This window comes from Schistocerca gregaria, chromosome 10 (assembly GCF_023897955.1).
Source record: "Schistocerca gregaria isolate iqSchGreg1 chromosome 10, iqSchGreg1.2, whole genome shotgun sequence".
NCBI lineage: Eukaryota > Metazoa > Arthropoda > Insecta > Orthoptera > Acrididae > Schistocerca > Schistocerca gregaria.
In genome coordinates this window covers 205,312,296-205,456,474 of record NC_064929.1, presented here as the reverse complement: position 1 = coordinate 205,456,474, position 144,179 = coordinate 205,312,296, and positions in this window count along the sequence as shown.

Sequence of the window (144,179 nt, the reverse complement as noted above, 5' to 3'; positions counted from 1 at the left end):
TCACGTTGATTTTTGCAAGATATTCAGCAACAACATTGGCAATATGCGTGGTGCAGCATCCAGCCTGCTTCACGGATATGTGGTCTTTTGTGCCTGATATGGACTTGCAATATTTTCAGGACATCCCTGTAGTACTGTCCAGTTACTGATGTGTGTGAAGTTACAACATGCTGATAAACCATTCCATGAATATCAAAGAATGAGATGATGATAACTTTCCCAGCAGAAGCAACCACTTTTGCTTTTTTGGGGGTTGGTGATGAAGGAGATTTCCACATTGAGCTTTGCTGTTTGCTCTCAGGATCAAAATGATGCAGACGAGTTTCATCAGCAGTGATTACATTTGAAAAAAACTCCGAATCTTGCTCTAACATCAACTTTAACTGCATGCAGACCTGCACGTGAATGTCCTTTTGTTCGGGAATCAACAGTCTTGGAACCCACCGCGCACAAACAGGTGTCATGTGTAATTTTTCTGTCACCAACGTGTGGGTGGCACCTAATGAAATGTTCAGTATTTCAGAAAGTGATCTTCAGGCAATTCGTCGATCCTCTCTCACAATGACAGCAGCAGTGTTGATGTTTTCTTCCGTAAGAGCAGTAACTGGAGCACCGGATCCAGCGTCCTTTAAAATGATTGTCTCTTCTCTTAAACCTTTTAAACCACATTCGAGCTGTGCTGTAGAGAAGAACAGACACTCCATAGTCCTCCTGTAACACTGTATGGGCCCAAGCTGAAGATTTGTTGAGACGAAAGCAGAATTTCAAAGCCGCATATTGTTCCTGGCGTGTTACCTCCGTTGCACTGGTAGGCGACACTGAACATGTCTGACCCTGCCTACTTCTCACAGGCGGGAACCAGGAATCCCAACAATGAAACTACTACGGCGCGTTTTGTTACACATTAAGCTGACAGAATGTGATAAGATTAAATTTTAGCGTGAGAAATTATGACCATAAAAAATTATGATTGTTCTTTACTGAACAGCCCTCGTACTTTACACATAATTTGTACCCATATTTCACCTGTATATCTACCGAACTTCGCCCTGCACTTTCGTTTTCACGGAACTCGATGTTTATGACGTCATATCTCATGAAGTGTATGTCATAAATGATATAATTTTGTAAATAGATTCAGTAGCATGTGTGGATACTGCCTGCGAAATGTATACCGATTAGAGTTAGTAGCAAAGAAGTAATAAACCTGAACGTTATGCATGACATGGCAGTATTTCACTCATTTCGCTGCATATAACGCCGTATGTCCTGAACTACGTGCCGTACAGTACTGGCCATTAAAATTGCTACACCACGAAGACGACGTGCTGCATACGCGAAAATTAACCGACAGGAAGAAGATGCTGTGATATGCAAATGATTAGCTTTTCAGACCATTCACACAAGGTTGGCGCCGGTGGCGACACCTACAACGTGCAGACATGAGGAATGTTTCCAACCCATTTCTCATACAAAAACAGCAGTTGACCGGCGTTGTCTGGTGAAACGTTGTCTTGATGCGTCCTGTAAGGAGGAGAAATGCGTACCATCACGTTTCCGAGTTTGATAAAAGTCGGATTGTAGCCTATCGCGATTGCGGTTTAACGTATCGCGACATTGCTGCTCGCGTTGGTCGAGATGCAATTACTATTAGCAGAATACGGAATAAGTGGATACAGGAGGGTAATACGGAACCCCGTGCTGGATCCCAACGGCCTCGTACCACTAGCAGTTGAGATGACAGGCATCTGATCCGCATGGCTGTAACGGATCGTGCAGACACGTCTCGATCCCTGAGTCAACAGATGGGGCCGTTTGCAAGACAACAACCATCTGCACGAACAGTTCGACGACGTTTCCAGCAGCACGCACTATCAGCTCGGAGACCGTGGCTGCCATTACCTCTGACGCTGCATCACAGACAGGAGCGCCTGCGATGGTGTACTCGACGACGAACCTGGGTGCACGAATGGCAAAACGTCATTTTTCGGATGAATCCAGGTTCTGTTTACAGCATCATGATGGTCGCATCCGTGTTTGGCACCATCGCAGTTAACGCACATTGGAAGTGTGTATTCGCCATAGCCATACTGGCGTATCACCCGGCGTGATGCTATGGGGTACCATTGGTTACACGTCTCAGTCACCTCTTGATCGCATTGACGGCACTTTGAACAGTGGATGTGTTACGACCCGTGGCTCTACCCTTCTTCGATCCTTTCGAATTCCTACATTTCAGCTGGATAATGCACGACCGCATGTTGCAGGTCCTGTACTGGCCTTTCTGGATACAGAAAATGTTCGACTGCTGCCCTGGCCAGCACATTCTCCAGATCTCTCACCAACTGAAAACGTCTGGTCAATGGTGGCCGAGCAACTGGCTCGTCACAATACGCCAGTCACTACTCTTAATGAACTGTGGTGTCTTGTTGAGGCTGCATGGGCATCTGTACCTGTACACGACATCCAAGCTCTGTTTGACTCAATGCCGAGGCGTATCAAGGCCGTTATAACGGCCAGAGGTGGTTGTTCTGGGTACTGATTTCTCAGGATCTATGCACCTAAATTGCGTGAATTGTGTATAATGATATAATATTGCTGGTATATGCAGTGCTGTAAGTGATTACTGCCTGCAAAATGCGTCGCGAATACAGATAGCACCAAAGAAGTAATAAATTAAAACTTCGTGCATCAAGCGCCAGTTTTACTGCATGAATAGCGGAAACGAAGTAATCGATCCACTTTTTTCCGTTCATCATTTTGTGGGTGTTGTCAGCGAGAAAAAGTAGGTTTGAAAATATGTGTAAAGTTTGTTGCAAGTCACTAACTGCTGTCAACCTCAAATACTCGATGAATAGAGTATGGATATTTGCAGGTCAAGGGCTACACTTCTTTTGCACCTCTACCCTCAGCCTTTGGCAACTAGGTGGTTTTTACCCCCACAACGTCTCTTTCCAGACAGTAACTGTAATCTATACTAAGTTTGATTGAAATTAGCCAGTGGTTTAGGAGGAGGTGTGGAACATACATACATACATAAATACGTATATCCATATTAATAGTATGACTGGATACTACGGCAGTCCTAGAGGCACACGACGTAACCAAGGAAAAGAAAGAAAATTTGGCAAAACCCATCTTTACTTCTGTACATAGTCGCCATTCAAGTCGATATACCAGGTGATCAAAAAGTCAGTATAAATATGAAAACTGAACAAATCACGGAATAATGTAGATAGAAAGGCACAAATTGACACACATGTTTGTAATGACGTAGGGTTTTATAAGAACCAAAAAAAATACTAACGTTCAAAAAATGTCCGACAGATGGCCCTTCATCTGATCAGAATAGCAATAATTAGCATAACGAAGTAAGACAAAGCAAAGATGTTCTTTACAGGAAATGCTCAATATGTCCACCATCATTCCTCAACAATAGCTGTAATCGAGGAATAATATTGTGAACAGCACTGTAAAGCATGTCCGGAGTTATTGTGAGGCATTGGCGTCGTATGTTGTCTTTCAGCATCCCTAGAGATACACTTGCGACTTCAGGTAACCTCAAAGCCAATAATCGCACGGACTGAGGTCTGGGGACCTGGGAGGCCAAGTATGACGAAAGTGGCGGCTGAGCACACGATCATCACAAAACGACGCGCGCAAGAGATCTTTCACGCGTCTAGCAATATGGGGTGTTTTTTTCGTTCTAATAAAACCCCATGTCATTCCAAGCATCTGTGTCAATTTTTACCTCTCTGTCTACATAATTCCGTGGTTTATTAAGTTTTCAAATTTATACTGACTTTTTGATCACCCGGTACTTCCTTCAGCTATTTTCAAAAGCTTAGATACGCAGTTTGTAATGAGACCAACTGAACTCCACAAAATACCGTAAACTGCAGTGGACACCTCTCGCATTTGTGGCAAATGTTTTAACCACCTAGACATTTCTTCTACTCTGGAAAGAGAAGGGGCTTAAATCTGGTGAACAGAGTCCACTAGTAAACAGTTTTAACTTTACATCATTGGTGATAATGGATGCGTGAACTGGTGCATTGTCATGGTTAAACTAAACTTTGTCCGGCCCGATAACTGATTGGTCAGCGCGACGGAATGCCGTACAAAGGGGCCTAGGTTCCATTCCCGTCGTGGGCGGAGATTTTCTCCGCTCAGGGACTTGGTGTTGTGTTGCCCTCATCATCATTATCAGTATCTCATCCCCATCGACGTGCAAATCGCCGAAGCGGCGTCAACTCGAAACACTTACACCATGCGACCGGTCTACACGACGGGATGCCCCATCCACACGACATTCCATTTTAACTAACCTTTACTGCGCTAATTGCGGCCGTTTCCGCTTGACTTCATCACTCAAATACTGCAACAAGATCGTATAATATAAGATCGTTTAATAAATCACAGCTGCAAAATACTAACGCGAATTCTTTATAGACGAATGGAAAAACTGATAGAAGCCGACCTCGGGGAAGATCAGTTTGGATTCCTTAGAAATGTTGGAACACGCGAGGCAATACTGACCCTACGACTTATCTTAGAAGAAAGATTAAGGAAAGGCAAACCTACGTTTCTAGCATTTGTTGACTTAGATAAAGCTTTTGACAATGTTGACTAGAATACTCTCTTTCAAATTCTGAAGGTGGCAGGGGTAAAATACAGGGAGCGAAAGGCTATTTACAATTTGTACAGAAACCAGATGGCAGTTATAAGAGTCGCGGGGCATGAAAGGGAAGCAGTGGTTGGAAGGGAGTGAGACAGGGTTGTAGCCTCTCCCCGATGTTATTCGATCTGTATATCGAGCAAGCAATAAAGGAAACAAAAGAAAAGTTCGGAGTAGGTATTAAAATCCATGGAGAAGAAATAAAAACTTTGAGGTTCGCTGATGACATTGTAATTCTGTCAGAGACAGCAAAGGACTTGGAAGAGCAGTTGAACGGAATGGACAGTGTCTTGAAAGGAGGGTATAAGATGAACATCATCAAGAGCAAAACAAGGATAATGGAATGTAGTCGAATTAAGTCGGGTGATGCTGAGGGAATCAGGTTAGGAAATGAGACACTTAAAGTAGTAAAGGAGTTTTGCAATTTGGGGAGCAAAATAACTGATGATAGTGGAAGTAGAGAGGATATCAAATGTAGACTGGCAATGGGAAGGAAAGCGTTTCTGAAGAAGAAAAAATTGTTAACATCGAGTATAGATTTAAGTGTCAGGAAGTCGTTTCTGAAAGTGTTTGTATGGTGTGTAGCCATGTATGAAAGTGAAACATGGACGATAAATAATTTAGACAAGAAGAGAAGCTTTCGAAATGCGGTGCTACAGAAGAATGCTGAAGATTAGATGGGTAGGTAACTAATGAGGAGGTATTTAATAGCATTGGGGAGAAGAGAAGTTTGTGGCACAACTTGACTAGAAGAAGGGATCGGTTGGTAGGGCATGTTCTGAGGCATCAAGGGATCACTAGTTTAGTATTGGAGGACAGGATAGAGTAGCATGGAGAGCTGCATCAAACCAGTCTCAGGACTGAAGACTACAACAACAACAACAACAACAATACTCGCCAGTGATTTGTAAGTAGTGGGCTACAGCAGCAGACGAGCGACGCGAGTGTCTTTGTTAACAGTGCGCGACATCTCGTGAAGCGCCTCTCCTGGGCACGTGGCCATATCGATTGGACCCTAGATGACTGGAAAACCGTGGCCTGGTCCAGTGAGTCCCGGTTTGAGTTGGTAAGAGCTGATGGTAGGGGTCGAGAGTGGTGCAGACCCCATGAAGCCGTGGACCCAAGTTGTCAACAAGCCACTGTGCAAGCTGCTGGTGACTCCATGATGGTGCGGGCTCTATTTACATGGAATGTACTGGCTGCTCTTTTCCTACTCAATCTCTTGCAGACCATACGCTGCCGCTCTGGACATCAAGTTCCCAAACAATGATGGAATTTTTATGGCTGACAATGCGCTATGCCACCAGGCCACAATTGATCATGATTGGTTTGCAGAACATTCTACACAGTTTGAGCGGATCATTTGCCCACCCAGACTGCCCAACGTGAATCCCATCGAACATTTATGTGACACAATTGAGAGTTCAGTTCGTGTACAAAATCCTTCTCTGGCAATACTTTTGCAGTTATGGTCGGTTGGCTGGTTGAAAAAGGTGGTGGGGGGAGGTGGGGGGAAGGAAGGGACCAAACTGCTTGATCATCGGTCCCTTTTGCAATTATGGACGGCTATCAATGCAGCGTGTCTCAGTATTTCTGAAGGTGCTGCCAACGACTTTTTGAGTTCATGCCACGCTACATTGGACTCGCATTCGGGAGGACGACGGTTCAATCCCGCGTCTGGCCATTCTGATTTAGGTTTTCCGTGATTTCCCTAAGTCGCTCTAGGCAAATGCCGGGATGGTTCCTTTGAAAGGGCACGGCCGTCTTCCTTCCTCGTCCTTTCCTAACCCGATGAGATCGATGACCTCGCTGTTTGGTCTCTTCCCCCAAACAACCCAACCAGGCCACGTCGAGTTTCTGCGCTACAGTAGGCAAAAGGAAATCCGACATGATGTTTGCAGGTAACCCATGACTTTTGTCACATCAGTATAAAATCAACTTTCTTTACTCCAAGGCCAAGTTCCCAGCCATCTTATTATACACGATTAGCTACTGGCAACTCAATATAAACAAAAGAAAAACAAATGAGTGGCCACATGCGCTAGTCTTGAGAGCACCATATAATAACATTTGGATCAGGTTATCAGTAACAGCTCCTCAGTTATTAAAATTCAAACAGCGTAGACCCCTTGTATTATTTGTGTAATTTGCCGAAGACAACTACGTATCTACTATCACATCAGAGAACTTGTACCTGCAAATGTCCTATTACTAGGACAATGTGCGTTTACGTGGCAGCAAACAAAAACAATTAATTACACATCTCTATTTTTTTTCCTTCAATACCTGTGTGGGTGTAAACGGAACTCTTATTGGGATGACACTGCGGTGCGTCTGTCTGTTTGTCTCTCCGTCCGACGGTTAAGAACCGTTCTTCTCAACAGTGTTGTAGAAGTATTAAAGTCACACACTTGCGTCTGTGGTCCCTTGGCGATGGAATAATCGGTAGCTTCGAAGTTAATTCAGTCAAAAGGTAAGGCGATTTATGTCACATATTTTGATACTCGAAAACTCGCTAACCGAAAGCAATAGGACATATCCCGTGGACCTAGAGTCATGAAATTTTACTACAGGCAAGATTTCATAGTACGAATAAAGGGAAAAAAGTCGGAAAATTGTCAATTTATAATTACATCACACAAGAAAGTTTCACAAGCTGCGACACTGTCGCGAATAAAACAGTGATCCGTATATACAATAAGTTTCCTTTAATTTACGTCTATGGTCACAAAACTTTTGTTAACAGATTACCAGTTTCTGTCTATAATGAACATCATCAGATCTGCAGCAAAAAAGGGAAGAAACATAAATACACTTGCAGATTGTCTGCAGCTTAAAAACAATTAATAGTACACTACTGGCCATTAAAATTGCTACACCACGAAGACGACGTGCTACAGACGCGAAATTTAACCGAAAGGAAGAAGATACTGTGATATGCAAGTGATAAGCTTTTCAGGGCATTCACACAAGGTTGGCGCCGGTGGCGACACCTACAACGCGCTGACATGAGGAACGTTTCTAACCGATTTCTAATACACAAATAGCAGTTGATGGCGTTGCCTGGTGAAACGTTGTTGTGATGCCTCGTGTAAGGAGGAGAAATACGTACCATCATGTTTCCGACTTTGATAAAGGTAGGATTGTAGCCTATCGCGATTGCGGGTTATCGTATCGCGACATTGCTGCTTGCGTTGGTCGAGATCCAATGACTGTTAGCAGAATATGGCATCGGTGGGTTCAGGAGGGTAATACGGAACGCCGTGCTGGATCCCAACGGCCTCGTATCACTAGCAGTCGAGATGAGAGGCATCTTATCCGCATGGCTGTAACGGATCGTGCAGCCACGTGTCAGAATCTATGCACCCAAATTGCGTGAAAATGTAATGACATGTCAGTTCTAGTATAGTATATTTGTCGAATGAATACCCGTTTATCATCTGCATTTCCTCTTAGTGTAGCAATTTAATGGCCAGTAGCGTATGATTTTTTTGTTCTGTTACCTATCAGAATCTCTGGCAGTGAAATGTTTCTGCGTTACTTTCCGATCTTCCCTCATACTGCGGCTGGAGGCCCCTTTAAGAGTCAGCGGTCGGCTCGGCCCAGCTGCGTGTGGTGTAGGTGTCGTCCCAGCGGAAATCTCGCAGACGCCAGCGCCTTTATTGTTCCATCTCTGGCAGCGGCCCTCGGAAGAACTTCTCTTTCCGCTTGCGCGGATGCGGTTTCTCAGTTATTTTCGGAGATGAGGGAGCTCCACGGCGCAGCATTATCTACCGGCTGCTGTGGCTACGTCCTCTGTCCAAAGTACCTGCTAGAGCCTCTCACTGCACTGACACATTGCATGGTCGCAGCATCTCGCTAAGCGTGTTTCGCCAAATGTCAGAAAAGAATAGGAGTGTTGTACTGTGTTCGCGCAGGAAACTGCTACTTCACTAAGTAGTTGCGAGGACTGGGATTTTTCCGATCACTCCATCACACACGGGCCATTCTCTCAGGGCACATATAAGGGGCGTGTACAGGGTGAGTCGCGTAAGACGTATCACTCACATTATTCCGGGGGCGACTGCACATATCGACAAGCGGTGTTCGGCGAATCATAGCCGACTGAGGGGCACATACTTTGGTACATGCACAATAATCACAACATTTATATTGACCGAGATAGTGAGGCAAGTAAATGTGTTTTTTAAATGGGACGAAAATGGCTCTGAGCACTATGGGACTCAACGTCTGAGGTCATCAGTCCCCTAGAACTTAGAACTACTTAAACCTAACCAACCTAAGGACATCACACACATCCATGCCCGAGGCAGGATTCGAACCTGCGACCGTAGCGGTCGCTCGGCTCCAGACTATAGCGCCTAGAGCCGCACGCCCAATCCGGCCTGCTTAAATGGGACGCTGTACTTCTTTTTCCATCGTTCGAACGCTCTGGAAAAGACGCGTATAGTGATGTAACGTATGCTGCTATTGTGATTCAAACTTCGCTTAAAAGACGCTGGGAAATATTGTAGGATTGAAGGTCGAGGCGGTCAGAAGCGGCTGCAGACTGTAAATACGCCTCGAGTGACCCGCAGGCCGAGTTGCCGTGCTCTGTGCAGCACGCACGGCCTACTAACGCAGGTAAATCCTCATCTGCCCTCTTTTGAGTAAAGTTTGAATCACAACAGCAACATGCGTTACATCACTACTCGCGTCTTTTCCAGAGCGTTCGAATGATGGAAAAAAGAAGTATAGCGTCCCATTTAAAAAAACATGTACTCGCCTCATTATCTCGGTCAATATAAACGTTGTGATTATTGTGCACATACCAACGTATGTGCCCCATAGTCCGCTATGGTGCGCCGAAAACCCCATGTCGATACGTGCAATCGTCCCCGGAGTAAAGGGAGTGTTACGTCTTACGCGACTCACCATATATATATATATATATATATCAGTCCCCTAGAACTTAGAACTACTTAAACCTAACCAACCTAAGGACATCACACACATCCATGCCCGAGGCAGGATTCGAACCTGCGACCGTAGCGGTCGCTCGGCTCCAGACTATAGCGCCTAGAACCGCACGCCCAATCCGGCCTGTTTAAATGGGACGCTGTACTTCTTTTTCCATCATTCGAACGCTCTGGAAAAGACGCGTATAGTGATGTAACGTATGCTGCTATTGTGATTCAAACTTCGCTTAAAAGACGCTGGGAAATATTGTAGGATTGAAGGTCGAGGCGGTCAGAAGCGGCTGCAGACTGTAAATACGCCTCGAGTGACCCGCAGGCCGAGTTGCCGTGCTCTGTGCAGCACGCACGGCCTACTAACGCAGGTAAATCCTCATCTGCCCTCTTTTGAGTAAAGTTTGAATCACAACAGCAACATGCGTTACATCACTACTCGCGTCTTTTCCAGAGCGTTCGAATGATGGAAAAAAGAAGTATAGCGTCCCATTTAAAAAAACATGTACTCGCCTCATTATCTCGGTCAATATAAACGTTGTGATTATTGTGCACATACCAACGTATGTGCCCCATAGTCCGCTATGGTGCGCCGAAAACCCCATGTCGATACGTGCAATCGTCCCCGGAGTAAAGGGAGTGTTACGTCTTACGCGACTCACCATATATATATATCAGTCCCCTAGAACTTAGAACTACTTAAACCTAACCAACCTAAGGACATCACACACATCCATGCCCGAGGCAGGATTCGAACCTCCGACCGTAGCGGTCGCTCGGCTCCAGACTATAGCGCCTAGAACCGCACGCCCAATCCGGCCTGTTTAAATGGGACGCTGTACTTCTTTTTCCATCATTCGAACGCTCTGGAAAAGACGCGTATAGTGATGTAACGTATGCTGCTATTGTGATTCAAACTTCGCTTAAAAGACGCTGGGAAATATTGTAGGATTGAAGGTCGAGGCGGTCAGAAGCGGCTGCAGACTGTAAATACGCCTCGAGTGACCCGCAGGCCGAGTTGCCGTGCTCTGTGCAGCACGCACGGCCTACTAACGCAGGTAAATCCTCATCTGCCCTCTTTTGAGTAAAGTTTGAATCACAACAGCAACATGCGTTACATCACTACTCGCGTCTTTTCCAGAGCGTTCGAATGATGGAAAAAAGAAGTATAGCGTCCCATTTAAAAAAACATGTACTCGCCTCATTATCTCGGTCAATATAAACGTTGTGATTATTGTGCACATACCAACGTATGTGCCCCATAGTCCGCTATGGTGCGCCGAAAACCCCATGTCGATACGTGCAATCGTCCCCGGAGTAAAGGGAGTGTTACGTCTTACGCGACTCACCATATATATATATCAGTCCCCTAGAACTTAGAACTACTTAAACCTAACCAACCTAAGGACATCACACACATCCATGCCCGAGGCAGGATTCGAACCTGCGACCGTAGCGGTCGCTCGGCTCCAGACTATAGCGCCTAGAACCGCACGCCCAATCCGGCCTGTTTAAATGGGACGCTGTACTTCTTTTTCCATCATTCGAACGCTCTGGAAAAGACGCGTATAGTGATGTAACGTATGCTGCTATTGTGATTCAAACTTCGCTTAAAAGACGCTGGGAAATATTGTAGGATTGAAGGTCGAGGCGGTCAGAAGCGGCTGCAGACTGTAAATACGCCTCGAGTGACCCGCAGGCCGAGTTGCCGTGCTCTGTGCAGCACGCACGGCCTACTAACGCAGGTAAATCCTCATCTGCCCTCTTTTGAGTAAAGTTTGAATCACAACAGCAACATGCGTTACATCACTACTCGCGTCTTTTCCAGAGCGTTCGAATGATGGAAAAAAGAAGTATAGCGTCCCATTTAAAAAAACATGTACTCGCCTCATTATCTCGGTCAATATAAACGTTGTGATTATTGTGCACATACCAACGTATGTGCCCCATAGTCCGCTATGGTGCGCCGAAAACCCCATGTCGATACGTGCAATCGTCCCCGGAGTAAAGGGAGTGTTACGTCTTACGCGACTCACCATATATATATATCAGTCCCCTAGAACTTAGAACTACTTAAACCTAACCAACCTAAGGACATCACACACATCCATGCCCGAGGCAGGATTCGAACCTGCGACCGTAGCGGTCGCTCGGCTCCAGACTATAGCGCCTAGAACCGCACGCCCAATCCGGCCTGTTTAAATGGGACGCTGTACTTCTTTTTCCATCATTCGAACGCTCTGGAAAAGACGCGTATAGTGATGTAACGTATGCTGCTATTGTGATTCAAACTTCGCTTAAAAGACGCTGGGAAATATTGTAGGATTGAAGGTCGAGGCGGTCAGAAGCGGCTGCAGACTGTAAATACGCCTCGAGTGACCCGCAGGCCGAGTTGCCGTGCTCTGTGCAGCACGCACGGCCTACTAACGCAGGTAAATCCTCATCTGCCCTCTTTTGAGTAAAGTTTGAATCACAACAGCAACATGCGTTACATCACTACTCGCGTCTTTTCCAGAGCGTTCGAATGATGGAAAAAAGAAGTATAGCGTCCCATTTAAAAAAACATGTACTCGCCTCATTATCTCGGTCAATATAAACGTTGTGATTATTGTGCACATACCAACGTATGTGCCCCATAGTCCGCTATGGTGCGCCGAAAACCCCATGTCGATACGTGCAATCGTCCCCGGAGTAAAGGGAGTGTTACGTCTTACGCGACTCACCATATATATATATCAGTCCCCTAGAACTTAGAACTACTTAAACCTAACCAACCTAAGGACATCACACACATCCATGCCCGAGGCAGGATTCGAACCTGCGACCGTAGCGGTCGCTCGGCTCCAGACTATAGCGCCTAGAACCGCACGCCCAATCCGGCCTGTTTAAATGGGACGCTGTACTTCTTTTTCCATCATTCGAACGCTCTGGAAAAGACGCGTATAGTGATGTAACATATGCTGCTATTGTGATTCAAACTTCGCTTAAAAGACGCTGGGAAATATTGTAGGATTGAAGGTCGAGGTGGTCAGAAGCGGCTGCAGACTGTAAATACGCCTCGAGTGACCCGCAGGCCGAGTTGCCGTGCTCTGTGCAGCACGCACGGCCTACTAACGTAGGTAAATCCTCATCTGTCCTCTTTTGAGTAAAGTTTGAATCACAACAGCAACATGCGTTACATCACTACTCGCGTCTTTTCCAGAGCGTTCGAATGATGGAAAAAAGAAGTATAGCGTCCCATTTAAAAAAAAACATGTACTCGCCTCATTATCTCGGTCAATATAAACGTTGTGATTATTGTGCACATACCAACGTATGTGCCCCATAGTCCGCTATGGTGCGCCGAGAACCCCATGTCGATACGTGCAATCGTCCCCGGAGTAAAGGGAGTGTTACGTCTTACGCGACTCACCATATATATATATATATATATATATATATATATATATATATATATATATATATATATATATATATATATATGGTGAGTCGCGTATATATGTACATACAGGGTGCGTTCCGAAAGTAATGCAATTATTTTTTTTAAAGTAATTTATTGAACAGATTTGCACAAACACTTAAAATTCTTCAAAGTACTGTCCTTGGGCCTCTACACATTTTTTCCAGCGACTCTGCCATGACCGGTACGGGCCCTGGAAGGCGTCTTCTGGGACCTCTCGCAAGGTCTTCGTCACGGCGGATTGGATCTCGTCTATGGACGAAAAACGGGTTCCTTTCAGGGCTGACTTAATCCTAGGAAATAAAAAGAAGTCAGCTGGGGCGAGGTCAGGACTATAGGGGGGGTGGGGCAGCGTTGGCACCTGGTGTTTGGCCAGGAACTCGCGGACTCGTAGCGCGTTGTGGCAAGGCGCGTTGTCGTGATGGAGTTGCCAGGTAGCGGAGATGTCCTTTCTCGTCCTGACGACCCTTTTGCGGAGTCTTTCCAGCACATCCACGTAGTAGGCAGCGTTAACTGTCTGTCCTTGAGGAACAAACTCCTTATGGACCACTCCTTTGCTGTCGAAAAAGACAATGAGCATTGTTTTCACTTTTGATTTGCTCATTCTTGCCTTTTTGGGCTTGGGGGACTGATCAGTGTGCCACTCAGAGCTTTGGCGTTTTGTTTCTGGATCGTATTAAAAAACCCAGGTTTCATCACCAGTGATGACGTTGTCCAAATAATCAGGTTCAATTTCAGCACGTTGTAAAAGTTCACTTGAAATTTCCGCTCGGTTGGTCTTTTCGTCGTCTGACAACACCTTGGGCACGAGCTTGGCGCACACTTTCCTCATCGCTAAATCTTCAGTAACAATGTAAAAAACAACAGTAGACGACAAGTTCAGTTCATTGGCAACCATTCTGATACTCAATCGACGGTCAGAGTCCAACAGTTGTCGCACACGAGCCACATTGTTGTCGGTTTTGCTGGTTGACGGCCGCCCAGAGCGTTGTTCGTCGTGAACCTCTTCCCGGCCTTCCTTAAAGGCCTTTAACCACCTCGAAACTTGTGAGTAGGACAGAGCAGAGTCCCCGTAAGCCTCACGAATCATTTTGTTAGTCTCCTCAGAAGATTTGTTCAGTTTATCACAAGACTTAATCGCGTAACGTTGCTCGATCGTCGATTCCATTTTTTCCGTGACACGGTCGGCGGGCAGAGCTTTACAATAACAGACGTCCTGCCGCTTCCACAGCTCGGAGAGCACTGAAACCGGTTTCGCGGCAAAGCTTAGCGTCCCCCCCCCCCCCACCTACTCCATGTGGCCCGCTCCCACTCCGACTACTAGGAGCGGCGCGGGAAATTCAATTGCATTACTTTCGGAACGTACCCTGTATGTGTGTGTGTGTGTGTGTGTTACGTCTTACGCGACAATCGTCCCCGGAGTAAAGGGAGTGTTACGTCTTACGCGACTCACCATATATATATATCAGTCCCCTAGAACTTAGAACTACTTAAACCTAACCAACCTAAGGACATCACACACATCCATGCCCGAGGCAGGATTCGAACCTGCGACCGTAGCGGTCGCTCGGCTCCAGACTATAGCGCCTAGAACCGCACGCCCAATCCGGCCTGTTTAAATGGGACGCTGTACTTCTTTTTCCATCATTCGAACGCTCTGGAAAAGACGCGTATAGTGATGTAACGTATGCTGCTATTGTGATTCAAACTTCGCTTAAAAGACGCTGGGAAATATTGTAGGATTGAAGGTCGAGGCGGTCAGAAGCGGCTGCAGACTGTAAATACGCCTCGAGTGACCCGCAGGCCGAGTTGCCGTGCTCTGTGCAGCACGCACGGCCTACTAACGCAGGTAAATCCTCATCTGCCCTCTTTTGAGTAAAGTTTGAATCACAACAGCAACGTGCGTTACAACACTACTCGCGTCTTTTCCAGAGCGTTCGAATGATGGAAAAAATAAGTATAGCGTCCCATTAAAAAAAAAAACATGTACTCGCCTCATTATCTCGGTCAATATAAACGTTGTGATTATTGTGCACATACCAACGTATGTGCCCCATAGTCCGCTATGGTGCGCCGAAACCCCATGTCGATACGTGCAATCGTCCCCGGAGTAAAGGGAGTGTTACGTCTTACGCGACTCACCATATAATGGTGAGTCGCGTATATATGTATTTATGTGTGTGTGTGTGTGTTACGTCTTACGCGACAATCGTCCCCGGAGTAAAGGGAGTGTTACATCTTACGCGACTCACCATATATATATATATATATATATATATATATATATATATATGGTGAGTCGCCTATATATGTATATGTGTGTGTGTGTTACGTCTTACGCGACTATAGGGTGAGTCGCGTAAGACGTATATATATATATATATATATATATATATATATATATATATAAAGGGGAATAACATATGTGGGTGGAGCTTGCGTAGTATTCATGTAGTGCCCCATGTGTTGGCGACCTGGCTTGTTCTATAAATCTGCAGTGATTGTTCTTGTTAGCGCTGTTTTGTCGTTGTTTCATTCTTTATGATAGCATGTGTAAGTGAACAACGTGCAGCTGTGAAATTTTGTTTTCTACTCGAAAAAAACGCTGCTGAAACTACACACATAAAAAAAAGTTTTGCATCACGCCGGTTCCCAGAACTCCTGAACACAGACGTTGGCAGTGGATACTGTATCGCAGACACAGTCCCTTTGACTGTTCAGAGATGTCGCTTAACCCGCCCAGAGGTGTAAACAACCATGCAAGAGCAGCGAGTATCAGACGGAGGGGATCGAACAGCCGGTCAGTTCCAGTCATTCCACCAGGAAGGAGGTACATCGCTCGTGTTGTCTGTAGTTCAACCATGCCTAGACGGTAAATACCGCGGTGCGATCGCGTCCGCATTGTTACTTTGTGCCAGGAAGGACTCTCAACAAGGGAAGTGTCCAGGCGTCTCGAAGTGAACCAAAGTGATGTTGTTCGGACATGGAGGAGATACAGAGACAGGGGACCTGTCGATGACAAGCCTCGCTCGGGCCGCCCAAGGGCTACTACTGCAGTGGATGGCCGCTACCTACGGATTATGGCTCGGTGGAACCCTGAGAGGAACGCCAGCATGTTGAATAATGCTTTTCGCGCAGCCACAGGGCGTCGTGTTACGACTCAAACTGTGAGCAAATTGGCTGCACGATGCGCAACTTCACTCCCGACGTCCATGGCGAGGTCCATCATGGAACCACAACACCATGCGGAGCGGTACAGGTGGGCTCAACATGCCGAATGGACCGCTCAGGATTGGCATCACGTTCTCTTCACCGATGAGTGTCGCATATACCTTCAATCAGACAATCGTCGGAGATGTGTTTGGAGGCAACCCGGTCAGGCTGAACGCCTTAGACACACTGTCCAGCGAGTGCAGCAAGGTGGAGTTTCCCTAATGATTTGGGGTGGCATTATGCTGGGCGGACGCACGCCACTGGTGGTCATCGAAGGCGCCGTAACGGCCGTACGATACGTGAATGCCATCCTCCGGCCGATAGTACAACCATATCGGCAGCATATTGCCGAAACATTCGTCTTCATGGGCGACAATTTGCGGCCCGATCATGCACATCTTGTGAATGACTTCCTTCAGTATAACGACATCGCTCGACTAGAGTGGCCAGCATGTTCTCCAGACATGAACCCTATCGATCATGCCTCGGATAGATTGAAAAGGGCTGTTTATGGACGATTTGACCCACCAACCTCTCTGAGGGATCTACGTCGAATCGCCGGTTAGGAGTGGGCCAATCTGGACCAACAGTGCCTTGATGAACTTGTGGATAGTATGCCACGACGAATACAGGCTTGCATCAGTGCAAGAGGATGTGCTATGTGTATTATGGGTACCGGAGTGTACAGCAATGTGGACCACCACCTCTGAATGTCTCGCTGTATGGTGGTACAACATGGAATGTGTGGTTTTCATGAGCAATAAAAAGGGCGTAAATGATGTTAATGTTCATCTCTATTCCAATTTTCTGTACAGGTTCAGGAACTCTCGAAACCGAGTTAACGCAAAACTTTTTTTTTTAATGTTGAAGACAGCTTACCAAGATGACGCTATGGGAAGAACTCAAGTTTACGAGTGCTCTGCTCGATTTAAAAATGGCGAGATGTAGACTGACGACAAACCTCTTTCTGGACGTCCATCAACTGCCCGAATCGAAGAAAATATTGAAAAAAATTCGAGAGGTTGTGTTCACAGACCGTCAGTCACACCTTCTGTTTGTAAGTGTTAAGAAGACTGCGCGACAGTGTTCGTCAAGAAACACCCGATTTGTGACAGACAGGAGAGTGGTTCTTCCAACACGACAATGCACATACATGAAAGAAGAGTATTGTTAATGTAGTAATAGATCCACGCAGTGGACAAACAAATAAAAAGCTACTCCTTATGTTTCTGATCTAGACTGCCATAAAAATGCGAAGGAACTGTTAATAAGAATTCAGGGAGAAGTTGTAGTGTAATTCACAATCGATTTATTGATCTCAAACAAGACAAGACAACAAAATTATTAAAGAAACATCATACAAAAAAATATTTATTTAACAAAAGCCTTGGGATATATGGTGGACAAAGTGATCTGCTGGGGATCAACACATGACACTATCCAGAACACTACTCACTCTATCTCACATCATACACGTGAATCCAGGTTATGGCATCAAACTACGCCACCACCAAGCATCTATATTCTACCATACAAAAAAGAAAAAATATGGTTCGAAAGAACAGCGTGCTGAGAAATATATATTTTAGCCCTATCTCGCAGGAGCGAATACTTTACCATCCTACTGGTCAAGGCGACACACTACGATGCGTTCGGCGACTGAAGTCATGGACAGTGGTAATCTGTTATTAAATGCGCGTTCCTGAAAACTGCAAGTACGCGGTCTCGCGTTCGGTTAATTCAGAACGCAGGTACTTCCCTAAGAGCCTCTGAAACCCCGACGGATTCCAGTGTGCAGGTGGACCCGTTTGCTGGTCTGCCAAACCAATTTGACTCCGTGCCACGGCTGTGTGTGTCAGAATACGTCAAATGTTTAGAGGCCGACACAAGACAAATAAGTACACGCACGTGTTACTTGTTGTGACTGTGATGATATAAGCAGTACCTCTGACGGTTCAGAAGGTGACTGGCACAGGCTCTAAGTGGCACACTAGCAGAGGACACAAGTCTCACCGTTTAGGTAGAGAGCTGCAGTTCTTTACTAGCGAAGTAGCAGTACAAGAGACCTGTACCATCGTGACGATCTCCTCTTCTCTGTGTTTCCTCCTCAGTTCGGTTCCAAAAGCACATTTCTCTTTTTTGACTTCCTCCAATTTCGCACAAGCCAATCACAAGCTGGAGCCCGGCATTCTAAACTCGGTGAATAGTCTTTGCACTGCAAACCGATTTGACCAATCAGAGACTTTAAGTTAATTGGTAGAAAATGGAAAAATGTTCAGCTTCATGGCCTCTTTCCCACACGTTTACCGTGTCTACTGCAAACACGATACTGAGTGGAAGCACAGCCCTCCATAAACAGCTTGTTATCTCCCCTCTTGCGTCCATTTCAAAGTTTGCAAAGAACAGCCATAAACTAGCATTGACAAAACATGTTTTGAAACAGAGTCTGCACGTCTGGGCGCCATTTTTCCTGTCCCACGGACATTTGCAGAATGTTTACATTTCTTTTGGGGGCTTGCTCGCTAACAAGGCCTACAATGCACTGTCGGCGACTTTTCGGCGCAGGGCCGTATACCTGGACGTCTACCCCTGTCTGTGGCGCCAAGCTTAATGTTTTTTCTGCACAATACGACAGCCGCACTGGGCCGTCTGGAAATGTCTCTTCATCGTTCGCTAGTAAAAACGCGCTTCGTGGCAGCCACCAATGCCGTGTTTTTACTCTAGTGGTTTTAGTCGGCACTCTGTTGCTTTGAACGCAAGTAAAGCTTACCGTATTTCTTTCTCTAGAGCATGCAAACAAGATCATAAACTGCTGCCCACCATTTCATCACAATGTATGAAGTCAAATCGCTATAGATCGTATTCCCTATATCAAATCACAAGTGAGAGTGCCCTGCAATCTCTCATGCACACACAGCCAACTCTGTAGAGAGCTTTTGGCTAAAAATGATAAGGTTCAGCTGTCCCACGCACCTGGCTCATCTGACCTGGCCCTTTGCGACTTTTTCTTATTTCCTCGCCTGAAAAGCTGCATCAAAGGACACCGATTTGACAACAATGAAGAAGTCGACAAACAAAGAGGGAGGAGCTGTCAGCCACTCCTAAGGACGACTGCAAAAAATGTTTCGAACAATAGGACACATATATTAATTGTAATGGAGAGTATTTTGAATGGGATAAGGTTGTTTTGTAAACAGTTTGAAAGTAATTAGCTTTTAAAATGTAATTCCGGTTTATTTGGGCACCCCCTCGCAGTATACAATGTGTCGCAAAAAAAGATGCACTTGGTGGAGTATCCTAAAGCTACTACTTTGACTTAAGGATGGGATAAACCTACCGGTTGAAGCAGATATCGGCGTTTTCAGTTCTGAATAACCAGTATTTTTCGGTATTTGCTTGGTCTTCTTTTATTTTGTACTCATAACCTAGTAAAAGACCGAAATATCAATCAGCTATAGAAGCAGTATTAAAATTTTTCGCTTTCAAATAAGTCTTTTTTCTTTTCTTTTTCTTTTATCTTTTTTTTTTAAAAAAAGGAGTAATTTCTCATTCGTGAAATTTGCATTGGTTTCAATTATTGCGTTATAACGGAAAATGGGAAAAGCGACCTCTGATATTTTAATGACAGTGTCGCCAGAAAAAGGCAACAAACACGTGGCATAATGGCACATAAAGCAGTGTCGAGACAATAGGATAGATGTCGCCGTGTGTCGCGGCTAAGTGTACATATGCTCGTGCAGTGAGCAAGACCTGGCCCCACATCGTCTATACGGTACTTTCCGTCTGTCGTCGCCAGACATCCGTTATATTGCAGAACGGCACTAAACCTAGTCTGGAAATGTTTTTACGAAGTAGCGTAGCAGTGAAGTACAGTGCTTCATTGTTAAACACTGCTCTTCCATTTATACGAAATAAAAAAGAGTAAGGCAATTATGGCAACGGCCTTGCTGCAGTGGTTACACCGGTTCCCGTCAGATCACCGAAATTAAGCGCTGTCGGGCGTGGTCGGCACTTGGATGGGTGACCATACGGGCCGCCATACGCTGTTACCATTTTTCGGGGTGCATTCAGCCTCGTGGTGCCAATTGAGGAACTACTCGACCGAATAGTAGCGGCTCCGGTCAAAGAAAACCATCATAACGACCGGGAGAGCGGTGTGCTGACCACACGCCCCTCCTATCCGCATCCTCAGCTGAGGATGACACGGCGGTCGGATGGTCCCGATAGGCCAATTGTGGCCTGAAGACGGAGCGCGAAAGGCAGTTACGGTAACAATAATAAATTGAAAACTTGACTAGAGTTTGTTAATAGTAGACAATAAAAACAGAAAGTACTTGATCAGCTCTCTGTGTCCACATAATAGGTCTCTGTCTGTCTGTAGCCGTTGCAAACGGACAAATTGAAACGAGAAACTGAGTTCTTTAACTTACGTTTTGACTTTTTAGCACTGACTATTCGTACTGCCTAAATGGTGATAAGGTCCCGATCACAACACGGTTTTTGAGTAGAGTTTCAAAAAATTTGAATCAATACGAGAGTGTTGGTGATTTTTTTGTAGAATTCAACAGTCATCATCTTTCGAGAAAAGCAGTGTACCGTGGATGGACTACCTTCTCTTTTATTTGACTATTTAATTTAATATTTTGATGGCAGACTATTTGTAACAACGATGATCCGTCTCGAATCATCAACTATCAACTGAGTATTGGTAGTTGATGGTTCAAGACACACCGTCATTGTTACAGGCAGTCTGCCAAAACCAGTTCATAGATCCCAGTATGAGATTTTCACTCTGCAGCGGAGTGTACGCTGATATGAAACTTCCTGGCAGATTAAAACTGTGTGCCCGACCGAGACTCGAACTCGGGACCTCTGCCTTTCGCGGGCAAGTATTCTACCATCTGAGCTACCCAAGCACGACTCACGCCCCGTCCTCACAGCTTTACTTCTGCCAGTACCTCGTCTCCCTTGCCCACGGCCGGCCGTTGTGGCCGAGCGGTTCTAAGCGCTTCAGTCTGGAACCGCGCTGCTGCTACGGTCGCAGGTTCGAATCCTGCCTCGGGCATGGATGTGTGTGATGTCCTTAGGTTAGTTAGGCTTAAGTAGTTCTAAGTCTAGGGGACTCATGAACTCAGATGTTAAGTCCCACAGTGCTTAGAGCCATTTAACCTTTAACATTGCCCGCAAAAGGCAAAGGTCCCGAGTTTGAGTCTCGGTTCGGCACACAGTTTTAATCTGCCAGGAAGTTTCATTTCATAGATGTTGGCCGCTGATGAATCGTGTATAATTGGAGGTAAGCCCCTCAGCGTCAATATTAAGGCGGAAACTGGTAGCCATATAATATTTAACATCGTAAGGATGACTGTAGGTGTTCTGTATTATTACATAAGGGAACGGCCGAAGTCCCTCAAACCTCCAATCATAAGGATGGACATAACAAAAAGTATTCATTAAAGTCTTCCATAGCCGGAAAAACACCGCCTCTCACTATCCATACTCTAAATTACTACCCTGAATTCCACAGATACTTGTGAAGCTGTGTCCACAGATACTTAGAAATACTTTTATATGAAGAACATTTGTGCGCTGCACAAGGCACGAATACAGTGGTGAAGGCCTGTTGAATGAGCTTAGCAGAGGAAAGGCGTGTGCAGTGTCAGTCATTGGAAAACAACCGGGCAACATTTTATTACTACTGAGTGTTGCTCCTCATGCAAAGCGTTAATTACTGAAAGGCGTGACTTGAAATGTAACGTGAATGTTCAGAACGCACGCGTGCCTGTCTTCAGTTAAAACACACGAGTGATGCAATGACGTGTGATCGATAATCCCGGCGTGTTGCGAAAACCTGAGTGGTTCCGTCTGTTTCCGCGTGTGTTGGTTCACCAGCATTAAAGACAAAGGAGATTAATTTACATGCTCGGTATTTAGGAGCACGTTCGATGGGTCAGTGGTAAAGTTACGAACTCTATAAAGTATGGCGTTCGTTCCCAGAAACTGTGACTTGTCATATCTTTTACATCTGACTTCTGCCAACTTCTTTGTGAAAAATGTCGAGTTACAACGTGCTTGTACGAGGACGTGCTGAAAAGTTGTTCTTGGTTTGGTCTCCAGTCGACAAACCACCCCCCCCCCACCCCCCCCAAAAAAAGAAAATCGTTCAAATGGCTCTAAGCACTATGGGACTTAACTTCTGAGTCCCCTAGAACTTAGAACTACTTAAACCCAACTATCCTAAGGACATCACACACATCCATGCCCGAGGCAGGATTCGAACCTGCGACCTCCACCACACACCGTTGGGTGGCTTGCGGAGTATAAATGTAGATGTAGATGTACCGGCCGTAGACTGTAGCGCCTAGAACCTCTCGGCCACCAAGGCCGGCAGTCCTGAGACTGGTTTGATGCAGCTCTCCACGCTACTCTATCCTGTGCAAGCTTCTTCATCTCACAGTACCTACTGCAACCTACATCCTTCTGAATCTGCTTACTGTATTCATCTCTCGGTATCCCTCCACGATTTTTGCCCTCCACACTGCCCTCCAATACTAAATTGATGATCCCTTGATGCCTCAGAACATGTCCTACAAACCGATCCCTTCTTCCAGTCAAGATGCGCCACAGACTTCTCTTCTCCCCAATCCTATTCAATACCTCCTCATAAGTTATGTGATCTACCCATCTAATCTACAGCATTCTTCTGTAGCACCACATTTCGAAAGCTTCTCTTCTCTTCTTCTCTAAACTATTTATCGTCCATGTTTCACTTCCATACATGGCGACATCCATACAAATACTGCAATAAAAAACTCCTTACACTTAAATCTATATTCCATGTTAACAAATTTCTCCTCTTCATAAACGCTATCGTTGTCATTGTCAGTCTAGATTTTATATCCACTCTACTTCGACCATCATTAGTTATTTTCCTACCCAAATAACAAATCTCATCGACTAATTTATGTGTCTCTTTCCTAATCGCATTCCCTCAGCATCACCGAATTTACACTACTGGACATTAAAATTACTACACCAAGAAGAACTGCAGATGATAAGCTGGTATTCATTGGACAAATATATTATACTACAACTGACATGTGATTACATTATCACGCAATTTGTATCCATAGATCCTGAGAAATTAGTACTCAGAACAAACACCTCTGGCCGTAATAACGGCCTTGATACGTCTGGGCATTGAGTCAAACAGAGCTTGGATGGTGTGTACAGGTGCAGCTGCCCATGCAGTTCCAACACGATACCACTGTTCATCAAGAGTAGTGACTGGCCTATTGTGACGAGCCAGTTGCTCGGCCACCATTGACCAGACGTCTTCCATTGGTGAGAGATCTGGAGAATGTGCTGACCAGGGCAGCAGTCGAACATTTTCTGTATCCAGAAAGGCCCGTACAGGTGCCGCAAGATGCGGTAGTGCGTTATCCTGCTGAAATGTAGGGTTTCACAGGGATCGAATGAAGGGTAGAGCCACGGGTCGTAACACATCTGAAATGTAACGTCCACTGTTGAAACTGCCGTCAATGCGAACAAGAGGTGACCGACACGTGTAACCAATGGCACCCCATACCATCACATGAGGTGATACGCCAGTACGGCGATGATGAATACACGCTTCCAATGTGAGTTCACCGCGATGTCGCCAAATACGGATGCGACCATCATGATGCTGTAAACAGAACCTGGATTCATCCGAAAAAATGACGTTTAGCCATTCGTGCACCCAGGTTCGTCGTTGAGTACACCATCGCAGGTGCTCCTGTCTGTGATGCAGCGTCAAGGGTAACCGCAGCCATGGACTCCGATCTGATAGTCCGTGCTGCTACAAACGTCGTCGAACTGTTCGTTCAGATGGTTGTCGTCTTGCAAACGTCTCCATACGAGGCCGTTGAGATACAGCACGGCGTTCCGTATTACCCTCCTGAACCAACGGATTCCATATTCTGCTAACAGCCATTGGATCTCAACCAACGCGAGCAGCAATGTCACGCTACGATAAACCGCAATCGCGATAGGCTACAATTCGACCTTTATCAAAGTCGGAAACGAGACGGTACGCATTTCTCCTCCTTACACGAGGCATCACAACAACGTTTCACCAGGCAACGCCGGTCAACTGCTGTTTGTGTATGAGAAATCGGTTGGAAACTTTCCTCATGCCAGCACGTTGTAGGTGTCGCCACCGGCGCAACCTTGTGTGAATGCTCTGAAAAGCTAATCATTTCCATATCACAGCATCGTCTTATTGTCGGTTAAATTTCGCGTCTGTATCACGTCATCTTCATGGTGTAGCAATTGTAATGGCCAGTAGTGTAACTGGACTACATTTCATTATATCCTTGATTTGCTTTTTTTATATTCATCTTATAACCTTCTTTCCAGATGCTGTATATTCAGATAAATTGTTCTTCTAAGTCCTTTGTTGTCTCTGATAGAATTACAACGTCATCAGCGAACCTCAAAGTTCCTATTTTTTCCAGATGAACATTAATTCCTACTCCAAAATTTTCTTTGGTTTCCTTGATTGGATGATCAATACAGACAATGAATAACTTCGGGGATAGGCTACAACCCTGTCTCGCTCCCTTCCAAACTGCTTTCCTTTCAAGCCCCTCGACCCTTATAACTGCCACCTGGTTTCTGTACCAGTTGTAAATACCCTTTCGCTCCCTGTATTTTCACCCTGCCACCTTCAGAATTTCAAAGAGAGTATACCACTCAACATAATCAAAAGCCAGACTGAAATTTCACTCTGCAGCGGAGTGTGCGCTGATTTTGAAGTTTCCTGACAGATTAAAACTGTGTGCCTGACAGATACTCGAAATCGGGATCTTTGCCTTTCGCGGGCAAGTGATCTATCAACTGAGCTACCCAAGCACAACTCACGACCCCTTCCCCATAGCGTTACTTCTGCCAGTGCCTCGTCTCCTACCTCCCAAACTTCACATAAGCTCTCCTGCAAACCTTGCAGAACTAGCACTCCTGAAGGAAAGGATATTGCGGAGACATGGCTTAGCCACAGCCTGGGGGATGTTTCCAGAATGAGATTTTCACTCTACAGTGGAGTGTGCGCTAATATGAAACTTTCTGGAACATTAAAACTGTGTGCCTGACCGAGACTCGAACTAGGGACCTTTCCCTTTCGCGGGCACTTGCCAGTAAGTTTCAAAATCAGCGCACATTCCGCTGTAGAGCGAAAATTTCATTCTGGAAACATTTCCCAGGCTGTGGCTAAGCCACGTCTCCGCAGTATCCAATCTTTCAGGAGTGCTAGTCCTGCAAGGAGAGCGTATGTGAATTTTGGAAGGTAGGAGACGAGGTACTGTGGGAAGTAAAGCTGTGAGGACGGGGCGTGAGTCGTGCTAGGGTAGCTCAGGTGGTAGAGCACTTGCCGCGAAAGGCAAAGGTCCCGAGATCGAGCCTCGGTCCGGCACACAGTTTTAATCTGCCGGGAAGTTTCATAATAAAAAGCTTTCTCTTAGTCTACAAATGCTATAAACATAGGTTTGCATTTCCTTCACCTATCTTCTATGAGAAGTCGTATGGTCAGTATTGCCTCTCGTATTTCTACATTTCTCCGGAATCCAAGCTGATCTTCCCCGAGGTCTGCTTCTACCAGTTTTTCCAATTCTGTGTAAGGAATTCGGTTAGTATTTTGGAATCATGACTTATTAAAGTGATAGTTCGTTAATAGTAACAGATGTCTGCATCTGGTTTCCTTGGAATTGGAATTATTATATTCTTCTGAGGATATTTCGCCTGTCTCATACATCTTACTGACCAGATGGAAGTGTTTAGTCACAGCTAGTTCACCCAAGGCTATCAGCAGTTCTAATGGAATGTCGCCCATTCGCGGGGCCTTGTTTTGACTCAGGTCTTTCAGCGCTCTGTCAAACTCTTCACGCAGTATCGTATCTCCCATTTCATCTTCATCTACATTCTCTTCCATTTCCATAATATTGTCCTCAAGTACGTCGCCCTACTATAGACCCCTCTATATACTCCTTTCACCTTTCAGCTCTCCCTTCTTTGCTTAGAACTGGGTTTCCATCTGAGCTCTTGATATTCACACAAGTGTCTTCACTATTTCATATCTTAGAGCTAGGCCGGCCTGTGTGGCCTAGCAGTTCTAGGCGCTTCAGTGGAACCGCGCGACTGCTACGGTCGCACGTTCGAATCCTGCCACAGGCATGGGTGTGTGTGGTGTCCTTAGGTTAGTTTGGTTTAAGTAGTTCTAAGTTCCAGGAGACTGATGACCTCAGATGTTAAGTCCGATAGTGCTCAGAGCCATTTGAACCATTTATCTTAAAGCTACCGTTTCTTTTTCATCCGTATTCGTTTCTCTTGTTCTAGACAACCGTTGATTAATGCTCCCTCTGAAGCTCTGAGCATCCCCTGGTTCATCCAGTTTATCCAGATCCATCTGCGTAATATCCTTCCTTTTTGCAATCTCTTTAGTTTTAATAGTTTTAATTTACATTTCATTATCAATTAATTGTGGTCAGAGTCCACATCTCTCCATGGAAATGTCTTACATCTTAAAACCTGGTTCCTAAATCTCTGTCTTACCATTAAATAATCTATCTGAAACCTTCCAGTATCTCCAGGCCTCTTCCACCTTGAATAAAGTGTTAGCTATGATTAAGTTATGCTCTGTGCAAAATTCTACCAAGCTTCTTCCTATTTCATTTCTTACCCCCGTTCCATATTCACCTAATACGTTTCCTTCTCTTCCTTTTTCTACTGTCGAATTCCAGTCCCTCATGACTATTAAATTTTCGTCCCCCTTAACTATCTGAATAATTTCTTTTATCTGATCATACATTTTTCTCAATCTCCTCCTTATCTGCAGAGCTAGTTGACATATAAACTAGTACTATTGTGGTGGATATGGGCTTCGCGTCTATCTTGGCAACAATAATGGGTTCACTATGCTGTTCATAGTAGCTTACCCGCATTCCTATTTTTTATTCATTATTAAACCCACTCCTGCAGTCCCCCCTATTTGACCTTGTTTTTATAGCCCTGTATTCACCTGACTAGAAGTCTTGTTCCTGCTACCACCGAACTTCACTAATTCCCACTATATCTAACTTTAACCTGTCCATTTCCGTTTTTAAATTTTCTAAGCTACCTGCCCGATTAAGGGCTCTGACATTCCACGCTCCGATCCGTAGAACGCCAGCTTTCTTTCTCCTGATAACGACGTCCTCTTGAGTAGTCCCCACCCAGAGATCCGAATGGGGGACTATTTTACCTCCGGAATATTTTACGCAAGAGGACGCCATCATCATTTAACCATACAGTAAAGCTACATTTCCTCGGGAAAAATTACGGCCGTAGTTTCCCCTTGCTTTCAGCCATTCGCAGTCCCAGCACATCAAGTCCCTTTTGGTTAGTGTTACAGGGCCAATTCAGTCAATCATCCAGACTGTTGCCCCTGAAACTACTGAAGAGGCTGCTACCCCTCTTCAGGAACCACACGTTTGTCTGGCCCCTCAACAGATACCCCTCCATTGTGGTTGCACCTACGGTACGGCTATCTGTGTCGTTGAGGCACGCAAGCCTCCCCACCAACGGCAAGGTCCATGGTTCATGGGGGTAGGTGTGTGGGGGGATGTGGACGTACTGGAAAGTAATTTTTTATGTGAAAACTTTTAGAGCTTTTTAAACTTTATTAACAATCTACAGCTTTTTCTTCACGTTAACATACTTGGCAGTATAGCCATCCTCGCGACGAAGACATTTCTCCTGACGGGAGACCACTTTCTTTACACCGTCACTGTAGAATGTCTGACTTTGTTTGCAGAGCCACGACCTCGCCTCCGCTTCATCGCTTCATCACTATCAAAGTGAAGTCGTCGAATGCGTTCTTCAAGTTGTGAAATCAGATGAAAGACGAACGGGACAAAGTCGGGACTGCATGGAGGTAGATCGATAACTGTGAATCTAAGTCGCTGGATTCTTGCAGATGTCCCATCACTCGTGTGTGGTCTGGCGTTATCGTGCTGAAGCAGAGGGTGCTCCATGTGAGGTGGAACTCGTCTACGGTTAGAAACTCGATTACAGCTCGTCGTTTCTCACACACCGAAATAGTCACGTGACACGCCGCCATGTTACCCGCCACAGTTCGGAGCCCTCTAGCGGCAGAGGCTTGCAGCTTGCGTCAGCAAAGCGGGAAAGTCGACAGAGTAATACGCCTGTCATATGATACCTCAACCGATACTAAGAACAGAACGAAAAATTCGAAGGCACTACTTTTCAGCGCGCCCTCATAATCCTCATTATTATAGTTTTGTTGTTCTTTCTTTTGATTCATCAGTCTTCTGACTGATTTTTGGTGGCCTGACACGAATTGCTCTGTGCCAGCCCCCTCTTCTCAAAGTACCACTTCCGCCCTACGTACTGTCGTGCGACCGTATCGAAACCGTGCGATTTATTGCCCCCAACACTGATTCACTGGGCGAAGTATTAAAGTACTGTATAAGAATGTATAATGATTTCGTGAACGGTGTTATAATAAATTAGATAGAAACTCTGTATGTGCGGTTTTTTTTCTGTTTCATCTATGGCGCCGCAAGGAATGCACATAGCTCGGAGCTGGCAGTACAGCCGAAGGCTGATGAAGGGAGAAGACACCGAGAAGTTACTTGTTGAGCCAGTGAATTAAAAAAAAAATGACGGAGTGAATGTGAGAGTAAGATGTGATCTACAAAGGGCGTCCAAAAAGTTTTGCACAGTCGTCTCCAGTATTTTAATTTTTTCCAGGAAGAGAATGAAAGTTTTTGTGAACATACTTGGTAAATTTAGCTATAGGTTGGTGTATAAAAGTATTTTATTTTATTTACAGGTGAGCCATAATTGGCCTTGAAGTAGATGTCAGACTGCGACAACGGTCGGTGATGGAGTCCCTCTTCAAGATCGGCGATGAATCTGCCACATCGATTCACAGGAAGTTACTCCCTGTTTATGGGGAGGACACAGTGGATGGCAGCAGTATCCAGCGGTGGTTTCAGAGGTTTAAAGAAGGTGATTTTTTCTCTCTACTGGACAATTCACGATGCGGTAGACTATCGACGGCAGTGAATCATGTGAATAAGGAGACCATTGATCAAATCATCCAAAATGACAGATGTGTGAGGACACGACAGCTTGCTGAAATGACTCGTTCGTCATTGGGTAGTGTGGTTTCACTTGTACAGTCACTAGGGAACAGAAATATCTGTGCACGTTGGGTGCCTAGATTACTGAGAAGAGAAGGATGTGTGCCAGGGTCTCACGAAGACCTTTACTAAAGAGTGGAAACAGTGTTTTGACGGCGTCATTACCCAGGATGAAACATGGTTGTTTTTGTCCGAAACTGAGAGCAAAACACAATCCGTGGATAGCGTCATGCGGGTTGCCCTCGGAAGAAGAAACCAAGACTTTCACGAACAGCAGGCCGAATGGTGATGGGCTCCTTCTTCTGGGATCAGTGTGGTGGCATTTGCATTGAGTTTTTGGAACCTGGCTCCCCAATTAACCGGGACCGTTATTGTTTGTCATTGGACAAGCTGCGACGTGCCATCAAGACCCACAGACCACGGCTTCAGGGTCAGCTTATCAGACTACACCATGACAATGCCAAACCCCATGCAGCCCATATGACGCAGGGGAAAAATCTGGAAAATGGGTTGGAAAATTTGTTCTTCATCCTCCCTACAGTCCGGACTTGGCCCCGTCTGATTTTTACTTCTTTGGACGTCTGAAGGCCCCCCTACACGGTAAAACATTTGATAGTGAGAAAGACCTTATTTCCTGTGTCAAGCGATGGAGTAAAAGTCAATCCCCAGAACTTTACCAAAGTGCATTTAGACCATGGAGAGAACGCTGGACCACATGCGTCACAGCTGATGGAGATTACATTGAGTAGGCTCAATATATAGCCAAATGTTCACAAAACATTCTCCTCCTCCAAAAAAATAAAAACTATTAGTGACGACTGTGCAAAACTTTTTGAACGCCCTTTCTACTGTACGACGGCGTGCTAGAAACTAATGCCTCCGAATTTTTTATTCGATTTTATTTCGGTTTTTATATCGGTTGAGGTATTACACTACTGGCCACTAAAATTGCTACACCAGGAAGATGACGTGCTACAGACGCCAAATTTAAGCGACAAGAAGAAGGTGCTGTGATGTGCAAATGATTAGCTTTTCAGAGCATTCACACAAGGATGGCGCCGGTGGCGACACCTACAACGTGCTGACATGAGGAAAGTTTCCAACCGATTTCTCATACACAAACAGCAGTTGACCGGCGTTGCCTGGTGAAACGTTGTTGTGATACCTCATGTAAGGAGGGGAAATGCGTACCATCTCGTTTCCGACTTCGATAAAGGTCGGATTGAAGCCTATCGGGATTGCTGTTTATCGTATCGCGATATTGCTCCTCACGTTGGTCGAGATCCAGTGACTGTTAGCAGAATATGGAATCGGTGGGTTCAGGAGGGTAATACGGAACGCCGTGTTGCATCCCAACTGCCTCGTATCACTAGCAGTCGAGATGACAGACATCTTATCCGCATAGCTATAACGGATCTTGCAGCCACATCTCGATCCCTGAGTCAACAGATGGGGACGTTTGCAAGACAACAACCATCTGCACGAACAGTTCGACGACGTTTGGAGCAGCATGGACTATCAGCTCGGAGACCACGGCTGCGGTTACCCTTGACGCTGCATCACAGACAGGAGCGCTTGTGATGGTGAACTCAACGACGAACCTGGGTCCACGAAAGGCAAAACGTCATTTTTCGAATGAATACAGGTTCTGTTTACAGCATCGTGATGGTCGCATCCGTGTTTGGCGACATCGCGGTGAACGCACATTGGAAGTGTGTATTTGTCATCGCCGTACTGGCGTGATGGTATGAGGTGCAATTGGTTACTCGTCTCGATCACATCCTGTTCGCATTGACGGCACTTTGAACAGTGGACGTCACATTTCAGATGTGTTACGACCCGTGACTCTGCCCTTCATTCGATCTCTGCGAAACCCTACATTTCAGCAGGATAATGCACGACCGCATGATGCAGGTCCTATACGGGTCTTTCTGTATACAGGAAGTGTTCGACTGCTGCCCTGGCCAGTAATACTCCAGATCTCTCACTAACTGAAAACGTCAGGTCAATGGTAGCCGAGCAACTGACTCGTCACAATACGCCAGTCACTACTCTTGATGAACTGTGGTATCGTGTTGAAGCTGCATGGGCAACTGTACCTGTACACGCCATCCAAGTTCTGTTTGACTCAATGCCTATGCGTATCAAGGCCGTTATTACGGCCAGAGGTGGTTGTTCTGTTTACTGATTTCTCAGGATCTACGCACCCAAATTGCGTGAAAATGTAATCGCATGTCAGTTCTAGTATAATATATTTGTCCAATGAATACCCGTTTATTGTCTGCATTTCTTCTTGGTGTAGCAATTTTAATGGCCAGTAGTGTATGCCGGTGCGTGAGAGACGGTGAGCTGTAATCGCGTTCCTAACTGTATAATAATTCTTCCACACATATGTACACACTGAGGTGGCGCAAGTAATCGGATATTTCCTAATATCGTGTCTGGCCTCCTTTCTCCTGGCGTAATGCATCAAGTCGATGTGGAATGAACTCAACAAGTCGTTGGAAGCCCCTGCAGAAATATTGAGCCATGCTGCCTCTGTGCAGGATTTCGTGAAAGAATCCACCTCCGGATTGTTGTTGTTGTGGTCTTCAGTCCTGAGATTGGTTTGATGCAGCTCTCCATGCCACTCTATCCTGTGCAAGCCTTTTCATCTCCCGGTACCTACTGCAGCCTACATCCTTGTCAATCTCTCTGTTTACCTCTACGATTTTTACCCTCCACGCTACCCTCCAATACTAAATTGGTGATACCTTGATGCCTGAGAACATGTCCTACCAACTGATCCCTTCTCCTCGTCAAGTTGTGCCACAAACGTCTCTTCTCCCCAATCCTATTCAATACCTCCTCGATAGTTATGTGATCTAACCATCTAACCTTCAGCATTCTTCTGTAGCACCACATTTCGAAAGCTTCTATTCTCTTCTTGTTCAAACTATTTATTGTCCATGCTTCACTTCCATACATGGCTACACTCCATACAAATACTTTCAGCAATGACTTCCTGACACTTAAATCTATATTCGATGTTTACAAAATTCTCTTCTTCACATACTCTTTCCTTGCCATTGCTAGTCTACATTTTATATCTTCTCTACTACGTCCATTATCAGTTATTTTGATCCCCAATAGCAAAACCCCTTTACTACTTTAAGTGTGTCATTTCCTAATCTAATTCCTTCAGCATAACCCGACTTAATTCGACTACATTCCATTATCCTCGTTTTGCTTTTATTGATGTTCATCTTATACTCTCCTTTCAAGACACTGTCCATTCCGTTCAACTGCTCTTCCAAGTCCTTTGCTGTCTCTGACAGAATTACAATGTCATCGGCGAACCTCAAAGTTATTATTTCTTCTCCCTGGATTTTAATACCTACTCCGAATTTTTCTTTTGTTTCCTTTACTGCTTGCTCAATATACAGATTGAATAACATCGGGGAGAGGCTACAACCCTGTCTCACTCCCTTCCCAACCACTGCTTCCCTTACATGTCCCTCGACTCTTATAACTGCCATCTGGTTTCTGTACAAATTGTGAATTGCCTTTCGCTTCCTGTATTTTACCCCTGCCGCCTTTAGAATTTGAAAGAGAGTATTCCAGTCAACAGTGTCGAAAGCTTTCTCTAAGTCTACAAATGCTAGAAACGTAGGTTTGCCTTTCCTTAATCTTTCTTCTAAGATAAGTCGTAAGGTCAGTATTGCCACACGTGTTCCAGTATTTCTACGGAATCCAAACTGATCTTCTCCGAGGTCGGCTTCTACTAGTTTTCCCATTCGTCTGTAAAGAATTCGTGTTAGTATTTTGCACCTGTGTCTTACAAAACTGATAGTTCTTTGGGATTGGAATTATTATATTCTTCTTGAAGTCTGAGGGTATTTCGCCTGTTTCATACATCTTGCTCACCAGGTGGTAGAGTTTTGTCAGGACTGGCTCTCCCAAGGCTGTCAGTAGTTCCAACGGAATGTTGTCTACTCCAGGGGCCTTATTCCGACCCAGGTCTTTCAGTGCTCTGTGAAACTCTTCACGCAGTATCCTATTTCCCATTTCATCTTCATCTACATCCTCTTCCATTTCCATAATATTGTCCTCAAGTACATCGCCCTTGTATAGACCCTCTATATACTCCTTCCACCTTTCTGCTTTCCCTTCTTTGCTTAGAACTGGGTTACCATCAGAGCTCTTGATATTCATACAAGTGGTTCTCTTTTCTCCAAAGGTCTCTTTAATTTTCCTGTATTCAGTATCTATCTTACCCCTAGTGAGATAAGCCTCTACATCCTACCTCCGGATTATATCTCATAAACGTTCGATGTGATTTATGTCGGGCGATACGTGTGGGCAAATCATTCGTTGGAAGTTTCCAGAATGCTCCTCAAACCATTTGCGAACAATTGTGTCCCGGTGACATGGTGCATCGTCATCTACAAAATTTCCGCCCTTGTTTGGGTGCACGTAGTCTCCAAGTAATCCAACATGACAATTTCCAGTCAATGACTGGTTTAGTTGAACCATTCCATGTTAACACATCCCACACCATTATGGAGCCATCACTAGCTTGCACAGTGCCTTGTTGACAACTTGGATACCCGGTTTCGTGGGGTCTGCGCCATAATACAACCCTACCGTCAGCTCTTACCAACTGAAATTGGAACCTGTCTGACGAGGCCACGATTTTCCAACCGATATGATCACGACCCCAGGAGAGGCGCTGCAGGCGATGTCGTGCTGTTATCAAAGGCATTCACGTAGATCGTCTGCTGCCATAGGCAATTAACGCCAAATTTCGACGCACTGTCCTAACAGATGCGTTCGTCGTATCTCCTACATTGATTTACGGGGATATTCCACGCAGTGATGATTGTCTGTTAGCACCGACAACTCTACCGCTGCTGTCGGTCGTTAAATGAAGGCCGTCGGCCACTGCATATTCCATGGTGAGATATAATACCTGAAATTTGGTATTTTCGGCACAGTCGTCACGCTGTGGATCTCGGAATACTGAATTCCCCAACGATTTCCGACATGGAATGTCCCATGTATGTAACTCCAACTACCGCACCGCTTTCAAAAAGTGTTGATTCCCGCCGTGTGGCCGTAATCACGACGGAAAGATATCCACAAGAATCACTAAAGTACACATGATAGCTCCGCGAATACGCTGCCCTTTGATGCCTTATGTACGCGAAATTACCCCCATCTGCATATCGCTGTCCATGACGTTTGTCACCGCACTGAAACTGCGATATCGACCTTTTCGTTGGGAGTCCGACCTGTGTCAAATATGAACGTTGTTTATGTCTGCTATCCTGCGAGCCCATGCCGTGAAATCTGTAACCGTTTCTGATTAGAAATATTCCACGCCATCTCTGTATCTGACGGGATATCAATTCGATTCTACACAGAGTACGCGAAAGAACTTTTTCCCCTTCTAACAGCCGTGTACTGCAAGTCTCTAGAGGAACGGAAGGTCCCAAATGATTGGAAAAGAGCACAGGTAGTTCTAGTTTTCAAGTAGGGTCGTCGAGCAGATGCGCAAAACTATACTCCTATATCTCTGACGTCGATCTGTTGTAGAATTTTAGCACATGTTTTTTGCTCGCGTATCATGTCGTTTCTGGAAACCCAGTATCTACTCTGTACGAATCAACATGGATTCCGGAAACAGCGACCGTATGAGACTCAACTCGCGTCATTTGTCCATGAGACCCAGAAATTATTAGATACAGGCTCCCAGGTAGATGCTATTTTCCTTGACTTCCGGAAGGCGTTCGATACAGTTCCGCACTGTTGCCTGATAAACAAAGTAAGAGCCTACGGAATATTAGACCAGCTGTGTGGCTGGATTGAAGGGTTTTTAGCAAACAGAACACAGCATGTTGTTCTCGATAGAGAGACGTTTGCAGACGTTAAGGTAACCGCTGGCGCGCCACAGGGGAGTGTTATGGGACCATTGCTTTTCACAATATATATAAATGACATTGTAGGCAGTGTCGGAAGTTCCACGTGGCTTTTCGCAGATGATGCTGTAGCATACGGAGAAGTTGCAGGATTAGAATATTACTGCGAAATGCAGGAAGACCTGCAGCGGATAGGCACTTGGTGTAGGGAGTGGCAACTGACCCTTACCATAGACAAATGTAATGTATTGCGAATACATAGAAAGAAGGATCCTTCATTGTATGATTATATGATAGCGGTACAAACACTGGTAGCAGTTACTTCTGTTAAATATCTGGGAGTATGCTTGCGGAACGATTTGAAGTGGAATGAATATAAAAAATTAATTATTGGCAAGGTGGGTGCCAGGCTGAGATTCATTGGGAGACTCCTTAGAAAATGTAGTCCATCAACAAAGAAGGTGGCTTACAAAACACTCTTTCGACCTATAATTGAGTATTGCTCATCAGTGTGGGATCCGTACCAGGTCGGGTTGACGGAGGAGATAGAGAAGATCCAAAGGAGAGCGGCGCGTTTCGTCACACGGTTATTTGGTAAGCGCGATAGCGTTACGGAGATGTTTAGCAAACTCGAGTGGCAGAATCTGCAAGAGAGGCGCTCTGCATCGCGGTGTAGCTTGCTCGCCAGGTTTCGAGAGGGTGCGTTTCTGGATGAGGTATCGAATATATTGCTTCCCCCTACTTGTACCTCCCGAGGAGATCACGAATGTAAAATTAGAGAGATTCGGTAGCGCACGGAGGCTTTCCGGCAGTCGTTCTTCCCGCAAATCATACGCGGCTGGAACAGGAATGGGGGGTAATGACAGTGGCACGGAAAGTGCCCTCCGCCACACACCATTGGGTGGCTTGCGGAGTATAAATGTAGATGTAGATGTATTACGTATGTACTCTGCTTCATACTGTCCATCATAACATGTGATTATTGCTGTCCAACACTGTCTCTGTTCCTTGCCAATCGTCAGGCAGTGTTATCAGTGGAACGAACTTCTGCAAGACAACGAAATGATAAAGATGGCGATAGACAGGGAAAAGGATGGCCACATCATGAAGTCGCCCCCCCCCCCCCCCCCCCCCCGCCCTGTGAAGTCTGATGATGGCTGCCACCGACGGCGGATTTTACTGAGATTTCGAAGGATAAACAGGCACTTAGTATTGCTGGCATTCCCGTTACTTTAATGTAGACGCAGCGAACTGTTTGCGCTCCTGCACTGCGCAAGGTGAGACGCTAGTAAATGAGAACGTGAGAAGTGCCCCTCACCGGTGACAGCGGCATTTCTTGCCGGCGCCTTTTCTGCCGGCACCCCCTCTCCTCCTTCCCACCCCCCCAACCCCCCCCCCCCCCACCCCCCTTACTCCGTTCAACGCGGCTTCCATTTCCGGTGCGTGATGAACAGGGCCAGGTGAGTGACGTCACTCCAATCCCACCGACAGCGCCTGGAGGGGTGTTCATGCGACGGCAGTCGCATTTTCCTTGCTGTTTCTTCCCGCGCGGACTCGTTTAACTCGTCGCTGAAAAAAAGAAGGAAAAAAAAATGTAGTTCCATCTTGGCGTAACTGTACCACGAAATAGCTCAAACTGTCTGTTAAATCGGACTAACACCCAAAGTTTGTATGTAGATAGAGCATCAACCAAAACACCGGGCCGGCCGGAGTGGCCGAGCGGTTCTAGGCGCTACAGTCTGGAACCGCGCGACCGCTACGGTCGCAGGTTCGCATCCTGCCTCGTGCATGGATGTGTGTGATGTCCTTAGGTTAGTTAGGTTTAAGTAGTTCTAAGTTCCAGGGCACTGATTACCTCAGAAGTTAAGACTCATAGTGTTCAGAGCCATTTGAACCACAACACCGACTTCGTGCGTGCTGTGTGCTGTCGTCCGTTAGAGCATACGTACAAGATAATCAAAAATAACACCGGAACTACAGAGCACAGAAAAGAGGGATCTGTGAACGATACTTTAGTAAATCTCGCGTAGGTAAATTGTTAGAATGTAATATCGTCGTACCAAAAGACTCGTGTTCAAAACCTCACTGTTATATAGGAGAAGATTTTCCTGGCATGTTACGCTGAAGAGCCAAAGAAACTGGTATACCTGCCTAATGTCGTGTAGGCCCCCCGCGAGCACGCGGAAGTGCCGCAACACGACGTGACATGCTGGAGGGAACTGACACCATGAATCCTGCAGGGCTGTCCATAAATCCGTAAGAGTACGAGGGGCTGGAGAACTCTTCTGAACTGCACTTTGCAATGCATCCCACACATGCTCAGTAAGATTGATGTTTGGGGGGCTTGGTGGCCAGCGAAACTGTTTAAACTCAGAAGAGCCTTCCTGGAACCATTGTGTAGCAATTCTGGACGTGTGGGGTGTCGCATTGTCCTGCTGGAATTGTCCAAGTCCGTCGAAATGCACAATGGACATCAATAGTGGACAGATAGTGTTGAGGATCAGCGGACAAAGTTCAAAACCATCGTACAATATGCGTTAGATGAGTATGTGCCAAGCAAGATCGTAAGAGGTGGAAAAGAGCCACCGCGGTACAACAAACGAGTTAAGAAAACTGCTGCGGAAGCAAAGGGAACTTCACAGCAAACGTAAACATAGCCAAAGCCTTGCACACAAACAAAAATTACGCGAAGTGAAATGTAGTGTAAGGAGGGCTATGCGAGAGGCGTTCAATGAATTCCAAAGTAAAGTTCTATGTACTGACTTGGCAGAAAATCCTAAGAAATTTTGGTCTTATGTCAAAGCGGTGTGTGGATCAATAAAAAAATGTTCAGACACTCTGTGAAACAGAGGATGACAGACTAAAGCCCGAAATACTAAATGTCTTTTTCCAAGGCTGTTTCACAGAGGAAGACTGCCCTGTAGTTCCTTCTCTAGATTGTCGCACAGATGACAAAATGGTAGATATCGAAACAGACGTCAGAGGGACAGATAAACAATTAAAATCGCTCAAAAGAAGAAAGGCCGCTGGTCCTGATGGGATACCAGTTCGATTTTACACAGAGTACGCGAAGGAACTTGCCCCCCTTCTTGCAGCGGTGTACCGTAGGTCTCAGGTCTCTAGAAGAGTGTAGCGTTCCAAAGGATTGGAAAAGGGTACAGGTCGTCCCCGTTTTCAAGAAGGGATGTCGAACAGATGTGCAGAACTATAGACCTATATCTCTAACGTCGATCAGTTGTAGAATTTAGGAACACGTATTATGTCCGAGTTTAATGACTTTTCTGGAGACTAGAAATGTACTCTGTAGGAATCAGCATGGGTTTCGAAAAACACGATTGTGTGGAACCCAGCTCGCGCTATTCGTCCAGGAGACTCAGAGGGCCTTAGACACTGGTTCACAGGTAGATGCCGTGTTTCTTTACTTCCGCAACGCGTTCGATACAGTTGCCCACAGTCATTTAATGAACAAAGTAAGAGCAATTTGACTATCAGAACAATTGTGTGATTGGATTGAAGAGTTCCTAGATACCAGAACGCAGCATGTCATTCTCAATGGAGAGAAGTCTTACGAAGTAAGAGTGATTTCAGGTGTACCGCAGGGGAGTGTCGTAGGACCGTTGCTATTTACAATATACATAAATGACCTTGTGGATAACATCGGAAGTGTACACGTAAAGTGTTTATAAATTGGTATCCATAAATGTAGGGATGTCTTCTTGACGTCAAGGCATTACGAAAAGTGCATTTCAGCACGGGTCCTAAAATCTCATATCCATTGCGAAAGGAAACTCCATATAGTGACCAGAATGCGACGATTCTCAGAAGCGCACTTGTACTTATATTATTCTTTACAAATGCTTTTTGTTTTTCTTTTCAGCTTGTCTGTTTTTTCCCCTCAGATTCAGTGGCGGGATGGAACCACTCATGATTATCTTTTTGGTCCCTATTCCTTCCCACAACGTCTTACTGGATAAACATACCTACCATTTTTCAAAAAAAGGAGGTTCTTCATTTCCTTGATGAAGGCCATCTAGACGTCATTCAGCGGACGTGGTTAATGCACGACGGCACTTCACTTTGTTTTTCTCTGAACGTTCGCCGCTATCCCGATGACCAGTTCCGAAATCGATGGACAGGCCGAAGGGGTATTGATTGGGTGGCCAGATTTGAATCCTTTGCATTTTTACCTCTGGGGAAATTTATAATCGTCCCTGTATTCAACCCTTATACCTAACGTCGGTACTCTGAGGGAGTGTGCCCTAAAAGGATTTGACCAAATACGATCCACTTTATGGATTTTCGACACAGTGCGAAAAAGCATGGGTCTCAGGCTCAGGGCGCTGAAACAGGAGGAGGTTGCTTTTGGCAGTTTCTGGTATATTTATTCCATTCATTTATTTAATCAACCTGATCTGATTAGCGCCACCGGATCCTGTCTTGCATCAGACCAGCGCTTCACGCACACACTAGCTTTACCCAAGAAATAACAATATTAATGCTACAAATATTATTTAAATGGTTTCAGTATCTCAAATGTCAACGTAAGTAATACTGATTATGAGCTAATAAAGTTAATACGCACGGAACGTGTGTTACTGTTACTTCCAGTAGCGGTGATAATAATAACAAAAATAATACACACATTAAAAAAAATGCATCACCCCGGTTCCCAGAACTCGTGAAGATAGACGTTGACTGTGGATATTATATCACAGACACAGTCCCTTTGGCTGTTCAGAGATGTCACTAAACCCGCCCAAACATGTAAACAACCATGCACGAGCAGCGTCTATTAGACGGAGGGGCTCGACAGCCGATCAGTTCCAGTCATTCCACCAGGAAGGAGGTACACGGCTCGTGTTGTCTGTAGGTCAACCATTCCTGGACGGTCAATACCGCGGTTCGATCGCGTCCGCATTGTCACTTTGTGCCAGGAAGGGTTCTCAACTGGGGAAGTATCCAGGCGTCTCGAAGTGATCCAAAGCGATGTTGTTCGGACATGGAGGAGATACAGAGAGACAGGAACTGTCGATGACATGCCTAGCTCAGGCCGCCCACGGGCTGCTACTGCAGTGGATGACCGCTACCTACGGATTATGGGTCGGAGGAACCCTGACGGCAACGCAACCATGTTGAATAACGCTTTTCGTGCAGCCACAGGATGTCGTGCTACGACTCAAACTGTACGTGATAGGCTGTATGACGCGCAACTCCACTCCCGACGTTTCTGCAACCACGACTCCCTGCAGCGCGGTACACATGGGCCCAGCAACATGGCGAATGGACCGCTCAGGATTGGCATCATGCTCTCTTCACCGATGAATGTCGCATATGCCTTCAACCAAACAGCACGGTCGAAGACGTGTTTGGAGGCAACCCGGTCAGGCTGAACGCCTTAGACACACTGTCCAGTGAGTGCAGCAAGGTGGAGGTTCCCTGCTGTTTTGGGGTGGCATTATGTGGGGCCGACGTACGCCGCTGGTGGTCATGGAGGGCGCCGTATCGGCTGTACGGTACGTGAATGCCATCCTCCGACAGATAGTGTGCCGATATCGGCAGCGTATTGGCGAGGCATTCGTCTCCATGGACGACAATTCGCGCCCCCATCGTGATCATCTTGTGAATGACTTCCTTCAGCGTAACGACATCGCCCGACTAGAGTGGCCAGCATGTTCTCCAGACATGAACCCTACCAAACATGCCTGGGATAGATTGAAAAGGGCTGTCAATGGACGATGTGATCCACCAACCTCTCTGAGGGAGTGGGACAGCCTGGACCAACAGTTCCTTGTTGAACTTGTGGATACTATGCCACGATGAATACAGGCAAGCACCAATGCACGTGGCACTGGTTATTAGAGGTACCGGTGTGTACAGTAACCTGGACCACCATCTCTGAAGGTTTAGCTGTATGGTGGTACAACATGCAATGTGTGATTTTCATGAGCAATAAAAAGGGCGGAAATGAAGTCTCTGTTGATCTCTATTCCAATTTTGTGTACAGGTTCCGGACCTCTCGAAACCTAGGTGAATCAAAACTTTTTTGATGCGTGTGATAATAATGATAGTGGCAGAAATAAAAGAATTTACAGCTACATAAAACAGATACTTTTTGATATAGAGAGTACTTTCTCAAATGTATAGCGTGTAATCCACGTTAGCCCCTCATGAAAGAAGAAACGTTAAATAAGCTTGCAAGAAAAACTCAACAGTTCTTGGAATACTGACAATTCCTTCTGCTGCTCCATTCGTAACATGATGAAAGTGAACAGCACGCCCTTCGAAAAGTAATGCTAACTCTTCATGACATACGCTGAACGCATCGCGAAGGTATCTGATGTACCGATGTGGTCCGGAACTGAGCACTGCGGAATTGCGTTTGTGGTTTCTTGTAATTCGGTAAAAGTAACTTCCCTCCACGAACGATGGCAGAAAAAGGATGCCAGCTGAGATGAGTATGAGGTGGGAAGCAGATGCGTGTGTAGTTATGTGAAGTGCTGTCCGCCTGCTGTCACATGGGCCGTCACAATTATGGCCGTAATTGGAGCTTCGCGTGCAGCTGCTCATAATGGCGACCGAGTAATTAACGCGGCACGTCCACCCTCAGCCCATACAGACAGGGTCGGACGGAAGACACGAGGTGTCCTAGCGATGTCCTGAAGACACGTGTCTCGTATAACGGGCCATCATCGGAGTTTTTATGGCGTCTGTACAAAAATTGTATGTCTGTAGCACTCCTGGTAGTGGCCGTTAAGCTCCAGACAGAATTGCTCTGATTTAAGAATGCAATCGTTACTACGTGAAGAAATCCCCAAAGCATGATACAGTGTTAAGTAGATGGAAAAGACACAATAACGTTGACTAGGAGCATATGGACTAGCAGACCAACAGTGTGATTGGATTGAAGAGTTCCTAGACAACAGAAAGCTGCATGCCATTCTCAATGGAGAGAAGTCTTCCGAAGTAAGAGTGATTTCTGGTGTGCCGCAGGGGAGTGTCTTAGGACCGTTGCTATTCACAATATATATAAATGACCTTGTGGATAACATTGGTAGTTCACTGAGGCTTTTTGCGGGTGATGCTGTGGTATATCGAGAGGTTGTAACAATGGAAAATTGTACTGAAATGCAGGAGGATCTGCAACGAACTGACGCATGGTGCAGGAAATGGCAATTGAATCTCAATGTAGACGAGTGTAATGTGCTGCGAATACACAGAAAGATAGATCCTTTATCATTTAGCTACAATATAGCAGGTCAGCAACTGGAAGCAGTTAATTCCGTAAATTATCTGGGAGTACGCATTAGTAGTGATTTAAAATGGAATGATCATATAAAGTTGATCGTCGGTAAAGCAGATGCCAAACTGAGATTCATTGGAAGAATCCTAAAGAAATGCAATTCGAAAACAAAGGAAGTAGGTTTCAGCATACTTGTTCCCCCACTGCTTGAATATTACTCACCAGTGTGCGATCGGTACCAGATTGGGTTGATAGAAGAGAGAGAGAAGATTCAACGGAGAGCAGCGCGCTTCGTTACAGGATCATTTAGTAATCGGGAAAGCGTTACGGAGATGATAGATAAACTCCAATGGAAGACTCTACAGGAGAGACGCTCAGTAACTCGGTACGAGCTTTTGTTGAAGTTTCGAGAACATACCTTCACCGAGGAGTCAAGCAGTATATTGCTCTCTCCTACGTATATATCGCGAAGAGTCCATGAGGATAAAATCTGAGAGATTAGAGCCCACACAGAGGCATACCGACAATCTTTCTTTCCACGAACATTACGAGACTGGAATAGAAGGGAGAACCGATAGAGGTCCTCAAAGTACCCTCCGGCACACACCGTCAGGTGGCTTGCGGAGTATGGATGTGGATGTAGATGTAGATCCAGTGACATGCGAGAATTTATCGTCGTACTCAAAAAACCAGTCTTGGACAATCCGAGCTGTCTGTCTTGCAACACAGCATCACCAGTGGGGAATAAACATTGTACTATGGCATGGACTTCATGAGTCGACTGACTCAGCATGTACCCTTCGATGAAATTAAAAGCAAGAGTGGTAACATTAAGAGTGCAACGTAATTCCACTGTTTAATGTAGAGGAGACAGCGGGTAGGTGGAAAGAGTACACTGAAGGCCTCTATGAGGGAGAAGATTCGTTTCAAGTTACAGAAGAAGAAACAGGAGTAGATTTAGAAGAGATATGGGGTCCACTATTAAAAACAGAAGTTAAGAGAGCTTTGGAGGGCTTAAGACCTGATAAGGCAGAAGGGATAGATAACATTCCATCAGGATTTCTAAAATCATTGGGGGGAAGTTGAAACAAAACGATTATTCACGTTGGTGTGTGAAATGTATGAGTCTGTCGACATACCATCTGACTTTCGGAAAAATATCGTCCTCACAATTCCAGAGATTGAGAGAGTTGACAAGCGCGAGAATTACAGCACAATCAGCTTGACAGGTCATGCATCCAAACTTCTGAGAAGAATAATGCGCAGAAGAATGGGAAAGAAATTGAGGCTACGTTAGATGACGATCACTTTCACTTTAGGAAAGGTGAGGGCACCGCAGGGGCAATTTATGACGTTGCAGTTGATAATGGAAACAAGACTGAAGAGAAATCAAGACACTTTCATAGGATTTGTCGCCCTAGAAACAGATTTCGTGAATGTAAAATGGCGCAAGATGTTCGAAACTCTGAGAAAAATAGGGGTAAGCTAAATGAGGGTCGGATAATATACAAACTGTACAAGAGACAAGAGGGAATAATAAGAGTGGATGATCAAGAACGAGGTGCTCGGATTAAAAGACAGGAATTTAATCTTTCGCCCCTACTGTTCAATTTATATACAGGGTGTAAATTTTAAGTTGAGAAACCAGAATAACTCGAAAAATAAGCTTCACACGAAAAAATGTGTAGAATGCGTAGTTGATTATTTTCGAGGGGGACATCTGCTGGTGCTGAAATTAGCCCGCCACCTATGGGGGTAGGGTGGGAGGCAACTTAAAATAATCAAATGAGGACCCCCATTTTTTATTGCAGAATCAGATTCCACATAAGAAACTACGTCCATTTTGTCTTAAACATTTGTTTTGATTCATAGTAGTTAGCGCTGTAATTCAAGAAAATCCATGTTCTCATTTTTGCGTGGAAAATGGTTACGTATAAATAAAAAATACTTATTTACTTCGTAAATTTTGACTCATCAAAACTATAACTCTCCCCCTCTCCCCATATGGTAGAGTTTGAGAGAGAGGAATTAGTTTTACAAATGTTGACCCAAATACTGTGTTAATTTTTTCCGCAGATTCGGATAAGTTTTCTTTGTTTCTTGATCATGAGGCCACATAACCTTTAATTATAAAACAATCATCTGAATAGCTAACTTACTAACCAAACATCCTACTTACTAACGAGTGAACTCATTTTTTATTTATCCGTAAACATTTTCCGCGCAAAAATGAGAACATGAGTTTTCTTGAATTAAGCGCCAACTACCAAGAATAAAAACAAATGCTTAAGACAAAATGTATGTAGTTTTTCTATGTAGAATCTGATTCTGCAATAAAAAAAAGGGGGTTTGCATTTGAAATTTTAAAGTTGTCTCCGGCCCCACACCCAGAGACTGGAGTGGCGGGCTAATTTTAGCACCAGCAGGTGTCCCTCTCGAAAATAATCAAGTTTGTATTATACACATTTTTCGCGTGAAGCTTATTTTTCGAGTTATTCTGGTTTGTCAACTTTACACCCTGTATAGAAGAAGCAATGTTGCAAATAACGGAAAGGTTCCGGAGTGCAGTTAAAATTCGAGGTGAAAGGACATCAATGGTACGATTAGTTGATGACCTTGCAATCCTGAGTGTAAGTGAAGAAGAATTACATGATCTCCTCGATGGATTGAACGGTCTAATGAGTACGGAATATGGATTGGGAGCAAATCGAAGAAAGACAAAAGTAATGAGAAGTGGGAGAAATGAGGAAAGAGGACTGATGATCACGACGTAGATGAAGCCAAGGAATTCTGCTACTGAGGCAACGAAATAACCAACAACGGATGGAGCAAAGAGGATATGAAAAGCATACTGACAACGGCAAACAGGGCATTCCTGATCAAGAGAAGTCTGCTACTATCAAACTCACCACCTTAATTTGAGGAAGAAATTTCTGAACATGTACGTTTGCACCACAGCATAGTATGGTAGTGAAACATGAAGTGTGGGAAAACCGGAACAGAAGAAAATCGAAGCATTTGAGATGCTGTGCTACAGAAGAATGGTGAAAATTAGGTGGACTGTTAAGGTAAGGATTGCGAAGATTCTGTGTAGAATCGGAGAGGAAAGGAATGTGTGGAAACACTGAGAAGGAGAAGGGACATGCGAGCTAACATCCCAAAGAATTTTATGTATCGACTTGACAGAAAATCCTAGGAAGATCTGGTCTTACGTTAAATCAGTAAGTGGCTCGAAACAGCATATCCAGACACTCCTGGATGATGATGGCTTTGAAACAGAGGATGACACGCGTAAAGTTGAAATACTAAACACCTTTTTCCAAAGTTGTTTCACAGAGGAAGACCGCACTACAGTTCCTTCTTCCCACACTCGTTGCAGGAAATCGAGCTAACTTGTGTAGCGGGAGCGTAAATTCGATTTTTCACATCGTCTAAATTTTTTGGCAGGAGAAGGACATACGTACGGTCTCTAATGAAACCCTACAGGTCCAGTCCTGTCAAGTCTGGAGAACGCGTGGCACGGCAATTGGTCCCTCACGGTTCAAATGGTTCAAATGGCTCTGAGCACTATAGGACTTAACGTTTGAGGTCATCAGTCCCCTACATTTAGAACTACTTGTACTTAAACGTAACTAACCTAAGGACATCACACAAATCCATGCCCGTGGCAGGATTCGAATCTGCGACCGTAGCAGCATCGCGGTTCCGGAATGAAGCGTCGAGAACCGCTCGGCCACAACGGCCGGTGGTCCCTCACGGCCCATCCACTGACCTGGTAATCGGTTATCGAGGAAACTTCGAACTTCCGTGAAGAAATGAAGTGGTGAACTGTCTTGCTGGTAGCAAGCCATACCATCTCGAACTTCTTCATTGATCTGTGGAATTAAAAAGTTTCCAAGCACATTTACATCTACATCTACATATATACTCCGCTAGCCACCAAGTGGTGTGTGGCGGAGGGCACAATTCGCGCCAAAGTCATATTACCCCCCCCCCCCCCCCCCCCCCCCTCTGTTCCACTCGCGGATCGCGCGAAGGAAAAATGACTGTCTGAACGCCTCAGTACGAGCTCTAATTTTCTGTATCTTTGAATGGTAATCATTGCGCGACTTGGAAGTTGGTGGTAATAATAAATGCTCTATATCCCCAGTGAAGATCGGATTTTGGAAATTAGTGAGCAGCTCCTTCTGTTTAGTGCGCCGTCTATCTGCAAGTGTGTCGCCGCGCGGAACTAGCCGAGCGGTCTCAGGCGCTGCAGTCATGGACTGTGCGGCTGGTACCGGCGGAGGTTCGAGTCCCCCCTCGGGCATGGGTGTGTGTGTTTGTCCTTAGGATAATTTAGGTTAAGTAGTGTGTAACTCAATCTCTTGAATCAGACCCAACTGGTAAGTGTCCCATATAGACGAACAATACTCCAAAACTGGACGAACTAACGTATTTTATTGTTGAAGGACTGCACCGCTTCAGGGTTCTACCAATAAACCGCAATTTTGAGTTCGCCTTACCCGTTACATGTGTAATCTGATCATTCTAACACAATGGTCAATCCTTGTCTGATTGACAGCTTTATCCAGACAGTATGGCCCAGTATCGATCTCAACTGCGTTTAAGCAGCTTTTAACTACAATCAACTCACCACCTCCCATAGCATCAGTCCTACCCTTCCTAAACATTGTCCACTCCGAGTTCAAAATTTCACTGCTATCTATGTCTGGTTTCAACCAGATTTCGTTACCTAATACAATATTGGTATTGCTACTGTTTATTTCGGAGATTAACTCAGGGATCTTGCTAAAAATACTTCGACGGTTTACTAACATGTGATTAAGCATATTTAAATCCTTTGTAATGACCATGTTTAGGCGAACTAACAATTTTCACAGTTGGCCCACCCACATCAGTGACATGAACTGATAATGTTTCAGGCCAGCTCTTTGTTTCCCGTGGGGAGGAACCTAATCTAAAAAAAAACCATGTGCACGGCACAAGTACTGTGCTACCCATGTAGCTGCTTCCTGTGTGTTTTGCACCCCTGATCTGTCCAGGGGCGTCCTACAACTTTCCACCAGATACACAGTCTGTTCCACATAATCCCCCACAGGCAGGCGACCTGGTCGGAGTGAACAACCGGTCTCAACAAAGTTCTTGAGCCGAGAGTAAATTGTAGGTATACTCGGACGTTTCCTAGCGTTTTCGGTGCGAAATTTACGCCCAACAGTTGTTTCAGAGTTTGTTTCATGACGCCAAAACACACGGCGGACACGCTCCGCACCAGTGAAAGTAGCCATTTTAGCTGTGCACTACGCTGGCGCTCCTGGTGGCGGAATGAGGTACTCATGCACTACGTGAACCAAACTTGAGGCTGTTTGCTATAAAATGACACACCTACTGATTCTGCAGGTTATCTCAACAAATTTCTATATCATCGAGTGAGGCGGTGCCGCGGTTAGCACACTGTGCCGTGTTTTCACTAAATATCTTGAGGAAAATGCTGGCATGATTCCTTTGAAAGGCTACAGCCGACCTTCTTTCCCATCCTTTTCTAATCCGATGGAACCGATGACCTCGCTGTTTGGTACAATCCCCCGAACCAACCAACTAACCGACCAGGAAATTTCTGTATCATTCCAAATTTGTAAAGGCATTTTTGACTAACCGTGTATATCCTTGCCTGCTAGTGCTGTCAGCTCCTGATTGCGAGTGGTTATTGCACGTTGTCGTCGAACTTAGGCAGTGGTCACAGTATCGTGACTGGACCGTGTACAGTGGAAACTCGATTAACCGTCATCTTCGGGACCGTGGTCGTGACGGTTGAGCGAATAGACGGAAAACAGAAACACTGTATTCCTCCAAAACACAACCTCAAACAATTATTTTATGTATAGACACATATCACTCTCACAGTAATATAATAATATTTCGGAGCGAAAACAAACTAAACACGATTGTAATAGCAAATAAAACTATTTATTTCATGATGAAAACATCCGTACAGTAGCTACAAATGTTTGTTGTTCATTTCAACAGCCTTGGCCATTAATATAGGACCTGAAAGTGGAATCCCCTGACTTCTTATTTGTATAAACCATCGGTACATTGCAGTGTCCAATTCATCATATTTTGCAGGTTTCATTGTCTTTCTTGTTCGCACATCTCCATCCATGCTCTGCATTGTTGACACATGTTGTTCTATTTTATCAGCATCACGTTCTTTATCGTTAACTGTTGTTCTTCGAATACCATAAATCAGCGCTACACTTTCCGTAGTTTCGCCCTTTCTTAAGCGTATTATAATTTCAAGTTTTTGATTAAGTCCTAAAACGACACGTTTACGTTTTTCGGACATTTTATCAAGTCACCGTATCACACACACCTGCACTAAATACGGTAGTGTAAAATATTAGTCAATAAAGCTTATTCAAGTGGGAAAACACGTAACAAGGCACAGCCCGCTAGATACACTGCGACAATTACAGTCTTCTCGCCACAACTGGAAACCGATCCAGTGGTGATTGTTGACTCACAAGTGAGACGAAGACAACAAAAGGGGGAGATGTGTTAGCACGTCAACTGAAGGTCATATTTTATGTACCATTCTACGGCGGGCGGGTACATTCACTTCCCACTAAAATAGAGTGGATAAACAAAGCGAACGCGTCACTGCACCATAGAGCATTCTATTATTACAGTATTATTATGCTGTTACAGCAGTGACGGTTAACAGAAACTGACGGCTTAAAGAGTGACGGTTAATCGAGTTTTTACTGTATTTCGAAGCTGAAAATAATGATCTGGTGATAATAACTTGAATTTGTTACAATAATAAAATTGAACACCTACAGCCGTCCTTGAGATTTTATTTGCTAATGGTTTTGGTGATTTAATACACCATCTGCATTGGACCCGCCAGCTTAGCCGAGAGTGCTGATGCACTGCTTTCTGGACTCGGGTAGGCGTGCCGGCCCTGGCGGATTAACGGCGAGGGCCAGTGTGCCGGCCAGCCTGGATGTGGTTTTTAGGCGGTTTTCCACATCCCCCTACTTGAATACCGGGCTGGTCCCCACGTACCACCTCAGTTCCACGACTCGCAGACATTTGAAAAACTTTCGCACTATTTCATGGCTTACACTATATGCAGACAGTTGGGGCAATTACTTCTGTCTCAGGGGCTATGGGGCGACGACGGGAAGGCATCCAGGCACCTTCCGACACTAACATCGCCACATCCAAAGTAACAAGGCCGACTTCGGGTTTCAATAGGACAAAGGCCCCAGCAAATGTTGATGAATACACCATCTTCATCCATTACTTGACGCTGAGGTGTTAACTCCGGCGTCAATTAAGGACTACAGATGGTGTACTGAATCACCAGGCCTGATAGCCATACAGAGTGTCCGAAAAGGCTTTCCCTGATTACATAAATTGACAACTCAGGCTAGACGTAAGATACAAATATGAAACTTGTATCGAATTGTTAAGAACTATCATAGTTTTTTTTCTGTTTTAGGTTCGCAGTACATAAGTAGAGGATGAGGTGCAGTGCCCAAAAAGCCGTGTTAACCAGTCAGGAGATGGCACAGTGTGTTCTGTGGTACCATGAGACACGATCACCAACCACAGTACAGAGACACTTCCAGACGACATTTGGAAGGAAGGTACCTGACGTTAAGAGCAATAAAGCCCGGTATGAGAAGTTCAAGAACACAGGATCGGTTGCTGACCTTCCGAGGTCTGGTCGACCAAGAACCTCAGCAGACAGGGGGGAAGCTGTAAGGCAGTCTTTTCTGCGAAGTCCGAAGAAATCTGTGTGCACGGCCTCAGCTGAATTATAGATGCCAAAAAGCTCTCTCCATGATATTTTACACAAACGTTTATTGTTTCGTGCATACGAAATGCAAATCGTTCAAGTCTCGTTGCCCAATGACAGCAGACGTCGATATGACTTTGCGGTCGAAATGCTATCATGTATCGAGGACTATGATGGTTATCTCAGACCAATTGCCTTTTCCGACGAAGCGACCTTTTTTTGTCAGTAGAGTAGTGAAGCGCCATAATGTGCGTATTTGGGGTTCACAATCCCCTGGCGAGGTCATGTAGTGCACCAGAGGCAGTCCAAATGTGAATGTTTGGTGCGAGCTATTGCACGATCGAATTATCGGGCCATTGTTCTTCGCTGAGGCTACCGTCACATCTGCAGTGTATCTGGACATGTTGCAACTGTATGCTGTTCCTCAGCTACTTCGGTGTCACCCTGCTGTCTTGTTTCAGCAAGACGCCGCACCGCCTCACTGCGGTTTGGACGTCCGTGCCTAGCTCTGTATGACCTTTCCTGGACGATGGATTGGTCGTGTTGAGCCAACGGTTTGGCCTTCCACTCTCTCCTGACATAAGCCCATTAGACTTCTTTTTGTGGGGTTATGTCAAGGACGAGGTCTGCCGAAAAGGTGTACCAGATCTTGAAACCCTGTGGCAACGGATAACCACAGCCGTAGAATCGATCCCTCCAGTGATGTTGGCTAATGTGTGGACGGAAATTGAATATCGCCTAGATGTGCTACGTGCTACCAAGGGTGCTCATGTGGAAGTTTACTGATGTGTGAAAAACTTTGATAAATTGTAAGCAATTAGGCACCAGTTTCATATTTGTATCTTACTTCTAGCCTGAAATGGAAATGGAAGAGGATGTAAATGAAGATGAAATGGGAGATATGATACTGCATGAAGAGTTTTACAGAGCAGTGAAGAGCCTGAGTCGAAACAAGGCCCCTGGAGTAGACAACATTCCATTAGAACTACTGACAGCCTTGGGAGAGCCAGTCCTGACAAAAATATGCCGTCTGGTGAGCAAGATGTATGAGACAGGCGAAATACCCTCAGACTTCAAGAAGAATATAATGATTCCAATCCCAAAGAAACCAGGTGTTGAGAGATGTGAAAATTACCGGACAATCAGTTTATAAGTCACAGCTGCAAAATACTAACGCGAATTCTTTACAAACGAATGGAAAAACTGGTAGAATCCGACCTCAGGGAAGATCAGTTTGGATTTCGTAGAAATGTTGAAACACGTGAGGCAATACTGACCCTACAACTTATCTTAGAAGAAAGATTAAGGAAAGGCAAACCTACGTTTCTATCATTTGTAGACTTAGAGAAAGCTTTTGACAATATTGACTTGAATACTCTCTTTCAAATTCTGAAGGTGGCAGGGGTAAAATACAGGGAGCGAAAGGCTATTTACAATTTATACAGAACGCAGATGGCAGTTATAAGAGTCGAGGGGTATGAAAGGGGAGCAATGGTTGGGAAGAGAGTGAGACAGGGTTGTAGCCTCTCCCCGATGTTATTCAATCTGTATATTGTGCAAGCAATACAGGAAACAAAAGAAAAGTTCGGAGTAGGTATTAAAATCTATGGAGAAAAAATTAAAACTTTGAGGTTCGCCGATGCATTGGAATTCTGTCAGAGACAGCAAAGGACTTGGAAGAGCAGTTGAACGGAATGGACAGTATCTTGAAAGGATGATATCAGATGAACATTAACAAAATCAAAACGAGGATAATGGAATGTAGTCGAATTAAGTCGGGTGATGCTGAGGGAATTAGATTAGGAAATGAGACACTTAAAGTAGTGAAAGAGTTTTGCTATTTGGGGAGCAAAATAACTGATGAAGGTCGAAGTAGAGAAGATATAAAATGTAGACTGGCAATGCCAAGGAAAGTGTTTCTGAAGAACAAAAAGTTGTTTACATCGAGTATAGATTTAAATGCAGGAAGTCGTTTCTGAAAGTATTTGTATGGAGTGTAGCCATGTATGGGAGCGAAACATGGACGGTAAATAGTTTGGACAAGAAGAGAATAGAAGCTTTCGAAATGTGGTGCTACAGTAGAATACTGAAGATTAGATGGGTAGATCATATAACTAATGAGGCAGTATTGAATAGAATTGGAGAGAAGAGAAATTTGTGGCACAAGTTGAGTAGAAGAAGGAATTGGTTGGTAGTACATGTTCTGAAGCATCAAGGGATCACCAATTTAGTATTGGAGGGCAGCGCAGAGGGTAAAAATCGTAGAGGGTGACCAAGATATGAATACACTAAACAGATTCAGAGGGATGTAGGTTGCAGTAGGTACTGCGAGATGAAGAAGGTTGCACAGGATAGAGTAGCATCGAGAGCTGCATCAAACCACGACTTAAGACCACCACAACAACAACAACAACAGCAACAACATACTAGCCAGAGTTATCAATTTATATAATCAGGGAAAGACTTCTCGGCCACCCTGTATAACAAATAACATCGAAATGACGGCTGGCCGATGTCCCTCAAATGTTCAGTCAGAAGGATGGACACACAAGAAGTTGAATTTGTTAAGGTCGCGGAGTTTACGAGGGGGCGCCGACGATTCGTCGCGTCACACCGGAGCGCGGGTGCTGCCGCCGGTGAAGACCGCAGAAGCGCGCCAGGCCTCCTCCGCCACGCACCTCGGCGCCTCTTGGGAAATTATGCGCCGCTGCCTTTCAGTTTTCAGCCAATCCAATTAAGCGGCGGTCGGCGCCGCGAGCTGCAGCAGCCCAGCCGAGCGCAACACAACACAACAGCACGCCAGCACGGCGGCCGCAACGTACTCACGCCCGCACGGAAATCTGCACTTCTCCCGGAATACCCGCAGCTCAGGCTATAGGCGCTGCCGGGTCGGCGAGAATTCCTCTCGCCGCCGTGGTTTGACGAGATGCCTCAACCTGACAGGTATTCCGGTCCCTGCAGGTATGTCTCTGAGCAGAGTGGTCGGCTTCGATGAACGTCTCACCAATAGACGCTGCTGAACCCCCGGTGTATGGTCGATTTCAGTACTTGGCGAGAATGTTTTTTTGCCACATGAGTAAGCACCCTAATAATTTAATCACCCTGTGGCTAAAACTACATTGGAGATAAGAGACGTTCGTCATCTGCTTCTGACAGCATTACACTCACTAAACACCACCATCCACATAGTCCCACCTGGAACTTCATTCAGATATCAACTGAATACCCCCTCGTGGTTCACTGTTATACTCTTATGAAAAACTAGCTGTGCACATCGTGTTGCCCTCATACGTATTTATTCCACTCTTCTATTGCTGCATCTCCTCTTCCTCCGCCGGCCGCGATGGTCTCGCGGTTCTAGGCGAGCAGTCCGGAACCGTGCGACTGCTTACAGTCGCAGGTTCGAATCCTGCCTCGGGCATGGATGTGTGTGATGTCCTTAGGTTAGTTAGGTTTAAGTAGTTCTAAGTTCTAGGGGACTGATAACGACAGCAGTTGAGTCCCATAGTGCTCAGAGCCATTTTTTTTCCTCCTCCTCCCTCTCTCTATTTATCTTCTCCTTCCCTGCTATGTGTCCATGTACTCCACCCCCTCTCTCTGTCCAGGTCTTCAAACTTCCAACTCTATCTGTCCCTCTTCTATTCTCCCTCTATCCGTCCATCTCCTCCTCCACTCCTCTCCTTCAACCTCTGCCTATCCATCTCTTCCTACTCTCTTGCACCGTTCGTCTCCTGCTCCCCCTCTCTCTGTCCATCACTTTCTCTTCTCTGACCATCTCTTCCTCTTTCCATACTCTCCATCTTCTGCTCTCTTTTCTCTCTGTCCATCCGCTCCTCCTCCACTTTTATGTCCATTTTTCTGTTCCTCTGTTCATCTCCTCCCTTTCTCTGCCTATCTCCTCCTAACCCTCACACTATCCATCTCCTCTTCCCTCTTCTCTCTGCCCATATTCCCCTATCACCTCTTTCTCTCCAACTCATCCTCTTTCTTGTGTCTGTCCGTTTCGCCGTCCCTGTCCCTCTACCCATTTCCTCCTGGGTCTATCAGCGTCCATCACCTCATCACCCCTCTCCATTTTTCAATCTCCTACTACCCCCTTTTCTATCCACATTATCAGCCCCACCTGAACAGGAGGTTGCTCATTCTCACCCCCAAAATACTTTTTTCCCAATAGTAAGCAATATTTGTACTAATTTTGGTTGAAACTTTTTCAGGAGTTTAGAAGCAGCTTCTTACCTGCGGCTTTTTACCAGTTAGCTCGTGGTCTCGCGGTCGCGTTCTCGCTTCCCGAGCACGCGGTCCCAGGTTCGATTCCCGGTAGGGTCAGGGATTTTCACCTGCCGCGTGATGACTGGGTGTCTGTCTTGTCCTCATCATTTCATCATCTTCCGTGAAAGCGGCGAGATTGGACTGAGCAAAGGTTAGGAATTTGTACGGGCGGTGATAACCGTACAGTTGAGTGCCCCACAAAGCAAACGTCATCATCATTTCACCATCTACGCACATGTCACAAATATTAAATATATTTCACACGTATTTGCACGCATGATTCCCCTTGAAACGTCCCCTTAGAAAAATTGTAGAAGACTGTGCTTAAGCTGACACACAATATTTTTTAGCGCAACCTAATCTGACTTTCAATAATCCCTACAAAAGAATGGCCCTATACCTTTCACAAATCACTTACCTCACAAAAATCTTCGTTACTCGAACTACTGCTATACAGCGAGCGCCTCTACTGCCAGTGTGGTGTCACTGACAGACACCACACTTGCTAGGTGGTAGCCTTTAAATCGGCCGCGGTCCGTTAGTATACGTCGGACCCGCGTGTCGCCACTATCAGTGATTGCAGACCGAGCGCCGCCACACGGCAGGTCTAGTGAGACTTCCTAGCACTCGCCCCAGTTGTACAGCCGACTTTGCTAGCGATGGTTCACTGACAAATTACGCTCTCATTTGCCGAGACGATAGTTAGCATAGCCTTCAGCTACGTTATTTGCTCCGACCTAGCAAGGCGCCATGATCAGTTTTTATTGACATGTAAATCATTTACCGTCAAGAGCGACGTTCGTTATTAAGGGGTTAAAGTTAAGTATTCCACCAGCTACGCTTGTTTTTCTCAATTCTAATTCCCTTGTCATGTTCCAGACCTGACGCCAGGCTGCGTGAGCTAAAACGCGTGTATTTCAGCCTTCTTTAGTACCAAGGGGTTGGCTCTCCTGCCAACCACAACATTGGCGACGAGAGTAAAAGTGTTCTTATCTAAATTGCCCTGATTTACTTGTGTAATGGCTTCGCCATAATCTCCAGATATACTGTCCGAATTTTATCGCTTACAGAATCAGCAGACGCAGGCCTTACTGGATGCCCCTGGACAGCTCGTCCATGGTCAACGTGCGATGCAAAACGATACGGCAGCAGCCGCTTCACCGCTAACGCAGCCACAACACGCTGTTGCACTCACTTTTCGACCTTTTGATGGTGCACTGGAAAGCTGGACGGAGTGGTCACGCCAATTTGGATTCCATCTCGCCGCCTACAGAATTCAAGGTAACGAGCGGCAGCCTTTTCTCCTTTCTTCAGTAGGCGTGACTACGTACCGTGTGATAGTCAAATTATTTCCTCGCCGCGACGTAACAACTCTGTCCTACGAAGAAATTTTGTCTGCATTAGATGCATATTTCAAAGAATCAGTCAATGTAGTTGCCAAACGGTATACCTTCTTCCGTGTTCTGGCGTGGGACCTGTCGTCTCGCGGTGCGTTTTCGCGTGGGCCAGTCCGCACCTGCGCGCCGTAAGGCACAGAGGTTCGCACTGGGGCGTATCGCTTCCAGTCGGACGTGCCCACAGGGGAAGTGATGCGTCATATATAGCCTCTCCTTCTCAAGTGGCTCTTTCCGCCTTCAAGTGGTGCCAGACGTTAAGCTTGGCATTTCTCGGGCTTGCCCGGGTGCGCCTTGCGACAAAAGGAAGAGCTGCGACCCAACCCGATGCGAAAGCGAAGGGTGCGTGGCACAGGGGGAGCTGTGTCGAGGGACGAACATCTGTCCCTTTCTGTTCGCAGGGCCCAGACCAGCAGGAGCTCTGCATGCCGGCGACTTCGTTTGTCGGCGTGGGATCGCGGCGCGAGTCGGCAAGGGTGCTTCGCCGCGCCCCTGGGTAACCGGGGCGTGTTCTGCCAAACCCAGGAGGTGGTGACATCGCCTGGGCCAGGTTAACTGGGTCCAGACTGCCGAACGTCTGGGGGACCGGCCCGCCACCTGAGTAGGAGTGGGTCCTTGGCCGAAAGGTGGAAACTCGGGCTAGTAGGCGGCGAAGGGCGAGAGGTGCATCCGCCTCTCCGGAGTGCGGGGTGCAGTTGCCGAGGAGCGTCGCGTGAAATCGCCGGTGACGGAGCCATCGGTGGGGACCAGTGCGCTGGCAACGGTGCGCTGAACCCGGCAGTTCGAGAGGGCCCTTGACCTTGGGGCGAGGTCGGTGGGCGAGCTACAAGAAGTCCCCACCCATGCCAGAGGAGCCGGTCCGGGGTAAGAGACGGGCTCCCACTTTCTTCTTTATCACTCGTTAATCATGGCGACAACTATAACGAGTGATTCGAGTGCGCCTTGAGGGCTTCCGCTGTGCCTGATCCCTCTCCACAGGACGAGGTGGGACAGGCAGATGATGAAACCGTTGCACAGAGGCATAATAGAATCGCCTTGCTGATTGATCAAAATGTAAAAAATGGTAAGATCAGTCAGGCGGCCTTGACCATTATAAAAAATGAACTCTCGGCCTGGGCTATTGCCCATGCAAAATTAGAAGGCCGTTTAGAGGTATTAGAGAAGGAAAACAGCAGGCTGCGAAAGCAACCAGCCAAATCCTGGGCGGCAGTGGCTGCGCAAGTGCCTATCAAGCCAACTACCACCAAAGACACAATCGATAAGGTAGCCAAGAGACAAGACACGGCAGTTTTTCTTCGGACGCTGCCAGGACAGGACACAAGTGTCAAAAAGTTACAAGAACTTTTGACTACTACAATAGATCCTGTAAAGGATAAAATAAGAATCAAGAGAGTAAAACCCAGTAAGAACTCCGTAATAGTAGAAGTAGCTTCAGAGGAAGATGAAGAAAAACTACTGAAAAACCAAAAACTGAATTCTGTAATGAAATGTGAACCTCCAAGGAAAAGGAATCCATTGGTGACATTGTACGATGTGCCAACTATCATGACTAACGACGAGTTAAGCGAGACAATAAGGGGACAGCATTTTGAAAGTATGAATGCTGACGAATTCAATAACAAATTTAAATTCAGATTCAAAACAGGACCCCGTGATCGGGACGTTGTCCATCACGTGGCCGAGGTAAATCCACAAATGTGGAAGCAAATCACTGAAATGGGCAGACTATATGTCGGGTTCCATGCAATCAATGTAAGAGATTACATCGTGGTACCTCGTTGCCACAATTGTGGGGACTTGGACCACATTCTCAGGCACTGCACCAGGGGGTCGGCGTGCTCCAAGTGCGGTGAAAACGGACACGTACGAAAGGACTGCAAGGCTGCTACTGTTTGCATTCCCTGTAAGAGTAGAGGGAAAAAACCATGTGGAGCTACTGGACGGAGTTGCCCTACATACAGGATGTTAGAACAACGCCTAATATCTAGAATTGATTATGGCTGAGTCTGGCACAACCTACAGGATGCCAAAGCGAAAATCCCCGAGCAAGAGAAGTAGGGATGCTATGAGGGCTCACAAGTTCAGGGAATTTTTGAGATCGCTTTCGAGCTCAGAAGTCGAAACAGCAGACACTGCTGTCCAGACAGAGGCATACATGGTAGACAAAGGGCAGCAAACTGAATTTCCCATGCCACTCATGGCTCCCTCCCCTCGAAGCCGGGGATCTGAGCCGAAAACAGACCATCCACGGCAAGGGCATCCTGTGGTAGTGGCAACCCCCAAGGAGAAAACTGAAAAACTACCTATACAAGAAAATGTAGTCACAAGTTCGAGTGTAAGTTGCACCACTGATACAGCAATTGTCAGGCTTCCGCCTGTTGATCCGGTGAGGGTGTACCCAAACCTCGAATTTACGATGCAACTGGCAAGACTGGAGCAGCCGCCAACCCTGACCACTGCCTTGAGACATGTGGTCCGAAATGGACATGAGAACGGTAGAAAGGTAACCTTCTCGGTGATGGAGGCTGTAGATAGAATACAGCTAAAGTCTGTGAATCTCCCCACGGACTTCGGAGCCCTGCGTGACCTGCTAAAGAAACTGTTTGAAAGACGAGGAGAGAAATTTGACTTAGACGATATTTACGTGCAATCAGTGTTGGCAAATGGAAGAATTACTTTCGATCGGAACAAGACCTGGCCATATGACCGAGTACATACATATTACCCATGACGACTAGGACATCTGTTGGGCAACTAAATACGCACAACAGTTGACTTGTGATGCAGGAACTCCGTAGGGAAGTGGAGGAGAGGAGACTGGATGTACTCTGTTTGCAGGAGCCTTACTCTCTGGCTGGCAAAATTGCTTTTGTGGCCACCACATGGCAAGTTATCAGCTGTGGGGATGTCCCCAAAGCAGCTGTGGTAATCACCAATAAAACACTACAGGCAACTTTACTTCTGCAGTACTCAAACAGTCACTGCAACGTCATAGAATTGCAATCTCCAGCAGGCACAATAATACTCATCAACATGTATTTCCAATATGGAGATGATATTGATATACATTTAGACCATATAACGAGAGTAGCTATGGCGTTGCACGGACGGAGAGTTGTCATAACTGCGGACATAAATGCGAAGTCCCCCCTATGGTACAGTGGCACAAGGGACGAAAATGGTGGAAAGGTGGAAGAAGTGATTATGTCGTTGCAGCTTGTGGTGGCAAACAAACCGGGAAACTCTCCCACCTATGCGGCGGGAGGGGGGCAAGGCACGAACATCGATGTGACCTTGGTCACGCCAAATGCGGCAAACCTAATACAGAACTGGAAGGTGATAGACAGTGCCACCACAAGCGATCACAACCTTATCACTTTTACCTTAGGGAGCAGGGAGTGCCACTGGGCCATGGGGTGGGAGGTGAAGTTGAACTTCAGGAAAGCCAACTGGGAACGCTTAGCCAGAGAGTGTGACATTCCTCCATTACCGGAAGGTGACTGACAAATTGACATTGACAACAGAGCTGAGGAACTGGTGTGTGCAGTGACTAGAGCGATGAAGGCGGCCGTGCCAACTAGGAGGAGGGCCATGGCGGCCTCGCCGACACCATGGTCTCCTGAGCTGCAGGAGCTGCGTCAGTCTGTCAGGAGGCTGCGGAGGCACTACCAGCGCAGTGTCGTCTGGTGGGAGAAGCAGAGATGGTTACTGCTATACCGGGAGGCAAAGGAAAGATTTCAGAAAGAACTAAAAGCGGTCCAAGTCAGAAGTTGGGAGACATTCGTGACCAATCAGCTGGCCTTAGATCCGTGGGGGATTCCGTACAACTGGTCAGAGAAAAGATCCGCTCCCCGATGATGCTGTCCACAGTCAGGCATGGGGATGGGATGACGGACTCATGGCAGGAGACTGATGAGGTCCTACTCCGATCCCTGTTGCCTGACGACGACAGAACAGAGGATACTGAGGAACAGCGACGGTTGCGGGACTTAGATCTTGACGACTATGCAAATGATGAGGCAGTCCTCCCTTTCTCGGAGGAGGAGGTCGCTGCCCTCATAAAGACAATAAAGAGAGGGAAAGCCCCCGGGCCAGACGGCATTGTGGCGGAGGTGGTGCAGTTCTTAGCCCCACAACTGGTCGCACCATTAACCCAGCTGTACAACGAGTGCCTTCGGCAGGGCAAATTCCCAAGGACCTGGAAAGCAGCAAACGTTGTAATCATTAAGAAAGGCCCTGATAAAGATCCAGCTGAGGCAAAGTCTTACAGACCCATCTGCCTTCTGGATGTGCTCGGGAAAATCCTTGAAAAGCTGCTTGCTGATAGGCTGACTGCCCACCGAGTGCTGCACGGGATGAGCGACAGACAGTTTGGCTTCAGGCCTGGACGTTCTGCATCTGATGCGATCGCCCTGGCGGCCGAGGTCTGTGGTTCGGCCCCGTGCAAGTACATCGTCGGCATCATGGTGGACATTAGTGGCGCCTTTGACAACCTGTGGTGGCCTTCGCTCTTCTCCTGCTTGCGGGAGAAAGAGTGCCCAGGGCCGCTATACGGTTGCCTTAGGAGCTATTGTGTAGATCGGGAGGTCTGGCTATCATCCCCTAGCGGGAGGATTGGAAAACCCATAACAAAGGGATGTCCCCAGGGTTCCGTCTTAGGTCCCCTATTTTGGGATATCCACATGGAGCCACTTTTAAATACATTACAACAGAATGAAGATGTGCTAGAGGTGATAGCCTACGCTGATGACCTCCTTCTACTGGTTGGCGGCCGAAGTCGCGAGGACATTGAACCTAAAATAGACAGAGCCATGACACAACTACTATCATGGTGCCGTAACACCAAGATGACCATCTCACCGACCAAATCAACCTATCTATTACTGAAGGGACAGCTAATAAGAAACCCGACTGTAAGAATTGAGGGCACACCAGTACTCCGACGACGAGAGGGACGTTACTTAGGGATCATCATCGATGAAAGGTGGAACTTCGGAAAGCACATTGAAACCGTGACCCAAAGAGCACTGCAAATCCTCAATAACCTCATCACCATAGGTCATAAAAGATTTCATCTCCCCCCTCACCTCATCAAATTGTATCACAATAGCATATTAACATCAATAGTGGGTTACGGCGCGGGAGTCTGGGCATACAGGCTCACGAGGGTTGTGCCCGCCATGTCAGTGAGAAGGGTTCAAAGGAACATGATATTAAGATCTGTGGGGGCATATAGGACATCTCCGGGGGGGCTATTAGTAATAATGGGGCTTTGTCCTCTGGACATCAAAATTAGGGAACAGGGCGCATAGTATTGGGCAAAGAAAGGGGACATAGAGAAAGTAGAAGAAATCATGGGAGCAAGGGTTAGGGATAAGGGGGAAATACGGAAGAGGGGTGAAGAGCTATGGCAAGAAGTTTGGGAGGCAGAGGAATCCGGCAGAAGAACTTTCAGCTTCCTGCCGAATGTGAGGGAAAGAATGAGCATGGGTTATTTTGAACCAACTAGGGGTTTGTTCCACTTTCTCACTGGACATGGGCCTTACCCGACGTATCTATGTCGGTTTGGGAAGAGGGCAACGCCTGCGTGTGACTGTGGTGCATCGGAGGGAACTCCCGACCATGTGGTCTACGAGTGCCCCCTTTTCGATGATGTAGCAGCTACACTTAGACAACAACTACCCAACCATGACACTTATATGTTGTTAAGGCAAGACGAGACCTTTCGACTGCTAAATCAGTTGGCAAACGAGGTATCACGGAAGGTCTTAATACAATACCTGAGAGAGCTATGAGACTTAAAGAAGTCACATACTAAGTCAATACCCCAATCCCGTACCGCCTGTGCATGGACTGGTCGACTGGTAAAGTTGGAATCCGCCACGTGCAGGATAGGGGGAGATGGGCGACCATACCGGATTTGACAACGCACCGATTTTGACTTAGAATAGTTCATTAGGTTAGGAAATTGGAATAGGAATTAAGATAGAAACCTGCAGCGGACAAAAGTACTGGCCTGCCCTGTGCCAGGGGCCCGTTCACCGGGGTTAGCTCGGTGAGCAAGGCACACAAGTAGGTTTGTATATTTACTGGCTCGTTTGTAACGCTGCAGGCAGTAGAGACTAGTCTAAGTAGTAATATAAGGTAGTAGTAGATTTGCTAATTAGTAGGTCTGCCCATTCAGCTAAACAATACTGTCTGTAGATTAGAACTAAAAATGTATATGCTGTACTAAACTAATGTATGATATTATGACCCACTAATTCATAAGGTGGTGGGTTTTATTGTATAAATATTATATTGTTGGAAATACCTTCTTCCGTACAAAACGTACGGCAGGTCAGACTAATCGGGAGTGGGTTGCAACCTTGCAAGGCCTTACTAGGTATTGTGCTTTTGAGTATCAATGTGGACTCCCTTATTCAGATACTATGGTACGTGATGCAATTGCACAGAACGTTTCTGATGTTCGTATAAGGGAACAGATTTTGAAACTAGTAAATCCCTCCCTTCAACAAGTGATGGATATATTGGATCGGCACGACACACTTGACTTTGCTCTGGAATCTTTTGAAACTTCGCCAGCAGTGTGTCAGGTTAACCGGCCCGCCGGGCGAGCTGCACGGAGCAGTGAACAGCCCTCGCGCCCGGCCGCGCCGCTGCCGCCGGGCTCTCAGCCACGTGTGCCGCGCCGGCAAGCTAATGCAGTGATCAAATCATGCCCGCGGTGTGCTACTAAACATTCGCGTGAGAATTGCCCGTCACGCCAAGCTATTTGCTTTTATTGTAATAAAAAAGGACATGTTCAGAGTGTTTGCCAGAGAAAGCTCAGGTCGGAAGCTCAAAACAGTTCCAGGCCCTTTGCTTCGCGCCGGAATCGGAATCGAACCAAGGATACTCAGGCTCGCGAAACTTCGCCCATGGAAATTCATGTAGTTCATTCCACTCCTCGCAGTGCTATTCTCTCTAACAGTGACTGTTTTCGTCCCAAACATCGTGTGCGTCGACATCGCCGGAACTCCCGTCGAGTCGCAAGTGATTATGTACCAGTGTCAGTTCACGTTGCACGAGACAGTCGCTCTTGTCGTCAGCAGGACAATAAACTTTTTGTAGACTTGGACATTAACGGCAAAGTGATACCATTCCAGCTCGATACCGGAGCTGCAGTTTCTCTGATCAATCAAGACGCTTACAAACTGCTGGGAACACCTCCGTTGCGTGCCGCAAATGTTCAATTAACTAGCTATTCAGGACAAAATATCCCTGTGTTAGGACAGTGCAGCCTTCTTGCAACAGACGAAGGACAAACAAAACTTGTGTCATTTTACGTCCTTCGTTCTTCTTCTGCAGTGAACTTGTTTGGTTTCGATTTATTTCAGTTGTTTAACTTGTCTATAGTAAATCAGGTCCTATCAGTGAACCAGACTGTGCCTTCAGACAGTGTTTCTCGTCTATGTGAAGAATTTGCAGACATTTTTGCACCGGGCCTCGGTTGCGCTAAGAACTATAAAGCACATTTGGAACTGAAAGTAAACGCGCAACCGAAATTTTACAGATCGCGCAATGTTCCCCACGCATTGCGTGATAAGGTCGCAAAAACATTACACGATTTGAAATCACAAGGTGTAATTGAACGTGTGCAGGCTTCTCTCTGGGCATCACCCTTAGTAATTTTGCGAAAACCTTCCGGAAAGTTGAAACTTTGTGTGGACTTCAAGGCAACAGTGAATCCACAACTAGTGATTGCAACTTTTCCTTTACCCCGCCCGGAAGATCTTTTTGACAAACTGTGCCCGGGTAAATATTTTTCAAAGTTGGACCTCGCAGATGCGTACTTGCAAATACCGGTGGACGAAGAATCACCGCGCGTTTTGGTGGTTAACACGCATCTTGGTTTGTATAAATTCAAACGATTGCCGTTCGGGTGTGCATCCGCCCCTGCATTGTTTCAGCAATATCTGCAAACTGTTTGTGCGTCGGTCCCTACTGCAGCAAATTATCTGGACGATATTGTGATCTCCGGAAAGACGGAAGAAGAACATTTGGACAATCTCAGAACATTATTTCAGGTCTTGCGACAAAATGGTCTTAGCTTGCGAAAGGATAAATGTGTGTTTTTTGCTCAGGACTTGCCATACTTGGGACATGTACTCAATGCCCAAGGAATACATCCAAGTCCAACGCACCTCAGTGCCATACAAGATTTGCCGTCGCCACAGAATTTGAAGCAGCTACAGAGTGTGCTGGGAAAATTCACGATTATCATAAATATGTTCCACACGCCTCTTCCATTCCAGCTCCTCTTCATCGCTTACGCCGTAAAGGTGTTCCGTTCGTCTGGACGACGGAATACGAACGCGCTTTTCGCCAGTTGAAATCGGCGTTGCTTTCCAATACTTGCTTTGCGCCATTCGATCCCCAGAAGCCCCTCTTGTTGATGGTGGATGCATCGGATTTCGGGATCGGTGCTGTGCTTGCGCACAAAGATGGATCGCACGATCGCCCTATTGCCTTTGCGTCCAAATTGCTCTCGTCTGCCCAAAGAAATTATTCACAGATCGAGAAAGAAGCATTGGGTCTCGTATTTGGTGTTACAAAGTTTCCTGATTTCTTGTATGGTCGTCACTTTACCATAATCACAGAGCACAAACCTTTGACATCGCTTTTTCATCCGACCAAGCCTGTACCTCCACGTACAGCGCAGAAATTCATTCGCTGGTCTATTTTCCTCTCGCAGTACCGCTACGATATCTTTTATCGGTCCACTGCTGAGCAAGGAAACGCCGATGGGTTGTCCCGCTTGCCTGTTGCTGAGGATAGGGCATTCGATTCCTCCGAACTTGCTTGCATGTTCATTGATGCGGAAACCGATGACGTGGTCGAATCGTTTCCGATTGATTTTCGTCGTGTAGCTACAGCCACAGCTGCCGACCCTGTCCTTGCTCCCGTTATGCGTTTTGTTGCTACGCAATGGTCCTTGTCAAAGTCACGGATCGGGGACACGTCGGTTCGCTGATTTTTTGCTCACAAGGAGAGACTTTTTGTACGACGTGGTGTTTTGCTGTTGCGTTCTGATAATGATCAGTCCAGGGTCGTGGTACCACGTTCGTTACAGTCCTCTGTCTTAAAGCTTCTCCACCAAGGACATTGGGGTATAGTGAGAACGAAGCTACTTGCTCGTCAGCACTGTACTTGGTTCGGAATCGATGCCGCGATTACGAATATGTGCTCTTCTTGCATGGTGTGTGCCGAACAACAGTCAGCACCACCGCGGAAATACTTTGCATGGCCAAAAGCCACTTCCCCTTGGCAACGCTTACACATCGATTTTGCTGGTCCATTCTGGAATGCTCGATGGTTGGTTGTGGTAGATTCATTCAGTAATTTTCCTTTTGTTGTCCGGATGTCTTCCACGGCGTCATCTGCCACCATCCAAGCGTTATCCGCTATCTTTTGCATTGAAGGTCTTCCACAGACTATTGTTTCCGACAATGGCCCACAATTCATGTCCGCATAATTTTAGTCATTCTGCAAGGCCAATGGTATTCAACATCTGACGTCCGCGCCGTTTTCGCCACATTCAAACGGTGCCGCTGAACGATTGGTCAGGACTTTCAAGTCACAGATGTTGAAGTTAAAGGAGTCGCATTCTCGGGAGGACTCGTTATTGCTCTTTTTGTCCTCGTATCTCTCTCAGCCCCGAGATGGTCGCTCGCCGGCTGAGCTGCTCCACGGTCGCCCTCATCGAACCTTGCTGTCTTTGCTACATCCGCCGCATCAGGTTCCTGTGCAGCGGCAGACACCTGCTTTTGCTCCAGGCGACGTTGTCTACTATCGCCACTACCGAGGTTCACGACGTTGGCTCGAAGGGCGCATTCTTCGCTGCCTCGGCAGCGCTATGTATCTGGTTTTGGGGGCCTCTGGTGAGGTGCGTCGGCATCTCAATCAGCTGCGCCTCTGTCGTCGCACGGGATCTGTCACTCGCCGTCTGCTTTCAGCGACGGTGCCGTCCGGTCAGCGCCCCGGGTCCCATCTACTGGCTCGCCTCAGCCCCAGGTGTTACGGACGCTGCCTTCCATTTTGCCCCATGGCGACGCGCCGCCGCCGCCGCAGCCGCCGCCGCCGCCGCCGCCTGTTCTCCCGCCGGCGACGCCCGCAGTGGACGCGTCGCTGCAACCGCCGGGCACCTCCCTGGGTCACGCGCCGCCGATCGCTTCCCGTGACCAGTTGTCCTCCGATATGGAACTCTTGCCCGCTCCGGACCATATGTCGTCTTCGCCCGTCGGGTGCCCTGACCCGATGGAGGTCGACCCTTCGGCCCCTCCTGTCTCTCTACGGGCGCAAACACTGCATGTTGGCGTGCACCCTGGAGCAGGTTTTCAGGCGTATCCTCGCTCCACGCGGTCCGAATGGCAGGGTGCGGGTGGCACAGCCTCGCCTGTTGTTAGGCTCCCCACCTCGTCGCATACGTCAACATGCGGTCCTCCCCACGGCGGGCGGAAGTCTTATGCCACAACCGTACGCCGATTTGCGGGGGAGGAATGTGGTGTCACCGCCAGACACCACACTTGCTAGGTGGTAGCCTTTAAATCGGCCGCGGTCCGGTAGTATACGTCGGACCCGCGTGTCGCCACTATCAGTGATTGCACACCGAGCGCCGCCACACGGCAGGTCTAGTGAGACTTCCTAGCACTCGCCCAGTTGTACAGCCTAATTTGCTAGCAATGGTTCACTGATTCAATTCTCTCTCATTTGCCGAGACGATAGTTAGCATAGCCTTCAGCTACGTTATTTGCTACGACCTAGCAAAGCGCCATGATCAGTTTCTATTGATATTGTAAATCATGTACCATCAAGAGCGACGTTCCTCATTAAGGGATTTAAGTTAAGTATTCCACCAGCTACGCCCGTTTTTCTCAATTCTAATTCCCTTGTCATGTTCCAGACCTCACGCCAGCCTGAAACTGATATAAAACGCGTGCATTTCGGCCTCCTTTAGTACCAAGGAGTTGGCTCTCCTGCCAACCACAACAGCCAGCTAAATAAAAGATTCAAACTACTGAAGGCATTAACTACTGATAGGCACAGTTAGCAAATGAAAGATTTTGATAGAGAACAAACAATGTATTTACCTTAATAGTGTTCAAAAATCATAAATATATAGCAGTTCATGACATCCAGTCTTACAAATTTCAAAACTCCGCCATCTCTCTCCCCACATCCAGCACTGCTGGCGGCTCACCTCCAACTGCGCAACGCTACGCGCTGTTAAGATCCAGCTGCCCAATAGTACAATGGCAGACAACAATGAAAACTAGCCACAGACTGCACACAGCACAGCCAGTGATTTTTCATACAGAGCGCTACGTGACGTTACCAATAAGAAAACCTAAACAGCCTACTTACATAGCCCCCATGCTCCCCACAAAACATTTTACAAATTGTTTTGGGCAGTGGCCAATAGAGATTCGAAAAAAATGTTCATAATTACAATAACAAAGAAATCAAATGCACACTCTTATTGGTACAATGTTGGTCAAAAGCTAAAATTTTCTCACAGTCCATAAAGACAGTCCTGAGCGTTCATCATAGTAAAATTGCAGTGTTTTTCTCAAAGTCTGAGCAGTAAAAGAGAATGCACACGGAAGTAGTGGATTTCCATGCAGTCTTGAAGAAGCAGTGTTGTTCTTCCAACGGAAAGACAGTGCTGACTTTTGACATGCAGACAGGTAATGGGCCACAACAGAGCAAACCCACAGCAGAGTCAGTCGAAGTTTTGCAGAATATTGGTAGGTTGGTCATCACAGAGCAGACCCACTGTAGTCATGGTAGAGATTATGTTATTGGTGGGCCACCAGAGGTGCAGACCCACTGCAGTCCTTGTGAAAATAATGGTATTGGAGGGTCATCAAAGGTGCTGACCCACTACAGTCCTTGTAGAAATAATGGTGTTGGTGGGTCATCAAAGGTGTAGACCCACTGTAGTCCTTGTAGAGACAGCCAGCAGCCATCTGTCGCGACTGTGCAGGTGCACAATCACCATCGAAAAGTCTTGCGGAGAATATAGCAAGTCCATGAACCACCACTTGTGCACTCACAATTTTTTTTTTTTGATATGTCCTTAGAACCAGCAGTGCTGTTATCCAGTCCCTTGCTGAATTATTAACACACGTGCAAACACTAACAGTCCCAACTTCTCACATATTGTGCATATAGTATGACCAACAGAAACGTGTGCAGTGAAATGTAACTTAATGAACTGGTGTCTATACAATTATAAATTTACAACATAAGAATACAATTACAAAGGTACAAAATACATCATTAAAGAACTTAACAATACAGATAACATTTGTAGTACAGGATTTTCAAAAGAATCGAAATAACATATACATCTGCGATACAGAAATTATGCCATAAGTTCATACACTGGAATCTTCTGATTTTTGCCTTGTACTTTGTGTAATTAGTGTAGCTTTTGTTTACTGCTATCGCGTAATTGTAGAGAGAATCTCCTTTTGTAGTTGTAGTCTTTCACTGTTGTACAATAAAACAGTTGTGGCATGGATATAAATTTGCACCAAGTATTTCGCAGCTGCGCTTGCAATTAACTAGATATTATTTTCAGCGCTATGTTAATATGTTCTCTTATTTTTGCCCTTCAAATTGTGCTTTTCTGTGTTATCGTGTGAAATATTGTGACAATAATGGCGTGTGAAAAACGTAACACTAGGCTCCAAAGTAAACTGAGAAATAATAGTGACGACGAGCGTAGCTTACCAGCACCACTGTGTAATGAATTAACAGACATTCAAAGTAGTAATTTGGTAATTGTGCATAGGGAAATGGAGCGGGCGTCAAATAATGGTGTAGACAGTGAAACAGGTAGTGAACAGGGAAGCATTATCGATCGATCGGTCGGCAACAGCTCGCCTCAGGAATCGGGAATGACAGATCACAATACTTTTTAGCGCAAAGCAATCTGACTTTCAATAATCCCTACAAAAGAATGGCCCCGACTAACATTAACCTATATCTTTCACAAATCACTAACCTCACCAAAAATCTTCGTGACTCGAACTACTGCAATACAGCGAGCGCCACTACTGCCAGCTACATAAAAGATTTAAACTACGGAAGGCACTAACTACTCACAGGCACAGTTAGCAAATGAAAGATTTCAATAGAGGACAAACAATGTATTTACCTCAATAGTGTTCAAAAGTCATAATATACACTCCTGGAAATTGAAATAAGAACACCGTGAATTCATTGTCCCAGGATGGGGAAACTTTATTGACACATTCCTGGGGTCGGATACATCACATGATCACACTGACAGAACCACAGGCACATAGACACAGGCAACAGAGCATGCACAATGTCGGCACTAGTACAGTGTATATCCACCTTTCGCAGCAATGCAGGCTGCTATTCTCCCATGGAGACGATCGTAGAGATGCTGGATGTAGTCCTGTGGAACGGCTTGCCATGCCATTTCCACCTGGCGCCTCAGTTGGACCAGCGTTCGTGCTGGACGTTCAGACCGCGAGAGACGACGCTTCATCCAGTCCCAAACATGCTCAATGGGGGACAGATCCGGAGATCTTGCTGGCCAGGGTAGTTGACTTACACCTTCTAGAGCACGTTGTGTGGCACGGGATACATGGGGACATGCATTGTCCTGTTGGAACAGCAAGTTCCCTTGCCGGTCTAGGAATGGTAGAGCGATGGGTTCGATGACGGTTTGGATGTACCGTGCACTATTCAGTATCCCCTCGACGATCACCAGAGGTGTACGGCCAGTGTAGGAGATCGCTCCCCACACCATGATGCCGGGTGTTGGCCCTGTGTGCCTCGGTCGTATGCAGTCCTGATTGTGGCGCTCACCTGCACGGCGCCAAACACGCATACGACCATCATTGGCACCAAGGCAGAAGCGACTCTCATCGCTGAAGACGACATGTCTCCATTCGTCCCTCCATTCACGCCTGTCGCGACACCACTGGAGGCGGGCTGCACGATGTTGGGGCGTGAGCAGAAGACTGCGTAACGGTGTGAGGGACCGTAGCCCAGCTTCATGGAGACGGTTGCGAATGGTCCTCGCCGATACCCCAGGAGCAACAGTGTCCCTAATTTGCTGGGCAGTGGCGGTGCGGTCCTCTACGGCACTGCGTAGGATCCAACGGTCTTGGCGTGCATCCGTGCGTCGCTGCGGTCCGGTCCCAGATCGACGGGCACGTGCACCTTCCGCCGACCACTGGCGACAACATCGATGTACTGTGGAGACCTCACGCCCCACGTGTTGAGCAATTCGGCGGTACGTCCACCCGGCCTCCCGCATGCCCACTATACGCCCTCGCTCAAAGTCCGTCAACTGCACATACGGTTCACGTCCACGCTGTCGCGGCATGCTACCAGTGTTAAAGACTGCGATGGAGCTCCGTATGCCACGGCAAACTGGCTGACACTGACGGCGGCGGTGCACAAATGCTGCGCAGCTAGCGCCATTCGACGGCCAACACCGCGGTTCCTGGTGTGTCCGCTGTGCCGTGCGTGTGATCATTGCTTGTACAGCCCTCTCGCAGTGTCCGGAGCAAGTATGGTGGGTCTGACACACCGGAGTCAATGTGTTCTTTTTTCCATTTCCAGGAGTGTATATAGCAGTTCATGACATCCAGTCTTACAAATTTACTGTCTCTGATGGAAACACGTCCAGATCATCCGCTCTCAAAAACTCCGCCATCCCTCTCCCCACATCCAGCACTGCTGGCGGCTCACCTCCAACTGCGCAACGCTACGCGCTGTTAAGATCCAGCTGCCCAACACTACAATGGCAGACAACAATGCAAACTAGCCACAGACTTCACACAGCACAGTCAGTGATTTTCATATAGAGCGCTACATGTCGTTACCAATATAAAAACCTAAACAGCCTACTTACAACCTATATTTCCAGAGAATTTCTGTCTGTCGTTTCATTTTCACGCACCTCACTGTTTATGACGAACATCACCTGAACTATGTGTCGTACAACGATATAATTTTGCAGGTACATCCCCGTGGTACATGCGGCTACTGTCCGCTGTAACGCCAGAATAAAGTTTTTCTTTTGTTATGTTTATGACCCCCCCCCCCCCCCCCCCCCCAAGAACCATGGACCTTGCCGTTGGTGAGGAGACTTGCGTGCCTCAACGATACAGATAGCCTACTGTAGGTGCAACCCCAACGGAGGGGTATCTGTTGAGAGGCCAGACAAACGTGTGGTTCCTGAAGATGGGCAGCAGCCTTTTCAGTAGTTGCAGGGGCAGCAGTCTGGATGATTGACTGATCTGGCCTTCTATCACTAACCAAAACGGCCTTGCTGTTTTGGTACTGCGAACGGCTGAAAGCAAGGGGAAACTACAGCCGAAATTTTTCTCGAGGGCATGCAGCTTTAATGTATGGTTAAATGATGATAGCGTCCTCTTGGGTAAAATATTCCGGAGGTAAAATAGTCCCCCATTCGGATCTCCGGGCGGGGACTACTCAAGAGGATGTCGTTATCAGGAGAAAGAAAACTGGCGTTCTACGGATCGGAGCGTGGAATGTCAGATCCCTTAATCGGGCAGGTAGGTTAGAAAATTTAAAAAGGGAAATGGATAGGTTAAAGTTAGATATAGTGGGATTTAGTGAAGTTCGGTGGTAGGAGGAACAAGACTTCTGGTCAGGTGAATACAGGGTTATAAATACAAAATCAAATAGGGGTAATGCAGGAGTAGGTTTAAAAATGAATAGGAAAATAGGAGTGCGGGTAAGCTACTACAAACAGCATAGTGAACGCATTATTGTGGCCAAGATAGATACGAAGCCCACACCTACTACAGTAGTACAAGTTTATATGCCAACTAGCTCTGCAGATGACGAAGAAATTGATTAAATGTATGATGAGATAAAAGAAATTATTCAGGTAGTGAAGGGAGACGAAAATTTAATAGACATGGGCGACTGGAATTCGACAGTAGGAAAAGGGAGAGAAGAAAACATAGTAGGTAAATACGGATTGGGGCTAAGAAATGAAAGAGGAAGCCGTCTGGTAGAATTTTGTATAGAGCATAACTTAATCATAGCTAACACTTGGTTCAAGAATCATAAAAGAAGGTTGTGTACATGGAAGAATCCTGGAGATACTAAAAGGTATCAGATAGATTATATAATGGTAAGACAGAGATTTAGGAACCAGGTTTTAAATTGTAAGACATTTCCAGGGGCAGATGTGGACTCTGACCACAATCTATTGGTTATGAAGTGTAGATTAAAACTGCAGAAATTGCAAAAAATGTTGGAATTTAAGGAGATGGGATCTGGATAGACTGACTAAACCAGAGGTTGTACAGAGTTTCAGGGAGAGCATAAGGGAACAATTGACAGGAATGGGGGAAAGAAATACAGTAGAAGACGAATGGGTACCTCTGAGGTATGAAGTAGTGAAGGCAGCAGAGGATCAAGTAGGTAAAAAGACGAGGGCTAGTAGAAATCCTTGGGTCACAGAAGAAATATTGAATTCAATTGATGAAAGGAGAAAATATAAAAATGCAGTAAATGAAGCAGGCAAAAAGGAATACAAATGTCTCAAATATGAGATCAACAGGAAGTGCAAAATGGCTAAGCGGGCATGGCTTACCTCACGAGGGGTAAGATAGATACAACCTACAGGAAAATTAGAGAGACCTTTGAAGAAAAGAGAGCCACTTGTATGAATATCGAGAGCTCAGATGGAAACCCAGTTCTAAGCAAAGAGGCGAAAGCAGAAAGGTGGAAGGCGTATATAGAGGGTCTATACAAGGGCGATGTACTTGAGGACAATATTAAAGAAATGGAAGAGGATCTTTGTGAAGATGAAATGGGAGTTATGATACTGCTTTGAAGAGTTTGACAGAGCACTGAAAGCCCTGAGTCGAAACAAGGTCCCGGGAGTAGACAACATTCCATTGGAGTTACTGACGGCCTTGGGAGAGCCAGTTCTGACAAAACTCTACCATCTGGTGAGCAAGATGTACGAGACAGGTGAAATACCCTCAGACTTCAAGAAGAATATAATAATCCCAAAGAAAGCAGGTGTTGACAGATGTGAAAATTACCGAACTATCAGTTTAATAAGTCACGGCTGCAAAATAGTAACGCGAATTATTTACAGACTAATGGAAAAACTGGTAGAAGCTGACCTCAGGGATGATCAGTTTGGATTCCGTAGAAATGTTGGAACACGCGAGGCAATGCTGACCCTACGACTTATCTTAGAAGGAAGATTAAGGAAAGGTAAACCTACGTTTCTCGCATTTGTAGACTTTGAGAAAGCTTTTGACAAAGTTGATTGGAATACTCTCTTTCAAATTCAGAAGGTGGCAGGGATAAAATACAGGGAGCGAAAGGCTATTTACAATTTGTACAGAAACCAGATGGCAGTTATAAGAGTTGAGGGACATGCAAGGGAAGCAGTGGTTGGGAAGGGAGTGAGGCAGGGTTGTAGCCTCTCCCCGATGTTATTCAATCTGCATATTGATCAAGCAGTAAAGGAAACAAAAGTAAAGTTCGGAGTAGGTATTAAAATCCATGGAGAAGAAATAAAAACTTTGAGGTTCGCCGATGACACTGTAATTCTTTCAGAGACAGCAAAGGGCTCGGAAGAGCAGTCGAAAGGAATGGACAGTGTCTTGAAAGGAGGATATAAGACGAACATCAACAAAAGCAAAACAAGGATAATGGAATGTAGTCGATTTATGTCGGGTGATGCTCAGTTAATTAGATTAGGAAATGAGACACTTAAAGTAGTTAAGGAGTTTTGCTATTTGTAGAGCAAAATAAGTGATGATGGTCGAAGTAGAGACGATACAAAATGTAGACTGGCAATGCCAAGGAAAGCGTTTCTGAATAAGAGAAATTTGTTAACATCGAGTATTGATTTAAGTGTTAGGAATACGTTTCTTAAAGTATTTGTATGGAGTGTGAACATGTATGGAAGTGAAACGTGGACGATGAATAGTTTAGACAAGATGAGAATAGGAGCTTTCGAAATGTGGTGCTACATAAGGATGCTGAAGATTAGATGGGTAGATCACATAACTAATGAGGTGGTATTGAATAGAATTGGGGAGAAGAGGAGTTTGTGGCACAGCTTGACTAGAAGAATGGATCGGTTGTTAGGACATGTTCTGAGGCGTCAAGGGATCACAAATATAGTATTGGAGGCGAGCGTGAAGGGTAAAAATTGTAGAGGGAGACCAAAAGATGAGTACACTAAGCAAATTTAGATGGATGTAGGCTGCAGTAAGTACTGGGAGATGAAGAAGCTTGCACAGCATAGAGTAGCCTGGAGAGCTGCATCAAACCAGTATCGTGGCTGAAGACCACAACAACAACAACAATGTTTATGAAATAGGAAATGTATGTACCAGAGGGTCCAGAAATATCAATAGGTACTTGTAATACGTTCTGTGATAATAAAGGAAGGCGCAGCCTTCAGATTTTTAACTGCAGTTAGCAACGAGATGCCTTGCTCTTTGGTATCGTCCCTTGTTCTTCAACTTTAATGTAAGCATCTGTCTTGCTAGCTCTTAAGAACCATGAATATACAGGCTGAACCGACAAACTACAGGGACGAATTCGTGGCAGGAAATGGAGACTAAAATGCCCTATGAACATACGTCGGGAAGTGCAACGTTGCCGCGGAAGGGGTGGTAGTTCCGCTGACCACGTGCCGTGAATTCCTTATGTGTTGCAAGTTGTGTGGTTGACGAAGCGTACTCTAAGCAGCAGAATCGTCCCGTGTTCGTGTCGGGAACAAGCGGAGATGTTTGTGCACGGTGAAGCAGATGGAGATGGTCGAGAGGCAGCACGGCTATACCAAAACTAGGACTCGCACAGACACCGACCACACCAGACAACATTTCAAGTCCTGTTTGGCCGTTCGTGTGATCATGGTTCCTTTCAGACAGACGAACGTGCAGGGAGGTGACGGAGTGTGCGAGCACCAGATCTGGAGGACCGGGTTCTACAGGATACTGAGACGAACTCGAGGCAAGTGGCCAACAAACATGGTGTCAGCCAAAGTAGGATTACGTGTGTTGTGCATGACATCCGTTGCTATCGATATCACGTGCAATCCCATGGAGGCCACTTCGAATACCAGTTGTGACGTGGGCGCGATGCAGCTCTGAACTGAGGTCTGGGACGATTTGTTGTAGCTGCACGCACATTTTGGAACACATGTTTACAGGTGCTTTTCTCCACCATTTCCAATCAGGAAGACGTCCCTGGACATTGTTCAAATGTTCAAATGTTTGTGAAGTCTTATGGGACTTACCTGCTAAGGTCATCAGTCCCTAAGCTTACACACTACTTAACCTAAATTATCCTAAGGGCAAACACACACACCCATGGCCCGCCGCACAGTCCATGACTGCAGCGCCCCAGACCGCTCGGCTAATCCAGCGCGGCTGGACTTTCTTGGTTTTATTAACGCTCACGCGCTGTGTACGAACGTAAGTTTAAATCTGCGTTTTTCAGATTTATTTATTTAACAGCCTCACTTATTTATTTAACAACCCAAATATGCTGCTTTGTATTAATCTCTCGTAATTATCAGCTTTGTTTGCAGCTATTCGTGAAAGAAGTGCGACAGTGTTCACGTGCAGCATGCCTTCCACTGGCGCGGTCCCAGCAGTCCCTCGGAAACGGAATCCGACTATCAGTCAACCACGCAGCATAACGCGACTGACCGATCGCGTTACGCACTCGCTTTTTAAGATTTAAGTCTTCCTGCCACCTTCGCAAGGCAGTGGTTGTCACTCACTGCGAAAAGTGTTGCGAATAGGGCAACCAACAAAAAAGGTAATACATTTAACCGCCACGGTTCATGCGGCAGTTTCACTGCACGAATAGCGAAAATGTTGTGAGTGCTTAACTTTTTACTTTCCACCATTTTGTGTGGGGATTTCAACTAGGAAAAGTTACTTACATATTTGAAATTGTGTGGAGAGTCTACTTCAAGTCACTAAGTGCTCGGCTTCTCTAATACTGTGACTAATGTATGCCTATTCCCCCGTCACCCGCTCCACTGCGTATTCACCCCCGCCCCACACATGCATGTCCGAAGCAACATTGCATCGCAGTTGTTAATAACGCAGGCGCGGCGATTTCTTATTTATGCGCCAGTACCAGCCAATCAATTCTCAATTAATACACTACTGGCCATTAAAATTGCTACACCACGAAGATGACGTGCTACAGACGCGAAATTTAACCGACTGGAAGGAGATGCTGTGATATGCAAATGATTAGCTTTTCAGAGCATTCACACAAGGCTGGCGCCGGTGGCGACTCCTACAACGTGCTGACGTGAGGAAAGATTCCAACCGATTTCTCATACACGAACAGCTGCTGACCGGCGTTGCCTGGTGAAACGTTGTTGTGATGACTCGTACGAAGCGTGCATGTACATAGAGATACAGAAAACAGAGCAAGCGCTCTCTGAATGTGGAGGTGACTGGATACGCCTTGGTTACATTTACAGGCAATTTTTAGAACACTGAACGATAGCTTATGTCGCGGTCGCATGGATCGATCTGACGTAAAATCGAAAGAAATGCGAAACTGATTAGCGCATAGGTATAAACTTACCTAATATACACCGAAATGCGGTGAAAATGAGAACGTACATGCTTATCTTCTGGTTCGCAGGGGGGAATTTGTACATGGAGTCAAGTCTGCGGCAATAAGAGGAATGTAGGAAAACGATGACATCGGAGCGAGTGGAATGAGAAAGGTAGCCAATGTTTTCTCGTTGAGTTCGTATAATAGTGTATGTCTACTGAGGTAGAAGAGATACACGCGAGTTGAATACTGTAGTTGATGCTTTTCAGGAGGACAGAGAATCGTTCACGTCTAAACTTACTCACATCTGTGTTAATTGATAACAGAGAGTGTACGGGATGATCGATTGAGACAGAGCTGCAACGAGGTACGATTCAAACGTTGACTCATTTATTCTAGGGAAGGACAAGTTGCTGAAGGTCGATTTTTTTCCAGTATTCTATTTGGATGCTTCAGTCACGTGATATAGCCTGCGTTCTAGTAGCTACAGTACTTTACACATTATACATTGAATGATTTACGTAAAAATGTGTTCAACTACGTTGCGTATAAATATCACTCCGCTCCTGTTCTTCTCAACTGCATGCTATTAAATTAAGGCACTCTGAGATCTGTTACTATAGATCGATATGGTGGCCTAAGCTCCAATACTTGGTTACATCTCGAGAAATGTGGTGCACTTGGAGGGGTTAGGGCTAGGAAAGCTCTATTCAGTCAAGAGAGGTGAAGTGTAGCTATATTCGTCTGCTCGGTTGGGGATGAATTGGGTAGTGATGTTGTGGGGTAGGCTGGTCAATGCCGAGGTGAGGACGGTCCTTTAACGTAGGAGGGCGAGATTGCTCTGTGACCGCCATACGCAGAGAGATTGATCGAGTACTATGCGCGAGGTCTCAAAAATATGTATAGCGTGGTCTGGTATGCTTGGATCGTTTTTATGTGTTCGAGAGTTAAGAGTGAATGGATGTACTGAGCAGTGATCTATCAGTGCTCGCAAAGATACTTGCAATGTAGACGAGGTATGGTTTAGCTATGATACTGAAATTAGGAAAACATGCTGTCACATGCTGCGGTTTATCGTATTGCGACATTGCTGCTCGCGTTGGTCGAGATCTAATCACTGTTAGCAGAATATGGGGTCGGTGGGTTCAGGAGGGTAATACGAGAACGCCGTGCTGGATCCCAAAGGCCTCATATCGCTACCAGTCGAGATGACACGCATCTTATCCGTATGACTGTAACAGATCGTGCAGCCACGTCTCGATCCCTGAGTCAACAGATGGGGTCGTTTGCAAGACAACAACCATCTGCACGAACAGTTCGACGACGTTTGCAGCAGCATGCACTGTCAGCTCGGAGACCCTGGCTGCGGTTACACTTGACGCTGCATCACAGACAGGAGCGCCTGCGATGGTGTACTCAAAGACGAACCTGGGTGCTCGGAAGGCGAAACGTATTTTTTTCGGATGAATCCAGGTTCTCTTTACAACATCACGATGGTCGCATCCGTGTTTGACGACATCGCGGTGAATGCACGTTGGAATCGTGTATTCGTCATCGCCATACTCGCGTATCACCCGGCGTGATGGTATGGGGTGCCATTGGTTACACGTCTCGGTCACCTCTTGTTCGCGTTGATGGCACGTTGAACAGTGGACGTTACATTTCAGATGTGTTACGATCCGTGGCTCTACCCTTCATTCGATCCCTGCGAAACCATTCATTTCAGCAGGATAATGCACGACCGCAAGTTGCAGGTTCTGTGCAGGCCTTTCTGGATACAGAAAATGTTCGACTGCTGCCCTAGCCAGCACATTCTCCAGATCTCTCACCAACTAAAAACGTCTGGTCAATGGTGGCCGAGCAACTGGCTCGTCACAATACGGCAGTCATTACTCTTGATCAACTGTGGTATCGTGATAAAGTTGCATGGGCAGCTGTACCTGTACACGCCGTCCAAGGTCTGTTCGACTCAACGCCCAGGCGTATCGAGGCTGTTATTACGGCCAGAGGTGGTTGTTGTGGGTACTGATTTCTCAGGATCTATGCACCCAAATTCCGTGAAAATGTAACTACATGTCAGTTATGGTATAATATATTTGTCCAATGAATACCCGTTTATCATCTTCATTTCTTCTTGGTGTATCAATTTTAATGGCCAGTAGTGTATGTTCTTCCTGGACGAGAATATACGTAACGTACGAGAGTAGGTTGTAACACAACGAAAACGACGTATGGAAGTTTGCGCCTGGCTGTGATTCGTGCACGGATACCCGAAGCTGTTAAGATGACAACTCGCGTGAAGCAGGGTATCCAGTTTCGAGCCCCAGTTCGGCACTAATTTCTACTGTCGTCATTCTAATATAAAGCCGGAGGTGGTCCACATTCGCAACTGCGATTACTTTTCCGGGTGAAATACCCTGCTTAACCTACAGGACAGGACAGATAGAATAAATTGTGGAAAGGGGCCGAAATCAGGGGCTGTCAGTTACACTCGAACATTCGACTTTATTCTTTGATCAAACATTACAAGAGCTCAAACAATTTTTTTAAAAAAACACAGCTTTAATCTTTGGAACTTAATTACCGGCGGAAAGCCGCCTTAATTTAAACACGGCTGAAGGCCAATAACTTAAAACGCAAGCATATCCGAAATTTAAAAGGCAAGCCTTATCTTAAAACAGTTCTTTAATTAGGCTCACGTAAACAAGGTAAATTCAAAACGGCTGAAGGCCGAAAACTTAAAAACATCATTTTTTTTAAAAATACCAAAGTCCTTTCGTGACATAGTTCTTTAATTTAGGCTGGAGGCCTTAAAAATAAACAACTGGAACCCAAACCGCTTGAAGGCCAAAGACGAAAATTCGAATTTTTTTTTAAATGACAAAGGGTTTACGTGAAACAGTACCTTAAACTAAGCTGAAGACCTTAAGAGTAAAACAACTCTAATTTAAAACACAAAAACCGGCTAGAAACCATACAAGTACCAACAACAAGAACAAATTTAAAAAAATAAAGGCATTACACACAAGGGCGCCCAGATGTTCGAGGATCGGCCTTTAATTCAAACACTAACGTTCGCTTACGCGCCGACCGGTGTGGCCGTGGGGTCGAGGCGCTTCAGTCTGGAACCGCGTGACCGCTCCGGTCGCAGGTTCGAATCCTGCCTCGGGCATGGATGTGTGTGATGTCCTTAGGTTAGTTACGTTTAAGTAGTTCTAAGTTCTACGGGACTGATGACCTCAACAGTTAAGTCCCATAGTGCTCAGAGCCATTTGAACCATTTTGAACCAAGTAGCTCGAATGGATGAGGGCAGGGCAGCGTGCAGAATACTGGTAGGGTTATCATAGATAGTACACTCGCAGCGCACGTGATCCGGAGTGCCCAATTGAGCTCCGCAGTCACACGAGGCGGTAGCCCTTTTCCCGAACCGCCATATACTGTATTCAAACATTATGAATCACCTCGAAGGGAACGATCTATTGACACGTAATCAGCATGGCTTCAGAAAACATCGCTCTTGTGCAACGCAGCTAGCTCTTTATTCGCACGAAGTAATGGCCGCTATCAACAGGGGATCTCAAGTTGATTCCGTATTTCTAGATTTCCGGAAAGCTTTTGACACCGTTCCTCATAAGCGAGTTCTAATCAAGCTGCGGAGCTATGGGGTATCGTCTCAGTTGTGCGACTGCATTCGTGATTTCCTGTCAGGAAGGTCGCAGTTCGTAGTAATAGACGGCAAATCATCGAGTAAAACTGAAGTGATATCAGGTGTTCCCCAGACACCTCTGCTGTTCCTGATGTATGTAAATGACCTGGGTGACAATCTGAGCAGTTCTCTTAGACTGTTCGCAGATGATGCTGTAATTTACCGTCTAGTAAGGTCATCCGAAGACCAGTATCAGTTGCAAAGCGATTTAGAAAAGATTGCTGTATGGTGTGGCAGGTAACAGTTGACGCTAAATAACGAAAAGTGTGAGGTGATCCACACGAGTCCCAAAAGAAATCCGTTGGAATTCGATTACTCGATAAATAGTACAATTCTCAAGGCTGTCAATTCAACTAAGTACCTGGGTGTAAAAATTACGAACAACTTCAGTTGGAAGGACCACATAGATAATATTGTGGGGAAGGCGAGCCAAAGGCTGCGTTTCATTGGCAGGACACTTAGAAGATGCAACAAGTCCACTAAAGAGGCAGCTTACACTACACTCGTTCGTCCTCTGTTAGAATATTGCTGCGCGGTGTGAGATCCTTACCAGGTGGGATTGACGGAGGACATCGAAAGGGTGCAAAAAAGGGCAGCTCGTTTTGTATTATCACGAAATAGGGGAGAGAGTGTGGCAGATATAATACGCGAATTGGGATGGAAGTCATTACAGTAAAGAAGTTTTTCGTCGCGGCGAGATCTTTTTACGAAATTTCAGTCACCAACTTTCTCTTCCGAATGTGAAAATATTTTGTTGAGCCCAACCTACATAGGTAGGAATGATCATAAAAATAAAATAAGAGAAATCAGAGCTCGAACAGAAAGGTATAGGTGTTCGTTTTTCCCGCGCGCTGTTAGGGAGTGGAATGGTAGAGAGGTAGTATGATTGTGGTTCGACGAACTCTCTACCGAGCACTTAAATGTGAATTGCAGCGTAGTCATGTAGATGTAGATGTAGATGATTTACCCAAAGGGCAGACACGTAGTCATGTAGATGTAGATGTAGATGATTTACCCAAAGGGCAGACACGTAGTCATGTAGATGTAGATGTAGATGATTTACCCAAAGGGCAGACACGTAGTCATGTAGATGCAGTGCTCAGAGCCTCGCTTACGTGGGACAGGCAGCCGGACCAACCATGCACGGGACGACGACAACACAACCGACCGACAGTCAGTGGACCCACCGACAAGGTAACCTCCACTTCATCCGACCGGGGCACAACTGGGAGTTTCAACGGAACAACGTAGAGGATACTGGCGCCCACAACCAGTCATACATGGAGCTGTCAAACTACGCACCGTTCTGGACAGGAACAACACGATGGGGAAACTACACTGTCTGAAACGCCCAGGGCAGGTAACCGGAACGTTAACGGCCACAAGACATAAGATTCCGCTGGTGCACTTCAGATATCCAAATACAATGAAACTTCACCAGAGGGTGGCTAGAATTTTCCATCTAGAAAACCACGTTGTTGCTCGCGGGAATTTCCCAACAGCCGACAATGAACTCCAAACAACACAGTGTGAACAGGGTGGAATTGCTGGTAGGTTAAATCAAAAGTCAACTTTCGTGTCCAGGGTCGGTGAGCCACGGACCTCGTAGCAATGGGAACAGCGCCACGCTCTCCGGCACCGCGTAGAGACCGCCAGCGGGCTCCGGCCAAACTACGCCCCGCCGAGAATTCCTCGGTGCTCCACGCCAACCGACCGACTCCTCAGAGCCGGTACGCCGACAGCATTTAAAATAACTTGTCAATCAAAAGCACACAAGCTACACACAGTTTCACGAACACTCTCACGAAGGACTAGACAATGCTAACGGCAGTGACTGTACAGTAACAGGGACGAATCACGACTCGGCACTCACGGCCAACCCACAAGCGATCGGCGGCCAGCATACAAATCGTCTGGCAAGTCGACCGACCGGCGACTAACCAAAGTCGTCGCCACTCCAACCACATGTGTCGGCAACGGTCTTCGCGGTCTGGACCTCACTGCTGCCGCGCCCCGACTGAACTTGTGCCACGTCATAACTCAAACACTGCCAGGTACGAACTAACTACTGGCACGTTCCAACTGACTGCTCGCCACACGAGACTCAGAGGGCCATAGACACGGGTTCCCAGGTAGATGCCGTGTTTCTTGACTTCCGCAGGGCGTTCGATACAGTTCCACACAGTCGTTTAATGAATAAAATAAGAGCATATGAACTATCAGACCAATTGTGTGATTGCATTGAAGAGTTCCTAGATAACAGAACGCACCATGTCATTCTCAATGGACAGAAGTCTTCCGAAGTAAGAGTGATTTCAGGTGTGCCGCAGGGGAGTGTCGTACTACCGTTGCTGTTCACAGTATATAAAAATGACCTGGTGGATAACATCGGAACTTCGCTAAGGCTTTTTGCTGATGAAGCTGTAATATATCGAGAGGTTGTAACAATGGAAAATTGTACTGAAATGCAGGAGGATCTGCAAAGAATTGATTCATGGTGCAGGGGATGGCTATTGAATCTCAATGTAGACAAGTGTAATGTGCTGCGAATACATAGAAGGAAAGGTTCTTTATTATTTGACTACAATATAGCATGTCAGCAACTGGTAGCAGTTAATTCCGTAAATTATCTGGGAGTAGGCATTAGGAGTGATCTACACTCCTGGAAATGGAAAAAAGAACACATTGACACCGGTGTGTCAGACCCACCATACTTGCTCCGGACACTGCGAGAGGGCTGTACAAGCAATGATCACACGCACGGCACAGCGGACACACCAGGAACCGCGGTGTTGGCCGTCGAATGGCGCTAGCTGCGCAGCATTTGTGTACCGCCGCCGTCAGTGTCAGCCAGTTTGCCGTGGCATACGGAGCTCCATAGCAGTCTTTAACACTGGTAGCATGCCGCGACAGCGTGGACGTGAACCGTATGTGCAGTTGACGGACTTTGAGCGAGGGCGTATAGTGGGCATGCGGGAGGCCGGGTGGACGTACCGCCGAATTGCTCAACACGTGGGGCGTGAGGTCTCCACAGTTACATCGATGTTGTCGCCAGTGGTCGGCGGAAGGTGCACGTGCCCGTCGACCTGGGACCGGACCGCAGCGACGCACGGATGCACACCAAGACCGTAGGATACTAGGCAGTGCCGTAGGGGACCGCACCGCCACTTCCCAGCAAATTAGGGACATTGTTGCTCCTGGGGTATCGGCGAGGACCATTCGCAACCGTCTCCATGAAGCTGGGCTACGGTCCCGCACACCGTTGGGCCGTCTTCCGCTCACGCCCCAACATCGTGCAGCCTGCCTCCAGTGGTGTCGCGACAGGCGTGAATGGAGGGACGAATGGAGACATGTCGTCTTCACCGATGAGAGTCGCTTCTGCCTTGGTGTCAATGATGGTCGTATGCGTGTTTGGCGCCGTGCAGGTGAGCGCCACAATCAGGACTGCATACGACCGAGGCACACAGGGCCAACACCCGGCATCATGGTGTGGGGAGCGATCTCCTACACTGGCCGTACACCTCTGGTGATCGTCGAGGGGATACTGAATAGTGCACGGTACATCCAAACCGTCATCGAACCCATCGTTCTACCATTCCTAGACCGGCAGGGGAACTTGCTGTTCCAACAGGACAATGCACGTCCGCATGTATCCTGTGCCATCCAACGTGCTCTAGAAGGTGTAAGTCAACTACCCTGGCCAGCACGATCTCCGGATCTGTCCCCCATTGAGCATGTTTGGGACTGGATGAAGCGTCGTCTCACGCGGTCTGCACGTCCAGCACGAACGCTGGTCAAACTGAGGCGCCAGGTGGAAATGGGTTGGCAAGCCGTTCCACAGGACTTCATCCAGCATCTCTACGATCGTCTCCATGGGAGAATAGCAGCCTGCATTGCTGCGAAAGGTGGATATACACTGTACTAGTGCCGACATTGTGCATGCTCTGTTGCCTGTGTCTATGTGCCTGTGGTTCTGTCAGTGTGATCATGTGATGTATCTGACCCCAGGAATGTGTCAATAAAGTTTCCCCTTCCTGGGACAATGAATTCACGGTGTTCTTATTTCAATTTCCAGGAGTGTATATACACTGTTCCTAAAAAAAAATAAAAAATTAAAATAATAAAATAAAAAAAATACGACACCTACATAAGATAAAGAGTGTCTGGCGCAGTTGTTAGATCGGTCGCTGCTGCTACAATGGCAGGTTATCAAGAATTATGTGAGATGACCGATAGAACATAGCATCTCCGAGGTAGCGACGAAGTAGGGATTTTCCCGTGCGACCATTTCACGAGAGTACCTTCAGTATCAGGAATCCGGTAAAACATCAAATCTCCGACATCGCTGCGGCCGGAAAAAGAACCTGCAACAACGGGACCAACGACGACAAAAGAGAATCGATCAGCTTGACAGAAGTGGAACCCTTCCACAAACTGCTGCAGATTTCAATGATGGGCCATCAGTAAGCGTCAGCGTGCGAAGTATTGAACAAAAAAGCACCGTTATGAGCTTTCGGAGCTAAAGGCCCACTCGTGTACCCTTGATGATTGCACGACACAGCTTTACGCCTCGCCTGGACCCATCAACACCGGTATTGGACTGTTGATGACTGTTGATGACTGGAAACATGTTGCCCGGTCGGACGAGTCTCGTCTCAAATTGTATCGAGCGGATGGACGTGTACAGGTACGGAGACAACCTCAAGAATCTATGGACCCTGCAAGTCAGTAGGGGACTGTTGAAGCTTGTGGAGGCTCTGTAATGGTGTGGGGCGTGTGCAGTTGGAATGGTGTGGTTCCCCTGATACGTCTAGATACGACTCTGACAGGTGACACGTGACACGTACGCAAGCATCCTGTCTGATCACCCTCATACGTTCATGTCCGTTGTGCATTCCGACAGACTTGGGCAATTCCCGCAGAACAATGGAACACCCCACACGTCCAGAATTGCTACAGAGAACACTCTTCTGAGTTTAAATCCTTCCGCTGGCCACCAGACTCCTCAGACATCAATGTTGTTGTTGTGGTCTTCAGTCCTGAGACTGGTTTGATGCAGCTCTCCATGCTACTCTATCCTGTGCAAGACATCAATATTACTGAGCATATCTGGGATGCATTGCTGCGTGCAGTTCCACCCCTTCGTAGTCTTACGGATGGTCCTGCAGGACTCATGGTGACAATTCCCTGCAGCACTACTTTAAAAAAAGACATTAGTGAAGCACATTCCACGTTGTATTGCGGCACTTCTGCGTGCTCGCGTTGGCCCTACACGATATTACGCATGTTTACCAGTTTCTTTGACTTTTAAGTGTACATTGCTTACAGCACATTAAAGTCATATATGAAGGTATAAATATGGTGAAATATTGACAGAGAAATAATCTACTTATTTCAAATGGTACAAATGGCTCTGAACACTATGGGACTTAACATCTGTGGTCATCAGTCCCCTAGGCTTAGAACTACTTAAAGCTAACTAACCTAAGGACATCACACACATCCATGCCTGAACCAGGATTCGAGCCTGCGACCGTAGCAGCAGCGCAGTTACAGACATAAAGCTCCAACAACCGCTCGGCCACAGCGGCCGGCATCTATTTATTCCCCCCGTGCTCGACTTAACGAAAATATTGTAATGTAGGTCATCAGTGAGTTATGGTTATTACATGCAGATAATGGAGACCAGCCTATTGACATATCGTACATATGAATTATTCATAAAAACAAAAATCGGAGGCATATTTTCAGTTTGTATTAGCCGTGATAGATCAGTGGGACCAGATCACAATTTATGACAAGCAGAATACAGCCTACAACGGACAATGCATTTAAAAAAAAATTAAACAGTGGATGTGCATCCCCACGCAAGTAGAATCTTTGTTTTTTCAAATGTGAACACCCCCCCCCCACCCCCCACCCCACTCGCCATTTTTACTGCATAATCGGATTCAGCCCCAAAAAATAGCTATGGCTTACTCAAAGCATTTTTTTCTACTTGTGGTAGATGGCGATGTAGTGGACAAATATCAAGTTGCGCGTGTTTTTGCAATTAAGAACCGATTCCCTTGATTCTGCAAAATGGTTCAAATGGCTCTGAGCACTATGTGACTTAACTTCTGAGGTCATCAGTCGCCTAGAACTTAGAACTAATTAAACCTAACCAACCTAGGGACATCACACACATCCATGCCCGAGGCAGGATTCGAACCTCCGGTTCCAGACTGTCGCGCCTAGAACCGCACGGCCACTCCGGCCGGCTTGATTCTGCATTTCATTTATAATGTAAATGTGATGTTCTGTGTTCTAACTATTGATATTTATGTTCTAAATTACCTTCAGTGTTGCAAATTTGATTGTGCAATGCAACACGGTTAAGCGTTTCAAAGTCTAGTTAGAAACTACGTCCAGCGTTATCCAGGAATAACGACGTGGATGTAATAGCGTTCCGGCGGTTCCCATTTGAAAATACAAAGTCGTCCCACCTCTAGGAGGAATTGTTCGCAGGTGACCTGTTGTGGCACAGACAACGTCGCCTTTACTAACATTAACTTTTTACAAGTAACATTTTTTTCGTACGGTGTGTTTGACCTCTAGTTAAAACAAAGAACCTGTATATAGGCTGTTTCAAAACGAATGACCTCATATTTGACGATAATCATTACGAAACGTGGGACGTGCCGTCAAGGAAATGTGTGTTGTTTGATTGGGCGTGGCCTAGAGTTGCAGAAAATCGCCGTTTGATGTCACTCAACGCGTCTTCTCAGTTTGCAGAGAATCAGAAGTAAGATGGCGCCCGCACAGCAGAAGGAGTTTTGAGTGTTGCAGATAGTTAACAGTGAGTCTCATTTGCACGCAGCTGAATGTTTGTAACGAATATCTCCTGAACTATGTTTCGTACAAATGATATTATTTTGCCGGTACATCCAGCGGTAAATGTGCGTACAGTGTGCGAAATGTGTTACGAATTGAGTTAGTAGCAAAGAAATAATAGATTAAAGCGTTATGCTTCAACGGCAGTTTTACTGTATGATCAGCGAAAATGTAGTAAGCGTTAAACTCTTCATCCCCGACGACGATGTCATCTTTCAACAGTATAATTGTCCGTGTCTCGAAGCCAGAGCCGTACTTAAGTGGTTTGAGGGGCATTATAATGACCTCTCGTTGTTTCATCGCTGCTCAATTTCACCTGATGTATGAAGTATGTTTTTATTAATAAATAAGGAGTTTTGAAATCAGTTCATTCTTTTTGAAGCACCCTTTATTGTCATCAGTCTTAAGGTATGGTGAGAGCGTTTCGGTTCATAGATTGCACCTAGCGAAGCCATCTTCATTAGTGAGAAGAGTTCAATCTACAACTACATCTACATCTATACTCCGCAAACCACCTGACGGTGTGTGGCGGAGAGTACTTTGAGTACCTCTATTGAATCTTCCTTATATTCCAGTCTCGTATTGTTTGTGGAAAGAAAGATTGTCGGTATGCCTCTGTTCTCTAATCTCTCTGATTTTATCCTCATGGTCTCTACGCGAGATATAAGTAGGAGGGAGCAATACACTGCTTGACTCCTCGGTGAAGGTAAGTTCTCGAAACTTCAACAACAGCCCGTACCGAGCTACTGAGCGTCTCTCCTCCAGAGTCTTCCACTGGAGTTTATCTATCATCTCCGTAACGATTTCGCGATTTCTAAATGATCCTGTAACGAAGCGCGCTGCTCTCCGCTGAATCTTCTCTATCTCTTCTATCAACCCTATCTGGTACGGATCCCACACCGATGAGCAGTATTCAAGCAGTGGGCGAACAAGCGTACTGTAACCTACTTCCTTTGTTTTCGGATTGCATTTCCTTAGGATTCTTCCAATGAATCTCAGTCTGGCATCTGCTTTACCGACCATCAACTTTATATGATCATTCCATTTAAATCACTCCTAATGCGTACTCCCAGATAATTTATGCAATTAAATGCTTCCAGTTGCTGACCTGCTATATTGTAGCTAAATAATAAGATATCTTTCTTTCTATGTATTCGCAGCACATTACACTTGTCTACATTGAAATTCAATTGCCATTCCCTGCACCATGCGTCAATTCGTTGCAGATCCTCCTGCATTTCAGTACAATTTCCCATTGTTACAACCTCTCAATACACTAGAACAATATCCGCAAAAAGCCTCAGTGAACTTCTGATGTTATCCACAAGGTAATTTATACGTATTGTGAATAGCAACGGTCCTACGACACTCCCTTGCGGCCCACCTGAAATTGCTCTTACTTCGGAAGACTTCTCTCCTTTGAGAATGACGTGCTGCGTTCTGTTACATAGGAGCAATAAGGAGTACTACTGAGATTAACGTGCGCCTGTCGCACTACCCCTAATGTTGTGTTGTTAGTAATTGTAGGACTACGTGCATTAGACTTGGAAATTAGGAAAAACGGAACTCTTTATTTGTTAAAAAAAAAGGCTGTCATGGATATCTCAAGTACAGGGTGAGCACAAAGTCTTGCCCTGATTATAACAATTTATAACAGAATAACTGTTTGACATAATAATAATTACATTTGATGCCGTTACATAGTTTAGTGTTACTAGTTTGTTTTAAGTCCACTTACGTCAGTAAACCTCAATGAGTGCTCCGTTGGTAGCTCAGGGAATGTCGGGTGGTATTCCAGTTCCCACCAGGTGTTTCGTAACATGTGTTCTGTCACAGTACCCACAGCAGCTTGTATCCTAGCCTTCACTTCGTCGACGTCAGCTACTGGTGTGACGAAGACTCTGTCCTTGATGCAGCCCCAGAAAGAAAGTCAAGGGGCGTAATGTGTGGAGAGCGGGGTGGCCAGGGTGTTGGACCGTTCCTTCAAAATCTACCGATCCGGTTATTACTCTCCTCCCCAGACATTACGCCCCTTGACATTTTTTTCTGTGGCTATATCAAGGACAAAGTCTTCATCACCCCAATGGCTGATGTCGATGTACTGAAGGCTAGGATACAAGCTGCTGTAGGTACTGTGACAGAACGCATGTTATGGAACACCTGGCGGGAGATGGAATATCGCATTAACATTCCCCGATCTACCAAGGGAGCACACGGTGAGGTTTACTAACGTAAGTGGTCTTAAAAAAAAACTAGTAACATTAGCCTATGTAACGGCATCAAATATAAATTACTGTGTCAAACGGTTATTCTGCAATAAATTGTTATAATCAAGGCAAGACTTTGTGATCACCCTGTATACAAGGTGCGTTCCATAAGTAATGCGACCAAATTCATAAAAAACAATTTATTGAAAATATTCGTACAAATAGACAAAAATTTTCAAAATAGGACCCTTTTGCTTCGATACACGTCTGGAGGCGGTGTTTCCATGCCTGGAAGGCATCCTGGAATGGCATTTCCTGAATGTCCTTTAGAGCTGATGTAACATGCACCTGGATGCTTTCAATCGTGTCGCAATATTTTCCTTCGATGACAGGGAAGCAGTGGTTGGGAAGGGAGTAAGACAGGGTTGCAGCCTCTCCCCGATGTTATTCAATGTGTATATTGAGATAGCAGTAAAGGAAACAAAAGAAAAATTCGGAGTAGGTATTAAAATCCATGGAGAAGATATAAAAACTTTGAGGTTCGCCGATGACACTGTAATTCTGTCAGAGACAGCAAAGGACTTGGAAGAGCAGTTGAATGGAATGGACAGTGTCTTGAAAGGAGGATATAACATGAACATCAACAAAAGCAAAACGAGGATAATGGAATGTAGCCGTATTAAGTCGGGTGATGCTGAGGGAATTAGATTAGGAAGTGAGACACTTAAAGTAGTAAGGAGTTTTGCTATTTGGGGAGCACAATAACTGATGATGGTCGAGGATATAAAATGTAGACTGGGAATGGGAAGGAAAGCGTTTCTGAAGAAGAGAAATTTGTTAACATCGAGTATAGATTTAAGTGTCAGGAAGTCATTTCTGAAATTATTTGTATGGAGTGTAGCCATGTATGGAAGTGAAACATGGACGATAAATAGTTTGGACAAGAAGAGAATAGAAGCTTTCGAAATGTGGTGCTACAAAAGAATGCTGAAGATTAGATGGGTAGATCACATAACTAATGAGGAAGTACTGAATAGGGTTGAGGAGAAGAGAAGTTTGTGGCAGAACTTGACCAGAAGAAGGGATCGGTTTGTAGGACATGTTCTGAGGCATCAAGGGATCACCAATTTAGTATTGGAGAGCAGTGTGGAGGGTAAAAATCGTAGAGGGAGACCAAGAGACGAATACACTAAGCAGATTCAGAAGGATGTAGGTTGCAGTAGGTACTGGGAGATGAAGAAGCTTGCACAGGATAGAGTAGCAAGGAGAGCTGCATCAAACCAGTCTCTGGACTGAAGACCACAACAAGAACAACGACTCCTTTTAACCGAGGAAACAAAAAAAAGTCATCGGGGGCCAGGTCAGGACTGTAGGGAGCCTGGGAAACCAATGGGGTCTTGGTCCTGGCCAGGAAGTCGTTGACAATGAAGGCGCTGTGACTCGGCGTGTTGTCGTGGTGAACCTTCCACGTGTCCTTGATGTCTCTTCAGCAGCGCGAGACCCTACTTTTCAGTCTTTTGAGCACTTCCAAGTAGAAAGCCGAGTTCACTGTAGTCCCGGTAGGTACGAATTCGTGGTGGACAAGGCCTATGACACCAAAGAAGACAATGAGGACGGTTTTGATCCTGGACTTGGTCATGCGTGCCTTCTTGGGATGGGGCGACGATGGGGTGTGCCACTCTGAACTCTACCTTTTTGTCTCAGGATCGTACTCAGAAATCGACGTATCATCACCAGGTTAAAAAATGAGGATCATTTTCACCCATTTTCAACATTTCTCGGCATCGAAGTACTCGCATGTGCTTGTGTTCGTCGGTCACCACTTTTGGGACGAGTTTGGCACACACCTTCCTCATGTTCTAATCTTCGGTCACAATGCGTAAAACGTTTATTTTTGACATCTTATGTGCTATCAATTGAAGGCTCAGCCGTCTGCCATGGTCCAAACAGTCGCACACACGCGTCTCATTTTTGTCGACTCGTGCGGTTGATGACCGTCCACTGCGATGTTCGTCGGTGATCTCCTCTCGGCCCTCCATAAACGACTTGTGCCATCGAAAAACTTGTGATTTGGACGAGCAGTCAGTCCCAAAGGCATGCTGAAGTAATGGAAACGTTTCGGTGGCGGACTTCCCAAGTTTAACGCAAAATTTGATAGCGCACCGTTGCTCTACAGAATGATCCATTGTGCCGTGTTACATAAACTCAAAACGGGGTTGACAGAAACGTACGTCCTGACTCTCCGGCAGCTCGCAGCCGAATGAGACAAAGAGCGTTTTGAAGCTGACACCCCCCCCCCCCCCCTCCACTTAGCCCTGCCGGTTACAACACGCTGTGGTGTACCCGAGCCCCTACCACGCCGTAGCGGAGAAGCGAGGCAACTGTCCCCCAATTGCAGCAGCTGATCGCCGCCATTTGCAGGGATGAATCCTAGTACTGTGGTTGTAATTCGACATATATGAAACGCAACAGGAGCAAACTGAAGCACAAATTAAACACATGTTTGTTTAAAAAAGTACTGAGTATTCGAGTCTATTTTAAAAGTATACTTAAATGAATGAAGTTTCTTAATTTCCGAAATACGTCTGCATAGAGACGCGAAATTTAAGAATGTAAGGCTCTTTCCTGACAAGGTGGAGCGAGTTTACATCGAGTTATTTGCATTAGATAATTACATGAAACTTTTTTAAAGTAGCAGACAGTAAGATTATTATTTAATTCACGTAATTTTCCTGTCAGGTCCTGTTCGCTTTTTGCCGACTACTGTGTACATTTTGCACGCTTACTTTTGTTTAGCACAGTATTGTCTACACTCGAATTTTGGCATGATTAATTGTAATAACCCATATCACTTAAAATACGGTAGGAATTTCATTCGCACATTAGTTTTTAACACTGATAGCACCTCTAAAAGTGGTTGAGTTTGCAACACTTGATCAAATATTTGACCATTTAGGAAGTATAGTCACCACCTGACAACACATGTTAAGTATCTAAACGCAATTATTCGACCTATCTCTGATTCATATTAATGTAAGTAAGTAAGTGTCGTGTGACCAGGGCTTTCCGTCGGGTAGACCGTTCGCCAGGTACAAGACTTTCGATTTGACGCCACTTCGGCTAGTTGCGCGTCGATGAGGATGAAATGATGATGCTTAGGACAACACAACACCCAGTCTCTCAGCGGAGAAACTCTCCGACCGAACCGAGAATCGAACCCGGGCCCTTAGGATTGACATTCTGTCGCGCTGACCACTCAGGTACCAGGAGTGGACTCATATTAATATATATATTTGATTGCCTTCGTTACCTGGAAAAGGAACGTTCAAAGCCGGCCGGAGTGGCTGTGCGGTTCTAGGCGCTACAGTCTGGAGCCGAGCGACCGCTATGGTCGCAGGTTCGAATCCTGCCTCGGGCATGGATGTGTGTGATTTTCTTAGGTTAGTTAGGTTTAATTAGTTCTAAGTTCTGGGCGACTGATGACCTCAGAAGTTAAGTCGTATAGTGCTCAGAGCCATTTGAACGATATGAACGTTCAAAATTATACACACTGACAGTATTTCCAGATTATTTAACCTAGGCCTATATTGCACGATTTCCAGGACGCTATACCTTTTTCAAATGAGTTGGAAATCCAAATACTGTCGGTATAGCATCGTCCTTCAGTTGACGTCTATTTACATAATTTTCCATGTAAAAATTCTCTTCAAAATGAAGAGAGCACAGCAAAAGATTTGCTGTCGGTTGAAAGTTCTCTCTCCGTGTAGCAACTATCCATTTCCGATTTAGAAAATCGTTTGTAAGGGGAAACCTAAACAAAAAAAAAACGCTCATGACGTATTATTTCTCGATGGAAATACTATATACAAGTAATAGAAAGTAACAAACAACCAGAAATGACTGACCTGTGAAATGTAACATTGTTTCCGTTTTAGTCTTTGTTTCCATTATACTGTTACAATTAAAAACAGTAGACCTCGTTGCTGTCGTGTTTTTGTTCGTCATTTTTTGTCTTACTGCGGTTCTTCATACTAGCTGTGTTGCGCTGTTAGTACTTCTTAGCAGATTGTGTAATACTGTCAAAATGAAACACAGATCTGCACTCTCAATAAAGTTATCATACACAAGGTACCTAATCTTGACTGTTGTGGCCAACTGCTGTCAGAACTGATATCTAACAGACATTAAAGTACGATAAGATGTGTTTGAATGACACTGACGAAATTATGTACATATGTTTAACAATAGGCAGCTCTAAGGATCTCAAACACTAAAGAAGAACTCAAAGTAATCTAGTGTCTGCTATAAGCTAAGAGTTCACAAGTAAAAATTCACCTATTACACAGGCAAATATTAATGAAGAATGTCACTCTATAAATATCTGACTGCTTGCATGATGCATTTCTACATTATCCCACTCTTATATTCTTTAGTCTTAATGAGGTAATCAGAAACAAACCAAGACATCGACTTTGCCCTTATGCACAACATTGACTTTAGACAATGGAGATAATGGACAGCATCCTTGGCGATACTACCAATTAATATTTCCCAACAGAATTTCTTACACTACGCGATGTGACGGAAATTTGCGCTCTCTGCAATGAACAAATATAAGATTTTTTTCATATAGTGCAGATGAAAGCTCATGAAATAAAAAAGACAGTGTGGATACCATTTTTATTTTTCATTCTTATTGATGATTTTTAAACTCGCATATTCAATGAACATATTTCTAATTCTTTTCACAATGGTACTGGAAAAACTGTATTTCGTACCAACTACTGATTTTCTCCCTTGTCATGACTGCCATATCTGTGATGCGAACATCTTTGGTGTTGGAACATGAGGCAGACCATGGGCGGAGCTTAGGATGTGGATTGGTATGGAGAGGGATGATGGGGCGGGACTTGTGCACCGTCCGGGGCTGTCGCAATTGTTACGTCGTCCAATGCGCTGTCTAGTTTTTATTTAGTAAGTCTATGGGTGTACCGTTGCGTCAGAAGATAACTGGTCGCATTACGTATGGAACGCACTCTGTATTAGAAAGAGTTTGACGACTTCTCAGCAGGCGGCAGCACTGTTCAAGGCAAAAAATATGTAACGGTCATTTTTCCTGTCCCTTGTCACTTTACCTCACCTACCGCTATTAGTGGCAATTTCGTAGAGCCTGTCCCACGTCTGGGGATGGCCTGACTTCGTATTCCCAGGTATGTCTTCTCTTCTGCGTGCTGTCGGACCTCCCTCATGTTGCTATTTACGAGACGCGAGATTGCGGTAGTTGGTTTGTGTACCTTGTTGGAGTCCCAAACAGGCGCCCCGGTTTTGCCACAAAATTTCCTGTTTACGGAGGCCCGCTAATAGGACAAGTTTGCATCCGCGCGGCAAGAAATACGGCCCCGTCGGTGTTGCGTCATTAACGCCCAGGTAACTGCGACCCGCTGGTGCGTCAGACGCCGCTAGGGGTGGCCTGGCGAGATCCGAGCGCCAATTACCGAGGAATCGTGGAAGCCAGGGGGTGTCTTATGGGGGAGGGGGGTTAGTTGGGGGGGGGGGGGGTGGCTGTTGAACCACAAACAGTCTTTCTTTAGCTGTTTGTTTTGCGGAAGCACACGTGGCGAGCTTTCTGTACGTCAGATACGCTGTCGTATATCACGTGAGGTGGACCGAAAAGTCTAGTGAATAACTGAAACACAAACACAGTAAAATATTGTATTAATTTCAGGAGCCACAGATCATTTTGCACTATAGATCGTAATGATGTGGAACGAGCCGTTTTACATTCACATCGTATATTAATTTGTACATATGGTTACATTCTGAACATTTCTAGTTTTTTTTTTTTAACAAAAGGAAAAAAGGATATGCATATGTTGTTAGTTTTTAAGTTCCATCCTCCACCATTTACACGAAGATCACTCCAAAAGAAAAGCACACTATATTTTCAAAAATCCATCTTTTATTCTACTTGTTTGAAAGTTTTACAGTGTGTAGATACATCCTTTAGGCCGGTATTACACTATCACATTTCTTTGTCAAAGATTTGATCAAAGATGTGATCAAATATTCCGTCAAAGATATTTGACGTGGCGCTAGAAGGAGTAAGAGACTGTCATCATATTTTTCGTCAAAGTTCAAGATGGCTAACAACAACAACTTGTTATTAACTGCAGCAGTTGCATGTACCACAATTGCACTGTGTGCACATGCGGAAAAGAAGCGGGGTAAAAAAAAAAAAAAGGGAACGTACCCCTGGGTGAAGCCGTGGGTTTTACGACAACACAGTAAAAGCATTCAACAAAACTTGTTACGTGAGCTTATAATGAAGGATGCCAAGTCGTACATCCATTACTTAAGAATGGATGAGAATACATTTCGGTATGTGCTCAATGAAGTGTATCCTCATATCACAAAGCACAATATTCACTTAAGAACTGCTACATCTGCAGAACACGGGCTTACTGTAACACTCCTATTGCTTGCTAGAGGAGAGGCTTAGGTTAGGTTAGGTTAGGTTAGGTTAGGTCAGGTCAGGTCTCCAATCTTCATAATCTATTTTTGTGTTCAGTGTCGGCACACACCAATTCTGTTTACCCACAGTGCTTATAACAACACTACAGACGACAGAATGCTGCAGCGATGCTAGCGCTCCATGTGGTAACATGTCACATTGCAGTGAACAGAAGACAAGCGACTGCTTTGATCAAATCTACAGCGAGACCCTAGATTTGATCAAGTATTGGACGACATTTGACAAAGTTCCGTATTACACCATCAAATATATTGGACAAAGATATTTGACAAAGAAATTTGATAGTGTAATACTGGCCTTAGGAACAATATTTTCATTTCTCCACATAATTTCCATCCCTCTCAACTGCCTTACGCCATTTTGGAACCAGCGCCTGTATAACCGCACAGTAGAATTCTGGGCCAACCTGAAAATTCTGGACCAACCTGTTGGAGCCAGTGTTTGGCAGCGTGCACAAGGGAGTCATCATCTTCAAACCTTGTTCCACGAAATGAGTCTTTCAGTTTCACGAAGAGATGATAGTCACATCGAGCCAGGTCAGGACTGTAAGGCGGGTGTTTCAGTGTTGTCCAACCGAGAGTTGTGATCGCTTCCATGGTTTTTTGACTGACATGTGGCCGTGCATTGTTGTGCAACAGCAAAACGTCCTCCTTTTTCCGATGTGGTCGAACACGACTCAGTCGAGTTTGAAGTTCCTTCATTGTCGTCACATATGCATCAGAACTTATGGTGGTTCAACTTGGCATGATGTCCACAAGCAAGAGTCCTTCGGAATCGAGAAACACAATAGCCATAACTTTTCCAGTAGAAGGTGTGGTTTTGAATTTTTTTTTTCTTGGGTGAGTTTGCATGATGCCACTCCATTGATTGGTGAAAAATGATGGAGCCATGTTTCATCACCTGTCACAATTCTTCCAAGAAATTCATCCCCACCTTTCTCGTACTGTTCCAAAAGTTCGCTGCATACCGTTTTTCTTGTTTCTTTGTGAGCCACTGTCAACATCCTGAGACCCCACCTGGCACAAACCTTTTTTAACGCCAACACTTTCAGACTTATGCAAACACTTCCTTCCCCTGTCCCAACGTAGCGTGACAGTTCGTTCACTGTGATGCGTCTGTTAGCAGTCACCAATTCGTTAACTCTCTGCACATAATATTGCCGTGTCCGCTTTCATCACGTAACTTGCCTGCCCACCGACTAACTGTACTGCGATCGACAGCAGCATCTCTGTACACCATTTTCAACCTCTTGTGGATGTTTCCCACTGTCTCGTTTTCACAGCACAGGAATTCTACGACAGCACGTTGCTTATGACGAACGTCAAGAGCAGCAACCATCTTGAAGACATACTGTGACGGCGCCACTCACGGGGACAGGTTGAACTAAGTTTGAAAACAAGCGGGAAGGATATATCTACACACTGTAAAACTTTCACACATGCAGAATGAAAACTGTATGTTTACAAAAATAGTGTGCAGTTCTTTTGGAGTGACCATCGTACATTACAGTTACAGAAATTCTTCTACTGAACAGAAAGCTTTGTCAAGGAGAAACTTCCTCAAAGACGTTATCCCCATACTTGGGGAAATATTTTTGGCTGCTTTGGCTGCTGTCAGTGCTCTGTTGGAATCAATCAGAAGAATATGTCGGAAGTATTTCGTTTTTGCCACTTTGCACTCCATTTTCGAGCGACCACAGCACGACCTCCAAATGACAACCTGATGTTACGTAAACTCAAACAGCAACAGTGAACTACAAATAAAAAATGACAGTCGATAAATAAGCAAATAGCAACTACAAAATGCATGCAAGACAAAAACGAGACGAAATTATGCACCAATATAATACTTGGGAGTGTCATTTAGGAAACAGTGTACCGAGCTATAAGGAAAAATATTTGCATGGAAAGATATTATACGTAAACTGACTAGATTTACTTAGGGAGCGTAACCTGAACTCCTGTCATCGACTATGGGACTCTGGTTTCCAGCCAGAGAATATGTGGCACCAGTGTGGAAGTCATCTTGGTACTCCAAATGAGTAGACATCGCTTTAAATAAGACAGTCAGGTTTGTGTCTGGATGCCTGAGGCCTACAGCTGTCCACAGAGTTTACCCACTTGCGACCAGAGCACCATCAAATATCAAACGCAAAGTAGCCAACAAAACAGATACAAAAGAACACCAAACAGACCCACGGCATTTAATGTACTTTTATAACTACTAATCAGTTCCAACTCTAATGTCGAGATACAGCTTTATCCAATGGACCAAACGGCCAGAACATCGACTTTAAAACCGCCACATATATGTATGGTTGGATTCTCTGAAAATATACAAATATGGACCCGAAAGAGGAAATGACAGAAACACAGCAACTAGAGGATATTACATCACTGAGTAGATTAACAATAAGAATTTAGAAATGAAAAGCAAATACAGACGATTGAACGTTTGCTCATGTGACCAAGAGTGGAGTTAGTTTGCGCAGCATAAGATCTATTTTTATGCACTTACAACGCCATTCAAGCTGCAGATTTTTGGAAGAAGAGAGTTTAGACGTTCTTGCCCGGGTACGAAAAGTTAAGTAAATACGATGGCTGCTCAAAAAGTTAGGTGACTGTTCAAATTTCACGGGCAACCTACATTCTACTATCGATTTATTATTTTTTGTTTGTTGCTATGATGGTACACATGCCTCGAACGTATGTTCACAGTTTCAAGTTTTGACAGATAGAAAGTTTAGACGTGTTTTAGTGTGCACGGTGATTTTCGATTACCATAAACAATGGAGCAAAGAATTTGCATCAAGTTTTGCGTGCAAAATGGAATCAAGTGCTCTAAAACACTTCAGATGTTGGCAATGGCACACGCTGAATCTGGTCTAAGTTCAAATGGCTCAGAGTACTATGGGGCTTAACATCTGAGGTCATCAGTCCCCTAGAACGTACAACCTAAGGACATCACACACATCCATGCCCGAGGCAGGATTTGAACCTGCGACCGTCGCAGCCGCGCGGTTCCGAATTGAAGCGCCTAGAACCGACCGGTCACAACGACCGGCTGGAATTATTATATTCTTCTTGACGTCTGAAGGTATTTCGCCTGTTTCATGCATTTTGCTCACCAGATGGTAGAGTTTTGTCAGGACTGACTCTCCCATGGCTGTCAGTAGTTATAATAGAATGTTGTCTACTCCCAGGGCCTTGTTTCGACTTAGGTCTTTCAGTGCTCTGTCAAACTCTTCACGCAGTATCAAATCTCCCATTTCATCTTCATCTACATCACAGCAGCCGGCTGGTCTAAGTAAAAAAAAAAGTTTCCACGTGCTACAAGCCCTTCCAAGATGACCGAGAAGAAACCAGAGATAAACCTCGTTCTGGACGCCCCAGCACATCAGCAACAGATGAACCCCGAAGCTGTGAAGATAAATAGTTTTGGAAAATCGTCGAGTTACCGTAAGAGATGTTGAGGATCGGCCGCCTCGTGTCATGCAATTTTTTCGGATGTTTAGAGCATGAGACGTGTGTCACCGAAATTTGTTCCAAAACTTCTCAGTTTTGATCAGAAGAATCGTCGCAGTAGCATTGTGCAGGAGCTCTTGAATGACATCTGTGATGATCCTGATTCGCTCAAAAGGGTCATAACTGGTGATGTAGCATGGTTTTACGTTTATGACGCCGAAACTAAAGTCCAATCGTCCCAATGGAAGCATCCCGGAGAGTCAAGACCGAAAAAAGCACGCCATGGTCGATCAAATGTCAAAGTTTTGCTCACTGTGTAAGTAGGCTGTTTAGGTTTTTATGTTGGTAACGTCACGTAGCGCTCTGTATGAAGATCACTGGCTGTGGTGTGTGCAGTCTGTGGCTGGTTGGCATTGTTGGAATATTCGCTATTGTAGTGTTGGGCAGCTGGATGTGAACAGCGCGTAGCGTTTCGCAGTTGGAGGTGAGCCGCCAGCAGTGGTGGATGTGAGGGGAGAGATGGCAGAGTTTTGAGAGCGAACGATCTGGACGTGTGTCCGTCAGAAAACGAAATTTGTAAGACTGGATGTCATGAACTGATATACAGTTTTGAACACTATGAAGATAAATATATTGTTTGTTCTCTATCAAAATCTTTCATTTGCTAACTATGCCTATCAGTAGTTAGTGCCTTCAGTAGTTTGAATCTTTTATTTAGCCGGCAGGAGTGGCGCTCGCTGTATTGCAGTAGTTCCAGTAACGAAGATTTTTGTGAGGTAAGTGATTCATGAAAGGTATAGGTTATTCTTAGTCAGGGCCATTTTTATTTAGGGATTATTGAAAGTCAGATTGCGTTGCGCTAAAAATATTGTATGTCAGTTTAGTGTTGATCAGAATAAGTAAAGAGATAAATGTCTAAGTACGTTCAGTTCTGCTCAGCTGTTTGAAAATCAAGTAACGTAAGAGGTTTATCAGCACAGTAATTCATAAATTTTTCTAAGGGGACGTTTCAACTGTTTTATTTTTCAATTACCGTGGCGTAGAGGATCGTGAATTTTTGCCTCAAGGTCGTGCGGTCAATACGGAGTATTATGTTGGCGTTATGTGCCATTTACGGCAAGAAATACGCAAAGAACTTCCGGAGTTGTGGAAAAACATTTCAGGGCTTTTGCATCACGACAACACACCTGCTCATTCATCGTTGCTTGTGAGAGATTTTTTGGCCACAAACTACATAGCAATCGTGCCTCAGCCACCATATTATCCGGGTTCTACATCTACATCTACATTTACACTCCGGAAGCCACCCAACGGTGTGTGGCGGAGGGCACTTTACGTGCCACTGTCAATACCTACCTTTTCATTATTCAGTCGCGTATGGTTCGCGGAAAGAACGACTTTCTGAAAGCCTCCTTGCGCGCTCGAATCTCTCTAATTTTACATTCGTGATCTCCTCGGGAGGTATAAGTAGATGGAAGCTATATATTCGATACCTCATCCAGAAACGCACCCTCTCGAAACCTGGCGAGCAAGCTACAATGCGATGCAGAGCGCCTCTCTTGCAGAGTCTGCCACTTGAGTTTGTTAAACATATCGGTAACGCCTTCACGATTACCAAATAACCATGTGACGAAACGCGCCGCTCTTCTTTGGATCGCCTCTATCTCCTCCGTCAATCCGATCTGGTACAGATTCCACACTGATGAGCAAAACTCAAGTATAGGTAGAACGAGTGTTTTGTAAGCCACCTACTTTCTTGATGGACTACATTTTCTATGGACTCTCCCAATGAATCTGAACCTGGTACCCGCCTTACCAACAAGTAATATTATATGATCATTGCACTTCAAATCGTTCCGCACTCATACTCCCAGATATTTTACAGAAGTAACTGTACCAGTCTTTTTTCCGCTATCATATAATCATACAATAAAACATCATTCTTTCTATGTATTCGCAATACATTACATTTGTCTATGTTAAGGATTAGTTGCCACTCCCTGCACCAAGTGCCTATCCGCTGCAGATCTTCCTGCATTTGTCCCCCTGTGACTATTTTCTGTTCCCAAAACTGAAGAGATATATGAAAGGACGAAGATTTTCAACGATTAAGGAAATAAAAACTGCATCTGCATCTACATCTACATCCATACTACGCAATCCACATGACGATGTGTGGCGAAAGGTACCTTGAGTACCTCTATCGGTTCTGCCTTCTATTCCAGTCTCGTATTGTTCGTGGAAAGAAGAATTGTCGGTATGCCTGTGTGTGGGCTCTAATCTCTCTGATTTTATCCTCATGGTCTCATTGCGAGATATACGTAGGAGGGAGCAATATACTGCTTGACTCCTCGGTGAAGGTATGTTCTTGAAATTTCAAGGAAAGCCCGTACCAAGCTACTGAGCGTCTCTCCTGCAAAGTCTTCCACTTGAGTTTATCTATCATCTCCGTAACGATTTCGCGATTTCTAAATGATCCTGTAACGAAGCGCGCTGCTCTCCGCTGAATCTTCTCTATCTCTTCTATCCACCCTATCTGGTACGGATCCACACCGGTGAGCAGTATTCAAGCAGTGGGCGAACAAGCGTACTGTAACCTACTTCCTTTGTTTTCGGATTGCATTTCCTTAGGATTCTTCCAGTGAATCTCGGTCTGGCATCTGCTTTCCCGACGATTAATTTTATAAGGTCATTTCATTTTAAATCACTCCTAATGCCTACTCTCAGATAATTTACGGAATTAACTGCTTCTAGTTGCTGACCTGCCATATTGTAGCTAAATGATAAAGGATCTTTCTTTCTATGTATTCGCAGCACATTACACTTGTGTACATTGAGATTGAATTGCATTCCCTGAACCATGCGTCAATTCGTTGCAGATTCTCCTGCATTTCAGTACAATTTTCCATTGTTACGACCTCTCGATATAGGTCATTTATGTATATTGTGAATAGCAACGGTCCTACGACACTCCCCTGCGGAACACCTGAAATCACTCTTACTTCGGAAGACTTCTCTCCATTGAGAATGACATGCTGCGTTCTGTTATCTAGGAACTGTTCAATCCAATCACACAATTGGTCTGACAGTTCATATGCTCTTACTTTGTTCCTTAAACGACTGTGGGGAACTGTATCGAACGCCTTGCGGAAGTCAAGAAACACGGCATCTACCTGGGAACCCGTGCCTATGACCCTCTGAGCCATCTGGACGAATAGCTCTAGCTGGGTTTCACACGATTGTGTTTTTTCGATACCTATGCTGATTCCTATAGAGTAGATTTCTAGTCTCCAGAAAAGTCATTATACTCGAACATAATACGTGTTTCAAAATTCTGCAACCGATCGACGTTAGGGATATAGGTCTATAGTTCTCCACGTGTGTTCGACGTCCGTCCTTGAAAACAGGGATGACCTGTGTCCTTTTCCAATCCTTTGTAACGCTACGCTCCTCTAGAGACCTACTGTACACCGCTACAAGAAGGGGGAAAAGTTCCTTCGCATACTCAAGTACTCAAGACTGCGCCAGAAAGTGCTTATGAGAAGTGCTTCGAGGACTGGAAGAAGCCTTGGCACAAGTGTATTGTATCTGACTGGGATTGCTTTGAAGCGGACGACGTGAATATTGATGAATAAATGAACATTTTTCGTGAAACTATAAAGTCACATTACTTTTTGAACATCCCTCGTTAGTGTCCAGACCGTGGCAGTGATTTTTGACAGCACACGCTTGGTAGTCCCTGGCGTTATCTCCGACCACCGCGCCAAGCCTTGCGGCAGGCGGCCGCACTTTAAATAACGCGGCGGTGTCCCCCACGGCTCAGCTCCGGGGCCGGCGGTGCCTCGCCGCTCAGTCCGGCAGGCGATTACGGCGTAAGCCGCTTCTTAATTGGGAAACTTGGGCTGCTCTCGGGAAAACTTGAGGCCTCTCCCCCCCTGCCTATTTAGTTTTATTTTCTTCCTCATTTTGCCCGCTTCGTTTTCTTTGTTCACGCTAATGCAGACGCTGTCCCACCTGCAAGACACGTGTGCCTCTCGGTGTTAGGCAGGTCTTCTGTACCACCACATCCAACGTCCTCTTCTGGCAGGAGAAAGTCCACTCCAGGATCAACCTGGATAACGAACTCGTTTGCCAGAGCCGATCTTCTGGAGAACCTAACTCTCAGCCAGTGCGACCAATGGTCCACCACGACCCCAATGCAACATTGCAACAAAACGTAAACTACACTACAGAATACTATAAAAGTAAACTATGTTGTCATATCTTTCGACGCCAAGGGATTCGCAATTTATTCGTGGTTATCTACATCTAGACCTACATCTACATATACACGAGTACTCTGCAATTCACATTTAAGTGCTTGGCAGAGGGTTCATCGAACCACAATCATATTGAAACTTCCTGGCAGATTAAAACTGTGTGCCCGACCGAGACTCGAACTCGGGACCTTTGCCTTTCGCGGGCAAATGCCCGCGGAAGGCAAAGGTCCCGAGTTCGAGTCTCGGTCGGGCACACAGTTTTAATCTGCCAGGAAGTTTCATATCAGCGCACACTCCGCTGCAGAGTGAAAATCTCATTCTGGAAACATCCCCTAGGCTGTGGCTAAGCCGTCTCCGCAGTATCCTTTCTTCCAAGAGTGCTAGTTCGCAGGAGAGCTTCTGTGAAGTTTGGAAGGTAGGAGACGGATACTGGCAGAAGTAAAGCTGTGAGTACCAGGCGTGAGTCGTGCTTCGGTAGCTCAGTTGGTAGAGCACTTGCCCGCGAAGTGCAAAGGTCCCGAGTTCGAGTCTCGGTCGGGCACACAGTTTTAATCTGCCAGGAAGTTTCATATCAGCGCACACTCCGCTGCAGAGTGAAAATCTCATTCTGGCACAATCATACTATCTCTCTACCATTCCACTCCCGAAAAGCGCGCGGGAAAAACGAACACCTAAACCTTTCTGTTGGAGCTCTGATTTCTCTTATTTTATTTTGATGAACATTTCTACCCATGTAGGTTGGGCTTAACAAAATATTTTCGCATTCAGAAGAGAAAGTTGGTGACTGAAATTTCGTAAATAGATCTCGCCGCGACGAAGAACGTCTTTGCTTTAATGACTTCCATCCCAACTCGCGTATCATATCTGCCACACTCTCTCCCCTATTACGTGATAATACTAAGCGAGCTGCTCTTTTTTGCACCCTTCCGATGTCCTCCGTCAATCCCACCTGGTAAGGATCCCACACCGCGCAGCAATATTCTAACAGAGGACGAACGAATGTAGTGTAAGCTGTCTCTTTAGTAGACTTGTTGCATCTTCTAACTGTCCTGCCAATGAAACGCAACTTTCGCTCACCTTCCCCACAATATTATCTATGAGGTCTTTCCAACTGAAGTTGTTCGTAATTTTAACACCCAGGTACTTAGTTGAATTGACAGCCTTGAGAATTGTACTATTCATCGAGTAATCGAATTCCAACGGATTTCTTTTGGAACTCATGTGGATCACCTCACACTTTTCGTTATTTCGCGTCAACTGCCACCTGCTACACCATACAGCAATCTTTTCTAAATCGCTTTGCAAATGATACTGGTCTTCGGATGACCTTACTAGACGCTAAACTGCAGCATCATCTGCGAACAACCCAAGAGAACTGCTCAGTTTGTCACCCAGGTCATTTATATCGATCAGGAACAGCAGAGGTCCCAGGACGCTTCCCTGGGGAAAACGTGATATCACTTCAGTTTTACTCGATGATTTGGCGTCTATTACTACGAACTGCGACGTTCCTGACAGGAAATCACGAATCCAGTCGCACAACTACATTTCCATTATTCTTAATACACTTTACCTGATCACAGTTTTTTCAATTGATTTCAAATTTCCCAGCGAGCTACAGATTTGAACTTTCAAACATAGCTCAGAAATGTAGGACAGTGAAATATTAATTTGTTTGTTTGGGGTATGTCGGAGGATACTTTTTATACCAGATATTGTCAATGTCAAGAACGATTGCTAGTAAGTCTCCGTGCGAGATCAATTGTCTATAATGTGTACCGTCATGGTCTTTCACAAGAAACAGGTAAGAACCAAGTAATACAGGTGTTCAAAAAAAATGGTTCAAATGGCTCTGAGCACTACGGGACTTAACTGCTGTGGACATCAGTTCCCTTAAACCTAACTAACCTAAGGACATCACACACATCCATGCCCGAAGCAGGATTGGAACATGCTACCGTAGCGGTCGCGCGGTTCCAGACTGTAGCACCTAGAATCGCTCGGCAACTCCTGCCGGCACAGGTGTTCAAAAAGTCTCTCCGCAGTGCCGTATTATTGTCAGCCTCGCGTGCCGTATGATTGTTCGCCTGCCTGGGTTACTTCCCTTCAAGTGGACCCTCTCAACATTCCACTGTTTCGTTTATCTCAGCCAGCGTCAGTAGTAGCGTTTGTGTGTATCGTTACGTGTTGACGTGAACGTTTTAGTTCCTTTGTTCGTGATGCCAATTGAGGAGCTACTCGACCGATTAGAAGCGGCTTCGTGTGGCCTGTAGACGGTGTGGTTTCTTTTTTTTTTTTTTTGTTCATTTGTTTCGTTTTTGTCACTGTTAAAATGCTAACCACTGGAGAACGTGTGTTTTTAGTCGAACAAATGTTCAAAGCCGGCTGTAAATACACAGTTTCAGTTCGTAGAACATTTAATTCAGTTTTCCTGGACACAACACTCCCACATCGCAATACTGTGCGAGAATTGATTAACAAATTTCGAAGTCCGGGTTCAGTGACAGATGCACCGAGAAGTGGTCGTCCTAGCGTTTTGTCTGAGGATAAACTACTCGATATTTCCGATAAAATGACCATGAGCCCGAACAAGTCAGTAAGAAAACTCGCCCAGGAAATCGATGTTAGTATCGTAACGGCACACACAGCTGTAAGGAAAAAATTAGAACTTTTCCCATACAAAGTGACAGTCGTGCAAGAACTGAAAAATACTGATCATGACAAGAGACTGCATTATTGTCAATGGTTCAAAAATTTCGTTCAACAAATTGGAAGAGGTATTATTAATGAAACGTTTTTCACCGATGAGGCGTGGTTTCATTTATCTGGGTACATGAACTCGCAAAATTTTCCTATGTGGAGGACTGCAAATACATTGTGTATTCATGGGGAACCACTTCATTCTGTGAAAATAGGAGTTTGGGTTGCAATTTCTAGATGTGGGATTGTGGGTCCCATATTTTTCAATGAAACAATAATCTCACAACGATACTGCATTGAGTTTCATTTCGGTATGTTCACTGAGGCATACGGCACACGCAGCTAACAATCATACAGCATTGCGGAGAGACTTTTTGAACACCCCGTGTATTCGTTGACTCAGATCAAGAGAAACTGAAATAAACATAAAATTTACTACATGTATATTGTAAATCTCATCAAAATTTTTTAAATCGATTGTAAAATTTCACACACACAAGGTTAAAAAACAGACAGTAATTATTTAAATAAAAGGCTTTTTAATAAAACACATATTTAAAATGGGCTGTAATGTATAAAATAATTACTCCTAGTCTCATAGAGACTTCTGACTCCACACAGGTAGTATTGAAAATTTGTGCTAATGAGTTTTTAATAGCTATGACTATACTCACAAAATTTAAAACGAAAAACGTGGATTGAATACGACAGATTATAGGAAGGACTATAGAGAGAATCTGTCATTGAGAAAAATCACAGAGCAGTTCGTATTATTTGCCATGCAATAACATTGTCACTCAGTTGGGTGAACTAGTCGTGCATCAGATATCTATTGTATTTGCCTCACGTTCTTCGTTTAAGGTTTTACAAGTATTGTCATTGCTAGTAAAAATTTACAAGCCCAAAATTTTTGGGACTGGCGTTTAGAATCTGTATAGGACTAGGATGAATTATTTTATGCTTTGTAGTCCATTTTAAAAAGGTGTTGTATTAAAAAGTTTTTATTTAAATACATAGACTTTTCTCTATGACTTGACCCATGTACGCATTCGAAATATACACTGAACACACCTCCTTCTCCCTTCTCTCTGGCCATCTCTCCCCCCTCCAGCTGTCCACCTCAACCTCAGACCTCTATCTGTCTTCTTCTCCCCACTCCCCCCTTTGTCATTTCATTTCATTCTCTCTCTCCTTGTGCATTTCGTTCACTCTCTGTCTATGACAATATCTCATCTCTATCTCTCAGGCCATATCTTCCTCCACATTTCTATCACCATCTCCCCCTCTTCCTGTTTCACCTGCCCACTGTCCCTCTACACCTGCCTTGTTTATCCCACTGCTCCCCTCTCTCTGGCCATTTCATCCTCCCCTCACTCTGTCCATCTCCTCCTCTACCCATCTCAACCTCCCCTCTGCCATACTCATGCCACATGTAGCTCCTACAATAAAGTTCAGTAAAGCAGGCGTATAGCACTGCCACGATGCTCCTGTCATGTGGGGCAGTCTACATCTCAAGGCACAGAAAATAATTTCCTGCCCCTGATCTGTAGGCTGCTGAGCAAAGCAGTTTGATTTAACGGGCCTATACTCTTCCTGCACAATGTGCTGTTGTGCATGGCAGCCTATACGTTAGGGACTGAAAAAAAAACATGTTTTTGCTCCTATCTCTGCTCCTGTTGCAGCCAGAAGAATATAAACCACATAATGTTCGTGAGGTCTGCTGTTTCTGCGCCAGATTGGTTAAAATCCTTTGAGGGATTTGGGAGGAGATCTTGGTTATATACACATGGACTTTGTTTTTTATATATAATAGGTTATTTGAACTCAGTATTGACTATCTAGGTTCATGTAACAGCTCCATTTCCTCATCTTTCTGTATTATTTCCTATTTTTATACCACTCCCTCATCTTCTCCTCATGCTGTCTACTGCTTTCTTCTTGCTTCTGTCCTGATTTCTTCGTCCTTGTGCCTTGAAAGCCTCTTGAATTTGGTATTTAGTTCTTACAAAGTTTTCTTTCTGTTAGTTCAGGTCCTTTGATGCTGTTCTTTCCTAGTTCTTTTCTTCTTTCTGTAATCTGTGTCACTGTTGATTTTTTCTAGGTATACAGGAATATTTGTTCTGTTGTTTTCATTCATTTGTGTAAAGAACTCGATGTTTTAAAGCAGATTGCAATAGCCAATGGTTTTTCTGCAAACGATGTTATGTACCCATACAGTAGGCTAAAGAAGCAAAAGACAAATAGTATGCAAACGCACACTCAGTCGGAAACATTGTTAGTAAACAAACAATGAAAACCATCCAAATTCAGTTTCACGATATTGTGTGGCATCAAACATAGAAACATTTCAGAAAATCTAAAGTTAGATGTGGCTTTCAAGTTAACAAGACTATAAAACTTAGCGTAAAACGGAAGTTGAGAAGCGAAAAAGAGAAATTTGATGGCTGTGGTGTACACAGAATCGAGTCTAATAATTGAACAATTCTTGAAAACACTGCACAGTCAATATAAATAGATTATTTCATTTTTGGTTTCTTAACCTACAGATCACCATTTTCAAATGATTAAACATTATGATGGATAAATAAAAGTAATTAAATTCACACGCCCAAAGATTCCAAGTGGGGAAGAGAAACATAGGAAGTATCGTGTCACCACCAGGAAATTGAAGAAACAACTTCAGCGTGTTCGCCGCCACAGTAATGCAAACGAACTTTTCCTTCTCAGTGACATCACAAGACCTCACAGAATTCTGTGCATCCGAGAAAACCTCACAAAACTTCGATGAACAGTTCTTCCTCATCCAGCCTACAGCCTGGATCACGCACCTTTAGACTTATATTAGTTTTGTCGTTCGCCCCCGGTAGCTGAGTGGTCAACGCTACAGAATGTCAATACTAAGGGCCCGGGTTCGATTCCCGGCTTGGTCGGAGACTTTCTCCGCTCAGGAAGTGCGTGCTGTGTTATCCTAATCATCATCATTTCATTCCCATCGACGCCCAAGTCGCCGAAGTGGCGTCAAGTCAAAAGACTTGGACCCGGTGAACGGTCTACCCAACGGGAGGCCCTAGTCGCACGACACTTACATTAGTTATGTGCAATGAAGGATGCACTTTGCGGGAAACAGAACGTGGATGATATAAACAAGATGTTGGCTCCGACGTCGACCACTAGAGTGCTTCCATGTGGGCCTACAGCCCCTGCCAGTAAGGGGGCGTAAGGCCGTTGCACTGAATGGAGATCTTCTTGGAAAATAGGGTTTCGTAGCCGAAAGAGTGGCGAATAATATAATGTATTGGATTATTGAATAAAACCAACCTGCTTTCAGAAAAAAAAGTATAGCGTTACTTCCTGAACGCCTCCCATAACATGCAAATTATTCTCTGATGCCTTAACACATGTCCTATCATTCCCTCTCTTCTGCTTTCTTCACCGATTATGGTGAGAACCTCCTCGTCTCTGATGTTATGAATCCACCCGATTTTCAACTTGCTGTTACAGCACCACTTCTCAAACGCTTCGGCTCCCTTCTGCTCCACTTTGCCCACAATCCATGCCTCTCCTGCGTACGATGCTATACTCCAGACGTACACTCTTAGAAATTTCTTCCTGAAGTTACACCCGATATTTCATGCCAGTACACTGCTCTTGGACAGGGATAGCCTTGCAGCCTTACACTCTTAGAAATTTCTTCCTGAAATTACACCCGATATTTCATGCCAGTACACTGCTCTTGGACAGGGATAGCCTTGCAGCCTGTGCTACATTGTCAAGTGCTTTTCTTAAGTCGACTAATCGTACGAATGTGCCACTAATTTCCGTAAGTCTACTTTCGATTATCAAACGTAGCGTCAGAACTTTTCCTACGTTCTCATTGACTTCCCTAATTATGCAGGGTGAAAAGTATTTAAACCGACAAACTCTGGGAGGTTGTAGGGCACATCAAAACAAATATTTTTCCCTGGTGTCATTTTTTCCTATGAGGAGTACTTAAACCGGTAGAGGAACATTTATCTGGCTGCAACTTAATTAAACCAACAAACACTTTTCCATTTTTTTATGAGCAAGAGACAACACATTAACACAACCCAATTTCAATTACAGTAGATTTTCAAAAATGCCTCCATTGACACGTAAACAAAGGTTAAACTGTCGGATCAAGTTCTGTCTGACACGGGCAAAAACCCCAGGAGTATCCTGAATTGTTCCTGCTGCTGCTATTATCCGGGAAACCAGATCCTCTTCTGATGGAGCAGGAGTTGCCTAAACAAGGTTGCGCATCTCTCCCCACACAAAAAAGTCCAGAGGGAACATATCTGGGGATCGATCAGGCCATGGTACAGCACCACCTCTGCCAATCCACGTTTCTGCGAACCGTCGGTCCAGGAATCGACGCACACGATGACTGAAATGTGCCGGCGCCCCGTCATGTTGGAACCACATGCGCTGTCTTGTAGGGAGCGGGACGTCTTCCAGCAACTCCCTCAAATTGCAGCGTTCTTGCTGTGCGACGGCGTCCCTGTCCAAGTAATCTGCTAAATGACCCGGTCTCACGCAGACGTTGGTACACAGCAGCAAAGGTCGTATGATGCGGTATACGGCGATTATGATATTGTTGTTGATAAACCCGCTGTACAGCTCGTCCGTTGTGGTGTGCTATGTAGTACTCACCAACCATATCGGTGTACTCACTCCAGGTGTATCGGTCCATTAGTAAACAGAGACAATGCACTATTACACAGGTGGACAGCAGTTGCCTACAACTGAAGATAGTAATACGGCCTCTCAGAATTAAAGAGCGTAATACGGCCTCCACCGGTTTAAATAATCCTCATAGGAAAAAATGACATTAGAGAAAAATATTTGTTTTTATGTCCCCTGCAAGCTCCCATAGTTTGTCGGTTGAAATACTTTTCACCCTGTATAACAGCCACAGTGAATAAAGAAAACAGTGTGTTGACTCCCTTACATTACTTGACAAACAGAATAAAGCGATGTAGAGCAACCAAAACGCAATTTGTTGCTACATAGGAGGAACAGTGTCCTACTTTAGAGATCGATAATAAAAACAGTAATGTTGCATGCCTACTCGAGATGAGGACATGATGTGTCTATGAATATTAACAACCTTCAGGTTGTCTAAAATAAGACATTACGAATAGTATTACATTATCTATGTTTCGTTGGGAATCCAGCAACAGTCCATAGTGACTAAAAACTTTTTCGGAGAAGTTGCGTTCCTGAAAACCTCAACAGCAAAGTTCCTTACTCATCCAAAACGCTATTTCGTCAATTATGAACGCATGACATCCATGACCAGCCATAGACGTTAAACACGGTATAGTTATCACGTTAGTAATAAACAGTGGAACTGAAACACATAATGACTATTATAAAAACTTTTGCATGTTGTAGACAGGTCAAACATCATTCTCAATATTTTTTTCATAATAATCAAGCATGTTATCCAATACTTAAATATAAGTTTCCTTGTAAACCTACCATTGTTTGAAGTTTTATTTAAATTATGAGCTAGTCAAATTCTAACTCATTGATTTGTTCTTTACCTTGTTGTGAGCTTTTCATGACCTACATGGTAAAAGCTTTCTAATCGAGAATAGATATTATCAGAACTGTGGGTGTAGTATAATTACATGAAGAAATTACAGATTCAAATTATTAATCGCGCAACTACTAGGTAAATATTTTGTGCTGATATTATGATATAATGTTAGTTGCATAAAATGTTAATCTAGTTAGGTGTAAGAACCCTTAGGTCTCAACACTACAAAGAAAAAGGAAAGAAACACAATAAAAAACCAAAAAGAAAAAGAAAAACAAAAATAGAGAATTTCATCCTAAGACTACACGCCACCATGCTACATAACGACACCATTGGTCAAAAATACAGAGCGGTCAGTTGGTGGAAGCACATTTCTGAAACAAAAATTTAAAATAAAATTTAAAATAATATGAAATGGGCAAGGGAGAAAGGCAGTGAGAGTATGTTGTCAGTATGTTATCAGCATGGTGGCCATTTGGGAATCACCGGATGTAAGTCGTAATTTTTACAAGGAAGGTGAGTCACGTGACTAATCAGCCACCCACCCACACACACACACACACACACACACACACACAGAGAGAGAGAGAGAGAGAGAGAGAGAGTTTTACACAAGAAAATCAGTAGCGACCGTTATCTCAACATAGGTTTAATCAATGTGGAGTTATGTCGCGTGTTTTACAGGGCATGTCAGGTGCCGAAGAGAGAGCATAAATGATACTATGTGCGCTAAATGTGTTGTCAGCACGTTGTAAGACTATTTCTCATCTTCTGACCACCCTATAGTGGAACGTACTGCAGTAGTTCCGGAATTCAACAAACTATTGACAAATTCTCTCTCTCTCTCTCTCTCTCTCTCTCTCTCTCTCTTGCCCCCTCCTCATAGAAACACATGGAAATCGCTTATTTACATCTATGCCCTGAAAACCTCTGTAGGTGCATGAGAGACGGTACGCCCCACTGACCAGTTATTATTGCTTCTTCCCATTCCATTCATGTATGGATCCCGGCAAGAATGATTGTTTGAATTGCCTCTGTGCTTGCTATAATTATTGTAATCTTGTCCTCACGATCCCTATGTGAGTGATATGTAGAGGTTTGTAGTGTATATCATTTAAAACCGGTTCTTGACACTTCGTAACTAGCCTTTCCCAGGATAGCTGGGTACGTCTATCTTGAAAGAGTCTGCCAATTCACTTTCTCCAGAATCTCTGCGACACTCTCCCACGGCTCAAACAAATCTGTCACCATTCTTGCTGCTATTCTCTGTATACATTCAGTATCCCCTGTTAGTCCAATACGGTACGTATGCCACACACGCGAGCTGTATTCTGCGATGAGTCACATGAGTGATGTGTAAGCAATCTCCTTAGTAGACTGATTGCGTTTCCCTAGTATTTTCCTGAAAGCTGGTTGGTTTTATTCAGGATTCCAATCCGCCAAATTATTCCCCACTCTTGTGACTAGAAAACAATATTTTTGAACACAATCTCCGTTCAGTGGGACGGCCTTAAGCCACCCTACTGGGAGAGCTTGTATTCCTACATGGTACCACTCTATTGGTCTACATCAGAGTAGGGCTGCAATACGTCGCGGATTTCGCGGACAGTCCGCGATTTTATGCTCGAAGACGAGTGTCCTGGACGAAGAGGAAAATGTCCGCGAAAAAATTGGCTGGTAAGTAAAAAAAAATTTTTTTTACGTAAGTTTTGCCACTGGCCACCGATCAAGTGTTTCGTAACTCCTTCAAACTTGACGATAGCCGTTGAAACCTGTGCTCGTATTCTATGTCACTTCAGAATCGGTCGGTTATTTTCAGAACAGACTGTTGAACCAGTGCAATAACCGATCTTCTGAGATTGTTTCAGTTTTCCGCTGTTGGTTAACAACGTCTCTGCTGTCGGTATCTGATATTCTTTGGCCGTATAAAGTTAACATTCAGCTGTGCGAAGTGTACTTCTGGTGTTGTTATTGCACAGCATTTGAAATTTAAAATACCGAAACTAAAAGTACATTTTAGAGAAGAATATATTGATGCCTTTCCAAGTATTATACGTGCAAGAAATGAACATGAGGCAATTTGCAAAATGTGTGTTTAAGTACAATGCATTGTAGGTACGTAACGCTAAACAATGCCTATCATTTGTAGAAAGTATACAAATGAGTATTATAATTGATCAGATTACTCAGCTGTACGTGTTTAAAAATCAAGTCTCCCGCAATTTTATTTTCTGGCGATATTATTCAGTTATTGAGAAAAATATTTTCACCGTGCCATCAAATTTAGCTTTCAGGGTGACCATAGAATGAAAGAGCTGTCAAAAAAGTGTGTTTTGAGGCGTAAAAATTTAGTAGTTGTGACACTTCTCAACATAGCGCAATACATTGCGCACGTTTACCCAATACCTTACATATATTCAAATGTTAATTCGCGTGCTTTTGGTTAAATGGCGCAACTAATCACTACAGTTGCTACATTTCAATCACCAATGGTGGAAAATGAGCTCTCAATCACGATACAACGAGCAATAAATACACAAGAGCTGTGAATTCTGCTTCAGATTCCAGACAGTTGACCAGTTTTTTTAGTGATAATCAGACAGAATCTAAAAAGGTTGCTGCAGCAGAAGCAACGTTCGCGTTTCATGCAGTGAAACACCACCATTGATACAGTTCTTTGTCTCGTACATAAAAAATCATTAGTGAAATTCTTAGTGATTCAAAGGGAGCAATATTATAGCACCTTTCATAAAAGACAATATTAGAAATAGTGTATCAAAAGTCAGCTATGTTGGGAGCAGTACAGATGCTAGGAATCACAAGCATTTAAAACTGTTTCCTGTTTCGGTCCAATACTTTGACATTACACAAGATGTTCAAAGCGATTTACTACATTTGAATGAGTGTGACAATGAAACCTCCAGTACAGTGACTGAGTGTGAGTATAAAATAATTTTTGAATTCAACCTTAGTTTGTGCTTTTGGTGTAAAGTAACGATGGAGATTCAACTGAAATGCAAAACAATGGTCACTTGCACAATATATCGGTCCGTGTTTCAACCACATCTTTATAATCACCGAATTTTATCCTTGAGTTTCGTCCTTGAATTATGACAACCTTACATCAGAGCCAACGCCTTGCTGCATTAATAGCTTCCCCATCATCAACATACTGCTTCCCGCGGAGTGCATTCTTCGTTGGGCTAAACAGATGGAAGTCGGAAGGTGCGAGAACCGAGCTGTAGGGTGGATGAGGAAGAACAGTCCAACGAAGTTTTGTGAGATTCTCTCGGTGCGTGAACTTGTGTGAGTCGAGTTGTCATGAAGAAGAAGAAGTATGCTTGAATTTTCGTGGCGATGAACGCGCTGAAGCCTTTTCTTCAGTTTCCTGAGTCTAGCACTACACACTTCAGAGTTGATCGTTGTTCCGTGAGGGAGAGACAGACGTCCAGTTGAGCAGCGAGGTGTTTGATAGTGATCCGTCGATCACCTGGAATGAGAGTGTCCGCACGTTCCAACACTGTAGGAGTCGCAGCTGTGTGCGGCCGGTCGGCACGGGAGGGATCGGACAGGACTGCGCGGCATTGTTGCGATGACGACAGCCCTTCGCCCAACGACTCACCGAGCTTTTGTTCACTGACAGGTTGCCGTAGACGTTCTGCAAGAGTCTATAAGTATCTGCGATGCTCTGGTTTTCCGTCAAAAGTAACTCAGTCACAGCTCTCCGCTTGGAAGGCTGATCCATTCCATACGCCATTTTGAAAGCTACACTACTGGCCATTAAAATTGCTACACCATGAAGATGACGTGCTACAGACGCGAAATTTAACCGACAGGAAGAAGAAGCTGTGATACGCAAATGATTAGTTTTTCAGAGCATTCACACAAGGTTCGCGCCGGTGGCGGCACCTACAACGTGCTGACATGAGGGAAGTTTCCAACCGACACACAAACAGCAGTTGACCGGCGTGGCCTGGTGAAACGTTGCTGTGATGTCTCGTGTATGGAGGAGAAATGCGTACCATCACGTTTCCGGCTTTGATAAAGGTCGGATTGTAGCCTACCGCGATTGCGGTTTATCGTATCGCGACATTGCTGCTCCCGGTGGTCGAGACCCAATGACTGTCAGCAGAATATGGAATGGGTCGGTTCAGGAGAGTAACACGGAACGCCGTGCTGGATGCCAACGGCCTCGTATGAGATGACAGGCATCTTATCCGCACGGTTGTAACGGATCGTGCAGCCACGTCACGATCCCTGAGTCAACAGATGGGGACGTTTGCAAGACAATAACCATCTGCATGAACAGTTCGACGACGTTTGCAGCAGCATGGACTATCAGCTCGAAAACCGTGGCTGCGGGTACCCTTGACGCTGCATCACAGACAGGAGCGCCTGCGTTGGTGTACTCAACGACGAAACTGGGGGCACGAATGGCAAAACGCAATTTTCTCGGATGAATCCAGGTTCAGTGTACAGCATCACGATGGTCGCATCCGTGTTTGGTGACATCGCGGTGAACGCACATTGGAAGCGTGGATTCGTCATCACCATACTGGCGTATCACCTGGCATGATGTATGGGGTACCATTGGTTACACGTCTCGCTCACCTCTTGTTCGCATTGACGGCACTTTAAACAGTGGACCTTACATTTCAGATGTGTTACGACCCGTTGCTCTACCCTTCACTCGATCCCTGCGGAACCCTACATTTGAGCAGGATAATGCACGACCGCATGTTGCAGGTCCTGTACGGGCCTTTCTGGATACAGGAAATGTTCGACTGCTGCACTGGCCAGCACATTCTCCAGATTTCTCACCAACTGAAAACGTCTGGTCAATGGTGGCCGAGCAACTGGCTCCTCACAATACGCCAGTCACTACCCTTGATGAACTGTGGTATCGCGTTGAAGCTGCATGGGCAGCTGTACCTGTACAAACCATCCAAGCTCTGTTTGACTCAATGCCCAGGCGTATCGAGGCCGTTATTACGGCCAGAGGTGGTTGTTCTGGGTACTGATTTCTCAGAATGTATTCACCCAAATTGCGTGAAAATGTAATCATATGTCAGTTCTAGTATAATATATTTGTCCAATGGATACGCGTTTATCATCTGCATTTCTTCTTGGTGTAACAATTTTAATGGCCAGCAGTGTATGTTGCATCACTTACAAAATGCCCCTTCTGCCAATAAAACAACTATTTTGTACTTTGACAAACGTATTTATGAGAATTTAATTTATCGTCGGGTGTATTAACCCGCCGACGACGTCAGTGTTCGTGGCACCAAACCACCGGCTGATGTTCTACAAATTGGCTTCTATCGGAAAGAGATATTTCACGTATGAGCTCTCTAAAATTCACGCTATGGAGCGACAAACTAAGTTATAACTGACGTGAGATAATTGATGGATTGCTGCTGCGAAGATCGCACACGATAATTAAGTATTCAGTGATAGCGACGGGGGTGCTTTCTTTGGATGCAAAATCTAGTTACTCTAAAACTATGCTGAAGTTGTTCAGTTACTTTATCGCAACAAGCGCTGCAAGTCACGTGTTAAGTAGTTCAAGACTTACGAATGTTTATTGAAGCAAACGTAATTACAGTGTCTGTTTTGGAAACAGAAACGTCAGGAGAGAGAATTACAATAGCCGGCTGTTGTGACCGAGCGGTTTAAGGAGCTTCAGTTCGGAACCGTGCTGCTGCTACGGTCCCAGGATTGAATCCTGCCTCGGACATGGATGTGTGTGATGTCTTTAGGTTAGTTAGGTTTAAGTAGTTCTAAGTTCTAGGGGACTGATGACTTCAGAAGTTAAGTCCCATAGTGCTCGGAGCCATTTGAACTTAGTTGCAATAGCTTGTAAGTAGGCTGTTTAGGTTTTTATACTGGTAATGCCACGTAGCGCTCTGTATGAAAATCACTGGCTGTGCTGTGTGCAGTCTGTGGCTGGTCTGCATTGTTGTTGGCCATTGTAGTGTTGGGCAGTTGGCTGTTACAGCAGCGCGTAGCGTTGCGTAGTTGGAGGTGAGCCGCCATCGGTGATGGATGTGGGGAGAGAGATGGCGGAGTTTTGAAATTTGTAAGACTGGATATCATGAACTGCTATATACATTATGACTTTGAACACTATTAAGGTAAATACATTGTTTGTTCTCTATCAAAATCTTTCATTTGCTAACTTTGCCTATCAGTAGTTAGAGCCTTCTGTAGTTTGAATCTTTTATTTAGCTGGCAGTAGTGGCGCTCGCTGTATTGTAGTAGTTCGAGTAAGCAAGATTTTTGTGAAGTAAGTGATTTGTGCAAGGTATAGGTTAGTGTCAGTCAGGGTCATTCTACTGTAGGGATTTTTGAAAGTCAGATTGCGTTGCGCTAAAAATATTGTGTGTCAGAACAAGCACAGTCTTGTATAATTGTTCCAAGGGGACGTTTGAAACTGAACGCTTCTATTACGACCAACGTTAAAGCCAGTACGGCGCCTTATTGAGACCGAGAGTAGGCTGTGTTGCCTATACGTACGGCAGTAAACATTAATCACATTAAGTTTCATCAGGCTACCAGTACTTCGTCGGCCTACAGCGGTTGAAATATCTGCTGAAGCAAAAATACCCTGTTAGTATCGATATTCCGATATAACTCTTTGGGCACAGGAGACACGGTCGTTACTTTATGTTTGTAAGTCAGCCCGGGAATGTGACAACACCGGTATAAAGAGAGGAGAGAGGGTACGTGGCGGAATTAAGTTACGGAACTGTGCCGCTAGCAACTGCGCACCCGCATCCCGTCGTGGCTAGCAGCCCAGTTCCGTAATTTAATTTCGTAGTGTCCCCGTGCAAACTCGTCTTCGTACACCCGTTTCCGCTCAACCACAAGTTTACGTCACATTCCCTGACCAGCTTAAGTTCGTTGGCGAAACTATTCGCCTTCGGGGAGTTCCAAGGTTGACGGCACGAAACATATCTGTTGTGTCCTTTTTTGGGTTAGGTGGCCCTTCAGTAAATGCAGCGTGGGACGGGAAAGTGAAAAAATTGTTGCTATTTGGGCAGTTACGCTATGCATATTTGCCTTTGGGTGTTTAACGGAAATCATTACGAGAACAAAGGACGACGCGACGCAGCACTTGAGACAACTCTTTGAGACATGTGCACCAAAAGATTGACCATGTTGGAGTTATTGACCAAAACACATTCTGCAAGAAACAGTGAGACTTATTAGATTAATGGCGGTCTATTTCTCCATTTGGAATCTCCTCCCCCGGGTGATTTGGCCGAGCGGTTCTAGGCGCTTCAGTCTGCAACCGCCCGACCGCAACGGTCGCAGGTTCGAATCCTTCTTCTGCTTCGGGCGTGGATGTGTGTGATGTCTTTAGGTTAGTTAGGTTTAAGTAGTTCGAAGTTCTTGGGGACTGATGACTTCAGATGTTAAGTCGCAAACTGCTCAGAGCCATTTGAAGCTCCTGCAAGCGCTCTTAAGTCGATATGAAGCCATCTTCAAGAGCGGAACTTCAGTAAAATGTACAGATGCTCAATTACGGAAGTTACCCAAAGATTACAATGTCTAACCAACGGTGTACATTGATAATTTGATATGTACCGGTAGAAAGCGAAAGGAATGATGACCAAAAGTCGGAGATAAGAAACTTCGAAAATAACTGTCACATCTGGCACAAATTTGGTAGCTGTGGGCTTTGGAGCGCGTATAAATATTATAGGGAAGAGCAATAAAAATTTCCACTTCCCGAACAGAATGCTGCGTTTTATCCAGATTAAATTCCGACGATAATGCTTCGTCTCGAATGAAAAACAGCCCACAATTGTACTAAATCATGTTTGTTTTACACCCATTTTATAACATAATTTAATGCATTTGTGGGCTGTTCTTCATTCTGTTGTCGCTGCTATGATGAAAATAATGGATAATGCTTCGCGTAGTAATGTGTGCCTTTCAGCCTTACATTAAGATATCAGCTGCGAGCAGTCGTAAGCGACATTTTGTTTTTATCTTTTTCGAGAAATCGAGCATTAAATTTTCAAGAAATTCTCATAAATAAGGTATTGTAAGTACATCTAATGTGATTTTTTATTTAGGTAGGCATTTTTTTCACATGTATCTATCTTAATGACGTATATTTAAAATGGCAACTTCTAGTCGCAATTCTATTCTTAAAATTTCGTCAACGAGTAGTTAACATTGTTTACTTTCAAACAGAGTGCACGTAACATCAGATACTATTCTACATCTACATCTGGATCTACATCCATACTCCGCAAGCCGCTTGACGGTGTGTGGCGGAGGGTACTTTGAGTACCTCTATCGGTTCTCCCTTCTATTCCAGTCTCGTATTGTTCGTGGAAAGAAAGATTGTCGGTATGCCTCTGTGTGGGCTCTAATCTCTCTGATTTTATCCTCATGTTCTCTTCGCGAGATACACGTAGGAGGGAGCAACATACTGCTTGACTCCTCGGTGAAGGTATGTTCTCGAAACTTTAACAAAAGCACGTACCAAGCTACTGAGCGTCTCTCCTGCAGAGTCTTCCACTGGAGTTTATCTATCATCTCCGTAACACTTTCGCGATTACTAAATGATCCTGTAACGAAGCACGATGCTCTCCGTTGGATCTTCTCTATCTCTTCTATCAACCCAATCTGGTACGGATCCCATACCGGTGAGCAGTATTCAAGCAGTGGGCGAACAAGTGTACTGTAACCCACTTCCTTTGTTTTTGGACTGCATTTCCTTAGAGTTCTTCCAATGAATCTCAGTCTGGCATCTGCTTTACTGACGATTAATTTTATATGCTCATTCCATTTTAAATCACTCCTAATGCCTACTCCCAGATAACTTATGGAATTAACTGCTTCCAGTTGCTGACCTGCTATATGGTAGCTAAATGATAAAGGATCTTTCTTTCTATGTATTCGCAGCACATTACACTTGTCTACATTGAGATTCAATTGCCATTCCCTGCACCATGCGTCAATTCGTTGCAGACCCTCCTGCACCTCAGTACAATTTTCCATTGTCCCATATATATATATATATATATATATATATATATATATATATATATATATATATATATATATATATATATTGTGAATAGCAGCGGTTCTAGGACACTCCCCTGCGGCACACCTGAAATCACTCTTCCTTCGGAAGACTTCTCTCTATTGAGAATGACATGCTGCGTTCTGTTACCACTGTTTACTTTTTGCGTGAGTCAACGAAACATTACTGCGAAAGCTGTTCAAAATACGAATTTAAAATGTACTTTTGTGGATTACACTATTTTACAGCCTCCACGTATCTCCGAGTAGATACAAGCTCTAAAGTAAAATACATCTATCGATAGTTTGCAGTACGTACTTATTAACACATTCATGCATAACCCAAAAATAAATATAAACGGGACGCAAGCCTTACGGGATATATAAATGCAATAATGATGTGTGTAAGCAGGTAAATACGTAGTTAACTTCTCTATGGTTTTCGAGGCATGGACAGATCTGTAGATAATGCTTTGTACGAAATGCGAAATTGCAGTACTTAGAAGAAAACTAATAAAGTCGAAAATTTTCTACATAGCGTAATTAAATTTGGCACAGTTGTTAAGAAATGTTATATGCATACTCATACAAGTTTTCATACGTATTTATATTACACGTTTTTAATTATAAAGAATAGAAACTATTCAAATAGTTGAGTAGAAATGTTCCTCTCTTGAAAAATCTGTATGAACGAAATTAATACATTTTTGTACAAAATTTGACATACCATTGTTACACTTATCTATGGAACAGAATTCTGATATCTTCCTTTTTACAGCTGGATTTTTACAGCTCTCCAAATATCTGTGAAAAAATGAACTACATTTTAGTGCTATTCTCTTACATAAATGCCTTACTATTGCACTAACCGAAAATTCCTTCCACAGAATATTTCACTGTAGTGTCTACTAGCTTGAGTACTCGACTAGTTTAAGTACTCTACCGTGAGTGGTTTGCGAGGCAAAGGCACATAAAAGGTGCCAAAGTGAAAGTTACAGAAAATATGAATCAAAGATTTGACAGTGTTTGTACGAGTATTAGGCCTTGCCTAATCCGGGTGAACTAGTGCAAACCATATGCATTCTCCTCTTGATCCGCAGGCAATGTTTTCTTTGCTTGCCTTCTTTGGTTAACCTGATTTTGAAACTGAATGGCAATATCGTTAGCTGCAGTATTTCCCCTTTTATCGATTTCCTTCAATAACGATAGTGTGAAAGCTGCTGGATTAAATCCTAGCCTCTGTAGAACCCGTACTCTGCCAAGATTATTTAAGTGTAATACGTAATTATAACGAGCAATACTGCAGAATGATCTGCCCGATCTATACACACCGTTCGTAAACGTTACTTCTTTGCAACCGCTTGTAAGCAAGCACCACAAGCCAAAAAATACAAAACCAGTGGCAGTGTAGCTATTCCACAGCCTTCTTGATGTAATACACGAACATTTCCTGCATGGCGATAGCAAAAAACCGGAAAGAAACGGCGCAGGAATAAATAATATCAGGAAATACACAACAACAAACAGGCATGGCTCCGAGCAAGCTTTTGCCAGTTATTAAGTTATTATTTTCATCATACATAAGAGTGGAATTGGAACGTAACATTCAAGAGCTGACATTACAATACAGTGGACAAATGAAGAAGGGTCATTTTATTTATTTATGTATTTATTTATTTATTTTTTGCAATTCTGGGCGGTTTCACGTGCGACCCCTCTCCCCATTGTCTTGTCCTGTAGGTGTAGCCATGTTTTCACTGCATGACTAACACTCTCGTCGTCTTTAAAGTGTGTTCCCGTAGCGGCCCAACGAGATGGAAGTCTCAGGGTACCAGGTCTGGACTGTAGGGTGGATGAGGCAGTAATGTGCAACCCAATTTGGCGATGTGTTCCCGTGTTCTTAGACGTGTGTGTGTGGGCATGCATTATCGTGTTGGAGCAGGATTTCTGCTGGATTCTTATCCGGTCGAACACGTCAGATGTGGTCCTTGAGTTTATTCAGAGTCTTCAGGCATGCCTCTGAATTGATAGTTGACCCTCTTGGCATCACACCCACCACAATGACATCACAATCCCAGAAGACTGTCACCGTGACTTTTCCGGCAGAGGGAGTTGTCTTGAATTTCTTCCTTTGTAGTGTGAGGATGATTCCACTCCATGGACTGCCTTTTCGTTTCCGGCGCGAAGTGGTGCACCCAGCTTTCGTCCCCCGTAACGATCGGCGACAGAAAGGCTTCTCCGTCGGTCTCATAACGCCCCAACAATTCAGATGACATGGCCTTTCTTCGAATCTTGTGTTCGGCTGTGAGCATTCGTGGAACCCATCGTGAGCACATCTTTGAATATCCGAGAGTCTCGATCACTGCAGACGCACTTCCAATGCTGACCGACAAGTGTAGAGCTAATTTTCGAGTTGTGATGCACGAATAATGGCATCCGCACGATTCAGCATGTCTGGAGCAGTGGCTGTGACAGGAGGTCCTGAGTGTGGCTGATCGTGGAGCTCTGTTTCTGCATTTCCTGAGGCTCTAACTTTCTTCACCCATCGCTCAACTGTACTCCTACCAACTACATCATCGCCATACACTGCACACAAACGTTTATGGATGTTCACCACGGTTTCTTTTCCTGCACACAGGGATTCAGTAACAGTATGTGCATGTGTAGACGCCATTTTGACGCTGCACTACGCCTCTGCCACCTGCCAGAACGGTACGAAACTTCACCGGCGCACCGACCCAACATCAAATGTGATGTACCAACAAGGATGTTTGTCTATGTATATTAATGACTTTAAAAAAATGAGGCATTGCTTATCGAACAACCCTCGTATATAACTTCTCGCAGCCTATATTTTACCCCTGGTGCATTCAGACTTTCAAAGAGTGTTTTCCAGTCAACAGTATCAATATCTTTGTCAGATACAAATTCTATAAACGTAAATTTGCCTTTCCTTTAACTGTCTTTTAAGACAAGTCGTAGGGCCAGCATTGCCACCCATGTTCCTACATTCTTGCGGCACCCAAAAGGATTTTTCCCGAGATTAGTTTCTACCTGAATTTTAGTCTTCTGTAAATAATTCATGTCAGTATTCGGCAGCCATGACTTATTATACTGATAGTTCGGCAACTGCGTTCTTTGGAACTGCAGTTGTGAGAGTCTTGCTGAAATCTGAGGGTATTATTTAACCCGTCTCATACATGTTGTACACCATGTGGAATAGTGTTGTGGTGCCTGGCTTTCCCAATGGTACCAATACTCTACTGGCCATTAAAACTGCTACACCAAGAAGAAATGCAGATGATAAACGGGTAGTCATTGGACAAATATATTATACTAGAACTGACATGTGATTACAATTTCACGCAATTTGGGTTCATAGATCCTGAGAAATCAGTACCCAGAACAACCACCTCTGGCCGTAATAACGGCCTTGATACGCCTGGGCATTGAGTCAGACATAGCTTGGATGGCGTGTACAGGTACAGCTGCCCATGCAGTTCAACAAGATACCACAGTTCATCAAGAGTAGTGACTGGCATATTGTGACGAGCCAGTTGCTCGGCTACCATTGACCAGACGTTTTCAGTTGGTGAGAGATCTGGAGAATGTGCTGGCCAGGGCAGCAGTCGAACATTTTCTGTATCCAGAAATGCCCGTACAGGACCTGCAACATGCGGTGATGCATTAGCCTGCTGAAATGTAGGGTTTCGCAGGGATCGAATGAAGGGTAGAGGCACGGATCGTAACACATCTGAAATCTAACGTCCACTGTTCAAAGTGGCGTCAATGCGAACAAGAGGTGACCGAGACGTGTAACCAATGGCACCCCATACCATAACGTCGGGTGATACCCCAGTATGGCGATGACGAATATACGCCGGGTTATACGCCAGGCGCCAACCTTGTGTGAATGCTGTGAAAACCTAATCATTTACATATCACAGCATGTTCTTCCTGTCGGTTAAATTTCGCGTCTGCAGCACATCATCTTGGTGGTGTAGTAATTTTGATGGCCATTAGTGTAAGTCTGAGGGAATGTAGTCTACCCCTGAGATCTTGTTTCCACTTGGGTCTTTCCGTACTCCGTCAGATTCTTTTAGTTATACCATATGTCACACCTGCATCTACATCTACATAGACACTCAGGAAGCCAGCGTACGGTGCGTGGCGGAGGGTACCCTCCACCATTAACAGTTCTATTCTGTTCCACTCGCGAATGGAGCAACGGACAGCGACTGTCTGATTGCATTCGTATGAGCCTTTCGTCTTCTTCCTCTTGACATTTTATAAAATTGTCTTCAATTTCTTTTCCCTTGTAGGGCCCCTCCATACTGCGTGTCCCTTTGAGGACTGGTCAGTCTTCTGGAAAACGGCTGGAGCCATTATTCGAAGCAAAAATTACCAGCAAACAGGGCTCTAAAATGCATATCTTAAGAGCTTTTTGTTATGAACTGTAGATTAAAACTGAAGAAACTGCAAAAAGGTGGGAATTTGAGGAGATGGGACGTGGATAAACTGAAGGAACCAGAGGTTGTAGAGAGCTTCAGGGAGAGCATTAGGGAACGATTGACAAGAATGGGGGAAAGAAATACAGTAGAAGAAGTATGGGTAGCTTTCAGAGATGAAATAGTGAAGGTAGCAGAGGATCAAGTAGGTAAAAAGAAGAGGGCTAATGGAAATCCTTGGGTAACAGAAGAGATATTGAATTTAACTGATGAAAGGAGAAAATATAAAAATGCAGTAAATGAAGCAGGCAAAAAGGAATACAAACGTCTCAAAAATAAGATAGACAGGAAGTGCAAAATGGCTAAGCAGGAATGGCTAGAGGACAAGTGTAAGGATGTAGAGGCTTATCTCACTAGGGGTAAGATAGATACTGCCTACAGAAAAATTAAATAGAAGGGTGGAAGGAGTATATAGAGGTTCTATACAAGGGCGATGTACATGAGGACATTATTATGGAAATGGAAGAGTATGTAGATAAAGATGAAATGGGAGATATGCATGAAGAGTTTGACAGAGCACTGAAAGACCTAAGTGAAATCAAGGCACCGGGAGTAGACAACATTCCATTCGAACTACTGACGCCCTTGGGAGAGCCAGACCTAACCAAACTTTACCATCTGGTGAACAAGATGTATGAGACAGGCGAAATACCCTTAGACTTCAAGAAGAATATAATAATTCCAATCCCAAAGAAAACAGGTGTTGACAGATGTGAAAATTACCGAACAATCAGTTTCATAAGCCACGGCTGCAAAATACTAACACGAATTCTTTACAGACGAATGGAAAAACTGGTAGAAGCCGACCTCGGGTAAGATCATTTTGGATTCCGTAGAAATGTTGGAACACGTGAGGCAATACTGACCCTACGACTTATCTTAGAAAATAGATTAAGGAAAGGCAAACCTACGTTTCTAGCATTTGTAGACTTAGAGAAAGCTTTTGACAATGTGAACTGGAATACGTTCTTTCAAATTCTGAAGGTGGCAGGGGTAAAATACAGGGAGCGAAAAGCTATTTACAATTTGTACAGAAACCAGATGGCAGTTGTAAGAGACGAGGGGTATGAAAGGGAAGCAGTGGTTGGGAAGGGAGTGAGACAGGGTTGCAGCCTCTTCCCGATGCTATTAAATCTGTATATTGCGCAAGCAGTGACGGAAAAAAAGAAGAATTCGGAGTAGGAATTAAAATCCATGGAGAAGAAATAAAAACTTTGAGGTTCATCGATGACATTGTAATTCTGTCAGAGACAGCAATGGACTTGGAAGAGCAGCTGAACGGAATGGACGGTGTCTTGAGGATATAAGATGAACATCAACATAAGGAAAACGAGGATAATGGAATGTAGTCGAATTAAATCGGGTGATGCTACGGGAATTAGATTAGCAAATGAGAGGCTTAAAGTAGTAAATGAGTTTTGCTATTTCGGGAGCAAAATAAGTGATGAGGTCGAAGTAGAGAGGATATACAATGTAGACTGGCAATGGCAACGAAAGCGTTTCTGAAGAAGAGAAATTTGTTAAGTGTCAGAAAGTCGTTTCTGAAAGTATTTGTATGGAGTGTAGCCATGTATGGAAGTGAAACGTGGACGATATATAGTTTAGACAAGAAGAGAATAGAAGCTTTCGAAATGTGGTGCTACAGAAGAATGCTGAAGATTAGATGGGTAGATCACGTAACTAATGAGGAGGTATTGAACAGAATTTAAGAGAAGAGAAATTTGTGGCACAACGTGAATAGAAGAAGGGATCGGTTGGAATGGCATATTCTGAGGCATCAGAGATGACCAGTTTAGTATTGGAGGGAAGCGTGGAGGGTAAAATCGTAGAGGGAGACCACGCGTTGAATATAATAAACAGATTCAGAAGGATGTAGGTTGCAGTAGGTACTGGGAGATGAAGAAGCTTGTACAGGATAGAGTAGCGTGGAGAGCTGCATCAAACCAGTCTCAGGACCGAAGGCCACAACAACAACATTGTGATGCCGTAAGCACCATGGTGCATTTATTTTTTTTTAGATAACCTAATGTTGAACATTCATTTATGTTCTCTTTTTGACGTTAAATAAGTCAGTTTTTCCTGGTAAAATAATGTGACCTTCGTATTTTTAAATGGCAATTTCGTAGAATTTTTAGACTTCTCTTTGAAATAAAACGTACTCTGTTTATATTCGGAACAATTAAATTCCATTCTCCTGCCATTCCTAACGAGTAATCGAAAAGCGGGTTTTTTCAATCGAATGTTTGTTTCGCAACTGAATGGATACATTTGGAAAATATGCTAACTGCGTAAGTCGGGTGAAAAAATTGCTAAGTCAATATTTCAATTAAGATTTTAACGTATAAAGCTTAAGCGCAGATTTCAGCCATTAATAGTGAGTAATTAATTACTTTACTTACTTTTAAAAATAAATTAGATCTTTATCTTTAATGGTTTGTATGGGACGAGTTTTACGCGATTATCTCAGTTTCCAAGCAATTAGCAGCTTTTGCATCTGGTATACTCAGTTGTTTCCTGTCAGTGTTGTGGAACGTGATATGTCAGTTGCATAGCAACGACCGTTCTGTGTAAGCCGCTATTGAAGTACGCTCTCACTTCAACCTCTTTGAATTTTGCGTTGGAGTGTGATTTATTCGCGAACACACTCCACTAATCATTAGGCTCCATGACGTGGAACGTGCGTGGTTTTGCTTCAGTGAACAGCACTGCATTAAGCGGGTCATGAGGAATTTAGTCTACTAGATAGCGGCTTTGATCAGTGACGTGATGGGAACGTCTGTTATGACGTCAGTTCTTGGTGAGTGTTCCGAAATGAATTTATTTGCAATGTCACACTCTCATTTATTTGAAGAGAAATTATTTTCCAAATCTATGCTGCATGTGTAAAACAAAATACTGTCGTCTTGTGAACCGGCGGAAATTCTTGTGTTTCGTGGACTTGTTAGTCATTTTTCTCACGTTTACATCTGCATCAATGCTCCTCAAGGCACCTAACTGTGTGTGTGGCGGAGTGTATTTCTGGTACCATTACGTGACCCACCTCCCCCCCCCCCCCCCCCCCCAACTTCCTTCTCTGTTCCATTCGCGAATGGTGCGCCGGAAGAATGGTCGTCGGTACGGCTCTATACTGGCTCTAATTTCTCGAATATGAGCGAGATGTACGCGCAGTCTCTCGAAAATTCAATAGCAATCCTCTCCGTGATACACAACGCCCCTCTTGTAACGTCTGCAGTGAAGCTTGCCTCTCGCGCCGCCTAAACTATCCCGTGACGAAACACACACACCTCTTCTTTGGATCATCTCTGTCTCTCCTGTCAGCAGATTAATGAACAATACTCAAGAATCGGTTGAACAAGCGCCTTCTAAGCCACTTTTTTCTTGGATGAGTTACATTTCCTTACGATCCTTCCTGTGAGTCTCATTCTGACATGTGCATTGTTTTACGAGGTCATTCCACTTGAGGCGTATCTGTATAGTTACCTCTGGATATTTTACGGTGGATTCTGTTTGCAGCAAGTTGTCATCTACAGTGTAGCTGTGCAGTAGTGGAATTGATCGATCAAGTGTTTTGCAAGTCACTTCTTTCATGGTTGAGTTGTATTTCCGTAAGAAGCTTTCTACGGATCTCATCCCGGCTTCTTCTTTTCGTACTATTTGTGTCGTGCGGTCGCTTCAGATGGATATGGGAGAGTCGTGCAGTACAAGTTTTTTGAATTATCTGTATAACTGTGGTCGTTAATCGCAATATTAATACAGTATTCCCTCATCTTGAGACACGTTCTACAAACAGTACAGTAAATTATTTTTATTTATAGTACTTAATTACGTAGAAAGTAAAAGAGCTACAAGTAAAAGAATTATAGAAAGTGCCTTGCAGCATCTGCCACTGTCTTTTCGGGTGTTGTCTTTTCAGTTGTTAATGATACCCTTCACTGAAACTTATTGAATAATAACAGAACACATATGTGTGGGAACTTATTGTTACTCTTTCAGCTCAGTTCACCAACGTTTAGTTCACTCTGTGACAGAGATCGCAAATAAAACGCAAAGTATTTTCGTGATGGACAAATCCAACATGTGCCCAATCTCTACACTTGACACACGGCACCCAGTCTCCTTCAAATGACTTGAAACACGTAGTGCACTTTCCGGTCTTCTGTTGACCCATTATTTCCATTAAATTCCACTTTTTTCGCCGCTTTGTAAGTAGTTTTCCTTGGCCACCCTTTTAGGTGTTTATTTTAATTTGCAATACCCGCGTTAAGTTCAGGTTTCTTGAGCTATCTTCAGGACTTGAGCAGCGTCCTTCACGGTTATTTTGTTAGACATACCCTTCCTCACAAACTTTTTTATGGAATCTCACTATTTTCTCTGTTTCCGCCATTTCAGTCTGAAATGGAGGAAGAAGGAAAAGTATAGTTTAAAAATTGAAATGGCCGGTACTGCACGAGAACATACACGAAACCTTTGTTAGATACCATCCCTTACATAGTACAGATAACTTGATAAATCGGCTGTAGCGTAACATGTGTTTCAGGAAGGTGATCATGAAATAAAGTTTAGCGAGACGACCGTCATAGCAAAGACGTCGGATTATTATGCACGGATGTTGAGAGAGGCCATTGAGATTGCCAAACACTGCAATAATTTTAATAGAAAATATGAAGGCATTAAACTTGATAAGATATGGATGTCAACATTGCAGCAACAGCATGGCAATCGATTAATTTCAATTGAGAAAGTTGGCAATACCAGAGATCACAGCACAGCCCACGTCACGTGATTGACAGCGGCACCCTCCGGATGGCTTATATATACGAAGCTCACTCGTGCTCTCGTTGCAGTTCACCGGTTGCCCTTGGAGGATGCCTTCCGCAGTCGAAGGCGAAACGTCAGGGGAGAGCGATATGTATTGACCACGGCATCTCAGCCCGGAAGTGTTAAGTGATGACAACACCTGCCGTGAAAGACTTCATTCGATGATTAAGGTCAGTAGCTTATGAAAAAGCACATTCTCGGTGCAAAATAAACGTGTAATACCTTCACTTGCGTTGTTCCGAAACCCACAGCATTTATCGTTTCACAAACTATCGGCGGTCACTAAAAATTGCATTCTTTCATCGAAAAAGTCTGTAGTTAGAGAAATAACACTATATATGGTGAAGTTTTACGTAGTAACCATGTGGCGAAATACTCTCCTCTTTGTGTGCTATCATTTGACAAAATCTCATTTAGATATCTCAAATAGTTTATGAACTATAAGGGATGTTGTGGATATTTCACTCTGGCTTTACCGCTGGCGCGGCGCGATTGCAAATGAGTGCGCTACGTCAGATAAATTTTCTCGAGATGGGTGACAGACAGGGACCTCAACCCAAGTCTAAAGAAAAATTGTATATGTTAGCTAACTTTCATACGTTCCTGAGAACTGCATTCGCAACTGGGCTGCACTGAGGCTGGGCAATGTTCTTGAGAATGTTACACAAATATCTTGAAACTAAGCTTGTCCATTCAGGACACAAGGGTTACAAGTTCGTCCCTCTGATTAATTTTTATGATTCGGAAAATACGTTCTAAAAAGGACGCTGCTTACAAATGCACTCAAGCGACACATCGTAGACCATTGTTCAAGTGTACGGGAACCGTACCGGGATGAGTATGTGGAGGTGGCAAGAATACACCGGTTCCCGTGAGATCATCGAAGTTAAGCACTGTCGGGCGTGGTCGGCACTTGGATGGGTGACCATCCAGGCCGCCTTGCGCTGTTGCCATTTTTCGTGGATGCACTCTGCCTCGTGATGTCAATTGAGGAGCTACTCGACCGAATAGTAACGGCTTCGGTCAAGAATACCATCATAACGACCGAGAGAGCGGTGTGCTGACCCCACGCCCCTCCTATCCACATCCTCCTCTGAGGATGACACGGCGGTCGGATGGTCCCGGTAGGCCACTCGTGCCCTGAAGACGGAGTAGGTGGCAAGAAAGATGATCAAAACCATATTTTTGTAAATTGTATATTATTAGTGTGGAGCACATAAAATACTTAAATGTTATGTTTGGGGACTCGGTCATGAGTTCGCAACCAATCGCCGAACCTTGTTTTCTGTTAAGCATTCGACAACATGTTGGCTACTTTATTGTTGCCGCATTCAGTCCAAAGAGAGGTTCAATGCAGCTCCATATGCTACTCTATTCTGTACAACTCTCTTCATCTCCAAATATCTGCTGTAGCGTACACCCTTCTGAACCTGCTTACTGTATTCATCTCTTGGTCTCCTGAAACAGCTCTGGATGACAAAACTGTTCAACTTGTTCATATGGGTTTCTTAATGAAAGACCGACTAATAATTGGTCTCCTATTTCTAAATGAGACAGGGTTGTAGTCTATCCCTGATGTTATTCCATCTTTAGCAGTAAAGGAAACAAAAGAAAAATTCGGAGTAGGAATTAAAATCCACGGAGAATAAATAAAAACTTTGAGGCTCGCCGATGACACTGTAATTCTGTGAGAGACAGCAAAGGACCTGGAAGAGCAGCTGAACGGAATGGACAGTGTCTTGAAAGGAGGATATAAGATGAACATCAACAAAAGCAAAATGAGGATAATGGAATGTAGTCGAATTAATTCGGGTGATCCTGCGGGAATTAGATTAGGAAATGAGACGCTGAAAGTAGTAAATGAGTTTTGTTATTTGGGAGCAAAATAACTGATGATGGTAGAAGTAGAGAGGATATAAAATGTAGACTGGCAATGGCAAGGAAAGCGTTTCTGAAGAAGAGAAATTTGTTAACATCGAGTATAGATGTAAGTGTCAGGAAGTAGTTTACGAAAGTATTTGTATTGAGTGTAGCCATGTATGGAAATGAAATAGACGATGAATAGTTTAGAGAAGAAGAGAATAGAAGCTTTCGAAATGTGGTGCTACAGAAGAATGCTGAAGATTAGATGGGTAGATCACATAACTAATGAGGAGGTAGTGAATAGAATTGGAGAGAAGAGAAATTTATGGCACAACTTGACTAGTAGAAGGGATTGGTTGGTCGGGTATACTCTGAGGCATCAAGGGATCACCAATTTAGTATTGGAGGGCAGCGTGGAGGGTAAAAATCGTAGAGGGAGACCAAGAGATGAGTACACAAAGCAGATTCAGAAGGATGTAGGTTTCAGTAGGTGCTGGGAGATGAAGAAGCTTGCACAGGATAGAGCAGCATGGAGAGCTGCATCAAACCAGTCTCTGGACTGAAGACAACAACATTTGTAAATGTTCATCAGAGATATGGCTATAACCAGAAGTGGCTCAGAGAAGTGTGATAGAAGCACTGTTGTTCTCTATATAGTACATAAATGATGTGGCGGACAGGGTGGGCAACATTCCGCGGTTGATTGCTGGTGATGCTGGGGTTTGCAGGAAGGTGTCGAAGCTGAAAGCCTGTATGAATATACAAGACAATTAAGACAAAATTTCTAGTTAGTGTGATAAATGGCAGCTGGTTCTAAATATGGAAAAATGTAAGTTCTTGCACGTGAGAAGGAAGATCAAACTCGTAATGTTAGGATACTGGATTACTAGTGTCGTGCTTGGCGCAATCAAGTCTTTTAAATATCTCGGCGTAACGTTGCAAAGCGATATGAAATGGAACGAAAATGTGATGACTGTGGTAGGGAAGGCGAATCGTCGACTTCTATTTATTGGGAGAATTTTAGCAAAGACTGGTTCACCTCTGAAGCAGACTGCATATACGACGCTGGTGCGACCTGTTCTTGAGTACTGCTAGAGTGTTTGGGATCCGTACCAGTTCGGAGTGAAGGAAGACATCCAAGCAATTCAGAGGCAGGCTGCCAGAATTGTTACCGGTAGATTCGAACAACATGTAAGAGCTACGGAGATACTTCGGGAACTCAAATGGGAATCCTTGGAGGGAAGACGGAGTTCTTTTAGAGAACCGGCATTTGTAGCCGACTGCCCGACGATTCTACTGCCGCCAACATACACTGCTCGTAAGGGCCACGAAAATAAAATGCGAGAAATTAGGGCTCATACAGAGGCATATGGACACCCGTTTTTTGACTCGCTGTATTTGCGAGTGGAACAGTAAAGGAAATAACAAGTAGTGGTATTGTGTACCCTCCGCCATGCACCGTACGGTGGCTTGCGGATTATCGATGTACATGTAGGTGCACATATCAGATTTCAGAATGATTTTCAGCTATGTGATGTAGCCATGAAATTACACTCTTGGACATTAAAATTGCTACACCACGAAGATGACGTGCTACAGACGCGAAATTTAACAGACACGAAGAAGATGCTGTGATATGCAATTGATTAGCTTTTCAGAGCATTCACACAAGGTTGGCGTCGGTGGCGACACCTACAACGTGCCGACATGAGGGAAGTTTCCAACCGATTTCTCATACACAAACTGCAGTTGACCGCCGTTACCTGGTGAAACGTTGTTTTGATGCCTCATGTAAGGAGGAGAAATGCGTACCATCACGTTTCCGACTTTGATAAATGTCGGATTGTAGCATATGGCGATTGCGGTTTATCGTATCGCGACATTGCTGCTCGCGATGGTCGAGATCCAATGACTGTTAGCAGAATATGGAATCGGTGGGTTCAGAAGGGTCATACGGAACGCCGTGCTGGATCCCAACGGCCTCGTATCACTAGCAGTCGAGATGACAGACATCTTATCCGCATGGCTGTAACGGATCGTGCAGCCACGTCTCGATCCCTGAGTCAACAGATGGGGACGTTTGCAAGACAACAACCATCTGCACGAACAGTTCGACGACGTTTGCAGCAGCATGGACTATCAGCTCGGAGACCGTGGCTGCGGTTACCCTTGACGCTGCATCGCAGAAAGGAGCGCCTGCAATTGTGTACTCGACGACGAACCTGGTTGCACGAATGGCAAAACGTCATTTTTTCCGGAGGAATCCAGGTTCTGTTTACAGCATCATGATGGTCTCATCCGTGTTTGGCGACATCGAGGTGTACGCACATTGGAAGCGCGTATTAGTCATCGCCATAGTGGTGTATCACCCGGCATGATCGTATGAGGTGCCATTGGTTACACGTCTCGGTCACCTCTTGTTCGCATTGACGGCACTTTGAACAGTGGACGTTACATTTCATATTTGTTACGACGCCTGGGTCTATCCTTCATTCGATCCCTGCGAAACCCTACATTTCAGCAGGATAATGCATGACCGCATGTCGCAGGTCCTGTATGGGCCTTTCTGGATACAGAAAATGTTCGAGTGCTGCCCAAGCCATTGCATTCTCCTGATCTCTGACCAATTGAAAAAGTCTGAGCAATGGTGTCCGAGCAAATGTCTCATCGCAATACGCCAGTCACTACTCTTGATGAACTGTGGTATCGTGTTAAAGCTGCATGGGCAGCTGTACCTGTACACGCCATCCAAGCTTTTTTTGACTCAATGCCCAGGCGTATCAAGGCCGTTACTACGGCCAGAGGTGGTTGTTTGGGTACTAATTTCTCAAGGTCTATGCATACCAATGTGAAAATGCAATCACATGGCAGTTGTAGTATAATATATTTGTCCAATGAGTACCCGTTTATCACCTGCGTTTCTTCTTGGTGCAGCAATTTTACAGACTTGTTCAAATGGCTCAAAGCTGTATGGGACTTAAAATGTGAGGTCGTCAGTGCCCTAGAACTTACAACTACTTAAACCTAACTGACCGAAAGACATCACACAAATCCATGCCCGAGGCCGTATTCGAACCTGCGACCGTAGCAGCAGCGCGTTTGCGGACTGAAGTGTCTAGAACCGCTCGGACAAAGCGGCCGGCAATTTATTACAGACATCTATTTTGAGTGGATAAGAAATTCACACCACTTCTGTTTTACATCGAAATACCACGTTTTCAACTTGCTCCCAACACAAAATTAAAGGAACTGAATTTACTGGCGTTGTTTTTTGACATTTTCAGTTAGGAAGACAGTCATTTCTTACGTTGAAATGTGTGGTTAAAACCTAAATCAAGATCGCAAAAATTTCATTATTGTTCACTAGTTACAGTTGATTGACGAGCCACCTTCGAATCAATGAAAAATATAAGGAATAATTTTTATTGCTCTGAAGATGGCTCGTCATTGATCTGAAACTATTTATCAATAAAGGCATTTTTGCGATCATGATTTAGGGTATTTATTGATACATTCTAAACTTGTTTTCTTCTGGAAAATAAGTTTTATGTCTGGTTAAGTTTTTAAAAAAAGATTGCGTCTTCAAATCAAAAGAGTGCCACGTGAGCCTCTGCTGTGACGTCTAGTCCGCGGTGACGTCGGCACTCTGTTTCCATGCAGGTCCGTTGCAACATGTCCGCAGAAATGGTACTAATAACCTCCAGAATTACTCCAGTACGGAGGTCTTGCAGGTCCTCTCCAGTGCAACCACCTGTAAATTCCCGTGTGAGAGTTGTCCCGACATACAACGACCGGAGGAGTGGAGCGCCATCTTGTTGAAACCGAAGGTTCCGTTACTGGCGTTCAACTTGGGGAAAAGCAAACATCTCTAACATGTTGAGGAACAACAAGTTTCTTTGCGTGGCCATCCTCCGCAGCAAGCATAGAAATACTTGTTTCGTAAATAAGGCCGCCTTTCTCTGCTGCCATTTAACTTATTTATCTCAGACGCTTTTCACAAAAAAAGGGTTCAAATGCTCTGAGCACTATGGGACTCAACTGCTGAGGTCATCAGTCCCCTAAAACTTAGAACTACTTAAACATAACTAACCTAAGGACATCACACACATCCATTCCCGAGGCAGGATTCGAACCTGCGACCGTAGCAGTCGTGCGGTTCTAAACTGTAGCGCCTAGAACCGTTCGTCCACCTCGGCTGGCCGCTTTTCGCATTTTTCTGATTGTGAGGCATCGTCAGTGGGATTCATAACGATATAGTATTGATTGTTGTAGGTTATTAAACAGTTCACTTCCCGATTTTTATGTAAAAAAAAATAATTACTTACGATTTGCTGATCTTCGTTTCGTCTCATCTGGTCTGGAGGTCGCATCAACTCTTTATTACTAACATACAGTATAAGCGCAACTTAGCGTTCTGACCTTCTTCACACTGTTGACGTTGTATTTCCTTCTTTTTGTGGTGTACTATTGTCCTTTTGCCACTCGATATAACTATTTGGTCGGACACTGCTTTTCATAACGTAAATATTGCATCTCTGTTGCGTATTTCCTCCTCTTTATCATGTTTACACACTTCTTGGCAACGTGGCCGAGCGGTTCTAGGCGCTTCAGTCCGGAACCGCGCTGTTACTGCGTTCGCAGGTTCGAACCCTATCTCGGGCATGGATGTGTGTTATGTCCTTAGGTTAGTTAGTTTTAAGTAGTTTTAAGTTCTAGAGGACTGATGAACTCAGATGTTAAGTCCCATTGTGCTCAGAGCCATTTGAACCATTGTTGGCAACCTAACGAAGTATATGTTCAAGACTAACTTCTATTCATGATGTTTATATCTTGTGTGTGTATGAGAGAGAGAGAGAGAGAGAGAGAGAGAGAGAGATCTGAAGATATAAACATCATGAATAGAAGTTAGTGTTGAACATATCCTTCGTTAGGTTGCCACAAGCAGGTAAACATGCCAAATAGGAGGAAACACGTCATAGAGTTGCAATATTTATGTTGTGAAAAGCATTTCCCAACGAAATAGCTATATCGAGTGGCAAAAGAACAATAGTTCACCACAAGAAGAAGGGGAAATATGGTGAATAGTGTGAAGAGGGTCAGAACACAATGTTGTGCGCATACTGTATGTCAGTAATAAAGTGTTAACGCGACCTCTAGACCAGATGAGAGGAAACGAAGATCAGCAAACCGTTAGGAATTCCTTTTTTACGTAAAAATGGGGACGTGATCTGTTTAATAATCTAAAAGTAACAACACTGTATCGTTATAGATCCCGATGATGATGGCTTGGAACCAGAAACAGGCGAAACGCGTCTGAGATGAATAAAGCGGCAGCAGGGAAAGGCGGTTTTATTTACAAGTATGCCTAGCTACATTGTTCCTGTGACAATCTACTCAGCAAAAATGTTGTCACAGATGGGGTCACGTCAGACATTAACTTTCGGGCTCTTTGGCACCTTTCCCCTGGTACTGTGTGGATTCTGTGACCTACAGACGTGAAAGTTATGTTTACTCACAGTTACAGAGACATGGACTGCGGCGGCATCAGAAAACATTACATTTGACAAGAAAGGAGAATTCTGGTCGACTTGGTTAAGGATATCGCATGAGAATTCATATCACCACTGCTCCACTGCTTTATAGCGTGCAGAACGCCCACTTTGTATGAAAACAGACGAACCGCTTTTGCAAGATCTTAGGAATACTTGTATGTGGCATCTGAAGATTCCGTGAAGTCTGACGAATTGTTTTGCTTGGACTCATTTGGAACACTTGGCGGACATTTGTAGTGTAATTCTTAAGAAGGAAATGAAAATTTTTACTATAGAAAGTTATTGACTGAAAGCAATTTAAATTTTGCCAAATATGTGGACAGCATTATTACTGCTATACTTGTGAAATTACCCTACAGTGGACGGCTGTGGCCTTCTGTGGTGGGCGTCATTAATGTAAGAGACAGCTAAAATTTCTGTGCAGAGCAGGTTATTTGTACACGAGATTTATGGTTGTACTCCGTGACTGATGACGCACGAGCAGCCGCCAAGATGTGTTATTTGTCGTATTTATAATCCGGACCCCGTACGTGACTTCTACTTTCGCGGACTGTAATGGATCAACTGACAAATATATTGTCACACTTATGCCAACTCTAGGTAGTATTTTTCACTCAATAAAAACAGTTAGCATTCAAGCTAACACGCAGCCTTGTCGGTAAGGAGAAAAGACAAAGACAAACCTACTCTGATCCAAAAAGTCTGAAGCTGATTTTTGATTTTTTTTTCAGAGATAGCCTCGTTAGCGTTTAGAGGGGCACATTCAAGTATACCGTTATTTGTGCCACTGCATTTGCATTGAAGCAATCTTGCTGCGACGAAGGAATAATAATAATGATAATAATAATAGTAATAATAATAATAATAATAATAATAATAATAATAATAATAAAGAATTCAGATGAACGTGTAAAAAAAAACTTCTAAAATTTTCTTGGTCTCTACTTATTTGTTATACTGCACGTTCTCAACATGTTTTTCAGAAACACGCCACTTCAGAATGGTGCAAATGTCCAGAAACGACTTGCACCTTGCTTTAGCCTACTTGGCTTCTACACTACTGGCCAATAAAATCGCTACACCACGAAGATGACGTGCTGCAGACGCGAAGTTTAGCCGACAGGAAGGAGATGCTGCGATATGCAAATGATTAGCTTTTCAGAGCATTCACACAAGGTTGGCGTCGGTGGCGACACCTACAACGTGCTGACATGAGAAAAGTTTCCAACCCATTTCCGACACACAAACCGCAGTTGACCGCCGTTGCCTGGTGAAACGTTGTTTTCATGCCTCATGTAAGGAGGAGAAATGCGTACCATCACGTTTCCGACTTTGATAAAGGTCGGATTGTAGCCTATCGCGATTGCGGTTTATCGTATCGCGACATTGCTTCTCGCGTTAGTTGAGATCGAATGACTGTTGGCAGGATATGGAATCGGTGGGTTCAGGAGGGTAATACGGAACGCCGTGCTGGATCTCAACGGCCTCGTATCACTAGCAGTCGAGATGGCAGGCACCTTATCCGCACGGTTGTAACGGATCGTGCAGCCACGTCTCGATCCCTGAGTCAACAGATGGGGACGTTTGCAAGACAACAACCATCTGCACGAACAGTTCGACGACGTTTGCAGCAGCATGGACTATTAGCTCGGAGACCGTGGCTGCGGTTACCCTTGACGTTGCATCACAGACAGCAGCGCCTGGATGGTATATTCAACGACGAACCTGGGTGCATGAATGGCAAAACGTCATTTTTACGGATGAATCCAGGTTCTGTTTACAGCATCACGATGGTCGCAACCGTGTTTGGCGACATCGCGGTGAACGCACAATGGAAGCGTGAATTCGTCAGCGCCATACTGGCGTATCACCCAGCGCGATGGTACACGTCTCGGTCACCTCTTGTCGCATTGACGGCACTTTCAACAGTGGACGTTACATTTCAGATGTGTTACGACCCGTGGCTCTAGCCTTCATTCGATCCATGCGAAACCCTACATTTCAGTAGGATAATGCACGACCGCATGTTGTAGGTCCTGTACTAGCCTTTCTGGATACAGAAAATGTTCGACTGCTGCCCTGGCAGCACATTCTCCAGATCTCTCAGCAACTGAAAACGTCTGGTCAATGGTGGCCGAGCAACTGGCTCGTCACAATACTCCAGCCACTACTCTTGATCAACTGTGGTATCGTGTTGAAGCTGTATGGGCAGCTGTACCTGTACACACCATGCAAGCTCTGTTTGACTCAATACCCAGGCGTATCTAGGCTGTTATTACGGCCACAGGTGGTGGTTCTGGGTACTGATTTCTCAGGACCTATGCACCCAAACTGCGTGAAAATGTAATCACATGTCAGTTCTAGTATAATATATTTGTCCAGTGAATACTGATTTATCATCTGCATTTCTTCTTGGTGTAGCAATTTTAATGGCTAGTAGTGTAAAAAGTTGAAACCGCTCGTTATATTGTCTGTGTGCGCTGAGTCTATGCGAAATACGGTAAAGGGATTTTTGATAAATAAACTTTTAAGATGTCAGCTTACGGTCCTTTGGCGGTCGGACGAGGTAGTCTGTAAGTGGGTGAGACACAGGCAGAGAGGTGGGGCACTGAAGTCCATTAGTCGGACACCCGAGCTTCCGCGTCGCCTATCAGAGCAAAGCCAGGTCCCTACAGTAGGCAGCCAGAGGTCTCCCAGCTGCTGACGGACCTTCTCTGTCCAGCCAGGCAGCAGATGAACACGGCAGGACGGAAACCTTGGTACAGGGTGTCCGGCGGCCGAGCCGCCGATTTGAGAAATTAAATATCTCGAAAATTAAGACCGATAACCGCGCACAAGAAACTATATGTTTATTACGAGGGTGAGTCAAATGAAAACCTTATATTTGTAATAACAAATCGAAATTTCGTGCCGTTATCCTCTAAATATGTTACCGTGCTACTAGCAGCGTGCAGAATGGCCTGTAGGTGGCAGCATAGTGCAGATGCACACATACCGTCGCAGTATCAGTATAAAGTTGGCCGCTCCACTTGCGACTTGCAGCAAGGAAGAACAGCGTTCTGCTATTCGGTTTTTGCGTAGTGAAGGTGTGAAAGCTATTGAAATTCATCGACGAATGAAGGTTCAGTACGGTGATGCATGTTTGTTACAGCAGCAAGTCTACGAATGGAGTAGGAAGTTCGCAAATGGTGTGACTTCAGTGGAAGATGCTCCTCGTCCAGGCCAGCCACAACGAGTTGTGACTCCACAGAGCATTGCAGCAGGTGAAGCCGTAGTGAAGGAAAACCGCCGAGTGACACTGAATGCCATTGCAGCATGTTTACAGATTGTTCATGGGTCAGCACACCACATTGAGCGCGATGTGCTCCAGTTTCACGAAGTGCCTGCAAGATGGGTACCACGGCAGCTGACTGCTGAAATGAGAGAACGACGTGTTGATGCTTGTGAAGAACTTCTTTGGCGCTTTGAACGAGAAGGTGATGGTTTCCTTGCAAGAATCGTTACTGGGGACAAAGCCTGGGTTCACTTCCACCAACCGGAAACGAATAGAGCGAGCAAGGAAGGGCGCCATTCCTCACCACCAAAACCAGAGAAGTTTCTAACAGAACCATCAGCACGGAAAGTTATGCTGACTTTCATTTGGGACGAAAAAGGCTTCATTTTGGAGCATTACATGCCTAGAGGGACCACTGTCACCAGTGCATCATACACAGATCTCCTAAAAATCATCTGCGGGCTGCAATCGAATCGTCGGCCGGAGTGGCCGAGCGGATCTAGGCGCTACAGTCTGGAACCGCGCGGCCGGTGATGACCTCAGCACAGTTGAGTCCCCTAGTCGACAGAGCCATTTGAACTATTTTGCAATTGAATCAAATTGACGTGGATTGCTGTCAGCAGGTGTCCTTTTTGCAACATGACAATGCAAGGCTGCACACCCCTCATACAACAGATGCAACAATCACAGACGTGCATTTTGAATGTCTTCCTCATCACTCACCAGACCTCGCCCCAAGTGATTTCCATATGTCTGGACCACTCAAAAACGCAATGGGAGGAATGAAGTTCTGTTCTGATGAAGAGGTACGCCACGCGATGCATGAGTGGTTGTGCGGACTTCCAAAAAAATTTTTTCCTAAAGGAATTTATGCACTTTGTAAGCGCTGGAGGAATCGCATTGAGCGTGGGGGAGATTATGTTGAAAAGTGATACAGCTTTGTGCCACCTCTGCACAACAAATAATATTTAAAGAAATATTTAAGGTTTTCATTTGACTCACCCTCGTACATGAGCTTTCGATTCATTAAAAAATCGGGGATGGAGGGTTATCAGGGCTCAGTTCGTACTGGGACTCATCACTGATGATATTTTACTCCAGTCAATGACATTCCTGATCGAAGACGTATATGGAAACGCCCCGGACAGCGGTGGCATCCCAACATGGCTTTCGGCCGCCGTACGACCCGACATTCATCAGCGATAATGTTGGCAGCCGTTTATTTTCACAGTTGAACCCCTTTATTTGTCATCGGCAGCACCCTTACAGCACAACGCTACATCGCCGATGTTCTACGCCCCGTTTCGGTGCCCTTCATGTTTAGGGGACATTGTACGTGAAATTCGTTGAAATTTGACATTTTCTGTTTTCTACTCCATAACATACTTTGGACTTTCCTGGACGTTTTGGTATATAATACAGTGGAATGAGACAATTGTGAGACCATCAAACAATATTTTGAACGCTGAAGTGTGACTGTCAAATTTCGCAGCTACGCACATACTGCTACAGTTGAGCAGTCATATCCTGGGAAATACACAGTCTAGAAGGCTGTGAATCTCTTTGTTTTGTGCCTACTGCTACGCCTCAGAAGTTGGCATTACGAACAAACGAATCAGTTCTTTTTTTCTGATCCTAGTTTTCGTTGAAAGTAGTGGAATTATCGGCCATTTTTGCAGTAAGCTAAGTTCTATTGCCTTTTATGCGTAAATAAAATGACTAAGGGTAAAAATAACTTCACGAAATGCAGATTTGTGCGTAACAGATATGTGAGACCAGCATTTTCTTATGAAATACTTGAAAACACGTGTGCTAACGGTGAAGCAGGCCATGGTAATGTTTCTGAAGTGACCACGCCACCTAGTTCATTGAAAAGGAAAGTAACTTTAGAAACGGGTGACAGTGGTAAAAGTAATGATATTATGGCAATCAAACCTAATTACAAGAGATTTGGAAAATCCTGAGCTACTAAAGAAGTGTTTACCTGGGGAGATCTAGAATGTGAATGAGTCCTTCAATAATGTTGAGTGGCGCTGTTTGTCTAAAATTGTATTTGTTTGCCTTATGACTCTGAAGTTAGCAGCGTCTGATGCTGTAATAACTTTTAATAGTGGGAACTATTAAAGACTTAAGGTTCTGGAGAAGTTAGGGGTAAGATTTGGACAGAACACAGCTGAAGGGCTGTGGGAAGTAGATGCGTTTCATGTGTGTGAAGCAGAGGTAGCTGCTCAGCAACTGACAAAAGAAGCAAGAAAGACAAGGAGGAGGCAAGCATTGGGGTGTTGTGATACTGAAGAAGACACAGACTATGGGCCAGGGCAGTTCTAGTGGAGGAAAGACGCAGAAATGTAAGCCTGTATAAGAATTTGTAATTTAAAAAGTTTCAATCCTCAATATCTCTCAACTACATTTTTTCCAATAAATGAGCCATTTTCTAAAAAAAAATACTGATGGTAGAGACATGAAATTTTCACTGAGTGCCAAGTGTGAGATTCAACATACGTGGAACTAGAATAATTAAAATATCCTGAGTTGTTTTGTTTTTATATTCATTTATTTGCAAAATTCTGTCAAAAATTGAGTGTTTGAAAAAATAGATAACGTGACCCATAATACAATTTTAGCAATAGTTCAAATTCAGTGTATCTAGAAAGATGCATTCAATAATTATGGAAAATTATAAGTTGGTTTCTTAAAGAGTTTCCATGATAATGGCTAACAAAATTCGATAATTTAAGATTGGTGGCATAGTACATATAATGCCCCATTAAGCCATTCTGGGCTTACATTTCAGCAAGATAATGCCTGCCCGCACATGGCGAGATTTCCTACTGTTTGTCTTTGTGACTGCCAAATCTTACACAAGTCAACAAGGTCGCTGGATCTCCCCACGTTCGAGAATGTGTAAATACAGGGAGTGAAGACAATGTTGACTGGAACAACCTCTTTCAAATTCTGAAGGTGGCAGGGGTAAAATACAGGGAGCGAAAGGATACATACAGTTTTGTACAGACACCACATGGCAGTTAAATGAGTGGAGAGGTATGAAGGGGAAGCAGTCGTTGGGAAGAGACTGAGACAGGGTTGTAGCC